This window comes from Urtica dioica, chromosome 7, assembly GCF_054948205.1.
Source record: "Urtica dioica subsp. dioica isolate 48M chromosome 7, U.dioica_male_clone48M_v1_H2, whole genome shotgun sequence".
Lineage (NCBI taxonomy): Eukaryota > Viridiplantae > Streptophyta > Magnoliopsida > Rosales > Urticaceae > Urtica > Urtica dioica.
The window spans coordinates 25319054-25463232 of NC_142762.1; the positions used below are offsets into that span (position 1 = coordinate 25319054).

A 144179-nucleotide genomic window follows, 5' to 3' on the forward strand; every position below is an offset into this window, starting at 1 on the left:
ATCAACCCTTTATTTCCTAACAATTGGTATCCGAGCGTTTGTTCGTGTCTGATACCAGATTATTTTCGTATCTGATCGGGTGCCTTATGTAGCCCTCGACATACACCTTTTCCCCGAAAAATCCACAGAGGGAAACGTAAGTGAGCATCATTTTGATCCCTTCTAGAGTCGTGTCAAATGTCTTTTCGAACAAAATGTCCGCTGAACTACCGTTGTGGACCTATACTTTTTTTACCAAGTGATTGGTGATTATGGTTGATATCTCGATGGAAACGTTGTGTGGATGTTTGACTCTTCTCGTTGTTGTCAATGGTGCCCACAAGAAGAGTTGTAGTGTGTATTTATGTACATTTGATGTCTTATAGTCTTACGAAGACTCTTGCTTGTAACTACTTTTTTATTAATAAAAGTTGAAACGTTCATTCAATCTTCCTTGTCTGAAGCTTTATGATAAAACCTTAGTCTTTTAGTCCATAAACAAACTTAACAACTTACGAAGAGACAAATGTAGATTCACATGAACAAACTCTTCGTAGTTTGCTTAAAACGATATATTCGCAATCTAAGGGTCAAAGGACTATTGACCTTAGTATGATTGTTAGAAGAATCTATGATGTCTGGTTATGAGGCATTGAGAGTTGGAGACTCTATAGTTCTTTTAGGTATCTTCCGAAGGTACTAAATTGACCAGTGCACTTCTAGAGACAAGATAAGAACAAACCATTTAACCTCTAATGTCTCGAAGTCACTACGTATGAATTGCATCGTGCTTACCTTAATCCTGAAATGAGACATGCCATTTCACAGCTTACGTATTCTCATTTGAGAAAGTCAGAGTTCGGACTCACTATGTGATTCCGAACAGGGCCTATTGGTGAAGTACTAAGTTGTGAGAATGTCATGAGTAACTTTGTGAAGTTCTCATAGATATGGAATTCATGTACAAGATTGCTGAAATGCAATGTATATCACCTCATGCTTTGTTCCTTGGAGTGTGAATAAATGAACTGGCCAGTGTCCAAATTGAGTCTTGACTCTTTTGGATGAAACAATGTGACTTGTTAGCTCCTCGTCAATACATTGTTTCTAACTTATTCACAAGCGACAAAGGAGTTGAGGAAATAACAGCTAGAAGGGTAAAATGGTAATTTTGTAAATCCCGACTAGCTGATGATATTCATGAAGGGTAAACACTGATAATATTCTGTGCATCCACTCATTACAATTAGGTTGAATTCTTGAGTAGAAAATAAATTCATTTGAACCGAGAGATTTTCAGTGTCAACTCTTTAGTGGAGTCAGTTGACATTAAGCTAAACTTGGAAAAGGTTTGTGAAATTTTGAGTCCAAGTATTTAGCTCAAGCTTTGTTCATTTGGATCCATGAGGTTACTGTCACGAATCACATCGAGTAGGAATAGTTAAACTGGAAGCTAAGTCAAAACAAGAACGAAAATTGTCAAAAGGGTATTTTTGTCTTTTGAGACATATGATGAAATGAATGTCAATAAATTTTTTGACATGGTCATTTGATGACATACATCCACTCGGCCAAGTTGGTTTAATTGGGCCTTGTGGATTAATTTCATTTCATAAGAATTTTATTGAAAATTCTTAATGGGCCTTTTTCATGTTGTCATGAACAAATGAAGAAGCTTCTAGAAGCTCCTTCTAGAGTTGAAATGGGCGCCCAAATACCCAAGAGAAAGAGAGAATATTTTGTGCATAAATGTATCAAGATACTTGCCAAAATAAAAAGAGGAAACAATTTTCCCATGCATGCCAAGGGAAATTCGGCCAAGGCTAGAGAAATGAACAAAATAGGAAACAAATCAAGGCTTCTAGAAAGCCTTGTTGGCCGAGTATCTCATAGAGGAAAAGAGGAAATTGGCTCATGAATATGTGATATTCTATAGAAGAGGAAACTACCTTATTGAAGGTTAGACCTCTCCTATAAATAGGAGCCTCATTCCTCTCATTCTATTCATTCCACAGAAGTTCTAGAGATTTGAGAGCTTCTCTCTCTAGCTTAGCCGATCCTCTCTTTCTCTCTATTCAATTTCGTTTTATTGTTTTGGAACCTAGGTCCTCAAGACCTAGAGTTTAGCTCTGCGACTTCAAGACTCATTCTTAAGTCGTAGTGTTTAAAAGTGCTCAATCACTAATTCCTTTTTTCTCGAGTGATTTAGTGATAGAAACTTTCGTGGTTGCTCGAGTTAACGAGGAAAGGAAGAGAGACGTGCTGCGAGGGAGACGAACGTTTTCAACCTTCTGAAGGCTCATCAACGTTCAAGCTTCTAAAGAGGTTAGTAAATTTATTATGCTCATATTAGTTTTATTTACATATGCTTGCACTTTGTCTAGGTTAGTAAAAACTGTTTTACTTGTAAAATAAACTTTTTAAAATTCCGCCGCTTATCGAAGCGTTAAACTTTTTCTTAAACCCTAGATCAATTCCAACACTCGTGTCATCTTCAGTGAATTGGATGGCCTAGAAGGGTCAAGGGGGAGCATTGTCATGACCTGCCGCAAGGTTAGTGTGTTTGACCGACCCGCTACTCGAGGTTTGGTGAGTGCAGCTCTTGTGCTTGCCCCCGGCCGGGAACCCATCGGCATGTGGGTCGTTGGTGTCCTGGCTATATAAGTGGCCGACATTTCTTGGCTCCGTGGTGTCAAAACGAAGGGGTTGAGAAGTATCCCCGTTTGGTGGCACTTGGGCATCGGGGTCATCCTCGCGATACTCGTCATTAAGGAGGTTGCAGATGGTACAGTTTTCTATGTGGACGGCGAGGAACATGTCTTGCATTTGCGTGATTTGAACCTCAATCTATTTGAACCTCCTCTCTTGTGAGTCGATGTTTGATGGACGTGAGACGCTCATCTCACAAGCGGTATTGCTTTGTCCTTGCTCAACTTGGTTCCCATTGTGCTCTTTGTTAGTGAAGATGGTTTCACTAACTTGTCTCGAGTGGACTCAAGCATTGGAGGCTACGACACCAGAGTTCCTAGAGGCACCTCCTCTAGAGGCATTACGGGGTCGTACCATGATGTGGTTTAAAATCTCGGGATAAGATTAGAGGTGTGTTTTGGCGATAGCACACAAGTGTTGTCGTGCCCCTTCATTCTAGCGCCAAAATGTTAGCGTTTGGTTTTGGGCTAACACTTGAGAGCCGTTCGCGATTCAACCCAGGGCCGGACCCTGAGCTCGTACGTAGGTTTCTTTCGTCAAACGCCTGAGGTCACCGACCTTAGATAGGGGAGAGTTCTTCGGTTCGTCTCCTAAAAAGGAAGCAAACAGTGAACTAGAGGGTGCGAGAGGTTTCCCTCATTGCACTCTCCGATGCTTGACATTAGTGTGATTATAATTTAAACGACAAGGAGAAAACGTCAACTTCATTCCAGAAGTGTTGAGAATTTGATAGAGTAAGTATGGGTGTTCTAAGGTAAATAATGACTTACAAAATGAGGAGGAATGGGTCCATATTTATAGGCATATAGACCCAAGCTCGTGGCTAACCCGGTTTCCAAGGACCCTGAATGAGACCTGTATGAGAGGTCTCACGCGTGGGGTTCCCGGTATCGCCATTGGTCGACAAGACCTTGGGAAGCTACTCGAGGCGGGTCTTGCCATTGGGTGGCGAGACCTGTAAAGAGGCCAGCTCACCATTGGGCGGCGGGGCCTTAAATCGCAAGGCTTAGCCTCGGCCTTTTGGTGGGACCTGCGACACCTGCTTTCGAGTTGGGTCTTGGTAAGATCCACAAGACATGCCTTTGATGGCGAGTCCCGTGAGACTTGCTCTTTGGTCTGTGTCTCGCATGTGAGCATATTTTAAAATACTTTAATCGTGGCTATGACTTTTAAGGAAAGATAGCAACAAGAAGTCCCGCCTAAATTATAGGTTAATACAACTTCATAAGTTGTTTTCTCTCTCTCTCTCTCTCTCTCTCTCTCTCTCTCTCTCTCTCTCTCTCTCTCTATATATATATATATATATATATATATATATCACACACACACACACTCCGCCACTATCTTTCGTCCGCCACCATCCTCGGCTTAGTTCTCTCTCTCATATTCTTAAAGAGAATTGTCTAACTCTATGAGCAAAATGATAGTTTGAAATTATCTCAATTTTTGCTCCATGTTTTTGCTATATGTTACGCCGTTTTTTAGTCTTCTACAAATTTTCCATAGTATCGATGTAGCTTTTTTCCATACCCCTCCTGCTACTCGTGATACTAGCTTCGTTGGCTCTCAAAGTCTAATTTACATCCCATACCCCGAGGATGTCGTTCTTTTTCTTTTGAGTTGCTTTTATATTATTGAAGCGGGTGTTGCGATCACTGCACTTTAACCAAGTTTCACGGCTACGTTTGGGCCATAAGCGCTTTTCTATCTTTGAGAGGGCATTCAATTCAAGTGTTTATCAGTGGCCTAGAAGTCAGTCAGATTGTTGCAATTCAGATCATCTCCGATCAAGGCGAGAAATACATTTTGTTTGTCAATTTCATGTCTCAGCACCCCTAAACTCCCTTGGCCCACCTTTGCAATACTATGATGCAATATTGGACTTTTTTTAATATCCGCAAGAGAGTTCAAGAGCACTGCCCCTCCCCAAATGTTCTCCACATGTTGCTCGCATTTGTCCTAGTCACTCCATGCTTCTTCAAAGAAGAAGTGCGATGCCACTGCCTTTTTGACCGGCCGCTGGATCGGTCATCCATATTCAAAAGCATTGGCCGGTGACCAGAGCACCAATAAGCCATATGCAAGACCAAAACTTTTGGTTTAGTAAACGAAAAATTACAAACTTGCAGCTACTTCTTACTGTTATCAAATATCAACTTTGACCATCTTAGGGGGAAAAATAGCTTACTCTCTATTCATAGGTCACGTTTTCTATCCTGTTGTCAGCTTCTTAAGATATATTTTAAATTAACTAGTTCACTTAAACACTTTCTACTAATCTTTAAGGGGATCGTCCCCACATAACCTACTAAGTTTACGTGAAAATATGTCTTAAGGTTTTATAATTTAACAAAGTGTTCAAAATTTACATATGCTATTGATCATGGATTTATAGTCCAATCTGAATATTTATTTTCATCACATCAAGAGAATACTAACTGCAAAAATACACATGGGTATTCCTCTCTTTTGTGAAAATCAAGCAAAAAAGATAAAAGGAACCATGTAATGAGGTCTAATCTAGAAAGTTATGGGGCTTCTTCTGAATCTAAACCTTAATATGCATCATTAGCCTAAACAGAGAAAATAACATTAAACAAAATATTGATAATTCTGTAACGTTACGAGAGTTAGAATTCATAACAACAACCCGAGCAGCGGTCAAGCTTTAGCAAACGCATATGGTTGAGGCCTTAACCGATCTGTTACCATCGAACATCCTCTTGTTCTAAACCCACCCCACAAATAAAACTTGGACTCAATCTCTGCAAACGACCACAACTTTCAATAGTCAGACACTGTCCCAATAAAATAAAATAAAATAACTATCCTTAGACTTCATAAGAAGGCTTACTCTGACAATGCAGTGGCAGTACATGAGACGTGAAAACTACAAGTTCCTCGTTTTCAAACACAGCAATGAGAGCATACTTGCTCCGGTACATGTCATAAATAAGTTCCTCGAAAAGCCACATGTGTCTGTATGGGAAACATATTGTGAGTGTTTGAAAAATGTGGCATTATTAAAGCTTTAAGTAGATCCGGTCACCGTGGGTTGTTCGGAAAGAAATAGAGCGCGATGTGGTGAGAACTCAGCCCCGTATTTTCCAAATATCTTGGCCACAGTTGAGATTGTCTATATGTGCTAAAAAGACATCGGTTCGGTAAAATCTGGGACACATGAGACGCTCGATCATTGGCCAAGGATGACAAATGGGCGTCCGCGACTATATCTCTTCTACGGAAGTTAGGACCTCTCTCACGGATCTTCAAAATTCCACTAAACACAACACAGACATCGATTAACAATGATTAGTAACGTGAAAACTAAAAGGGCAAACACAAAATTAGAGAAAAGAATTCTCTTCCATACTTCCAGATTGGGTCCTCCATAGGTACTGGGTCGTGGTAACCAAATCGAAGCACTTCGTAGTCACTCGGAACCCAGTGCTGGTATGGTTCATTTCTAAAACCAAAGGTCATGCATTGTCCCTGAAAATCAGATGGATGGGCAGTTTCGTGCTCGTATCTGCGTCGCTGCGCAGAGGCATTGAAAGTTCGTCGAGACGTATTTGGAGGCTTGTTATCTTCATATTCAGGACTCCGCACCAGTTCTCTCCTGCGACGTGGACTCTCATCACGCATCCCTCTGTAGCATACACCACCTTCATCACCACCTTCGAGATCTGATCCTCTTTGTATCCACTGCTTCTGACCGCGATGACGGCTTTCAGTACGCCATGGCTTTCTCGCTCTGTAACCATCGGAGAATCTTTTATCCAACTGGTGCCGTGGCTTGTGTTTAACTCTATGGGCTTTCCAAGCCTTGCTCTCTCCACCCTCATCCTTGTCACACCTCTTTCTGCGCTGTGACTTGTTACCAGGGGTAATAGTTGCTTCAAAACAAGTTATAATCTCTTCTTTTACTGTATGGAGAGGTGCGGTGTCGCTAGGCACAAGTTGAGATGTTCCTAAAGGTTCAACCTCGTCTTTGTTAAGATTCAAACGGGTCTTCTGATTCTTAACTTCTAAACCAGATGTCTCTTTGTCCTGTGAGATGCGTGAAGGATCAGCCTTACTAACAGGAACTTTAGACAACTCAGATCTCTGTTCTTCTGTTAGCTTTTTAGCTTTATAAGGGCTTCCATTATCAGACATCTTGACCTCCTGTTTAGCTACGGAGCCAGATATAACTTCTTGCTCTGAAGGAGTTGTAGACGCCAGGCCAGTAAGATTAACTCGGGGAGTCTTTGTAGTTTCAACATCCAGATTTTCAGAAACTAACCCCTGCCGTCCATTGAGTTTTTTATCTTGATTATACTTCTTTTTTATGCCGATGCCTCGTCGTGCCACATTAGTATTGCTATCAGACTTCTCTGCGGACTTTGAATCACCGCCCTCATGAACCAATGTCATTTTCTTCCCAATGTCTGAACCATTGCCACGCTTGTCTAGCAAGACTTTTGATTCAGCTCTTTGATTTTTTAGAAGTGTCTGGTCGCAGATATCTGAAGTTGTGGCGTCTTTTGAGGGAACATCGTAATTTTCGCTACTGAATGTTGGACCCTTAACGCATTCCTCCTTGTATTGTGTCTCAGTAACGCCATTGGTATCATCTTTCATTTGTGCCATTTTTTTAAAAACAAGTTCTTGTTGCCAAATTTCTGAAGGGTTCACATTATCGAAAAGGCCTCCAGAAGTTTCCAACGGCAGAACCTTATCATCCTTAAGAATCCCCCCTTGCCTTGTAAGTTCAGTGTCGTTGTGAGACATATCGTCTTCCTTTCGTTGTTTAAGCTTTGCCTCAGAATTACAAGCTTCTCTGCACATCTGTTCAACACTCGATCGTATTTCCTCACATATGATATCGTCCGTATTGGCTTGAGAACCAAATACAGTTGTTTCTTTCACGGTATGTGGATATCTCACTAGCTTGGGTGAATCGTCAAAGATCAGTGTAGACGCTTCTTCTTCAAGGCTCAATGTTCTTCGCTTTTTAAGCTTCTGATCGGAAAAATTATCATCATCTACATCGTTGTCATCGTCCTTGTCTATATACTCTAACTCATTCTGAGGACTCCAGTCTTCAGATATATGCTTCTCACTTCCGAACTCAGAACTCGTTGATCTGTCAGATATGCTATGAAATTGTGTCGACAGCTTTGCATCTTCTGGTTCACAATCGTCACAAAGCCATATGCTAGCTTCATGTAAGACTTTTGGTAGTTCTTTTTGGCAGTAACTGAAAGAAAAAACTTGGTTCAAATACAAGTAATGCTATCATCGTGAACATACCACAAGCAATAAAAAGAACATAGAGAAAACAATTTGCTTGCTCTTTAGTTTATAACTGAAATAACAAGTTTGTGTGTATCGGGAACATACCGATGACAACCATATTTCTGGCACTTGTGACACAGATCCAAAGCCACCTCAAGACCTATATCACCACACACCAGGCAAACCATCTACAATGATAGAGACAAAGTTAACAACCGATACTTTCGAATATTTAACCATTTAAATTACCAAACACATTCCATATCACAACTCACTCACAAGCTCAAAAGTAGACATTCATCAAAACTTATGATAATAGTGTTGGGAAAATTATTCAATGTTGAATGCTCAGAAGCCTGGCAAATAATCGTCAACATAGCATGTTTAAACCGTAGAAGCAGATTTTGTTACTTACACTGGGCATGTTTTCAAAAACAATACATCTAAAGATCAAATCTATAATAGTCCAATCAAGGGGTTGAAACTCAACCAAGAGTAGAGACAAAACCAGGATGGCAAAATCCAGTGTTTTCCATCTACAGCAAAATGCCAGTGTGTTCAATAGCACAAGAATTCGGGCTAAAACTTATAGCACATTTTATGCGCGGTAAATAAAGTACAAAATGTTGAGAGATTTTAATCAAAGCGATAAGTCAAACAGTGACTTGCGGAAAGATACAAACTTTATATGAAATAACAAAGATAGATCATAGTACACCAACTGTTTGTAACACCTATACAAAATCTCAGCATAGTAGTTTCTACTTGTGAGAATATTATAGCACTTGAATAAAATAAAATAAAAAATAAAAAAAGAAATTGGTTCTTTACCTGTCCTTTTTTGTTTAAAACTTATGGGTCCTCTAGTGGTTGGTACATGCACACTTTTTTATAAACAAAGCTATCTCATTTAAAATTATTCTTCCAAAAAAAAAAAAATCTGCTCAAATGTTTGAAGTGCAATTTATAAAGAATCTCCACCATCTTCGAAACCAGTCATACGATACGAAAGTACCCAAAGTGCAATATAACCATCACAACAGAGAAAACCCGAATGCATGTAGTAAGTAGAACCGCCTATTATATAAAGAACCGCATTTACAATCATTCGACGTATAACCAAACCCCAATTCGTAGAATTGAAATATAAAATATTAAAAGAGGGAAAGCAATAAAAAAAAAAAAAAAGAAGAAGAAAAAAAAACAATGAAGAAGAAGAAGGTCATACCATGGTAGCGAAAATCTCAACCGTCAAGATTGAGAAAAAGCGATGTCAGTCGGCGAATAGAATTATTTATGGCAAAAAGGTTGAGATAAGCAACGGCGGTCAGTGAATGGAACAAAAAAAGCAGAGTACGGAGATAGAAACCATTGTTTAGTGAGTACGGAGAGTGGCGTAATACACCACGAGAGAGTTGATTGAAGAGGCTTGCGAGAAAAGAGAAGACGAGGGTCAAAAAGGGAATGGCAATATTTTTGGAAACGCCAATTTTATTTTCCAATATCTCCCGCTATTCTCGCTCTCTTTTTTTTTTCTTTTTTTTTTTTCTATTTTGTGAGGAAAGAGAAGATGAGGGTCTAAAAAAAAGGATAAATTATATAAATGCCTCTGAACTCTTGACCACTTAACAAACTGGTCCCTACTTTTTTTTGCATGCATCAGTGATCTTAAACTTTGAATTTCTTACCAATTTTTCTCCTTCCGTTTCTTTTTTTGAATGACTGTTAGATTTTGAACAGCTGATTTGGCAAATTATTAAAATGCCTTTTTTAACACATTATTAATTGATATTAAAATGCAATATAAATTACCTGAACCTAATAAACTTGCCTCCGTCTCTCTCTTCCAAATCTAACGAGCTCGAGACCGTGAGCCCAAAAAACTCGCCTCCGAGTCTCTCTTCTTCGAACTCGAGCAGGATTAGAGGAGATGAGCCACGATTATCGCCGATAAAGTCAAACTTCTGACAGCAATAACGAAGTGAGCTCGTTCCCAGAAAATCATCGAATGTGATGTGGAGTCGCGAGCGTGGAGCGTACGGCTTGGACTGACGATCACCCAGGTCGAAGGTTTATTGGTTGTCGTAATTTTAAGGTACGAAACGAGAAATCTGGTTTTGTGCATTTGTATAAGGTTTCTATGTCGATGTTGGGTTTTTTCATTCACAATCCTTTTTTTTATTTCAGAACGCCAAAGACAGAGGATGTGGGCATTTTGATTGGTTGGATCCGCCAATGTGTACGAGGTCGATCCAGGTAATCCCAGGTTTGCTGAGGAGGTTACACGCAATGGAAGGTGAAAAACAGAGGACACGGATTGAAGAAGAAATTGGTGAAATTGATATGGAGTTGAACGTACTTGTCTCTATTGAAATTATTGGAAAAATTACAAATGAATCCTCGCTCGGGGTCGGATCCGCAAAATCGTCGAAATCCTCGTGGTTCATGATATCATGCAGAGCGTCGTGCAATCCTCCTACTCCTCTCTGATCAGTTCCAATGGGGTCTTCACCATGAGTAAGGACAAGGCGCTCGCCGTGATGATACCATTCTGTGTAGCCTGGGGTAAACCCATTGTCCAGGAGGTGATGCCTTACGACCCCGATGGCGTGCCATCTCATGCTGTTGCAAGACTTGCAAGGACAACGATATTGGCCATTTTCGTTCGGTTGTCTGCTTGCAAGGCGGATAAACTCGTTAACCCCTGTTTTATACTGCAAGCTCAACCTCTCGTTCTCGGTAACCCAATCTCTACTTGTGTAGCCTGGGGTAAACCCATTGTCCCGGAGGTGATGCCTTACGACCCCGATGGCGTGCCATCTCATGTTGTTGCAAGACTTGCAAGGACAACGATATTGGCCATTTTCGTTCGGTTGTCTGCTTGCAAGGCGGATAAACTCGTTAACCCCTGTTTTATATTGCAAGATCAACCTCTCGTTCTCGGTAACTCAATCTCTACTTGGATTAGACATTGATTTCGCTAAACGAGAAAGACAACGAGAATTATTAATTAGCATTGAAAGTCCGATCTTACTAAAGGACCGAGAGAGAATTTAGAAGGAATGTGAGAGAGACTGTGAAAGGTATCTTATTTTTTTAAAATGGATTGTAGAAATTGTGGGAAAGATACTAAAGCGCCTCAAAATCCTGGAAACAATCCTGGAAAATGGATTGTTTTTTAACATGGACTGTTTCTAGTGGATTTCGATTCTAATTGGTTCAAAACTCTACCGAAATTTTGGCAGAGTTTCGCCTATAATATTGTTAAACCAAAAACCTGCAAACTAATTTAAAAACATTTAAAATCCATCCAGAAACTATCATATTAATTAACTAAGTCCTAAACCGAGCCTCCGTGGCTCGGTCACAACATTTTATCAATGAAAACTATAAAACAATCACTCAGTAATTAATTAATTACAATATCATAAACAACTAATCTAATAGAATAGTTTAAACAATTAACCAATTTCAATCTTAATTAAACTAACATTTAAAATTTAAAATTAGTTACATAACCAATTTCATTATTAATTACAAAGTGTTAACAATTAAACTACAAATTAATTAGTTAACTAAACTAACAACTTATTAACCAATTTGATTTCCATTACAATTTCAATTTCAAAATAATATTTAATCTAAACTTTTACAATTACAATTAATTTCAACTAAACATTAACCTAAGCATATTACTAAACTAATTATAAACACTATATATATTAACAATTATAATTACATTAATTAATACATGTTACTAAACTAATTATAAATACTATATATATTAACAACTATAATTACATTAATTAATACATGTTAACAATCAAAATCAAACTAAACATACTAACAATTTATTTGATTTGAAACGTAAATACTAAACTACTAAACATACTAAACACATATAGAATTTGAAACTAAACATACTAAATTACTAATTAAAACTAATTAATAATTATTAATACTAATTATATATGCTAATTAAAACATACTAAATTACTAATTAAAACATACTAAACCATTTAAAGTTTTTTTTTCTTCATATATATATATATATATATATATATATATATATATATATATATATATATATAATACTAATTATTAAAATATATATATACACAAAAAAATAACCTTAGGGGGAGGAGAGGACCGGCGCGGAGGAGCGGCTGCGGAGGAGCGGCGCGGAGGAGAAGACAAGCGCGGAGGAGCGGCTGCGGAGGAAAGGACCGACGGAGGAGGAGAAGACCGGTCTGAGGAGGAAGCGGCGCGCAGACTTGGACGTCAGAGAAGGCTCGAAAAACTCTAGGTGGTGGCTCGGAGAAGAGAGAGGGAGGAGATGGTGGAGGCTCGGAGAAGAGAGAGGGATGAAGATGGTAGTGGCTCGGAAAAGAGAGAGGGAGTGAGATATATGGTGGTGGCTCGTAGAGGGAGGGAGAGAGGGAGGGAGAGTCGGAGTTTGAGAGAGAGAGGCAGTGAAGAAGTGAAGAAGATGAAGAAGATGAAGCTGAGTTTATAAACTAACCCTAGTAATCAGGTGCGACAAGTCGCACCTGATACTCAAATAGTCGCACCTAAAAAATTAATCGGTGCGACAAGTCGCACCTGAAAGTTAAAAAAAAATCTAAAAATTAATTACACGTCAGACAAATGAAAAAAATGAGGGGGAGAAGTTGAGCGCCTAATTTATTTTTAGACTTTCAGGTGCGACTAGTCGCACCTGAAAGTTTTCAAAACTATTGGGTGCGACTAGTCGCACCCAATACCACTTAAAATCAGCAAAAAAAAAATTTCTTTTCTAGAGCCCTTTGGGTGCGACAAGTCGCACCTGATGCCCAATTAGGTGCGACAAGTCGCACCTAATACCCTTCCGCACCAGAAAGGCTTATTTGTAGTAGTGTACTATTGCTTTCATCAACAAAGTTTCTGATCAAGTGTGGCATAGGCGTCTTGGCCATCTCTCCTACAAGTGTCTTGATACTATCAAAAACAAACTTATGTTTACTTCATCTGATATAAATAAACCTTGCTATGTTTGTCCTGAAGCAAAACAGAAGAGACTTCCCTTTGTTTCTCTCAATAAACGTTGTGAACAGCCTTTTGATTTAGTTCATTGTGATATCTGGGGGCCCTACTCCATTACCTCTAGAAGTGGTCACAAATTCTTTCTTACTCTTGTTGATGATTGTACAAGGTTCTGTTGGATCTTTTTTATGAGAAATAAATCAGATGTTCACACTATCTTGCCTCGTTATTGTGCTTTGATTGATAACCTTTTTTCTGCCAAGATCAAACTTTTCAGGTCTGACAATGCAAATGAATTGGTTTTTGAACAATATTTTGCACGGCAAGGGATTTTTCACCAATATTCATGTACTGAGACCCCTCAGCAAAACTCTGTGGTAGAAAGGAAGACCAACATTTATTAAATGTTTCTCGTGCTCTTTATTTCCAATCCAAGTTACCTGTTGATTTTTGGTCTGATTGTGTTTTGACTTCTGCCTTTCTCATAAATAGGACTCCTACTCCCTTGTTAGACAATAAAACTCCATACGAGTTATTATACAATCATCCTGTTGACTATGATTCCATGCGTGTGTTTGGTTGTTTAGCCTTTGCTTCCCCTCTGAAAAATCATAGAACTAAGTTTGCACCTAGAGAAAGGCAATGCGTTTTTATAGGTTATCCACCGGATTACAAAGGTTATCGTTTGCTTGATATCAAAACTAGAACTGTTTTTATCTCTCGTGATGTTATCTTCCATGAGAATGTGTTTCCCTTTCATAATCTTTCTGAACAAGACCAGAATTTTGATCATTTCCCTGATCTTGTTTTACCCTCCATTAGTCCTGCCTACATCCCTTCTACTGAGTGTGAAAATGCAGATGATCACAATGAGCCTGACATTAGTCACACAGAAGATAATGATGGAGATAGTGATCTTGATGATCAAATCACTAAAGGCCTGGAAGAGGATGATACAATCACTGATCACTTCAATAGCAGTCCACCAGTGCAAACCCAATTGGCTCCTACAAGACCACAAAGGGTTAAACATCCTCCTACCTATTTGCAAGATTATCATTGTGGTGTGATAGTCACTGAACCAGGTTGTAAAATAACATCACCACATCACATATCTAAGGTTATGACATATGATCAATTGTCTCCTTCATATTTGGCTTTTTGTTTGGCAGTTTCAGCATGTCCGGAGCCGAAGTATTACCATCAAGCAGCTCCACATTCTCATTGGATGGATGCTATGAATAAGGAACTTCAAGCCATGAAGGACAACAAGACCTGGAGCATAGTTCCTTTGCCAGCACACAAGAAAGCTATTGGTTGTCGTTAGATCTACACCAACAAATTCAATGTTGATGGTTCCCTTGCCAGACACAAAGCAAGACTGGTCGCCAAGGGATACAATTGTTGGGGAATCAAGCGCGTATCAGACACGAACAATCGCTCTGATACGACTCGTTGAAGATGATTCTCCCATATAACCATATTAATGCGGAAAAATATTAATTACGCTGATCATAAGCTAATTAAATTATGGTTATAATTAACAAGATCTAGTTATGTTTAATTAATTTAATTCACGAGAGCATATAAGTCAAGCAACCGATATAAGAGTAAACGAGTACTTACATTGATTTTCGGTTCAGCTACAGAACGCTCCAATCCAATCGCGTACTCCTTGCGTCGTCTTGATGAAGGACTCGAGGATGACACCTTAGTCTTCCGAAACGTAATCTCCGAGACGAATAAGAAAGATGAGTGGGCACAGTCTTTATCTCACTAGATCACGAAACTAGGTGTTTCGAGATCTCTCTCTTATTTTACTAAGAATGGAAACGAATTTCCAAGGGGAGGGAGAGGCAGAAGTGCATGGCCAAAGGAAACTAGAATGCACGAATTTTTCACCCATTAATTGCTTGCATTTTGTCTTCTCATGAACCCCTATTTATAGTAGTAAAATGAGATATTCATGGAATTTTCCAGAATATTTTATTTCCTTTTATTGTGTTCACACTAGTGGATTAAATCTAGGCCATTGAATCCCAACAAGTGAATCCTACTTTTTCTCTCATCCATCAGATCAATATCTATGAGATATTATTCTCTATTTAAATAGATAATATTTTATTTAGTGAGATAATAATGGAGAATATATTATTTTCCTTTAAATATATTCTCTTAAATACTTTCCTTTAAATAAGGAGAGAATATAGGACAATATCTTATATTATTCTCTTTCTTTTATTTAAACAACTAAAGAGAAAATATTGGTAAATACCAATTTTGAATTTTCGAACTTGATGGCACACGGCTAAGGTGATTTGCGCAATCCCTAGTGCCAAAAAACCTAATTCGACTTTTCATTGTGTGCAAGGCCCAATTTCTTAAAACTCAATTAATCATTTATTTACTTGGTCCAACAATAAACAAATAATTAATAATTGTTTATTTACTTGATCAAACAATAAATAAACAATTCTACCATAAATATTTATTCACTTCTGCGAATACCCGTTTTCCAGAATTAATGCTGTCAATCACAATTACAGCAAGTGAGATTAATAATGATAAACATTATTATACGAAAGTTCTTATCCGCCTTTATCAGAGCCGAATCGGGGACTATGGACCTAGTAATAGAAGCTTAACAAATCCGATGAAAAAGACGAAATAGTCCTTTCTCTATTTCCATCGATTCGTCTAATCTTGGTCAAATACTCCATTTTGTAAGCCAAGACTGAACTCTCCTTTAATACTAGAATTATATTTACTCATCGTGACGAGTGTCCACTGATATAGTCAGTTCGTGATCAAGATCCTCCATGTTCAACCTGTGTCAGGAGAAGTCAATTTTTCCGTTATACTTATCTTGATACATATCAGCCCTAAGCATTGTTGCTTCCCAGCGAAAGATTCTTTCGAACGTTACTTAATTCGAAAGTGCTAGCAATCTATCGGTTTTGGAATCAACCCTTAGGTGAGTGAACATTAACCTTCTTTCAGGAAGGCTGAATTCCGTATCTGTAAATCACTTCCCACTCGAATCATGCTCTGAGAGACTCCCAAGACATAAGCTGTGATTAGCATGGATAGCCTTTTAGCGAATGAGTCAAAGAGCTCAGTAACATGACCCAGTGTCCATGATCACTTCAGGATTCAGATCGAGTCTCACTGTGACCATCATAGCGGCCTCGGTTAGTGTGTCGTAACAGACCTTAAACGACACATCTACAACCAAGACCTGTCCAAGTCGTACACTTACCACAAGTGTAGAATGCTCCCACATAGTGATCAGCCTTCACCTATGTGTTCCACATATATGACTTTAGATATAGCTTTCCAGGCGTATATCAGTCATCGACCTCGTTTTAGCTCACCGCCCGAACTCAGGTGCCCAGCACGTGGCTCAGTTTAATACGGAGGCTATGGAAGATATTTGTTATTGATTCTAATTGTTTAGAACTCAACCCACTAATCATATAATGCTAATAGAGTAATCTTATTATCGAATTTAGTAATCATTTATTCATTATCTTCAAGTGGCAATATTCCCAACAATCTCCCACTTTGACCAGAGAAGATAAGTTTCCTTCAGCCAATTTAATTCTTTGCCATCATTATAGACGGTTTAGACTTTGACCCAGGATTGAGATTCCCATCATATGGATTCCCACTTTTATCTATACTCTATCATTTATGTCGATCTGACATATGTCCCATTTTCATATTATTCTAGTTCATGCATTTTTGCAAGTGATGTTTGACTTACCATTTAAGGTCAAGTCAAATTGTTCATAGTAAATAAATTTACTTTAGAACAAATTAACACTTCGCATACCTTTAGATTATACACCAGACTTTATATCTAAAGATAACAAGTCTCCCTATCAAGGTGTACATCCCTTTGGTGCCAAAACAGGTTGCACCATTGCATGGTTTGACCTCATCACCATTTACTATAGTGTGATTTATTGAGCGTGTTTAAATAAGAACTTTATTGACCTATTTCCATTACTTGGTTATTTATTCTTGATCCTTGTTTGTCGTGTTCATATTCAATATATACACAGGACTTTGAGGATCTATTATATTTAAATAACTAAGTATCTCACTATTTCCAGAAATTACAGTGTTTACAACACATGTAGTTATTCTCGGAAATACGACATTGTCTAACGTCTAATTATTAGTCCTTTTTTAAAGACAATGTCAATAGCCTCAACATTGAGCTCATAGCTTATATCAATAAGTATGTTTGAGACATAATGGAACGAGCATGTCGTTTCTAAATTTAATTTTAGAAACAGTTAGCTCAGTCAATTTACTTGTGTCATAATGAGGTCTAGAACTATAATAGTAATGACTTTATTCATGACACTTGTTTAGGAGCTACACTTATCGATCATTCTCAAAATATTGATTATAACAAACATCCATGTACAATCATTGATTAGTTTGTTAAGTACTTAGGATCTACCTTTCATATTTCAAAAGGTTTAGTAGTATAACTACTTCGATCCATGTCTTTATGTTATTGGAACTTCATCCTCAAAGGACAGTTCATCTTCAATTTTGAAGATCCCAAATGAAGTGGTTTGTGGTATCAGAAAGAAGAGAATCATTGATGATAATGTCTCTCCTTAAGGGCTCAATCCCTTACCTTATAGCTTATTAAAGCTTAAACCATTTCATTAATCCTTTTATAGATCTCTCTATTCCTTTAAGCTAATAGCTTAACAGGTAAATCTATTAAATATGGGCTAATAACTTTCAGACAAGTTAGTTTGATCGAGAGTGATATCTCAAGATCATGTCTTTCCATTTAAGGAAAGTTTATTGTTGATGAGAGTGACAAGGATCCATTCTAGGATGCTCCTACTAGGTTATTGATTTTAACGACAAGATAATTCAAAATTATCCTTCGTTTCAATTCATTGATTTATGTGGCAAGGTAATCATTGATTACTCTTCCACTTTAATTATTGAATAATAGCATATAAATTCCGGTTAAGGATGCCATCTTCAATGATGAGTTTAATCATATGAAGGATGTTGCTATTTATTGAACGACAAGTGGCTAGATTTCATTAAAGAAAGCTCCTACTCTTTTTTGAACAATAGTGACTAGAATCCAATTAAGGATGCTCCCACTCAATAATATTGGTTATTTAGTGACTAGGTTCCATTTATGGAAGCTCCCACTGTGTCAATGAATAAGAGTAGCTAGGTTCCAACTAACGACGCTCCTACTCGATTATTGAATTTTAGAGTGGCTAGGTTCCAATTAAGGATGCTCACACTCAATCAATAAATCTAGAGTGGCTAGGTTCCATTCAAGAATGCTCCCACTCAATCAATACGAATATTAGTGACTAGGTTCCAATTAAGGAAGCTCCCACTAATTTAATTCATCATCAACACTAACTTTTAGTTGTGTCTCCTTTATTACTTATTATTCGCACAAGTCATTGTCGAATAATGGTAATAATTATTTAGACGCTTTCAAAGCTCTAAATAGTTTTTAAACAATAAAACATATTCAACATAAGAATTTAATGAAGCAATAAAAGCTAATTAAATTCTAACAGAGATAATAACTTAGAAAATATTTATATTTATTTATTGTGCTTCTATATAGCATACGAACGGAAAAAACGTGACCTTCATATTCTATATCTTTTTCATAAGGACATAAGCATTGATGCATATTCAAATATCATAAAAGCAATCAAGGAATACAATTATAGAAGGAAATATTTAAAGACACAACCATGTGTTCATAAATAATGTAATAAAACATAAAGAAAGAAAGATTCATCCTATCTGGAATAACCATAAAGGCTACAGTCCAGAAAACCTCGGATTATTAAATGACACATCCCATGTTCAAAAATAAATCCAAAAATGAAAGTAATAAAACTAGCGGGAAATTAGATCTTCAAACGGAGCATGAGCTTCTCTACAATTCGGGCTTGAATCCGACATTGTTTAGCAAGCTCGTCTACATATGTGTGCTCCATCAGATCTGCTCTGCAACAAGAAAAGAAGTATGCTCATGAATAATTATCCTCAAAAAAATTTTAGGATATCTTTAATCATGAATTTTAAGGTACCATACCAGCATTCTTCTTATTTTTCTCAAGCTCAGCCAAGTACAAAGGACAATGCATCTTCCAATGGCCTTCAGTGTTGTAGTGGTGGCATTTACCAATGTTTTCTCGCTTCTTCTCTTTTCCTTTTCCACTTCTCTTGAAGTTCTTCCTTTCCTTCTTAGCGGGACCTTTCCCCTTTGAAGTATCCGGGCGTGCCTTAGATGACTCAGCACCAGAAGTCAACTTCTTCTTGGTTTTAGGCGAAGAACTCTTGTCAGCATAGAGAGCTGACCCTTTGTTCTTCCCATGTCGAGTGATAGACTCGAAAGTCTGTAGTTCATTCAACAGCTGAGACAGCCCATACGTCAACTTGTTCATGATGTAGTTGGACGTAAACTGTATGAAGTCACTCGAAAGGGAATTCAGGATTATTCCAACCTGAGTAACCTCATCCATCTGTGCCCCATGGAGTTCAGCTTCGGTGAAGTAGTTAGTCATCTTCATGACATGATCCCTCATCGGAGTTTCCGCAGTCATCCTAGTGCTAGTGGACTTACGGGTGAGCTCAATGCGGGCTTGCTCGCTTTGCATCCCAAACATTTGTTGCAACGAGTCAAGGATCTCCACAACGGTCTCATTCCCTTCCATCTTAGTTCGCAACGCATCAGATATGCTTGTGAGCATGTAGGCCACCGCCTTGTTATTGGCAGTAGTCCACTTGTCATAGTCCTCCCTCAAGTTCTTGGAGGCACCATGAGCAGGAAGAGGAGGTCTGTCTTCAGTGAGGATAAAGCGAATGCTTTCACTCACAAGCACAATGTTGAGATTCGACTTCCACTTAGGGAAGTTATCTCCAGTCAGGACATCGTTCGCCAACAGGGCCATAATAGGGTTCGACATGATTACTAAAAACATAAAAGTACATTTACTAGCAATATGAAAAGAAACAACCATCAATATAATTTAGGAAATAAAAACTATAATGCAAACATGCACGGGATAAAATACTAATCAAAAGAACCCAGTTTTTATATTCCAAGGTAATTCGACTAATAGCCACAGTCCGTTTCACTCTGGTGACGTAACGGAGTGCACCTAGTGAAAATGAGAACCATCTCAGATTAGTGAGCAATCATAGTACATGCACCTTCATAACTATGCTCACTAACTACCAATTTTATAGGAATCTTTGGCCACATGAGAAACCACCGGTTGGTTCATGCATGAGTCAACCCAACATTTTAGTTAAAGAAATCTAGCTCATACGCACTAGCGTAACTAGTACACGCAGAGATCAACCCTCCCACCTATCGTCAGAGACACAACCTTGGTATTGGAATCAGAAAAGCTCTTCCGAATGGAACTGACCACCATGTTTAGAAAACCGCCAGTCACGAGGGGATCTTTCATCCTCACGGTGTTGTGTCAATGTTGGAGACCTTACGACTCAATATACTTTCAGTATTTTAATTTTTCTAGCATTAACTTTAATCTAGGTGATCCACTCGAGTTAACTAAGTCATATTAAAAACTCGAGTGTTTCTAATCTACCCTTAAAAATAGATGTTTCGATATAGCTTAGTGATTAGGAATTCGTGACATCCAGTCTTGATTATCCTAATAGTATTCCATCACGGAAAAGCTCCCAGTAGAGAAGGTGAGACACTAGGTCTTCTTAAGTACCTCTCAGCTTAGCCTCTTATCGGCTTGGTGACAGAGGTCTCCGATCCGTTCAACTCATTCATTAATTAACAATCCTAATCCAATTAGACAATTTTAATGAATGAAAGCCCATGACAATCATTAACATACGATACATGATCTAAGTTATAGCATAACATCTAGCTCTGATACCACTTGTTGGGGAATCAAGCGCGTATCAGACACGAATAATCGCTCTGATACGACTCGTTGAAGATGATTCTCCCATATAACCATATTAATGCGGAAAAATAATTAATTACGCTGATCATAAGCTAATTAAATTATGGTTATAATTAACAAGATCTAGTTATGTTTAATTAATTTAATTCACGAGAGCATATTTATCAAGCAACCGATTTGAAGAAAAACGAATACTTACATTGATTTTCGGTTCAGCTACAGAACGCTCCTAAACCAATCGCGTACTCCTTGCGTCGTCTTGATGAAGGACTCGAGGATGACACCTTAGTCTTCCGAGACGTAATCTCCGAGACGAATAAGAAAGATGAGTGGGCACAGTCTTTATCTCACTAGATCACGAAACTAGGTGTTTCGAGATCTCGCTCTTATTTTACTAAGAATGGAAACGAATTTCCGAGGGGAGGGAGAGGCAGAAGTGCACGGCCAAGGGAGGCTAGAATGCACAAATTTTTCACCAATTAATTGCTTGCATTTTACCTTCTTATGAACCCCTATTTATAGTAGTAAAATGAGATATTCATGGAATTTTCCAGAATATTTTATTTCATTTTATTGTGTTCACACTAGTGGATTAAATCTAGGCCATTGAATCTCAACAAGTGAATCCTACTTTTTCTCTCATCCATCAGATCAATATCTATGGGATATTATTCTCTATTTAAATAGAGAATATTTTATTTAGTGAGATAATAATGGAGAATATATTATTTCCCTTTAAATATATTCTCATATATTCTCCTAAATACTTTCTTTCAAATAAGGAGAGAATATATGACAATATCTTATATTATTCCCTTTCCTTTATTTAACCAACTAAAGAGAAAATATTGGTAAATACCAATTTTGAATTTTCCAACTTGATGGCACACGGCCAAGGTGATTTGCGCAATCCCTAGTGCCAAAAAACCTAATTCGACTTTTCATTGTGTGCAAGGCCCAATTTCTTAAAACTCAATTAATCATTTATTTACTTGGTCCAACAATAAACAAATAATTAATAATTGTTTATTTACTTGATCAAACAATAAATAAACAATTCTACCATAAATATTTATTCAGTTCTGCGAATACCCGTTTTCCATAATTAATGCTGTCAATCACAATTACATCAAGTGAGATTAATAATGATAAACATTATTATACGAAAGTTCTTATCCGCCTTTATCAGAGCCGAATCGGGGACTATGGACCTAGTAATAGAAGCTTAACAAATCCGATGAAAAAGACGAAATAGTCCTTTCTCTTTTTCCATCGATTCGTCTAATTTTGGTCGAATACTCCACTTTGTAAGCCAAGACTGAACGCTCCTTTAATACTAGAATTATATTTACTCATCGTGACGAGTGTCCACTGATATAGTCAGTTCGTGATCAAGATCCTCCAGGTTCAACCTGTGTCAAGAGAAGTCAATTTTTTCGTTATACTTCTCTTGATACATATCAGCCCTAAGCATTTTTGCTTCCCAGCGAAAGATTCATTCGAACGTTACTTAATTCGAAAGTGCTAGCAATCTATCGGTTCTGGAATCAACCCTTAGGTGAGTGAACATTAACCTTCTTTCAGGAAGGCTGGATTCCGTATCTGTAAATCACTTCCCACTCGAATCATGCTCTGAGAGACTCCCAAGACATAAGCTGTGATTAGCATGGATAGCCTTTTAGCGAATGAGTCAAAGAGCTCAGTAACATGACCCAGTGTCCATGATCACTTCAGGATTCAGATCGAGTCTCACTGTGACCATCATAGCGGCATCGGTTAGTGTGTCGTAACAAACCTTAAACGACACATCTACAACCAAGACATGTCCAAGTCGTACACTTACCACAAGTGTAGAATGCTCCCACATAGTGATCAGCCTTCACCTATGTGTTCCACATATATGACTTTAGATATAGCTTTCCTGGCGTATATCAGTCATCGACCTCGTTTTAGCTCACCGCCCGAACTTAGGTGCCCAGCACGTGGCTCAGTTTAATACGGAGGCTATGGAAGATAGTTGTTATTGATTCTAATTGTTTAGAACTCAACTTACTAATCATATAATGCTAATAGAGTAATCTTGTTATCGAATTTAGTAATCATTTATTCATTATCTTCAAGTGGGCAATATTCCCAACAACAATCAGAAAGAAGGAGTAGACTTTGTCAACACCTTTTCTCCAGTGGTCAAGCTAGTTACAGTGAAACTGTTGATAGCCCTTGCAGCTTCACAGAATTGGCATCTCACATAGTTGGACATTAACAATGCTTTTCTCAATGGAGACTTGATGGAAGAAGTCTATATGGATCTGCCTCTTGGACTTCAACTTCAGGAGGAGCACAAAGAAGATTCAGCATCAAAGCTTGTATGTCGACTACATAAATCAATCTATGGGCTTAAGCAAGCCTCTAGACAATGGAATGTCAAGTTCACAAGCTCAGTGGTCTCAGTTGGGTTCACACAATCAAAGGTAGATTATTCCTTCTTCACAAGAGGGATTAGAGAAACTTTTGTGGCTATGTTACTCTATGTGGATGACATCATATTGGCATGACCATCCTTGGAAGCTATTGGTGAAGTGAAAGCATACTTAAGTTCCACTTTCAAGTTGAAGGATCTGGGTCAATTGAGATATTTTTTGGGGCTCGAAATTGCAAGGTCATCCTAAGGATTGGTGTTAAGTCAAAGGCATTATGCTCTCCAATTGCTTGAAGACTATGGGTTCATAGAGTCAAAGCCACTACATACTCCAATGGATCCAAGACAAGTTCTCACAGTTGAGATTGGAATTGCTTTGCCTGATTCAAAGCATTATAGAAGTCTGGTTGGTAGGCTTTTATACTTAACCATTACAAGGCCGGATATTACTTTTGCAGTACATGCCCCGAGTCAGTTCCTTCATGCTCCAACTGATGAACATCTTCGAGCTGCACATCATCTTCTCAGATACATCAAGTCCAATCCAGGGCTTGGTCTATTCGACTCTTCTTAGTCTTCAACACAGCTCAGAGGTTTTGTAGATGCAGATTGGGGAACATGCAAGGACACTCGGAGATCAGTTACAGGCTTTTGTATGTTTGTTGGAGATTCATTGGTCTCGTGGAAAGCTAAGAACCAGTCAACGGTGTCTCGTTCATCTACAGAGGCTGAATATAGGGCGATGGCTTCAGCTACAAGCGAGATTATTTGGCTGCATCAACTTCTCGAAGACTTCCAAATAGAAGCTTCGTCTAAGTCAGTATTGTACTGTGACAACAAGTCAGCAATCCATATTGCTGAGAATCCTTCATTTCATGAACGGACAAAACATCTGGAGATAGATTTGCACTTTGTCAGAGATCATGTCAATGAAGGAACATTCAAGCTCTTGCCAGTTAGGACTCAGCATCAGTTAGATGACATGTTTACGAAGCCATTATCCTCTCCGCAACTGCATCAAGCTTTGTCCAAGCTTCATCTCAAAGATGTATTCGCTTGAGGGGGAGTATTGAGGACTCTCAGTTGTTTTCATACTCTTTAAAGGATACTGTGTCATTTTACTTAGTCAGTTTTCTTTTTTGCTTTCACGTGTAAGAAGACACGTGTAATGTTTTCATTTGTTCTTTTAGTCGGTAAAGTAGTTATACGCTATTATTTATTTACGAGTTGTACTTTCTTTTCAATAAATAAAATTCCTTTTCTTTTCTTCGTCTTCTCAAATCGATCCCCAATTTCTCTGGTTCTTCCTCGTAGCTCGGACTCAATAATTTATTTATTTTTCAAGTGTAGACACCTTTTTATTTTGAATTTATTTTCAAATATGCTTTTGTTTCTCTCAGCTGCTTTTAGTCGTGGCGCTTCTCTCGGAGTCATCTTCTTCTTTGTCCTCGTTCACCACCGCCGTCTTAAGGTGTAAAGATGAATGCTCGGTGACGGCCATCTCCGTCATCACCCTCAACGACGAGCAACCACTCCTCCGCTCCTCCGTCGTCATCGTGCAGAACCAGCATTTTGGGTTGGTAAGTTGTCTTCTACAAGTCTTGGTGTGCTCGAGAAGAACATTGTCAGGATGGTTCAGTCATGTACTTTTTGGTTTATCGTTTTGTTATTTATGGGGTTTTTCTCTGTTTCTTTTCTTTTATCCATCTAAAAGTTGGCTGAATAATTTAATTTATGATTGTTTGTTTCATGGCTTGATTTTGATAGGAGACTGATTAGCCGTCATCCCCTTCCTTTTATGGGTTTCCTATTAGATGTTGATTTATACATGTTGATGATTTAATTTTTGTCATGGTTATTAGGTCTCGGTTGAGTAATTCTTTCCACCAACTATGAGTATGTTGAAAGAGCGGTAATATTTAACATCAGCGGTATCAGCTGAAACAACACTGATGTGGATTATTTTTATTGGTCTATGAAGTTGATGGGGCCCACTCCTTAATTGTAGAAACACTAGCGCTGATGCGCTGTTTCAGCTGCTGAATAGCAATGCTCGTTGAAAGAACCCTATGAGTGCTTGAATGTTAATGTGCTATTCGATTTTTCCTTTATAAAAAACGTGCATAAGATGACGATTATATGTACCTAGTATTAGATTCACTCCAATTTAGGCCTTTTGTATTCTACATAAGTTGTTTTTCTTCCATAATCAAGGGTATGTTATCATATTCTAATGATAGCATGTGCTTTTTCTCGATAAGTAAAAAAAAATAACTACTTCCTATAAAACAAATATCAAATCAATTAATATTAATAGACAATTAGAGAATATTTAAATTTGAATTATTGTTTAAACCGACTACAAACTCTGGGGGCATAATCAAGATTAATGTGTGTTGGCTATTTTTCTAAACTTTTTAAAACGTTGACAAAAATAAAATCGCAAGTTTGAAGTGGTCTAATGAATTACAAAATTCTAGAAATAAATGCTCATCATTTTTAATAAGTTTAATTTACCTGTTAAGTATAATTTAAATACAGGTGAAAATTCCATTTTAAAGCTTTTTTTATATGGCTAATGCTTTGTAATCTTTTCCCCGAAAAACACACTTAATGAGAAATTTTATATGCCTTTAATGCTTTGTAATCTTTTCCCCGAAAAACACACAATTTTATTTAAACTATTAGTTCTAATGAGAAAGGGCTATTAATTGTACACCGCTGCGTTTTTATCTTAACACCAAAAAAACATATTCATTCATTTTTCTATTGTTGGCTAATTTTAAACTTGTATCTTTTTGTATCCAATAATATTATTTATTTTTTATAAGATAAAAAACACAAAACATATAATATTTGTATAGTTTATATAAAATTATGAAGTAAACTACCAATTTTTATTTGCAATTAAGATTAATATCACGTAACAAAATTAAGTTACAAGTTTATTACTCCACAGCTAGCCCTAAAAATCTTGATGACGATCCTTGATGATGTCATTTCACTCCAGAAATCAGTGCGCTTAATTCATTTTTATTTTCTTTCTAAATAATGAGGAAGGTTTCCCATAAAAATATTAAAAAAAATAAAAAAGATTAAAGAAACTTGGACAACATGCAAGCCTTTCCGATCATCTTCTTGAATCTCTTTCTTTACGTCTCAAGCCTCAGCTATTTTTCTCAGTCCTACTCTTTCTCGCGGCAAACCAACGATGACGGCCTCGCTCTCTTCGGCGACGCTTTCTTCGTCTCCGACCAGAACCACTCCGTGTCCCTCACCCAAGAACTCCCCTCTTGTCGTTTTCCTTCCTCTTCAGATTCGACATCGACGACGACGACCGAGTTCTTTCCTTTCCCCGACAACGGCAACGGCGTGGGAAGAGCCGTGTACGGCCGGCCGATCCAGTTTCTTGACCCCTCCACCAACACCACCTCCTCTTTCTCGTCGACGTTCTCGTTCTCCATCGTGCCGTCGCCGCTCTGCTCCGCCGGCGACGGACTGGCGTTCCTCATCTCCCCGGACGCCATCCCCGACTCTGGCGCCGGCGCCAAGGGCCGTATTGGGCTTCCGGGCCCACCATTCGCCGCCTTCTTCGCGGTGGAGTTCGACACCAGCTTCGACCCTCTCCTCGGGGACTCCGGCGCCAACCACGTCGGGCTCGACCTCGACGCTCCCGTCTCCTCCGCCTCGGCGGACCTGACCCAACTCGGAATCGACCTCCGTGGGGGGAGAGAGATCACGGCATGGGTCGAGTACCGCGGGCCCGCCAGCTTGCTCCGCGTCTGGCTCGCCTACTCCCCCGAGCCCCGGCCCCGCAACCCCGTCCTCGTTGCAGAGCTCGACCTCTCCGACCGCTTCGAGGACTCCATGTACGTCGGCTTTTCTGGGTCCAACGGCCACGGCTCGTCCCTCCACGTCATCAACTCGTGGAAGTTCAAGACCTTTGATCACCGTTCCGCGCTCCTCCTTCCCGTGGACGACTTCCTGGAAGGCGATTGCTTCATTTGCACGCCCGAGACGAGGAACCGTGCTAACTCAACTGATCCGGGTAAGAATGACCCAATTACTAATAGTCCACCTAGGAACGTGAGGGTTCCGGGCGATATGATTCTTGGCGTGGGAGGCTTTATCGCGCTTGTTGTCTCGATTCTTGCGATCACCGGTGTGACCGGATTTTTGGCGATTAAGAGGAAGAGGAAACTCGGGCGACTTACAAGGGTGGAGATCTCTGCTTCGCGGCAGCTACGGACCAAGGCAGTGCCGGCTAGGCTCTCCCTGGCCGAGATATGGGCCGCGACGATGGGGTTCGACCGGAGCCGTATCGTCGGGGTGGGAGCCTCCGCCACGGTCTACAAAGGGTCTCTCCCGCTCGGCGGGGGAGAGGTCGCGATCAAGAGGTTCCGAGACGGGGACGAGGTCGCCTCTTTGTCGAGGCGTGGTAGCCGACGACCTTTCGACAACGAATTTGCGACGATGGTGAATTGCTTGCGCCACAAGAATCTGATCCAGCTCCAAGGGTGGTGCTGCGAGGGGTCGGAGCTGGCGCTCGTGTACGAGTACATGCCCAACGGGAGCCTCGACGACATCCTCCACAACTCCGAGGCGGAGCTGACGTGGAGGCGGAGGGTGAACATCGCGGTGGGCGTGGCCTCGGCTCTGGCGTACCTCCACGAGGACTGCCAGAGGCAGGTCGTCCACCGAGACGTCAAGGCCTGCAACATCATGCTCGACTCCGACTTCAACCCCAAGCTCGGGGATTTCGGGCTCGCGGTCGCCGGCGGAGTCTCCGGTCCGGGGAAGCCTCCGGCGGCGGGGACGGTGGGGTATCTGGCGCCGGAGTACGTGTGTTCGGGGGTGGCGACGGCGAAGACGGACGTGTACAGCCTGGGGGTGGTGGTTTTGGAGGTGGGGACGGGGCGGCGGGCGGTGGAGGAGGACGGGGTTTCGGTGGTGGACTGGGCGTGGGGGCTGTGGGAGAGAGGGAGCCTCGGGGAGGCGGTGGACCCGAGGCTGGTTGCCGGGGAGCGGGAGGTGGAGAGGATGCTCGTTGTCGGCCTCGCCTGCGTGCATCCCAACCACCTCAAGCGCCCCACTGCCAGGGAGGCCCTCCGCCTCCTCAAAGGGGAGGTTCCGCTGCCGGCCCTGCCCCCCCGCAAGCCCAGGCTCCGACTCCGCACCCTCCTTCCCGAGGAGGTCCCCACTCCCGACAATGACACTTTTCTGACACCCAGAAGCGACTTTCTCTGACCAAAAGGAAATGCCTTTGATGTTGTATTCATTCGAATTGCTAGTCTCTTCTGTAGCAATCAATGGTTTAGTACTGTTGTTGAGCCATTCATTAGTCAGCCCTCTCAGAGAGTTACAAAAAATATTTTAAATACAGACAGCGACAATAATAGAGGGCTATGGAACTGGAACAAACGTTTTTTTTTTTTTTGTTTTTTTTTTTTTGTGTGGATTATTATAATGTGATTTTTCAGGCACATTTCATTACAGTACGTGTCATAGGAGACCAATCAATCATTGAGATGCAAGAACAGACCATTTATGTTCTGTATCCTTATTATTAAACAGAACATATATTTATCTATATATAATTATATATATTCCAAAAGCGGCACATATAACGAAAGAGAAAATAACCAATTGGTAATTATAAAAGGAAGGGAAACTGCTGAATCATATCATAAGGTCCCTCCTCAGAGCAATTGGTTTAATTTTTTTACCGTACAACCACCCTCAAAACTCCAATTCCAAGTATGTATATAAAGACAGATACACAGGAATAAAGAGTTAACAAAATTTTGTGTACATGAATGAAAACAGTTGACTGACAAAACTCACTCAGCCTTTACGAAGGATTCGCAAGTTTTTGTGCGGTGAGTCTCAAGATAGTGCGTCATGATGGCGAGCCGGGCGGTCTCGAAGGCGAAGTAGCCGATGGCGGAGAAGCAGGCACTGTGAAGAACCCGCGGGCCGACACCACGCGTGAGGCCGGCCCAACCCTCTTCGCGGAGGATGAGCCTGACAGTCTGAGAGACCCCCGAGTAGACGACGGACCCGAGCTTGTCCTGAGTCATGAGCCTGGTCTTGACGACGTCGAGCGGGGTTGTGAGGGACGCCGAGATCGCCCCAGCCAGGGCTCCGCAGATCACACTCTGTATCGGCTCCAAGTGGGTCTTCCCGGGGTTTTTGCTCAGCACCGCAGCTTTGAGGTACTCAAAAGACGAGTAGCTCAGAACCCCGGCCGGCAAGTTCCTCAGCAGCGTCGCGGAATAGCCCGAGTACAGCCCCAACACCCCTTCCTTTTGGAGGATCCCCAAAACAACCTGTTATAACATTTCCAAATTTTGAGATAAATTAACACTCGAAACAAACATACATTGGTAAAGATGTGAACTTTATCAGTTAAATGGTCACAATTCAGCGACTACTTGAATAAAAATACTAACCAAGTTGTATGTTGGAATGATAATTTTTACTAGTTTGGCAAGCCATATTATTTACACTGACTTCACTGAATCCTGTGTAATAAGTTGGTTGAGGAACTTCAGTCTAAATTCGACATATCACTTCTATTTTATCAAATGTTCAATCCCTTAAAAACTCTTACAAAGAACTGCTGCTCAAAATATATGATGTTTATCTACCGTTTGCTATTTATTAAAAAAAGAAAAGAAAAAAGAAGAAGCGAATATTGGACGCAAGATGAAATATGTAGAGAGAAGCAGGGGCAGAATTGGAAAATGGGAACCTGCCAAGAGCGGCCTTTGGCACCAGCCTGCATTCGCTGGGTGATGAGCTCTTTGGGGACCATAATGAGCGAAGAGACGATATTGCCCATGGCACCGGCGGTGGGCGGGATCAGCACTGGGGGGTAATTCGGGAATCTCGCCAAGAACGACTTCCCGAACTCGCAGGTGCCGAAGTAGACGGCGGAGGAAGCGGCAGAGCCGACGACGACGGCGGAGACGCCGGAGTAGAAGCCGAGGAGGCCGTCGGATTGGAAGGTCTTGACGACGGCGTCGAGGGCGTTGCGGTAGATCCTGGACGCGCCCTTCGTCTGGAGCTTTGTCTTGACGGCGTCCAGTGGGAGGAGGCACACGTACGTGAAGGCGCCGGCGAGCCCACCGGCTGCGGCGCCGATGAGAGCGCGCTCGGGGACGGAGAGCATCGACGAGGCAGGGCGAGGTCGGAGGGACAGGGAGGCGGAGGCGAACGGGAGAGACGTCCCATCGGCGGCAGCGGCGGCGAAGTGGGTGAAGAGGTTGGGGAAATGAAGACTTTGGCTGCTTTGGTTCTGATCTGATGCTGTGAGCCCCAGAGAGGCCGATATTCGGCTCTCCATGGAAACTCTCTCTTTCTCTCTCTCTCTCCAACCGATCAAAACGAGTTGTTCTCTTTGAAATTGTCTTTCTTCAACTGTTAATCACAATAGTGTACACGTAACACGTTCAAAGTTATATCCCAAAAATAGTTCCATTTAGGGACAAAAATTGTTAATTGTTTTAGGCTTCAAATAATTTTGTTTATTATCTACAATTTCAAATAAAAGAATTTGATCGATGCATTAAACATAAATATGTTGCATTAAACATGATTTTTCATCAAACACAATAGGTCTATTTTTGAAGATCTCGACGCCACGAATTTGTAGGATCCGAAATCACTTAATTTCGAGTTCGTATGAGAAAGATAGAAATTTTTGAAGTTTTAATGCAAAAAAAAAATATTTGAAAAAAATAGGAAAGAGAAAGTAACGAATTTGTTAATAAATAAGGGCAAATCAGACCTTAATTATTGTCACATAAGTCATTTGACTATAGTCCTAAAAATTGTCAAACATAAATTAGATCTAAAATCACATGTTTAAATTGGCATACTTAGTTACAAATATCTTAATTTATTGATGAACTATTTTCATAATAAAATGAATTTTGGATTATTTTTTAAAAAGAGAGTTAACTATTGGATTACTAATTTAAATGCCCATAAAATAAAATAACAGTCTATAATTTGTAAAAATCTTATTGTATAATAAAATTAAATTATAAAGTAAACCATCATTGAAAAACATTATTTTTATACTTTCCTATTTTTTTTTAGGTTTGTTAATTTTTGGCTCATTTGGAAGTCATTTCGAAGATATAGTTTATTTTTACTGGAAGAAACTTTAATTCCTATTAGAATAAAGAGCGCTGCTATTTGACACGATGTCGACTTTTGACGATCCACACATTGTGTGATAAGTGGAACAATTTTAAGCAGTTTTTTGGGTTTATTGCTTTTGTTGGGGAGTCGTGAGTCGTGAGACTCGTGACAAAAAATCTTTACCATAGAATAAAAGATTTGCATAAATGACAAAGATTACATATGGTGATACTCAATAAATTTAAGTTACAGAATAAGTGAGAAAAAAAAAATACAAAATGTGCTATAAAGTGGGCTACTTCGTTGAAGTTCTTGGGACGAGAAGGAGAAAAAGACATTGATGATAGCAGAGTCGATTGACAAATTTTAAGGTCTAAAGAAAAAAAATTCTATTTTTTTAAAACACACTAATACAAATATTCGACAAAAAAATATTTTTCACAAAGTAAGTAAAGCAAGCATCTAATTTCTTTTTTCTTCATTACTGTGTAAAAATGGCTATTTGAACACTTACACCTAATGTGGAACAATGGAAGATGAGTATTTGCATGTGTGTGTTTTTTCATATCCATTCATAATTGATATATCCAAAAAAAAATATTTCATGAACATAACTAGCTAAATATTGGAAATAGGTTTTTCTATAAGAGAAATTTCATTTTTTTTTACTTCAGAAGTGAATAAATATCAATACAAGATCCATTAGTTGAAAAATATCTAAAATTGGACTTTTGACTTAAATTCGGACAAAAATACCTTTCAGTTTATTTTTCCATATTAAATCATTAAATTTCATCCGATTTCATCGGAATTTATCCGAATTCATCCGAATCCATCTTAAATTTTTGAATTTCATCGGAATTCATTAGAAAAAAAAACTTAAAATCATCTTAAATATTCGAATTTCATCATAAATTATCGTAAATAACCCGAATTTTTTGGAATTCATCGGAAAAAAAAAAACTTAAAATCATCTTAAATCTTCGAATTTCATCATAAATAACTATGAATTTCATCGGATTTCATTGAAAAAAAAAATCAAATTCAAAATCCTAACTTTCTAATAATGGATCTAAATTATATAATTATCACTCTAATAATTATAAAAACTATCCTACAACAATTCAAACACGAAATAAAAACAAAAATCGTACTTTTTGTCACTTTTTTTAGCATCAAAATCTTAAATGTGAAGGAAATAATAAAAATAACAAAATAAAAAAAAAAAAAACAATTTGAGTGGCAATGAAGGGGTGAGTGAAAAATGGAAAAATTGACTGAAATGATAATTTTGTCCAATTTTCGGTCAAAAAACCAGTTTCAAATATTTTACAACTATGAGATGTAGCTTTGATATTTCTCCACTTTTGAAGTCCAAAAGATGAAATTGCAATGAGCTTTTTCTTTTACTCCCTATATATATTGTGTGTGTATCAAATTGTCTTATCAAGAAAAGCTGCTATGTGGGCATTAATTGTTTCGCTTCAAGTATTAATTGCTTTTTTTATAGAAAAAATGGCATGAACTAGTCAATTCAAACTATAGCTTTTGCAAAATAGCCATAGTTTCATTAGGTTAGGCAAAATAGCCACCTCTAATAGGAAGAAAAAAAAATAATCCACAGAACGAAGAAGAACGCCGGCACCGCCGCCAGATTTTTCCAAGAGCTCTTCTCTGCAACTTTGGACTCATCACTTCGAAGAAGAACGCCGGCACCGCCGCCGGAGGCAAAGTCCGACGAACCTTTCCAGCGAGGAAGCCCTCCTCGTCGCCGTAGCGTGACGGAGAGTCCCGAATCTCCGTCGATCTCCTCGCCTTCGCCATCGTGACGGAGAGTCCGACGGGAGGTAAGATCGACGGAGCGATCGGGAACATCGCGAGCGTCGAGGATGCAAGAATCGCTTCGCCGAAGAAGGAGATGTTTCGGTTCTGCTTCAGATCCTCGATTTCCAGATTGTCATTAAATTTAATCCTGCCTCGATTAATTTTAATCCAGCCCTCATAAACCGTACATTATGTCTTTATAGTTCGTTGGGATTAAATTTAATCCAACCTAGATTAATCTTACTTTGGCTAGTTTGCTTATAGTTGACAAACTATGGCTATTTTGCAAAAACTTAAGTTCTATTTGGCTATATAGCCGCTTGACCCTTTTTTATATTTTGTAAGCGGTCAAAAACACCGGCATTAAAAAAAAATAAAAATAATAATAATAATAATTTGGTCTTTAATACTCGCTTGCCTAAATCAGCCACTTTACTACCCTAAGGGTTAAGCTTGGCCTGATGATGAGATGCGTGTCCTTGAGAATTAGTTAACGTTTGGTACTTATGGCTTCATGATTCTCTTGAAGATAGACAACCCACTCCGAGAGAAGATAATTAGTGGTCACACTGGTCAATAACTAGGCTAAGCCCCTCTCCAATATTGAGGGCTTCGGCGATGTCCACCGGGAGCGTGGCGACTAAAGGTGAACCATTAGAGGAAAAATGACATCTGAGGCCCACTTGTGTCGACCAACACTTTTATTGCGACGTCGACATATATGGGAATATTGGGAGGGGTTTGGGGCATTGTGTCTGAGGCGTTGGAAGCACATATTTGAGGAAATCATGTTAATTATCACGAAGAAAAATAAACTAAATGACATGTGTTTATTTTATCATTAATTGATCAACATTCTCATTGCCAAATAAGGGTCTCACCAAGCTTCAATATATGTGTGTGATGTGTGATGTTGTCATCCACCAATCACAATTTTATACTTCATTAATTCATTTTAATTAATTTAAGATTAATAAGAATATGGCATGTATAAAATTAAGGATTAAATTATCCTCTTTTTTCCTTATCAATTCTCACTGCCATATTCTAAAATATAATATATGGAATTTATTTCATTTACCATTATATGATAAATCTAAATATCATATTTGACAATTTTAGTGAACTACTAAAATTCACTAACTAACTCACTAGAAATCTATCGGTTAATATATTTTAAGTTTTCTACTTTATGCATTATTTCTTTCATATATTTGATATATTGATTATCTTTTCATGTTTATCCTTCATGAAAATCATTAACTATATGATAATTATAAAATTATCATTTTACCTTTTTTAGTTATTATCTCATTTAACTCCTGTTTGTGAATAAACAAAAATATTCTTAGTGAGATTTAGCTACCATGTCACACTATTAAAGAATAAAACATTAGATGATATACATTACATTCCATCAATCTTATTCATGAATTTTATGTCTATGAGAACTTATACTCTTAACATGATTAAGTCATTTCACCAACTACCTCTTCAATAGTTCCTAAGAAGGACATTGATCATTGACACATAAAATGAAGATGAATAGTCATTAAAAATCATGTCTCATTTCGGGAATAAGGTTTATATGAGTGTATGCATACATAATTTAAGAGTGTTAGTGGTAAATGATTGTAACTCTAAGTCTTAAAAAGTTCACTGGTCATATTAAATATATTCATAAAATATCCATGACGAACTATAGAGTATCAACTCTATATCTTTCATAACCAAATTACATGAATTTTCTTAACAATCATCAATGGAAATAAATGGTTCATATAATTTATCATTAAGACTATTACTTTAAACAACTTGAGAAGAGATGTCATGCAAATCTATGCCTGACTATCCACACGTTGTGAGTTGTTTCAAGACAATGACTATTTAATCACTAAATTGAATAAGAAGGAATGCTTAATTTTATTGATTTGAATTCAGTTTTATGTAGAGTTGCCTTTAAAAGGTCTAATTATAGTAAGTGAATAACATCAATTGTATCTAGTTGTGGATACAAGATCCGAGATGTTTTTCATTTGACATACGTGTCAAGTAGCTCCAAGTGGCATATGACGTCTCATTCAAAAATCTACAAAAGACACACGGGTGGCCTTCCAATGGAGGACGGAGTTTCTAAGTAGGTTTTTGTGTGAAATTTTTCCATAGATAAATTTTTATTTTTCAAAGGGTGGAGCTTGAGCTTCCTGGCTAGTCAAGGAATGTTTTGACGATGTGATACCGGGCTCTTCTAACGAGACCAAGTCACATCACTAACAATGGTGTTATTGCCTTACTTCTTGAAACCTTTCCCTCTAACGAGACCAAGTCACATCACTAACAATGGTGTTATTGCCTTACTTCTTGAAACCTTTCCCTCTAATGAGCCAAGAGAAATAAGAACTCACAAAGAAATATGCATTTACCTCAAGAATGAGATAGTTACAAAAATACACTTTTTTTTGTTTTAAAATCAAGACTTCGAGTTAAATAAACATTTCTTTTCTTTGATCCTTAAAATGTTAAGCGGTTTCCAACTCTTATGCCACAAAATTTGATAATATTAGTGTTGTCGCACAAAAATGAACAACTATTAAAAGCTTCGGGCGGTTCGACCCAAGGCCGGATCAAGTGGCCGCACCCGAGCCAAATGTGTGAACTCGAAAGTCTCGAGTTGGGTTTCCTCCAGTCGGAGGGTTTCTCAGAGGAGAGAAGGTGTGAATAAGGGGAGTGACCGTGCCTTTTATGTAGGCTGCCTACGTACCCGTGTGAATAAGGATTAGGTCAGAACGTAGTTCAAGACGTTTGTAACGCTGTATGAGACGCGGAGTTAGGAGGGTGTGCTTGACAGAGGAGGCAGAGCGCGGATGAGTCCTTGGCGACGTCTCAGAACTCTGGGAAACTCTAAGTCAAGAGTTCCTTATCGTGGCGGAGGTTCTAGACCCGTAGGCGATTTCCAGTCGGAAATGCAGAACGCGTAGGCGATTTCCTGTCGGAAAATGGTGGACGCGTCTAGTGTGCTAGACACGTAGGAAATTTTTGGTTGAAAACCGCGGGAGCACTCGTGGGCTCGGGATTAGTCGTTCGATCTAGAGAGGCAGCCCTCGGGAGTCCTCGGAAACGCTTCGGGATCTCTGAGAACGAGAAATAGAGGGGAATCCGCTTCAGGCCAAGGATGGCATACAGAGAAGTAGAGAGAAGTCTCAAGTTTCTTGAGAATGAATGGGATGAGTTTCCCCTCAATGAGAGGGGATATTTATAGTAGTTGGAGGGCCTTAAGAGGCTTTTATATTTCGTCCATGTGGGACAGGAGAGGCGTGCGCGGCAAAGGAGCGCATGGCAACCGCGCGGTGCGCAGACCCTGCCGCGCGCGCGTGGAAGGTCAAGGCGCACGCGGGGGGAAGATTTTGGACGCGCGCGTGCGCTCGCCAAGGGGCTGCGCGGCGCGCCCCTCCTTGGCGTGGTGCATGGCTCGCTCCGCGCGTGTCCTTTTCGGAGGGACGTGCGAGACTTCTTCATGTAGCTCACCTTGTGGACCTTTTTTGGGCCTTTAGAGATCTTTGAGGACCCGGCCCGTTGAGCCTTCGGGATTCGGGATGTCACGCAAATCGCGTGAAACATAAAAGTCCATACTCGATGAATCAAGGTCGACACGAGGATTTGTTAAATCGACTCACGGACACGTGGTTCTACTCGAGGAGGACGGTTTGACTCGAGGAGAAAGACTCGACTCGAGGAGGACGACTCGACTCGAGGAGCTAAAAGTTTGACACGAGGACTTGTCAGTCAACTCGTGGCAGAAGGCCTGCCGCTCTCTAGGACCTCCAGCCTGACCATCGGCCCCTTGAGCAGCGTGTCATCTTGATGTTTCGGGTTTTCCGAAAAACGACCGACAACAATTACTTCTACCTAGCAATCGTTAACATACCTGATTGTCATGTTGTTCATTAGACTACGAATTCTATGTTTCAAGCTATTAAAGATGAATTTCTTACAAATATCTTTTTGTTTTCTTATTTATAAAAACTCTAAGAAATCATTTAATTTCCCATAATGTTTTCTAATTTTGTGTAAAATTTCAGTAACTTATTACAATATCAATAATGGTATGTTAGTTGATAATCTTAGAAGACCCATTTTTTACATGATGGGACTATCTTAAGGTTTTAATAAGTACCTGAGAATGAGTGAATCTATCAAGTGCTCCTCTTCATAAGATGACCAAACTGGACCCATGAATGATCATGTTACCATGGCATTTCCAATTTGTAAATCTACATAAAGATCTTAAAATCCCCGAATTGAAAACTCATAAAAAAATAAAAAGAGTCGACCAAACTTTGAAAAATTTATGAAAGCTAACTTGCAAGGTCTTTGTCCAAGGCTTAAGTGAACATCATCTTGGCCTTTTGTGACAATCTTTTGCAATAGATGCCCATAAATAATAACTTCTTAAAAAATCTAGATTATACTTCATAAAAAATGCTAGCTCAAGGAATCCTCAATTATGTTAAGGATTCTAAAATTTATAATTTTATGTATAACCAAAGTTGATGTTGCAATACCTCTATATGCTGCATGAACCAAAAAGTGCCCGTCTTTTAGGAGTAGGTACAGGTAAATTTGAATGAAATAAAGAAATTAATTTGTTAATTAACAGTACAAGCCACCGTTAATTTGCAACTTGGCCACAACAAATGTAGTTGTGATGTTCAGAAAGACAAAATTCAAGCCCTAAATATTTTTTTTTACATATATCTATAATTTATGAAAAGGATATCTATTTTTACATATATTTTTTTAGCCAATTATTTAAGGAATTTATAAATCATTTGAGTAGATATAATCTTGAAAATACCTATTTTTTATTTTTACAAAACTTGAATAAACTTAAGAAATGGAGTTCATTACTGCATGCCTTTGACGAAAAGAGTCTCCCGTTTTGGGGTGGGATTTGCGACAAAATTTTTCTCCAAAGTCCCATAGTGACAATTAGACAATAATACATTAAGATGCACCTTCCGGGAGTGGTGGTGGGGACTGAGGGCGAGTTGCTGCGTGGTGTTCAAAAACATGTCTCTTTACACTTCCTCACTTTTTTAATCTAGCCAAAGGAGAGGCGTCTTTAGACGTTAGTTTCTGTGCGACGTTGGTCGAGTGTCGTTACTCTCGTTTAGGTTTGTCTCTATGCGGTTGATCATGTTTTGTTGCACATCTCAAAAGTCCTTTATTTTATTTTCTTGTTTTCGTTTGTTATTTGTTTATAATTAGTTTTTATTTTATTTTCCTGTTTTGGTTTACTATTTGTTTAGATTTAGTATGTATTTCATTTTACTTGTATATTAAACTATTGAATTGCAGTACGAGTGGAGATGAATTAATTGTCAGGCTCCTAATAAAAACAATTTGTTAGAAGTTTTTATTTATATCATAGATAATATTTTACTTGGTCGGTAAACCATATCCTTGTGTGATTTTTTTTTTTCTATATACTAAAGAGTAATTTAAAAGAGCCAATTACGTGATGAAACTCGAGATTACACTAAAAAAAATGTAGTTTTCTATAGACAAAATATAGTTTCTTGTACTCTAAAATACAATTTTTATCACATCAAATAATATTTATTCTCCAACGATCCAACCTAATATTCTTTTTTTAACACAAAGATACATATTTATTTCTCTATTATTTTAATAATTTCCTATTTATAACACTATAGTCTATATTTATTCAACTTTGTTTACTTTGTATTTAATTATATAAAATTTACAATAGAGTGAGAAACGAAGCAAATATAAGGGTCGGTTAAAGAACTGGCCAAAATGACACCCTTACTTTAAAATTATAGCCCAACTATTAACATATTTAGGAAAATAGCCAATTTATTATGACAACATTCCAATATTCCAATTATACCCTTAGGTTAATATTATTAACTATCATAGTAAATAATATCATCCATAACAAAAAAAATTAGTGAATCTAATTAACAATAACAAAAACTAGTGTAAATCTTATTTGTCGTAACAAGAATAACAGTAAATCTTATTTACCGTAACAAGAATAATAATAAATCTTATTTACCGTAACAAGAAAACAATAAATTTTATTTATCGTAATAAGAACAATAGTAAATCTTATTTACCGTAACAATAACAAAAGTAAATTTTATTTACCATAACATTTTGTAGTTAATCTAACAGGAAAAGTATAAGAGGACTAGTTAATCTAACAGTAAATACGATTTACTAATTATTTCCGCGAACAATCGAGGACTAAAAATCCGACAATAAATAATATTAACCATTAAGTAAATCATTATTTCTATGGTAAATATAACAGTAAATCCGATTTACTGTTATATCGCTCTTCTCTTTCATTTTCACATCAGTAACAGATCAATTTAAAACTAAATTAATTTCAAAACAACAGAATAAAATAAAAACACATAGCCTTGACTTTTCTCTCAGCTTCTTCATCTAGTCTTGTCTTGTCCTGCAACAACAAAATCTCGTTCCTTTATTCACTCGAATTCCCTAAACCAGAAACAAAAAGGCGACCACTATGACGGAGACCGGCGAGTTGCCGAAGTTGTCGGGGAGGTCGAACACGAACTTGTTGTGGTTGATGAAGATGGCGTCCAGAGGCCTGTCAAAGAGCTCCCTCGGGACGCTGCCTTCGAACTCGTTGAACCTCAGATCCAAGAACCTCAGCGCCGGGAGAGACAACACCACCGCCGGAAACCTACCGGCGAACCTGTTGTTGCTCAGATCCAGCTCGAACAGGATCTTGAGGCGGCCGAACTTCTTCGGAACCGTGATGCAGAACCTGTTGGAGTTGATGTGGAACAATGCCAGATCCGTGAGGAGGCCGAGCTCCTCCGGTAGGTATCCGGTGATGTCGCCGTGGTTGAGGTCGATTCCGACGACCGTGTTGACAGAAGGATCATCGGGCGCCGGGGCGCAGAAGACGCCGGTGTAGCCGCAGACGTCGGATCCGACCCAGTCGCCGGTGAGGTTGCGGGGATCGGAGAGGATGGCCTGCTTCCAGGCCTGGAGTGCCACGTAGGCGCTCGCTAAACTTTGTGCTCTTCGACGCCAACGATTTTTTGCTCCTATGCCGGTGATTTCTTGCTCCGAGGCACATCAATGGAAGGACGGAGATTCTTTTCCGAGAACAAGCAACGAGAGGCTGATATGGGAAAGTTTTGGGGCGGTGGAGTGGAGAGACCGGATTAGACATGGGAGGGAGAGGTGAAATTGGAAAAGGGTATTTTAGGGACTCTAATATATATTGGCTATATCCCTAATAAATCCATAATTTGACTATTATTTTAATATCCGAATAGCCAATTGTTAACAAATCTCCAAATATAACTCTATTTTATCACATCTAATTCGCTATTTTTGCAACTCAAATTTATAATGAGGACATTAGATCTATTGATATTGATAAAGATGATGTGATATGACATCTCTTATTGAAAACATTCGATATCCTTTATAAAAATCATTCGACCCCTAGATAGTTGTAATCTTAATTTTTTTTATACGTATTTTCTAATAAAAGCTCTTCTTATCATTTTTCAAGAAAGAAAAAAGAAAAAGTTCATTATAAAATCCCGTGTAACATTCACAACGTCGTTTCATGCCTCGGGGCAGTTCAATAAGACTTAAATTCTTGGCGTAAAATAAAAACTTAAATTCTGAGAATTGACGTTTAGAAAATTTATTTATTTTTCCAATTCTTTATTCCATAGCGGAGTCTTTGACTAGTACTTTTACAGACTCTCTCTCTCTAAACTCTGTATTTCTCTCTCCTCTCCCATTTCTTCTCCGTTCCGCTCCACTTTACGGTTCTCGCCGGGAAACTGGACCGGTGCTAGATCTAGGCAAGAAAGGAGAAAATAGAGGAGGGGCTGGGGTTTCGGCCGGGACGTTGATGGTAGTTAAACGACGAGGCAGTGGTGGTCGTAGATGATGACCGGAGCTCCGCCGAGGGATCGGAGAGGGTGGTGGAGTTTCTCTCACATGGAATGGCAGATCTTGTCAGCTACGGGAATGCTGACCGTGACATCGACCAGGTGTCGCTTTCTCTCTCTCAACCTTGTGAAAATTTCCTCTCCAGACTTTGTGTCTTCAGAACTACTTTGAATTCGTCAAATAGTGTCATCTGAGAATTTATTTCTTTTCTTTTTCAAAAATTGAATTGAGTTTTCTTTATTATTGGTACATTGTTTAGTTGGGTTTACAAAGTGAATTTATAAGATAAAATGTGGACTTAAAGAAACCGTTTATGTTGTGGTCTGGTTATTCGTTTGTTCGTTTTAGTTTTCCCAAAGCGGGCATTTTTTTTATGCGAGAAATTTGGGGTTGGATAATATTTGCAGAGAATTTAGGGACATGTGGGGTTTAGTCACGTTTCTATGCAAATGTTAATATCTTTATAAAATTAAATGTTTAATTTTCAAACATTTTTTTGTCCTTTACAATGGCTTTGAAATTCATTTGAACAAAAATTGAAGATACGAAGATTTTTATTATAGGTATACATATTTTCTTCTACTTCTTCTTCTTCTTGTAAATATATAACTTCTGGGAGAGTTTTGAGGAGTGATAATAGAGATTGTTGAGAGGACTAGTTTGTTGACTGGGCACAACTTATGCTGTTATGTTCCGTGAGAAAATAGAGAATAATTGTCAGACTAGTTTGCTGGAAAAAAACCAGAAATATAGGGGATATGTGAATTCTTTAGTAGTGTCTTGTTGACTGAAGAATTTCGAATGATAAAGTAGTTTGCTGAAGATCAAAGTGGTATATCGTATTTTGGGCTCTTCAATTAAAAACTGGCTACCATATTAAGTTATTAACTATGTTGCCTTACTACAATTGTTCCTAAATTTGTGCTTTTTATTCCTACCTATTCTTAAGAGAATAGCAGAGAAACTTGGAATAAGATTGTCAGTTCTACTTATTTCCTTAAGTTGAATACGCAACCAGGACGTTATGTGTAACTATGATCATCTCTTAAGAGAATTGTCAACTGTGTAATCAATCGATCTATCGCTTTTTGGCTTATTATCTTGAGCGCTGATATTAGTTATTTTCTGGATCTGATCTTTGTAAAGACAAGACTGGCGATTTGCATTGTAGCTTATATCTTGCTTTGATCTAGCTTGGGCTTTCTTTTTCTTTAATTAAAATTTAGGATTTTTGAAAAATAAAAATATGCACGGGTGGCTAGATTAAGAAAGAAACAAGTCTAACCTCTCGATGTCATTTGTACTGTGGGTCATTAGTGCATTAAGCCTCGTGCTGGGTTTTCTGTATTGTAAGGCAGGTTCTAGTTAATAGACGGTTTTCATCAAGTTCGTTTTAGCATTTCTACATTGGTTATAATAGATAGCAGGTTTTCACCAATTTAGTTTAACACTTCTTATATTTGCAGGCTATAATTGCTCTGAAGAAGGGTGCTCAGCTTGTTAAATATGGCCGTAAAGGAAAACCCAAGTTTTGTCCGTTTAGACTTTCAAATGTGAGTTTCTTAAAGGCTTTTATAATGAGATATCACATCTCATTTCCGTTTTATGTGCTATATGGGTGATCAGGAAAAAAAAATTAACCGAGCAATATGGGAGATCCTAAATAGGAAAATTTCAGAATACCCCGTTGCTCTCTGAGTAAGGATATTGTTCCATAATCCTCGGAAAAGAACAGCCAGCTTGTTTGATCTAATTTTGTTATGTGACTAATTAATTAATGTGATCAGTAAATTACTTAAGTTCTAGTGGATTATGAGGTATGAGGTGAAAAGATGAAACCTAATCAACTTCAGAAACTTTAAGAGAAAATACTAATTCCAAATCCATTCCAAATATCCATCTCCTGGGTTGTGTTTGGTCAATGCAACATATCAAGGTTTCATTGGCTTTTTATTTTTTTCTCTATAAACCTAGTGCTGTAGTCATGTTTTTTCTCCTCGGTTATGTTTTTATTTCTTACATTTGTACTGTAGGACGAATCTTCTTTGATCTGGATTTCAAGTAACGGTGAAAGAGTTTTGAAGTTAGCATCTGTGTCAAGAATTATTCCCGGTCAAAGAACTGTGAGCTTTTCCTAGATTTTTATTTGCTGTCGAACACATTTTATTCTATGCGTTGCATAGTCCATGTGTCCAAAATTATTGACTATGATTTAGATTTCAATGTTAAACAGGCTGTTTTTCAACGATATCTGCGACCTGAAAAGGATTACTTGTCTTTCTCTCTTATATACAACAACGGGAAGCGGTCTCTTGATTTGGTAAGAAAGTAAAAGTGTTAGATTCTTCTATCGGTATAGTTCTAGATTCCAGCTTTTTTTTTTCCTTTTCTTTTTAGAATTTTATATTTTTCTGTTGTAATTGCTCTGTAAATTTCCTTTTGATTTCCAGATTTGCAAGGATAAAGTTGAGGCAGAGGTGTGGATTGCAGGCCTCAAAGCAATTCTATCCTCTGGCAGGGGTGGTCGTTCGAAGATAGACGGGCGGATTGACGGAGGGCTATACTTTGATGTAAATATGCCATAGTTTTTTTCTTTAATTCATTGAAATTAAATTCATTTTAAGATAGATTATGGGGACTCATTGAACGTACGATGATCATTGCACCTTGATAATCAATTTTTGGAATTAACCACAAAGATGTAACATATTATTTTATGGTATAATTTTACATATATTTTGATAATTGAATCAGTCAGACTCTTAGGATCAGACCAACCTACCGAGACCGGCTATATCATATCTAACTAATTTTACTCTCTAGATTTTATGGATGCAAAAACTAAAAATTTCCAACTTAAGGATTTTATTACCATGTTATATGAGCAGTTGAGATTTTATTGAAGTTTTTATGATAGCAGCATTCAAATGATTCACTGCCTCGGGATGATGTTTTCTTCGTTAACTGATTTCAGGACGGCAAAGACTTGACGTCAAACAGCCCAAGTGATAGTTCAGCTAGTGGTGCAAGAGATTCCAACTCTATTGACATAGTCAGCTTCAACCCAATTACTTCTCCGAAGCATTCTCATCAGGATAGTTCCTCAAATTTTGTGAGGTCACATGTAGAGCTAGAACAGACAAATATGCAAGTAAAAGGATCTGGCTCAGATGCTTTCCGAGTTAGTGTCTCTAGTGCTCCAAGTACCTCTAGTCATGGTTCGACACCAGACGACTGTGAAGCTCTAGGTGACATATACATATGGGGTGAGGTTATTTGTGATAATGTCGTGAAGGTTGGGGCTGATAAGACATCTTCTGTAGTAAGCCCAAGAGCAGATGTGCTTGTCCCTAGGCCGTTGGAGTCTAACGTGGTTTTGGACGTGAATTACATTGCTTGTGGAGTAAAGCACGCGGCCTTAGTCACGAGGCAAGGTGAGATATTTACATGGGGCGAAGAATCCGGGGGCCGACTTGGCCACGGTGTAGGAAAAGACGTGGTTCAACCCCGTCTGGTGGAATCGTTGTCGACCAGCGTCGTGGATTTCGTTGCGTGTGGAGAGTTCCACACGTGCGCGGTCACAATGGCGGGAGAGCTTTACACGTGGGGAGACGGAACGCACAACGCCGGGCTCCTCGGTAATGGCACCGGCATCAGCCATTGGATACCCAAGAGAATCTCCGGACCTCTCGAGGGGCTACAAGTCGCTTCCGTGACGTGTGGCCCGTGGCATACGGCTTTGGTGACATCGAACGGGCAACTCTTCACGTTTGGCGATGGCACATTCGGTGTTTTGGGGCACGGAGACAGAGAGAGCATTGCTTGTCCGAGGGAAGTGGAGTCGCTGTCGGGGCTGAGAACGATAGCTGCGGCGTGTGGGGTGTGGCACACTGCAGCTGTGGTGGAAGTAATAGCGACGCAATCGAGCACGAGTATTTCATCCGGGAAGTTGTTCACGTGGGGCGACGGAGACAAGAACCGCCTCGGACACGGAGATAAAGAGCCCCGGCTAAAACCGACGTGCGTCCCGGCGCTTATCGATTACAACTTCCACAAAATCGCATGTGGGCACAGCTTGACCGCGGGCTTGACAACATCGGGGCAAGTGTTCACCATGGGAAGCACGGTCTATGGGCAGCTCGGGAATCCGCGTTCCGACGGAAAGCTTCCTTGTCTGGTGGAGGACAGGCTAATGGGGGAATGTGTTGAAGACATCGCTTGTGGCGCCTATCACGTAGCAATATTAACTACCCGGAATGAAGTATTCACGTGGGGAAAAGGTGCTAATGGGAGATTGGGGCACGGCGACATTGAAGATCGGAAAACTGCTACTTTGGTCGAAGGTTTGAAGGACAGGCATGTGAAATACATCGCTTGTGGCTCAAACTATACATCGGCTATTTGTCTTCACAAATGGGTTTCTGGGGCCGAGCAAGCGCAATGCTCTTCTTGTAGACAGGCATTTGGTTTCACACGGAAGAGGCATAACTGCTATAACTGTGGGCTCGTTCATTGCCATGCCTGCAGTTCGAGAAAGGCGACGAGGGCGGCTCTGGCTCCTAGTCCTGGGAAACCGTACAGAGTCTGTGATGCTTGTTATGTGAAATTGATCAAGGTGTCAGAAACCGGGGGTAACAACAGAAGGAACGTCGTGCCTCGACTATCCGGCGAGAACAAGGACAGACTGGATAAGGCCGAGATACGGTTTGCCAGGTCAGCCGTGCCGGCTAACATGGATATGATAAAGCAGTTGGATAGCAAAGCGGCTAAACACGGAAAGAAGGCTGATACATTTTCGTTAGTGCGGTCCGGTCAAGCGCCTTCGTTATTGCAGCTGAAAGATGTAGTTTTGTCCACTGCCGTTGATCTGCGAAGAACGACCCCGAAACCGTCTCTTACGTCTTCGGGAATGAGTTCGAGGTCCGTGTCGCCTTTCTCGAGGAGGTCAAGCCCCCCGCGTTCTGCCACGCCGGTTCCAACCACCTCGGGGCTCTCCTTCTCCAAAGGTATTTCCGACGGTCTGAAGAAAACGAACGAACTTTTGAACCAAGAAATGCTCAAGTTACGTGCGCAGGTAAAAACGATCATTTATTTTTATTTTTTTATTTTTTTGGCTTCTGTTATCTTCATAACTGGGGGAAATTTACTTTATTTGTTGAATTTATAGCTGACTGTTGTGGTTATTACTGTTAGGTGGAGAGCCTGAGACAGCGATGCGAGCTCCAAGAATTAGAACTTCAAAAATCAGCAAAGAAAGCTCAAGATGCAACGGCACGAGCTGCGGAGGAGTCTGCAAAATCTAATGCTGCAAAAGAAGTCATAAAATCACTAACTGCACAGGTTGATTTGCTACGTGTTCCATTTCATTTTTCCGCAGAAGCTTGGAATGTTTTCTAAACAGATATTTGTTCTATAATTCCGTTGAAACGGGTTCGGCTCGATGATATATGATCTAATACTTGAAGCTTCAAACTAATTTCAGCTCAAAGACTTGGCAGAAAGACTGCCACCTGGTGCTTACGACATCGAGAGCATCAAGCTCGCATACTTACCAAACGGTTTGGGTGTGGATCAAAACGGGGAACGCCATTCGAGATCCGATTCCATTACTTCCACGGGGACCGAATCTGCTGTGTTGAATGGGACACATGTGCTGTATTCTCCTCGAGATTCGAGCGCAAATAGCGAGGCTAGTATGGCGATTACCCGAGGAGAGCGCTTTGGTGGAAATGGTGCGCTCGACCACTCCGATGCAAGAGCCTCGAACGGAGGGAATCAGACAGACGGCAATGACGCTGCGTCTTTGCAAGACGGCGATAGCGAGATGAGATCAAGAAATCCGGCCTCGCCCGGAAACGGTAACCAAGTCGAGGCAGAGTGGATCGAGCAATACGAGCCTGGGGTTTACATAACTCTCGTGGCTCTGCGGGATGGGGCTAGGGACCTGAAACGAGTGCGCTTCAGGTACTGTGGCATTCAATTAGGGTTTTCCTTGTATAGTTTAATAGAATTCAAATATTTGGTGCCGTTTATCTGACGCTTTTATTTGGGGTTTACGCAGCCGAAGGAGATTTGGAGAGCACCAAGCAGAGACGTGGTGGTCGGAGAACCGTGACAAGGTGTATGAAAGGTACAATGTCCGGGTCTCTGATAAATCTTCTGTCTCTGCGCAGCCTCCGCGCCGATCAGATGGGCCGCTTTCTCCTTCATCCCAACATGCATAGATGGATTCGAAAGAAAGAAGAAAAAACTACTTATTTCAATTAATTAGTACAGGATGATGGTATTGTGAAGGATGAAGAGAAGCTGGTGGTGTCTTTAATATTTAATTTTTTTTTTGAGACATTTTTAGTCTTGTTCTTACATTTTAGTTGACCCCTCTTTTTTTGTTCTTGTTTCATTGCCGTGTAGTCTTGTTTTTTCCCCCTTCAAATTCTCTCTCTCTCTCTCTCTCTTTTTTTTTTTTTTTTTTTTTTTTTTTTTTTTTTTTTCAATTTGTTTTATGGGTTTCTCTACCCTTTATACACCCGTTGTATTGTAGTGTATATAAAATGATCTTCCATGCGCTAAAGAAAGATTTTTTTTTCTCTGTCTCGCCCCGTCTTTTCTGACATAGCTCCGGTTAATATTTTTATTATTTCAATTTTGTATTTTACTTTTACAGCCCTTTAAATATGGAAAAGCTTGTAATGCCTCTTCAGTGTATTCAATCAAACGAACCAAAGGGAGACCTCAAGCCATAGTCGGTGACTGAACTCAGAGCCTCGGCCGCCATCAACATACTCAGAGCAATATCCAAAATCGACCTCGACACAAAACTCAGAGCTGAATTAATATCAGAAAACATTCTGATGACCAAAGCTGAGCGATATGGACAACATGAGCAGTCCACCGATGGAACACCGGTGCCTCTACTGCATCAAGGTATACGAATCAGCATCGACAACGTCAGCAAGCGATGAAGAAGGAACGTCATCTCTGACCTCACCAGTCGACAAGAAGGAAGGCGACAAAAGAAAAGATAAGATGTGAAATCTTATCCCCAGTGTGGACCACACCACGATAAAAAGCATCTGCGTAAGATGTAAAACTACATATGAATTATTGTAAGGGTCCACACCCATTTATTTTTGTTGGCCACTTGTTTAGGCCTTTTTACTTTTTTTTGGATAAGCCAAGTTTGGCTTTTACTTTTTCGGAGGGACACTTGACCCTTCAATTATTTGATTCCAATCCCTCGCCTATATAAGCGAGTTCATTTCTCAGAGTTTGACACCGCTCTCTTGAACAAGCCAACTCAAGAAAAATAATCTCTGTAATATTTTCTTAATAAAAATACAAGTTTTGGCATTTAGCCACCCAGATCCTTGAGATCACCCAGAATTATACAAGAACAATATAGATTTGTAAATATCAATATCAATATAGAAAAAAGAAACTCTGAAGGATACCAGGAGAGTGCAGAAGCAACAAAGTACCAGGAGGGGAAAAAAGCTTCGAACCACATACCATAAGTATCTTGAGCCTCTGTTTTTCTACAATATTGATAGAAAGTATGTATGAAGACATAATGAAAGTTATACAAAAAATATGTGAAATAGACTTTGAATCAAATATGAACACAAACAGGATGTTCAAATCTGAATTACACTTAGTTAAACAACCCTTAGTGAGTAACTTAAAGGAACTCATTAAGACATACAAACTAACAAGAATCATTAGAGAAAAAGAAGAAGAAAACTTAGCATGAAAAATATACTTTATAACCAAAATGATGAAAGCTTTGGATAGAATTAAAGAAAATAATTTAGAACAAAACTAAATATATTTTCAAAAATATACAAGGTATCCTCTTGTATATTTTTGAAAATATATTTAGTTTTGTTCTAAATTAGATGGGCCGCTTTCTCCTTCATCCCAACATGCATAGATGGATTCGAAAGAAAGAAGAAAAAACTACTTATTTCAATTAATTAGTACAGGATGATGGTATTGTGAAGGATGAAGAGAAGCTGGTGGTGTCTTTAATATTTAATTTTTTTTTGAGACATTTTTAGTCTTGTTCTTACATTTTAGTTGACCCCTCTTTTTTTGTTCTTGTTTCATTGCCGTGTAGTCTTGTTTTTTCCCCCTTCAAATTCTCTCTCTCTCTCTCTCTTTTTTTTTTTTTTTTTTTTTTTTTTTTTTTTTTTTCAATTTGTTTTATGGGTTTCTCTACCCTTTATACACCCGTTGTATTGTAGTGTATATAAAATGATCTTCCATGCGCTAAAGAAAGATTTTTTTATTTCTGTCTCGCCCCGTCTTTTCTGACATAGCTCCGGTTAATATTTTTATTATTTCAATTTTGTATTTTACTTTTACAGCCCTTTAAATATGGAAAAGCTTGTAATGCCTCTTCAGTGTATTCAATGCTACTCTCTTGTTCCCATAAATATAAAATACATGATATACTTGAGTAAAATGGAAGAGCTAACAACTCAAGTAGTTCATTGATTCTCAAGTTTAGGAGTAGATTAGTTCTAATCTTCTCTTACTTTAAATTAGGGGTGTCATTTTTCTGAGTAATTTACATGTCTTACTTCTGATATAAATAGATAAGCCAGTATTATTATATATTGGTGAATGGGGCATTGCATTTGACGAGTTTTGATAAAACCTGCCACTCCAACTGGCACCATCGCATTGAACCCATATAAAATTGGGGAATTGCTCTAAATATGAGTAAAAAAAGGGTTTTGATTTTTTTGGACTTTTTTTTTTTAAAAGGACACAAATAGGACTTCATAATTAATTTGGATTTATGTAATTACCATTTTATTCCCGTGAACATTAAAATTTAAATAAGAAGTCACGAAATGTCACGAAAAAATCGGATTTTAGGCTGAAACGGGCCCACTTATTAAGCCCACTTTACACATAAACCCAATTCAATTTCCCACTTACCTTGCCTCCACGTCACCTTCCTCTTCATTTCTTCATTCACCGAGACAGTTTAACCAGAAGAGAGAGAGAGAGAGAGAGAGAGAGAGAGAGAGAGAGAGAGAGCGAAAAAAACCCGTTCAACTTCCCTTAACCAACACTCCAAAAACCGTCTCGATTTGTTTTTCAAACTCCATTATCTCACTCATTTCGTCACTCTCGTCCATTCTTCGCCCAAGAAATGAAGACAAAGAATAGTTCGCCGACCAAACGCCCCCCAAAAAGTTCCAAAACCTTACCCTAAAAAGAGGAGTCTTCCTCAATCATCGGCCGAAACTCCACGTCCACTGACGCATGCATCCTCGCGTCGGAGTCTGCACGTGGCTTTTGCCCCGGAGCCACCAACGCAAAACTCCCCGGCGAAGAAATGGTAGAAGGTTCTTGCGCCGCCGAAGAAGAAGAGGAAGGTGGTTCTTGAGTCGCCTTCAAATTCTGACTCTACATCCGAGATACCTCACAAGGTGAGATTTTTTTTACTTGCAATTGGTGGTTTCAGTTTTTTGGTTGCTTAATTTTTTATTTCTTTTGGGTTTGCATGTTAATTTTGTGTTGATTCTATGTTAGTTTGATGTTATTATGGATTCTGTGTGGATTTTGTGTTGATTATATGTGAATTTTGTGTAGATTCATGGGTTTGCATGTTATTGTTTGTTTGATGTAACTGTTAGTTTGACAAAAGTGTTCATTTTTTTATGTTATTGGGGATTATGTGTGTATTTTGTAAGAAAATTAGATTTTTCTAGGCTTGCTCATATTAGATGTAGGTTCTGTGAATTGTTTTGTGTCACACATTTCTGGGTATCGTGTCATGAAATTTAAGGGTTTCAGTGATAATAATTGTGTCACAAAATTTCTAGGTTTCGTGACACCTATGTCACGAAATTTCTGGGTATCGTGACAACTATGTCACAAATTTCTGAGTATCGTGACAACTATGTCACGAAATTTATGGGTATCATGACAACTATGTCACGAAATTTCTGGATATCGTTATAGTCAAGTCAAGTCACGATACCCAGAAATTTCGTGACATAGTTGTCACGATACCCTGAAATTCGTGACACAATTGTCACGAAACCCAAAAATTTCGTGACATAGGTGTCATGAAGTTCATAATTTCGTGATACAATCGTCACGAAACCCAGAAATTTTGTGACGCAATTGTCACTAAACGCAGAAATTTCGTGACACAAGTGTCACGAAACCCAGAAATTTCGTGACACAATTGTCACGAAACCCCCAGTGTTTATGTGTTTAATGTTCCAACTCATATGTGTTTAATGTTCTAACTTTTATGTGTTTAATGTTCTAATTTTTAAGGTTTCATACAAAGGATAAAAGAAGAAGAAATAGACTCAAGCTACTCGTTCAACTTCCATTGGAACTTGGACGCCTTCGAAAAGGAGACCGGCATGACCGCCAACCAAAAAGACTTATTCAAAAAGACGTGTTTTGGGCAGTTTCTGGACATGCCCTTGATAACAAAATCATCCAGAATAAGAAGTCATTTGGTATTGAGATCTGGTTATTATGATGGGGCCGGTCCATCGAACGAATCTCTGGTCATGGAGATTGATGGAAGACCCCGTGAGTTCACCAAAGAGCACTTTTGCCTTATCACATGGTTAAGATTCAGCGAAAACTACGCAGAGCAACCACGGTACGCTAATGTGGTTGATGGAGGGCTATAGAATGTCACCTTCTCTAATGGTGCTCTTGGCCGGAAAAAAGGGCCAACATTGGTGCAGTCCTTGAGACTAGCCAGGAATGGCCAGATGAGAGGAGGGTGAGACTACTCCTCCTCCACTTTCTGTACAATGTTCTCTTGGCGGCCGAGAAGACCGTCAACCTCCCATGCGATAGCTACATCAAGATGGTGGACGACCCGGTTGTTTTCAACAACTACCCCTGGGGAAACGTCGCCTGGGACTTCTTTCTGGATTCTATCAAGGGCTTTGTGAGCAAGACCAAGACCATCAAGGAGGGTAAGAACCCTTGATGCTTGAGAAAGATTAGGTTGTTAGTGTTTTGGTTTGAATTACTATGATGCATGCCTAGGCTAGAGATAGTTAGGTTGCCATAGAATCGTATGAATACTCTTGATATGAATGCATGTCATTGTTAGGGATTGAGATCGAGAGAAGATTTTCCTAATTTTGACATAGGTTGTTAGATGCTCAAGAGAGATTTAGCAATATTATTTTTGTGAGTATGGTTAGCAAAGAGTAGTGAGTTGATTATTGATTGTGCATCAAATTCGTGTATCCAAACCGTTGAATAAACCCGTGAAGCATTGGTCCTTAGCCTCTCTTTCTGCTTACAACCGTTATTTGAGTTTTTTTTATTATTTAATTGCGTTAGAACTTGTCAATATTTTGTGACATCTTTCCATCTCCTCTTTAGTTCAATACGTGCTAGTTGATCTGTTTGTTAATTAAGCTTGTTCCTCGTGGGATCGACACTCGTACTTAATTCACTATATTACTTGAGCGACACGTGCACTTGCGCGCGTAAAAAATGCAACAGCGATCAACCTCGAAAAGTGTCACATTGAATGATGGATAGACCCGAGCTTAACGCACGACGTGGCCCAGAAGATTGGAGTTCGCTAACCGCTCCCTCCTACTATAAGTACTCGGCCGATAGGCCCAAATACGTCACTACTACACAAATGACAATACACGATTGCACTATTTACTACATGTAGAATTTTAATAGTCATGAAAAGTTATTATGATTATCAAAACTTATGATGACTATCGAACTTTTTTTTTTTTTTTTTTTAACGATTGTCAACATTAATTGTCATTATAAATTTAAGTTAATTTTTTAAAGATTGTAATTATTTTAGTAATCGTAATAGTTTAGACCAATAGAAATAGACACATCATAATTAGTTTTTATTTATTTATTATTTTCTATGATTATGACAATGAAAATAGTCAATAAAATTTAATAATTGTAAGAACATGCGTTTATTTTAATAGACACATACGAAATTATGCTCTGTAACTTACTTAACAAAACTTATATGTAGATAAATTAACAACAATAATATAAGTTATTTTATCACTTAACAAAAATCAACAAAAATTTAAATATTGATACATTTAGTATCAAATGTGTCACAAAATCAACCAGCTTGTGATCAAATGTGTTACGAAATCAATCAGTTTGTGAACAATTTCGTATTAAATGTGTCAATTTTTTAATTTTGGTTGATTTTAATAATCGTCAAACAAATAGTATCATTGTCGTCAATTTCTGTATTAAAAACAAAATAGAAATTCAAAAAAGAAATGGGGAATTGACACAGATAATACCATATGAATGTCCCTTACCGAATATAGCCCAAAATGAAAAATTTGACAAAAGTAGTACTTTTGGTAGGTGAGAGAAATTAATTTTTCCCCATCTACCCTCAACCCTACCCTCCCTCTACTTACGTTTTTTTTCTTCTGAGAACCCATTGTGGCCGATTTTTTTTTTCTTTTCTTCTCCCTCGTTTGGGTCTGAGCTAGAGAAGTTGATGAAGCTTGCTTGACGAGACAGCCGGAATCTTGGTCGTCGACGGTAAGTTTCCTAGACCCATTTTAAACCCATTTTGCAATAATGGTAAACCCATTTTGCAATAATGCTAAACTCATATTAAACCCATTTTGCAATAATGTTTGAAGAAGTTTCCTGCAAATCCTAGGTTGTTCATCAAAACTTCAAGATCCAAGGTTCTTCTTCTTGCAAATCCAAGATCCAAAACTTCTACAAACATAAGTTGGTAAGTTCATCCTATTTTTAACATATAAGAACATGTTTAATTGTTTTGATTCATGTTGAAATAGGTTCCATTGTCTCTGAGTGTGATTTGTTTGTCAAAATGGTGTTTTTTTTGTTGAAATCCCGATTTTTCCAGGGTGTCACGAAGTGAATCCTGTTCGTGACACAGTGTCACGAAGTGGATCCATTTCGTGACACTTCCCGATTTTTCCAGGGTGTCACGAACTGGATTCACTTCGTGACACTAGTGTCACGAACTGGATGCACTTCGTGACACTAGTGTCACGAACTGGATGCACTTCGTGACACTAGTGTCACGAACTGGATGCACTTCGTGACACTAGTGTCACGAACTGGATGTTTTTCCATGTTAATAACCGTCTTTTAATACTCGTATCTAATACTGAGTGAACGTATACATGTATGGCGGAAATATGTTTATATGCTAAGCATAGCGGGAAGTGGGTAAAACCGGGCGTATATCAAGAGGGTGGTACTCTTACGCTTTTACTTCCTACCAAATTGAATTACCAAAGTTTGATGCAAAAATTGTATGCTCGGTTGAACGTGACCCCTGCAACGCATTCAATCAACGTCAAACATGAAGCTGACGGGCTCGTACCGCCAACCATAGACGACGAAGAAAGTTTGCGATGTTATTTGTACTTGAGGAAGAACGAACCGAACCGGACGAAGTTGAATATTGTACTTGAGATTAGTCCGGAGGCATTTTAGGATAAAAAAGCGGATGACGCGTCTTCTCCACGGGTTGGATCCACTCCAACAGCAAACACAAGCGAGAGTTGATTTGGTTGCAATCGAAGCAGGATCATTCCAAACATGCCGAGTCCTATATTCGAGGCACGTGAATGGGACGTACCAAGTCCGGAGGCTTTCAACAATGATACTGTTGGGTTGGATGACATGAATACTGTTAGCCAGACAACACCCCAACCCAGAAGGTCTCCACCACCAGTTATTTTGTCGATAGAGGCTCCACCACAGACTCAACACCAGGAAGAGCCTCCTCTTCCACCACAGCCGCCAACTCGATCACAAAGAAAAGAGAATGTATCGAGCCAAGAGAATGGGGGGTGTTCGGTTACGGCTCCCGAATCAAATACATGTGTCGAGAGTAACGATATTGAGGTGTTGGACATTTTATCTCCGGTAAGTGTAAAAAAAAGGATTATATGCAAACAAAGCGGCGTTGTTGAAGCATTTGCGGATGGATGCAGTCAATAATCATTATCGGTTCAAAACGAAGAACTCATCTCCGCTCAAACTTCATGTCATTTGTGCGGGTAAAAATTGTGATTGGGCGGTCTGGGCAGTGAAGCTAAAGAACACGGATTGTTTTGAAATTAGAAGGTAAAATTTCACGACCTAAAAACTGATTTTATTTGAAATTTCATTTCTCTTCATAGATGAATCAGTCCGTGACAGATCTATATCACGAAGTGAATCCACTCCTGACACGAGTGGATGCACTTCGTGACAGATATTTCAGGAAATGGATGCCCTTTTATTTTTAAAATGTTTTTGATCGTGTGTATGTGTTTATGGTTCAAGATATGATCCTAAGCACACTTAATCTGTGGAGGAAAGACAAAAAGGGCAACCGCAAGCTACTGCAGAGTTGGTTGGAGATAGGGTGAAACACAAATTTATTGATCCAACTGTACATAGTTGTACCCCAAAGGAGATTCAGAGTTACATGCGAACAGAGGTTGGAGTCAATATTTCATACAGAAAAGCATGTAGGGCAAAAGAATGTGCAATACAATCCTTGTATGGGACTGATGATGAGTCATATACCTCTCTTGCAAAATACAAGTACATGTTAGAGCAAAAGAATCCAGGTTCTCTCATCGACCTAAAAAATTACCGTCATAAATATTTCATGTACTTTTTCGTTTCTTTGGCTCCGTTCAGAGAGGGATGGAAGTATTGTCGGCATGTTGTAATTGTTGATGCAACCTTCTTGACAAACTATCACAAGGGCAGCATGTTTACGGCTTCCGCGATGGACGCAAATGAGCAAATATTCCCGCTTGCCTATGGTATTGGTGAGTCCGAAACTTCCAAGTCCTGGTTTTATTTCTTCAACAAACTTAAGGAAGCATTGGGGGAGAGGGATAACATGGTCATCGTATCCGACCGAAACACCGGAATCATTAACGCCGCGAAGAAAGTTTTTCCAAGAGCAGAACATGGTTTTTGCGCATACCACGTGAAGAATAACGTCAAGGCAAAATTCAAAAAACTTGGCAAGGAATTCAATTGGAAGTTCTACGGTGCAGCAAAAGCGTATACTATATTTGAATATCAAAAGTTTATGCGCATGTTGGACAAGGAAGACCCGTTGATACGTCCGTACCTTGTCAACGAAGTAGGAAATGAGAAGTGGGCACGTTGTTTTTTCAAGACATCAAGGTATACGATCATAACTTCAAACAACGCAGAGTCTTTGAATGCGTTAACTGTTAAAGCAAGATCATTTCCAATAGTGAATTGCCTTGATTGGTTGAGAGAGAGAATGCAAGTTTGGTTCTACCAACGACGAGAAAAGGCGGCATCAACTCAAAGTGTGTTTTCAATGGAATATCATACCTATATGTTAAAAAAACTTACTGTCTCGGCAAATATGCAGGTTATAGTGTGTTTTTAATTTTTAAATTCTGTCACGAAATGACCCGAGTCCGTGACACTTCTGTCACGGAGTGACTTCAGTTCGTGACACATGTGTCACGGAGTGAATCCACTTCGTGACACATCTGTCACGGACTCGGGTCATTTCGTGACACATGTGTCACAGACTGAGTGGTTATGTTTAAACTTTTTTTTGCTTATGTTTTAGGTCCGGCCTTCTGCAGTATACGAATTCGAGGTGTTAGACACAGAAGGAACACCATGGGCAGTGAACTTGATTGATAAGACGTGCTCGTGTCGAGAATTTCAAAATGATCTATTTGTATGTGCTCATGCCATTGCGGCTTGTCGCTTACGCAACCTACCAGTTGAGAGCTATTGTGCAGAGTACTACACGACCGAGTATTGGAAATTGGCGTATGCAGGGGTTATTCATCCTCAAGGAAGTGAATCGTCATGGACTTTTCCCGACGAAATCAAGCAGATCAAAGTAAATCCGCCTAACTTCTTAGGTCGTCCGGCGGGTAGACCTAAGAAGATAAGGATTCCCTCTCTTGGAGAATCTGATGCCCCACTTCGTAAATGTTCCCGTTGTGGAGGTGTAGGTCACAATAGAGCTACGTGTCGCAACCCAATTCCACCGGAAATGAGGGCTCCGGGGATGGGACATTGGTTTGGTTTGTAATTCGACACGTTTTATCATTGAATATCTAGAACTTCCTTGGTGTTTTGCTATGTATTACATTTTGAATGTTTTGAACTTTATTGGTATTGAGTTTATTGTTAAGAATGGTTTATAAAACAATCTTATTGTTAAGACGTGAACACAGTCCGTGACACATGTGTCACGAAGTGATCTCAGTCCGTGACACATCTGTCACGAAATGAGGTCAGTTTGTGATACATAAATTGATTTCGAAACAATACATACACTTTTAAACTAAGAAATTGATGTCAAGACAATACATAAAGTTCTAAGAATACATATATAAAGTTATAAACACATGCGTACAATCATAAACACATAATTTCAAGTTGTCTCAACATTGACATTTCCACGCGTGTGTAGTTTTAGCGCTCCGTGTCGGTATAATTCGGTGGTCATTTTCTGTCGATACATGTTCATGTCCTCCTGTTTCAAATCAGATAATGGAAGGCCGTGCGCCAAAAACTCGGCAGTCTTGATCATAAACATGCCACAATCATTTCTGAAGGAACAAAAAACGCATGCTTTAATTGATATGTGTCATTAAGAATGTAAAATTAAGAATTAAAATATTTACCCATTGTCTTGTTGTGGCATTTGATCGTAGTGGACGACCTTGAATATTTCTTCATTGGAGAGTAGAACGCCGGCGACATGCAGAACATATGGAAAAATGGTGGCCAAGTTTCTGAGTTCAGTGTCCACGAGCGTTTGGTGTCCACCGGTGGAACTCATGGAGTCGTACACCGTTATACACCTTGAACGCACGTTGACAACAAGAAGATACCAGTGTCCGCCATCTATTACAGGGATGAAGACATCATCGACCCCGTCCCATGGGTCCACCAGTTGCTCCGCTCCAGACTCTCCGGTAATGTGGTCGACGACACATTTTTTCAGTTTCTTCTTTAAGAATACACCCGGATCTTGGCTAGCATTGAACTGAGTGTAACTATCTCGGAGATACTTAAAGAAGACCGTGGACATGATGGTGAAGGAGTGACGTAACAAACCCGCCTTTTTCTTCTTCCGGAGGTAGTACATCGCGACGTCTACATGCTGCACGCCAAAAGAGAAACATAAGCACTAAATACCTCAGTCCGTGACACACGTGTCACCGAGTCAATTCACTTCGTGACACATGTGTCACAGAGTCAATTCAGTCCGTGACACATGTGTCACGGACTAAGTACACTTCAGGACACATGTGTCACGGAGTTAATTGACTCCGTGACAGTGGAGGTCGAGCTCATGCGGCCGAGCTCATGAGGCCGAGCGGAGGTCGACCTCATGAGGCCGAGCGGAGGTCGACCTCATGAGGCCGAGCGGAGGTCGACCTCATGAGGCCGAGCGGAGGTCGACCTCATGAGGCCGAGCGGAGGTCGAGCTCATGAGGCCGAGTAGAGGTCGGGCTCATGAGGTCGAGTGGAGGTCGAGCTCATGAGGTCGAGTGGAGGTCGAGCTCATGAGGCCGAGTGGAGGTCGACCTCATGAGTCCGAGTGGAAGTCGACCTCATGAGGCCGAGTAGAGGTCGGGCTCATGAGGCCGAGAGGAGGCCGAGCTCATGAGGCCGAGTGGAAGTCGAGCTCATGAGGCCGAGTGGAGGTCGAGCTCATGAGGTCGACCTCATGAGGCCGAGTGGAAGTCGAGCTCTCGAGGCCGTGTAGAGGTCGGGCTCATGAGGCCGAGTGGAGGTCGAGCTCATGAGGTCGAGTGGAGGTCGACCTCATGAGGCCGAGTGGAAGTCGAGCTCTTGAGGCCGAGTAGAGGTCGGGCTCATGAGGCCGAGTGGAGGCCGAGCTCATGAGGCCGAGTGGAAGTCGAGCTCATAAGGCCGAGTAGAGGTCGAGCTCATGAGTTCGAGTGGAGGTCGACCTCATGAGGCCGAGTGGAAGTCGAGCTCTTGAGGCCGAGTAGAGGTCGGGCTCATGAGGCCGAGTGGAGGCCGAGCTCATGAGGCCGACTGGAAGTCGAGCTCTTGAGGCCGAGTACAGGTCGGGCTCATGAGGCCGAGTGGAGGCCGAGCTCATGAGCTCGACCTCCACTCGGCCTCATGTGTCACGAAGTGAATTGACTCCGTGACACATCTGTCACGAAGTGAATCGACTCCGTGACACATCTGCCACGAAGTGAGCTGCAAAACAAGACATATTTTAAAAATTACTAACACACATTAATACCTGATCAGACAACCAACCGTCCTCGTGCCACATGTTGTAGAACAAGGTCTTCTGGTTGATAGCCATCTGTCCAAGTTCCATAGAAGGCGCTATGGTTTCTTCCTCCGGCTTATATTTTGGTTTGCCCTGAGATATGTTCTTGTGGCCCCTCTTCAAGCCGACTTGGAACCACAACTTCATGACGTCAACATCATCCTGGTCCGATCGTTTGGTTACCTCCGACAGCGGCAGTTCATCAGGAAGCACGTCCGGAGCATTCGTGAACCTCAGAAAAGGCAACGCCTTTTTGGAAGGAGTAAACCTATTGGGGCTGCGTCGTTGCCGGGTCAAATGTTTCTTGATATGTGAGTCTTCAATCAGGATATGGGGATTTGGTGTGTTCAAGTCATATATCTATCCAACAAGAGACATAGAGTTCAAGTTTATTGTTGAGTTCAACCATAAAATAATATTTCATAACAATTATATGCTTATTTGAGTTCAAGTTTATTGTTGAGTTCAACCGTAAAAGATAACAATTCATATGGTTATAAAGTCATGCTTCTAAACAAGTCAAGAATTAAGTTCAACCTTCAAATTAATGGAGGTACCTCTTGAACCCCATGTGTCCCTAACAACTCATACTCTTCCATAGCCTCTGCATTCATTTGGGCTTATAGACTGAGAGGCGAATCTTCATCACCCCAAGATTGTTGACCTTGTGTGTTTGCCACATCACTTTCGTCCTCCTGACCATTCAAAATCATTTAGTTCAACATGAGTGTAATCAAAATAACGAAATTCAGCGACTCCGTGACACTGTGTCACGCACGAAGTACACTCCGTGACACATCTGTCACAGAGTGAATCCACTCATCTCCGCATTTAAGATTTTAAACAACAAAATAATATGTCTATTGCATATCTTGTACCTCTTGTTGACTGGTTTGCTTCTTTTTCCCTTTCTCGACTTCGTTTTTCTTCTTCTTTTGGTTGCCATCCTTCTTCTTCTCCTCCGGTTTCTTGCTCTTCTTGGCGCCATCGTCCTTCTTCTTCTTGTCGTCTTTGTCCTGCTTATTTTTCTTGTCCCCGTCATCGTCCTTTTTCTTCTTGTCCTCGTTGTCTTTCTTCTTCTTCTCGTCTTCGTCGTCTTTCTTCTTCTTCTCTTCTTCGTCTTTCTTCTTCTTCTCCTCGTCTTCCTCTTTCTTCTTCTTCTCCTCTTCTTCTTTCTTCTTATTCTCTTCTTCTTCTCTCTGCTTCTTCTCTTCTTCTTCCTGCATTTTCTTCTCTTCTTCCTGCATTTTCTTCAGCTTCTCAACATATTCTTCTTCCTCTTTTTTTTTTCTTTTCTTTTTCCGCTTTCTTCTTTGCCATCTCTTCTTCCCACTTCTTCAATTTGGCCGCTTTCTCTTCGGCATTCTCCCGGCGCTTCTTTTCTAACTGCAACGCGTTTCTCCAGTTGTAGTACTGATCTAGTTCATCAAGAGCCACTCTGTAGCTCTTCACCGCGTCCAAAATTTCTTTTTTGAACTTCCTGTAGTCGTCTTGCATATAGCGGAAATGCTCGTGGAGATTTCCAACAGAATTTTCGACAGAGTCAAGCCGGGACTGTCCATGACCAGAAAAACAAAGTAAGCTGGTTGACGAATGAATCCACTCCGTGACACATCTGTCACGGAGTGAATCCACTCCGTGACACATCTGTCACGGAGTGAATCCACTCCGTGACACATCTGTCACGGAGTATGGTTATTTAAATTAAAATAGAAACCCAAAATTGTGTTACATCAATTGTCTGCGCTTGTGAATGGGACGGTTGTTGTGGTGGTGGTGCTTCTGGTTGTGGGGCGTCTTTTTTGGGTTTCTTCTCCGGACGTTTGTTATCCCCCGCTAGCGTCGTAGAAGGGGTTGCAATGCTTGAAGAAGTGTCGCCGATTCCGTGAAATTCAACCTATACGTGGGACAAGTTAACAAATGAGTGTGATCAATATTAGGTATGAATTAACCTACAAATTTATTATCTCATTGAAGTTGATTCCTCTCATGGCGGCATCCTAAACAAGTCCGATAGACTTCCACCGACACATTATTGGCCGAGCTGTGGTGGAGACTTTCTCACAAACCCCCATGTTCGTCAGGAAAGGAAGACACTCGTACCCCCAAACCTGAAGCGGCTCGACGAATCCGGGGAGATGGAGCTTCCTTTTTTTTTACCTTGCTCCATTGGCTCGCCACCCTTCTCCACAAACTTCGGGACTTTGCCGAGAAGGTAGTTCCACACCACGTTGCCCCATGGATGGCGACCGAATGTGTCCGTGTCCTCCACCGCCTTAATGAGCTCTAAGCACGGTGTCCTGTTCTTCGCATCGTCCGCCAGGAGGACATTCAAGACGAAGTAAATTTTCAGGTAATTTACCTGAACTTCTGGTTGACCAAGTTCCGACTCAAATACTTCCCCGGGAAGAATTTTTTGAAGAGGCTGTCATTAGAAACAACCCCCTCGAACTTGAATTCCTCGTAGTCATCGACGACTTTGAGGAATGTGATCTCCTGGAAGTCTCTCTTCGTGAACTCCCGGACTTGGCCTCCAATCTCAATTAAAAGCCCGTCAGTGGTTTCTCCGTTGAAGCTCCCGGTCCTCAACACCAAGTGGCTTATAATCGCCGATGACCGCATTATTTTGGGTTGCCCCACGAACTGCCCAAAACATGATTGGGCGAAACTAGCTTGCGTTTCGGCGCTGCTGCCGAGTAAGAGAGCCAGTAAATTTTCCAATCCCCCGTGGAAGTTAAAGGAAAATCCTTCAATGTTGGACTCCGGAATAAACCGTCTCCACTCCTACACATATGAGTCAATGACATTATTAGTGAAACCATTATGCTTGAGTTCGTGACAGATGTGTCACGGACTCACCCACTTCGTGACGGATGTGTCACAGACTCGCTGACTTCGTGACACATCTGTCACGAAGTCATCGAGTCCGTGACACATCTGTCACGAACCAGGATCAAAATGAGTTTCTGACACTCACCTTTCGGGAAATAACAGTGGTAGGACTCTCCAAGGCGGTCGCAACGCCCGAGGACTCAGCCTTGTTTTTTGGCTATATCAAACACAAAACAAAATCAAATAACCATACATTGCTCTAATTAAGTCACTTCATTTTTATTATTCTATACCTTCTTTATCTTTGTTGGTGCGACGACGAACGCGTCGTCATCGTTGGAACGCTTGGACGGCGAAATTATTTTCCTTTTCGAAGCCGTCCTAGGACTTCTTCGAACGCTTGAGGCCTCCTCGACCTTGGTTCCTTTAGACTTCGTCATTGAATATAAAACCTAAAACAAATCAAGTCACCAATTTTCAACAACAATCGCAATACCAGTTAACCATAACAACAATCTCACAAAAAATCGCAATACCAGTTAACCATAACAACAATCTCAAAAAAATCGCAACATTCATTATCAGATAACAACAATCTACACAATCATCTTAAATAAATCAACCATAACAACAATCTCAATGGAAAAAAGGAAAACGAGACTTACCTTGAGCGAGAAACCCTAAATCGCGATCGGGGGAGAGAGAGCGAGAAACTGAGATCTTGGGTTGAGCGAAATCGTGGGTTTGGTTGAGCGAAATTGTGGGCTGGGTTGAGCGTGGAGATTGAGCGACCGAGTAAGAATAAGAAGATGAAGATGGTGTGTGCCTTGAGCGAGAAACCCTAAATCGCGATCGGGGGAGAGAGAGCAAGAAACTGAGATCTTGGGTTGAGCGAAATCGTGGGTTTGGTTGAGCGAAATCGTGGGTGGGGTTGAGCGTGGAGGTTGAGCGACCGAGTGAGAAGAAGAAGATGAAGATGAAGAGGTGTGCAAGAGATAGAGCGAGAAGAGAGGCTAGAGAGCGAGGAGAGGCACGACAGAGAGAGAGAGAGAGAGAGAGAGAGAGAGAGAGAGAGAGAGAGCGCGAAGATGGGTTGGGTTGACCGAAATCGTGGGTTTGGTTGAGGTAAATCGTGGGTTGGGTTGAGCGTGTAGGTTGAGTGACCGAGTGAGAAGAAGAAGAAGAAGATGAAGAGGTGTGTGTGGAAAGTTTTGAGAAAAAAAGAGGGAAGCCTTTGGAATGATTTTTTTTCGTTTAAATGAGTTTTAAGGATATAATAGTCTTTACCCAGTGGTCTAGGTACTACATGCGTCAAATTTTTCATTTTGAGCTATATTTGATAAGGGATATGGTATTATTTGTGTCAATATCCCTAAAAGAAATCACAATCTCAAGTCTAAAACTACATTAAAAAACATTTGAACGAAATATTTCGCTCCCAAATTATTTTTGCGCCTACATCCCAGACCTACACCCACGCATCTCCTTCTCCCTCGCACCACCGCCACTACACTTCATGTATCTCACGGTGCAGTTGGTGTCTTTTCATTTTCTTTCCATATTAAACACGATTAACGAAAATTAGGTCTTTTTTTTTTTTTTTTTTTTTGTTTATGTGCAATAAGGTTTTAATTTTGTTTTTGTTCATTCCCGATTCTGAGTTTATTTTAATTTATTTTGGGTTTTTATATAATTGTTTTGCGTGAACTTGATTTGGGGGTTTTGCTTAGTTCCGTTTTCCTTTTGGTTGGTGCTGGAATTCTCTTGCCAACGATGCACTAGTTTGCTGACGACCTCCGACTCCGATCGTTGACGCTCTCGTCCTCTCTTACTTGATCGACCTGTGCACAATTCGCTCATCCCGTTTTTTTTTTCTCCTCTCCCGTCTCTGTCTCTTACATGCCGTTCGTTTCTCTTCCCTCTCTTTCCTTATTTTCTTTTTCGGCTTAGCACGATTAAAGAAGAGGTTGGTCATATTTTGTCTGTTTGGAGATTGAGGCTTTAAATTCTATATTTCTTCACAGCCGATTAGAGTTTACTCATTTTTCTTTTTATAAATATTACCAAATTAACTTGGTTTGTAGTTTCAAGGTTTAGTTTTTATAGTATGAAGAGATATCTTTTTCTTTTGAAACATTTGTTTGCATTGCGTTGTTTCTATTCGTAGATTTAATGAAATGGGTTTTTATTTTTTATTTTTTTCGGGTTTTCTTAGAGTTTAGGTGGAGAGTTGATTATGGGACTCTTGTCTCTCTGTCCAATTTTTTTTTTTTAAATGTTTATGATTATTGTGCAGATTAATTCTACAAGATTCCTTAAATGTTTATGATTATTATGCAGATTAATTCTACAAGAATTCTTTCTAAAGCACAAGGCAATACATGATCTTACTCGAGTAATCAAGATTATTATTGCTATAATGCCACAAGAGAACCGAGAGATATCAGATAGTAGATAGTAGATAGTAGATACATCAGATTTCACATCAGTGCTTGTAGTGACTTTGTTAATTTTAATGCTTGAAAACTATATAGCTATCCGACGCTGCCTTTTCGTTAAAGGTTGGTTGTTTCCAAAAAACTAAATGTCTGTTTGCTAGTGTCATTTTTCTGCTGTGACATTTATGTCTCTGTTGCAGATTGATCAGGACTCATGTGTGTTTGGAGATTAATTTGTTATCTATTTGGATGTTTGGTACTGTATTAATTTGATTGGTTGAATTTCTAATTCTTGTTTTGTGCGTCACCAGATTGTCCTTGTGTTTTGGGTTACAATGATCAAGAACTTTGAGGTTTGGTTATGCATCCTTTTTTTTTCCTACATACCTACAAACCTAAGTGAATTATTTTTAATGATACTTACGTTTTTCAGAAGTGGCAGATATATTTAGAGAAATTTGATTATTAGAAGCCACAATTCAGCCTTGCTTGTTTTACTTGTTAGTTTCTTAGTTTGTTCCGATGCGAGATGTTCAAAGTGAGTCGTTAATTATTAGTCCCAACCCTTTTTTGTTTGTTTCAGATTATAGACCCATCTAAAAAAAATATACATAATGTTTTTTAGCAGGTGAATAGGTGGACAAATATCAGTGGGTTAAGCACTTTTGGAAGAGCTTCGTGGGCTGATTTATAGTTTCTTCTGCAGTAGACATATAAGGATTTTCAAACCCCTTGCGATTTCTCGTCATTCTTTTTTACGGAGCTAAAAGATAATCTTGTATCTACTTTTTGTACATGTAGCAAAATGCGAGTGTCAGACTACACTGCTGAAATCTTGTATAAATTTTAGTTAAGCATAATATTTTTTATGTCGTTTCGAGTTTTCTAATTTCTAGAAATTCGATATGCCGACGAAAAACGAAAGAGAAAAATATGGAAAATGACAAGTGAAATGTCATTTTCGATAGAAAATCGGCATGCCGATGAAAAATCGAATAGAAATAATATTTCAAAATAAACTAATATATATATTCCAAATTTAAAACACTTGAAATCATACTTATGAAACATAAATATTTCATACTTAAATCCACATTACAAAATGTATCAAAGTAGAGAATAATAAGTGTTAAATTCACACCATAACATTGCAAACTATTATCAAATAAAGATATTTGATACATAATAATAATAATAATAATAAAAAAAACATCATAGAGGATTTATATATAACATTTTAATATTATGGCTGCAAGCCTAAGTAAAAGATTGTAATAAGACTTGTAATATATATATATATATATATATATATATATATATATATATATAATGAGGTTGTAGAACTCTAGTGACACACAGACATACACATAAAGGCACATGCCTACTGCCTACTGCCTACAACCAATCACAAATGAAATTGTGAAAGGACTATGATTAAAAAAAGAAGCAAATATCAATATATATATATATATATATATAAATATATGTATATATTATTTCAAAAAGCCTTTTATCAATATATATAGTACTATGATTGTTCTTTTATTAATTATATATAAGCAAACACTTTTTGAAAAGTGGGCCATGCCTCTCTCAATCTCTCTCTCCTCTTTCATCTTCTTCTTCCTTCTTCTGCTTCTTCACCGCCATTTTTTACAAACCTGAATGTCCAGCGAAATAGATCCTTGGAGAAACTGAGGGACGTTTCATCGCTAGAATGGCTCGTGCGACAATCGTCAGACATGCGCTGTTTTGTCCGATTTTTCTCGAATGTCGGCGACTTTAATCAAGTTTTACTCTTTAATGACAATAAAAACGATCGGTCGTCGTTTGACAAAATGGCTGGTCGTTGTTTGACAAAACAACTTGTCGTTTCGGTGAAATCCTAACAACATAAAGTGAAAAAACGACATTTTAGCTTTCGCTAGTCGTTTTTTGTCCAGCACAGGCGCCGCCGCTGAATTCCGACGAAATTCGTCGTCATTTAAGACACTGGTTAAGTAGATTGATAATTTATAATAGTATAATATACAATTATGTATTTGTTTACTAAATATACATATATACAGTTATGTATTTTATTTGTATTAGTGAATCACATATTGTTTGCAGTTTTAATAATTGTCTTTAATTGTAATTAATAAATTAATTAAATGGAAATTAAATTTAAAATATAAATAAAATATTCATAAATAGCTTTCCATGACCGTTAAATTCAAGTTTTTATGACTGTTAGGGGTGTTCATGAGAACCGACAAACCAAACAACCCGATCACCCAAACCAAATTGCACTCTTTTCTAACCCGCCCCTTATAACCCGACAAATTTTAGGTTGAAACCAACCCAACCCGCAAGTGTTTCGGGTTGGTTTGGTTTTTGATCGTCATGAGATTGGGTTGAACCAAACCAACCCGATCCCGTTGAAATAAAATAAAAATTTCTAAGAAAATGAAAAATGTTATCAATGTAAAATAAAAAAAATACAACATATGCTTTACGGTTTTAAAATAAAAATATAAATGCATTTTTAAATTAATTAATTATTTTGTAGGTGTATCTTTATGCTCACGGCAGTTGACAAATAGATAATATAAGTAGTCTCAATATGATCATAAATACTTACTTATATATTTGTTTCAACAACTCATTTTTTTTTTTATTATTTTACAGATTTTTCACGAGGTCTAGATTTTTATAGAGTGTGAAATTTGAGATGAGACATAATTTATTTATTCTTAGTATTTGCCTGGTTTTTTTTTTTTTTTTTTTTTTTTTTTTTTTATGAATTTGATTCAACGATTCTATTTTGTACCTTTGTTATGACAAATTAACCCGAACAACCCGACTTAAACCACCCCAAATAAATCAAACCAAACCAACCCGATTAATATCGGTTCGGATTGGTTTGGTTTCAATACCATAAACGGTTTGGGTTGGGTTATAAAAATGACAAACCGAAGATTTCGGATCGGGTTCATGAAATGTACAAACCCGAATAACCCAACCCGATGTACATGCCTAGTCAATAGTAGTCATTAAAAATATATGACAATGTTAATGACATATTTGAGGACTCCTAATTAATAGATTCTATGACTGTCAACAATTTTTAATGAATGCGGCTTCTATGACTATGTAGCAATAGTCATCTTATGTATTTTATGACTATTCAAGATAGTCGTTAATCGTCAATTTTTTAGTAGTGTACGCACATTACATCCGTTTATTATTTTACTTTTTCTTTGCTACTGTTTTCTTGTAATCATTGCGATAAACCTCCTAATACAAAAGACCAATTTCTTCCCTGCCTGTGTTATTTCGGAATTTTACTTTTTTTTGTTCATACGTTGGAATTGAGTTCAAGCTAATTACGGAAATATGATGCCCAATACAAATTCAAATCGACAAAATTTCATCATAAATTGTCGAGACTATTTTGGTGTGATTCTTCACGGCAACAACGATGAGGTTGTTCCTCCGCGTGAAAAACAATGAAAAGAAGATATGTCAAAATGACATGCTAAAAAATGTGAGAAAGATGGCCACAAAAAGATCACCTGTTTCAGAAGACAACAAGAACATGAGGTATAATTTACACAATATAAAAAATAAGACCATTTGATTTATCACTTTCTTAATCTATAAACGTATTGAGCATTTGCAGAGACAAGAGAGAGAAAGCACAAGAGAAAGCACCTAAGGAGATCAAGCATCATTACGAACTAATCAAGGTTCTTAGACTTCACAAGCAAGGCAGCCAGTCACAGTTAAGGGTAAGCGAGACCATATGAACCTTGCTATTCATGTCTGTCTGTTGTCTAATTCAAGTTCATTATTGAATTTGCCTAGGGGGTCTTTAGAGAGTGAATGTGTTTATCACGACAAAGATGAAGCCTTCTTTTTGTCCTTATATTTTCAATGCTTTTGGTTGGGGTTTAGACTATGTACAACCCCACAAACTTTCAAATCTGTGTAAAAGGCTGAACATATGTACTCTGTACTTAGTAACTATTTTGGATGTGTATTGTGTATCTATTTTGAACTTCAAAGATGGATATGTACATAGTAATTGACAAGTATTTTACAGAGCCAGCTCAAAGAAATTGGGGGCCTTGGGCGAGAAGAAAAATGAGGGTCTTTTATAATTATATTTAATGACAAAATAGAAAGCAAGAAAATTACACAAAATCCACTTTTCTTGCTTTTTGAGATGCAAATTCAGAAATTAAATCTTTATACTCAAGTTTGTCTAACAACTCTTTTTCAATTGACAAAATAGCAAGTCCAATGAGTCTTTCTTGACACATAGATGACCTCAAATAAGACTTTATCAACTTCAACTTGGAAAAACTTCTCTCTGCGGAAGCAACAGAAACATGAATAGTCAACATTATTCTATAAGCAACATAAGCATTAGGAAAAGAATCAATACGCTTAATGTAATTAAGTATTTCAATCGAATTGCTATCATCCTTTTGAAAAACTTCCCTTAAAACCTTTAATTCAGAAAATAAATCCAAACCATCTAAATCAGAATTTCCATCATACCTTAAAAACCATTCAAGATTCAAACAACATTTTTCAAAGTATCTTCATCTAATAGCTTAAGTTTTTTAAAGTTAAACAAAAAACCAAATAGATTTTCAAATACTTTAAATGGTTCAAATCTAGTTCTAAGAGAAGTTATTACTTGATCAACCATAAAAATAAAATACTCGACCCTAAATAACTCCTCGGGAGATCTTATGTTATCATCAACATCATTTTCTTCAAAATGTTTTTTTTCTACGGATAACTCTTTTTTCACGAAATTTAGGATCTATGTTCATCTCATTTGCAATTTCTTTTGCGGAAATCATAGCAGATACAAATCCATTTTCACGATAATTTTCAAAAAAAGAAACAAAGCCTTTTAGTTGATCTATAGCATCGTCGATATGAATATCTTGACTTTGAAAGTTTTTGCTAACCGAATTGACAACAAACAAAATATCATACCAAATAGTCATACCTAGCAAAAATTCAAAATCCTCCAATTCATATATTGCTAGACATTTAGCTTCACTCTTTATTTTGGGATCTTCACTTGTTTCTTCTAACTCAAATAAAGCATCTCGAATTTTAGGTGCTTGAAATTTAATTGCTTTAACACTTTCAATACGACTTTCCCAACGAGTTTGTGATAGTGACTTGACTGTAAGATTAGATATATTATTTTTCAAAATTTTCCATCGTTTGGGAGAAGAAGAAAATAATGAATAAATTCGTTGAAGAACTCCAAAAAAAGATACGGCCCTAACACAAGAGTTTGCAACATCACAAATGACTAGATTAAGAATATGACAACCACAAGGAGTATATAATGCTCTAGGATTTACATCTAATAATCTTTTTTGCACACCTTGATTTTTTCCTTTCATGTTAGATCCATTATCATCATATCCTTGACCTCTTGCACATTGTATATCAAGCCCTAAACATTTAAGTTCTTCCACAAGCTCATCAAAAAGTCCTTTTCCGGAAGTGTCGTCTACATTTAGAAATCCTAAAAAATATTCTTGAATCATAATAGGATTTGTAGAAATATCGACGCACCTTAATATCATAGTCATTTGTTCTTGATGGCTTACATCCGGAGTACAATCAAGAATAATAGAGTAGTATTTAGCCGCTTTTATTTTTTTCAAAATTGTATTTTTCACCTATTTTGCTAATATTTGAATCAATTCATTTTGAATATTATGTCCTAAGTAATGATTGTGAATTTCACCATTTTGAATACGACGAATATGCTCTTTCATGATTGGGTCAAATTCACTAATCATTTCAATTAAGCTCAAAAAATTCTCATTGTTCTCTTGAAATATTTTCTCATTACTTCCACGAAATGCCAAATTATTTTTTGCTAGACTATTCACAATGACTATGATTCTTACTAAAACATTTTTCCAATGTTCCTTCTCTTTATTAAATTTTTCTTGGACATCTTTGTCAATTGTTTTATTCTTAGACAACCCCACTTGAAAATCAAACCAAGCACTCATATTAATCAAATGTTCATTGCTTGTCTCGTGACTCTTCAACTTAGAACTAAGATGTTTCCAATCTCTAGTTGCTTCATCTCCTAGTTGACTCATACACTGTTTAACACCAAATAGTTTGCAACAAAAACAATATACTTTGTCCAAATCTTTAGAATAAACCAACCATCTCCTATCATGTTTCTCTCCATTTGATAAATTTCTTACATAATGAGAAATTGCAAAGTGTCTAGAATTTTCATCTTTGGGAAAAATTATATCACTTTCACGTATTGGACCTTTCTCTATTACTAAATTTTTTGACTTGTTATCTAAATTTTTCCATCTTCCCGGATCATAAATACGACTCAAGTCATCAATAGTTTCTTGATTTTCATTATCATCTAGTGTATTCTCAATTTCATGGGAATTCTCTACAATTGGGTCAGTGCTATCGCCTAATACTTCTTCATTTATTTCTTCATTCGATTCTTTGCTTGAATTTGCTTGATCTTTTTTATTGCTTAAAATAAATTTTTCAACTGCTCCTTTTTGTGATTTAACAAAGCTTTCTAATTTTTTTTTTTTTCATATCCCAATGGGTATTTCCTATTAGACATATCTAACACTAATTACTAAAATGCTGATATAAAAAAAAACGCAACACACACAAAAGCAAAACTTATAATATAAAAACTAATAGAAAACAAATAGTAATAAAAAATAATAAGAGAGAAAGATAAAACCCGGAAATATTGAAATAGCTTGATACCTTGATCTCTTCTCCTTGTAAACCTGAAAATATAACAATAAGAAGTTGAGTTTTTTTTTTTTTTAAATATGAAAATCTCCTGATCTTTTTTTTTTGGCCACTTGAACGTTTTTTTTTTTTTAAACTTTTGAGTATTGTAAAAGCAATTGAATTAGACAAGTATAAATAGGAGGATAAATATCTATTTAACGGTAAAAAAAAAAATTAACGTCCTGACCATTCAAACCATTCAAATCGCAGCATCCAAACCAAGAAAATTGCAACAAATTGGAGCATTTAATTGTTTACCGTTGTGCAAGTGACAACCATGTATAATAAATGGCCAATGGACTTATTCCCTAAAAATAACTAAGCCCACAATCACAATCAGACTGCCCACAATTCCAATTGAACTTCTTTTACGTTAGGCTCTTTTTTTTTCTTTTTTTTTTTAATAAATCAGAAATAGGCTGTCCTTGGGTGGGGGCCTTGGGCCTTTGCCCCACTCGCCCCACCCTTGGGCCGGGCCTGGTATTTTATAAACTAGGATATTTTCAAATTTGTAGCAACTCACTATTTTGTATCAGATAATCTGTTTGCATTCACTTTGAACAAATAAAATTGGTTCAATAGAATAAATAGACACAACGGTTTACTCATTCATTAACACGTGATAACATTAGGAATTATAGATTCAATAATACAACATTAAATTACATTAGATTATTACTTGAACAAAACCATACAAAGACTAAAAACAAGTATCAGAAGCAAGAACTTCATTTCCCGCGATTCACTAGAACCAACTCGATCAAATGCTCACTTGAATCTTTGACTGAGGAAAACAGTACACGTCATTCAAACTCTTCATTCACGTTTACATGGTGACCGTCTTCAAGTGTATTTATCTTCTTCAACAATCTCGAGATTATTTGAATTGACCTTGAACACATCGGTGGGTCCAACCACTCAAGAAACCCAAAACTTTTTACATTTAAATTCTGAAAACTAAACATTTGACATTTACAAAGCTGTTTAATAAATGTGTTCAATATTGGAAACACATAATAAGTTAAGACATACCTCATACTTGGGATACTCGAAGAATCATCTTCTAGGGTATTCATTGGTCTACGACGTCCCTTTAACGCTATTCAGACCACATGACCACGTCAGTCATCGCTGATCTACGCGATTTCTTGTGATATAACGAAACGCTGTGACGACTATCCATCTATAATTTGTGAATCGAGTACAATGCTATCCTCAAATGACTCAAAAACCTAAAACCCTAGGTCTGTGGTTATGAAACCAAGTTTAGGGATTTCGAACCCTAGATACGATTTTGAGGCTTTCAAACTCTTTTGATTTTTTTCTTTGTTTTTCCCGTGTATATTAATCAACATAAGTATTTAACACTTTCTTGTGCGTCGGAGCTCTCCTTCTCTCTCCCTTATTGTTTTTTGCGCTTATTTAATGGACATTTTCCCCCCCCCCCCTCTCTCTCTCTCTCTCTCTCTCTCTCTCTCTCTCTCTCGGCCTCTCGAGTACACTCCAGATACCAGCATCTAAGTACATCTTTCTTCTCATAAAAAAAAATTTCTTTTGTTTTTCCTGTGCCTTATATAAAAATCACAAATTTCAAAGTATTTATTTAATACGTAGGTACAGCTGTTAGTTTATTTATTTATTTTATAGGGTCCATTAGGTAAATAACAACATTTACAGTTTGACATTGCTAAAATGACCAACGTTTCGTAAATCTTAAGTAAATAGTCACTTCCACATATTTACATACATAAATCTTAGGTAAATAGTCACTTCCATTTATTAGGCCACGTCATCTTTATGGATATTTACCTAACATTTAGAAAACGTTGGCTATATAGCAATTCCAAACGTTTTGATTGGCTATTTACTTAATTTTTTGTATTTTATAAGTAGTTATCATTAGTTACTGTGAATTTTTCTCCGATTAGAAAATGGTTTAAGTATTTAATTTTTTGTTTATCTATATTGTTGGGAATATTGCCCACTTGAAGATAATGAACAAATGATTACTAAATTCGATAATAAGATTACTTTATTAGCATTATATGATTAGTGGGTTGATTTCTAAACAATTAGAATCAATAACAACTATCTTCCATAGTCTCCGTATTAAACTGAGTCACGTGCTGGGCACCTGAGTTCGGGCGGTGAGCTAAAACGAGGTCGATGACTGATATACGCCTGGAAAGCTATATCTAAAGTCATATATGTGGAACACATAGGCGAAGGCTGATCACTATGTGGGAGCATTCTACACTTGTGGTAAGTGTACGACTTGGAAAGGTCTTGGTCGTAGATGTGTCGTTTAAGAACCGTTACGACACACTAACCGAGGCCGCTATGATGGTCACAGTGAGACTTGATCTGAATCCTGAAGTGATCATGGACATTGGGTCATGTTATTGAGCTCTTTGACACATTCACTAAAAGGCTATCCATGCTAATCACAGCTTATGTCTTGGGAGTCTCTCAGACCATGATTCGAGTGAGAAGTGATTTACAGATACGGAATCCAACCTTCCTGAAAGAAGGTTAATGTTCACTCACCAAAGGGTTGATTCTAGAACCAATAGATTGCTAGCACTTTCGAAGTAAGTAACGTTCGAAAGAATCTTTCGCTGGGGAAACAACAATGCTTAGGACTGATATGTATCAAGAGAAGTATAACGGAAAAATTGACTTCTCTTGACACGGGTTGAACCTGGAGGATCTTGATCACGAACTGACTATATCAGCGGACACTCGTCACGATGAGTAAATATAATTCTAGTATTAAAGGAGAGTTCATTCTTGGCTTACAAAGTGGAGTATTTGACCAAGATTAGATGAATCGATGGAAAAAGGGAAAGGACTATTTCGTCTTTTTCATCGGATTTGTTAAGCTTCTATTACTAGGTCCATAGTCCCCGATTCGGCTCTGATAAAGGCGGATAAGAACTTTCGTATAATAATGTTTATCATTATTAATCTCACTTGCTGTAATTGTTATTGACATCATTAATTCTGGAAAACGGGTATTCGCATTATTAAATAAATATTTATGGTATAATTGTTTATTTATTGTTGGATCAAGTAAATAATCAATTATTAATTATTTGTTTATTGTTGGACCAAGTAAATAAATGATTAATTTGGTTTTAAGCAATTGGGCCTTGCACACATGGAAAAGTCGAATTAGAGTTTTGGCACTAGGAAGTTGCGCAAATCACCTTGGCCGTGTGCCATCAAGTTCGAAAATTTCAAATTGGTATTTACCAATATTTTCTCTTTAGTTGTTTAAATAAAGGAGAGAGAATAATATAAGATATTATCTTTTATTCTCTCCTTATTTAAAGGAAAGTATTTAGGAGAATATATGAGAATATATTTAAAGGGAAATAATATATTCTCCTTTATTATCTCACTAAATAAAATATTCTCTATTTAAATAGAGAATAATATCCCATAGATATTGATCTGATGGATGAGAGAAAAAGTAAGATTCACTTGTTGAGATCCAGGGGCCTAGATTAAATCCTCTAGTGTGAACACAATAAAAGAAAATAATATATTCTGGAAGGTTCCATGAATATCTCCTTTTACTACTATAAGTAGGGGTTCATGGGAAGTCAAAATTAAGCAATTAATTTGTGAAAAATTCGTGCATTCTAGCCTCCCTTGGCCGTGCACTTCTGCCTCTCCCTCCCCTCGGAAATTCGTTTCCATTCTTAGTAAAATAAGAGCGAGATCTCGAAACACCTAGTTTCGTGATCTAGTGAGATAAATACTGTGCCCACTCATCTTTCTTATTCGTCTCGGAGATTACGTCTCGGAAGACTAAGATGTCATCCTCGAGTCCTTCATCAAGACGACGCAAGGAGTACACGATTGGTTTAGGAGCGTTCTGTAGCTGAACCGAAAATCAATGTAAGTATTCGTTTTTCGCTCAAATCGGTTGCTTGATAAATATGCTCTCGTGAATTAAATTAATTAAACATAACTATATCTTGTTAATTATAACCATAATTTAATTAGCTTATGATCAGCGTAATTAATTATTTTTCCGCATTAATATGGTTATATAGGAGAATCATCTCCAACGAGTCGTATCAGAACGATTGTTCGTGTCTGATATGCGCTTGATTCCCCAACATATATTTATATCAACTAATTTATCTATAATAAAAAATAAGTTTAATTGTTTAGTAAAATAATGCCTAACCATCTATTCTTTTAATCTTTCTTTAGTGTTTTAAATTATCAAAATATAATTATTTAGTTTCTTCTATAGATTAATAATATATTTTAATATGAAAATATGTTTAAGCAATTTAGGTGTTGAATAATAATTAAAAAGGAGAAAAATTCTACAAAATCAATAGATTATAAATCAATTAGTGACCAAAATGCTACAATAATAGAAGGTTATGGACTACTTGCATTACAAGAAAAAAAAACTGTTTTAACTAGCCAATCCCTTAGATTCTTTTAAGATTCTAGCAAAATTTTCATTTTATTAAGAAAATAGCCCATTAAGCCTGCAGTAAATTAATTAACGAAAGAGTAAATTTACTCTTTAATTAATTAATTTACTACATGCCTAGTGAACTATTTTCTTAATAAAATAAAACTTTGACAATTTGTAAAAGGAGGGTGAGCTATTGGACTACTGACCTAATTGTCCCAAAATAAAATTTAAGGTCTAATTATCAATTTTTGCATAAAGTCTCGTTGCGTCTTTGCCCGGCCTTGAATAAAGGCCAACAACTCATCAAGGATAAAACAAGCCTCTCTCTCACTTGGTCACACGACAAATGTTTCAAACCTTGTGAAAGGAATTCAACCACTAAGAATAAAATACGCATTTAAATAATTTTGATTATCATAAAGAAAAATAAACAAATGAGATGCATTTATTTATTTTCTTTGCCAAAATCAATACGCCCCTAGGGCTCAGAGTCTAAGCTCAATTCATGGGATGTTTTCATCAAGGAATAACAATATTACATTTCATTAATTCTATTCAATTAGTTCAAGACTAATATGAAAATAACATGTGTAAAATCAATGATTAAATTTGTCTTTTACCTTTTCAATATCCACGACCATATTATAAATAACACATGATAATTATACCATCATATGAAAACCTAAAAATCATATTTTACCATTTAATAATTTTAGATCAAAAAATTAATTTTAGCTCTGTAACTCTTTTAGTCCAATTTCTAGAAAGGAACAATATTTAATATTTGAATGTTATTCAAATTTAACCGATTCAACGTATCATAATTTTTTGGCCAGATGAAGAGACCTTATATACCTATATGAACAAAGCGTAAAATTGAATCATTGGACTAAAAAGTTCACAAACTTTTTTCAGTGTTCATTGCTAATGTTAGCTGGCTCCACTAAACAATTGTCATCGAAAACCTCAATGTTCATATATTTTAGCTTTCTACTCCATTCACTTACATTAATACATTAAATGCATTGAATATCTTTCAGTTTTACGTTCATGAATATAATTAACTAAATAAGAATTAAAAAAATATTATTTTACCTTTTTAGTTATTATTTCATTAAATTAATTTATTGTTTGTGCAATCTTATTGTGATTACCAAAATACCTTTTTTGTGAGAAATATTCCTTATCCAAAATATCTATTGAATTACTGGTTTAATTGTCTTTATTATTTATATCATTATAAAACAATTTTATTTGATTTTTTTAACGTAATTTCGAGGGTATATCTTCTATAAAGATTATGTAGTAAGACTTTTTGTAGTCCTCTCCCACCGACGTCTCCCCCGTAATTAATTCATTTCAACTGAAAGATTCCTATGTTGTCGTAGAAAAGTGTAAGACTACATTTAAGAGACTACCAATAATCTTTGACATTCACTCCCTCCATCTTCAATTAAGGTCAATAAGAATATGAAAAATATAATTAATTTCACATATATATGCATATAGCAGTAACTAACCTTTGACATTATGCTTGTTTATACATGACTTGTGAATAAAGAGAGAAAAGACCGACCAAGAAACATAGTGTCCCTCTCACATGGCTCCCGCTTTCCATGTATTTTGTCAAGGTGATTTGAATTTATTGTATGACACGGATGTATTAGGAAAACTATTTAACAGACGAGCAACGAACTTTTGGAGAAATATCTTTATTGAAGATATATGTATAGTAATCAGTGCACTATTTTCACCTTGAAACATATTTATTTTTCGTTAATAATTGAGAGGGTTTTATTTTCTTCTGTTTTTTTTCAATTTTTTTTTAATTTTTTTTATTATTGGACCCTAAGACTTGCGTGTAAATGATATGATTCAAAGACGGGCTAAATATTTAGCCCAAACAGCCATCCTATTTTAAAATTATAGTCAAACTATTAACATATTTAGGAAAGTAACCAATTTATTATAATAACATTCAAATATTTCAATAATACCTTTAAGAGTTGTTATTATTAACTTTCAGAGTAAATAATATTAACAGTAACAAGAAAAATAGTAAATCTCATTACCCGTAACAAGAACAAAAATAAATCTTATTAACTGTGACAAGAACAACAATAAATCTTATTAACTTTCATCTCCGCCGTCTCCGGTGCCGGAATCCGAGTTTTCATTAAAGTTTTAAACGATGAAATCTCAACCGTACCTTCAAACGGTCGGATATGTGCAGCCGCAGGACTCACTGATGTTCAAGATCGTTTCCGGAGGAGGATCGTCACGGTTAATCGAATTAACCTTCACAGTAAATCTGATTAACAATCACAATAAATCTGACTAACACTCACAGTTAATATGCAGAACTGAACTTGCGACCTTCGAACGGCCGGATCGGCGCAATCGCGAGACTCACCGATATTCGAAATCGTTTTCGGAAAAAGTTCGTCACAGTTAATCAGATTAACTATGACAGACAGTTAATAATATTAATAGTAACAGTTATCCGATTAACAGTCAAACGAAAACCCTAGAATCTGAAATTGCACCTCCACTCCCGTGTGCACCGGCCCCGCCTTCGAGTTTGATACGCGATTTAACTTCGAATTCGGCGACCCGAGTGACAACCACATCAGAATCAACCTCGGAACCACCGATGAGGAGAACCGGTGTGAGCTTCTTCCGGAAGGGACACGAGGCGGTGGCGATCGAGTTCGAAGCTCCTTCTTCGGCGACGGCAAGTCTCCGGCGAAGATCCGGTGGATCGTAGAGGAAGATTGTGGTGTGGTGTTTGGGTGTGGTGTTTGCGTGTGAGAGAGAAGAGTATTTTTTGGACTTTAATCAATATTGGTTATCTTTTAAAATAAATTGATAGTTTGACTATTATTTTAATCTCCTCTCTTAATAGAGGCTAGATTCTCATAAATCTCTAAAATCGCTACAAAATAGAAAATGTCTTACATATATATATATATATATATATATATATATATATATATATATATTGAGAAATGACATTATTGGCTAAAATTACATGATATATTAACCGTGCAAAGCGCATGTGGCACTATTGGTAAAGATTACATAATTTGGAATAAATTTTAAAAGGGTATGCATTTATGCAGTCCATAGAGCTTCAACAAAGAACCTCGGTTGAGAGTATGTGTACGATTACCACTTCACCAAGGTAATTACCACAAAATGTCTTTTATATTGAAATTGAATAATTTTATTAAACTGAGTAACAATAATTTGTGTTTAAATTCTCAGTTGATACTATTCTATTGTATAATGTAAGAATTTTTGTCTTTTATATTGAAATTGAATAATTTTATTAAACTGAGTAACAATAATTTGTGTTTAAATTTTCAGTTGATACTATTCTAGTGTATAATGTAAGAATCCAAATATTAATCACCCTACAATTTTATCACTCAAACTTTTCAATTTCACCCTCTTCCCCATAGGTATTTGTGTTGTCAATGGTGTCCACAAGAAGAGTTGTAGCCTTTACTTTTGTACATTTGATGTAATAAAGTCTCATGAAGACTCTTGCTTGTAATTGCTTATTTATTAATAAAATATTGAAACGTTCATTCATTATTCCTTGTGTGAAGCTTTATGATAAAACCTTAGTCTTTTAGTCCATAAACAAACCTAACAACGCATGAAGAGACAAATGTAGATTTGCATGAACAAACTCTTCATGGTTTGCTTAAAATAATATATTCGCAATCTAAATATCAAAGGACTATTGATCTCAGTACGATTGTTAGGAGAATCTATGATGTCTTGTTATGAGACATTGAGAGTTGGAGACTCTATAGTTCTTCTAGGTATCTTCCGAAGGTACTAAATTGATCAGTGCACTTCTAGAGACAAGATAAGAACCATTTAACCTCTTATGTCTCGAGGTCACTACGTATGAATTGCATCATGCTTACCTCAATCCTGAAATGAGACATGTCATTTCATAGCTTACGTATTCTCATTTGAGAAAGTCAGAGTTCGGATTCACTATGCGATTCTTAACAAGACCTATTGGTGAAATACTAAGTTATGAAGATGTCATGAGTAACTTTGTTAAGATCTCATAGATATGGAATTCGTGTACAAGATTGCTGAAATGCAATGTATATCACATCATGCTTTGTTCCTTGGAATGTGAATAAATGAACTGGCCAGTGTCCAAATTGAGTCATGACTGTTTTGGATGAAACAACGTGACTTGTTAGCTCCTCGTCGATACATTGTTTCTAACTTATTCACAAGCGACAAAGGAGTTGAGGAAATAACAGCTAGAAGGGTAAAATGGTAATTTTGTAAACCCCGACTAGCTGATAATATTCATAAAGGGTAAACATAGATAATATTCAGTGGATCCACTCATCACAATTAGTCGAACTCTTGAGTAGAAAATAAATTCATTTGAACCGAGAGATTTTTAGTGTCAACTCTTTAGTGGAGTCAGTTGACATTAACCTAAACTTGGAAAAGGTTTGTGAACTTTTGAGTCCAAGTATTTTACCTCAAGCTTTGTTCATTTGGATCCATGAGGTCACTGTCACAAATCATATCGAGTAGGAATAGTTAAACTAGAAGCTAAGTCAAAACAAGAACGAGAAAAGTTTTACGAAAATTGTCAAAAGGGTATTTTTTATCTTTTTGGACATAGGATGAAATGAATGTCAATAAATTTTTGACATGGTCATATGATGACTTAAATCACTCGGCCATGATGTGTTCATTGGGCCTTGTGGATTAATTTCATTTCATAGAATTTTACTTGAAAATTCTTGATGGGTTTTTCTTATGTTGTCATGAACAAGTGAAGAAAAATCTAGATGGCCCTTCTAGAAGGTCTTGGCCGCCCAACCCAAGGAGAAAAAGAGAGAGTTTTTGTGCATTAATGTATGAAGATACTTTCCAAAAGAAAAAGAGGAAACAAATTTCCTCTATGAGGAAAGGTGAGGAATTCGACCAACTAGAGTAAAGGGAGAAGCAAACAAAAGAGGAAACAAATCCAATGAGTCATGAAGACTCTCTTGGCCGTGTGCCTCTAAGGAAATAAAGGGAATATTGCTCATGAATATGTGATATTCTATAGAAGAGGAAACTACCTTATTGTAGGTAAATCCTCTCCTATAAATAGAGCCCTCATTCCCTTCATTTTATTCATTCCAAAGTTTTAGAGATTGAGAGATTCTCTCTCTAGACTTGGTCGATTCCCTCTTTCTCTCTCTAAGTTCTTTTCGTTTTTGTTTTGGCACCTAGGTCCACATTTGACTTAGTGTTTTAGCTCTTCGACTTTGAGACTTGTTCTCGATTCGTCGTATTTAAAAGTGCCCACACACTAATTCTTTTCTTTCTAGAGTGATTCTAGTGATAGAAACTTTTGTGGTTGCTCGAGTTCCCGAGGAAAGAAGAGAGACGTGCTGCGATGGGAGACGAACGTTTCAACCTTCCAAAGGCCTCTCAACGTTCAAGCTTCTCAAAGGTTAGTAAAAATGTATTGCTCGTTTATAGTTTTAATTTACATGTACTTGCTCTTTGTCTAGGTTAGTAAAATCGTTTTACTTGTTTTAAAGAAAATTTTTAAATTCCGCCGCTTGCTCGAAGCGTTAAACTTTTTCTTAACCGTGATCAATTCCAACAGTTTGCATATATTTAATAATTTTTCAGTGCTATATATGTTTACGATCTTATTGAAAGAATAAAATAATACATGCACTATTAGATTGCGTGAAAGAATTTAATTTTTCGTCGTGCAAAGTGCCGATTTTTAACTTTACACGACTGATGTTAGAGAGTAAAATGACGTAGTTAAGTATAGCTCGCTTATTTGTTTTTTAGTCTTCATGGTAAAGACACATGTCATTCTTTTATTCGTTGTAGTCGTTAAGGTAGTTACGAGCTATTTAAGTTCGAGCGTGTATTCGTTTTCTGACTAATGAGAATCGTAGATCTTTTTCCAATTGAGAAGATCTTTTTCTCCCAAACATTTTCAGAGACTAATCGTGTTATGGTATGAAATCTCCTATCCGCCATTGTTGAGCTATTCAAAGCTTCGCTGTTACTGAATACTTGTCGTTGCTAATACTCTGTTTCTCGCTGGTTTCGAAATGGAAGAACATACAAACACATCGATGGAGAGTTTAGTGATTGGAGCTTATCGAAGGTCAGTCATAAACGATCTAGTGAGCGTGTATTATCTTCATCACTAAGACAATCCAATAACAATGCTTGTATCTCAATTGCTGAATGTAGATAATTATGATGTGTCGTCGAATTGATGATTGCGCTATCAGTGAAGAACAAATTAGGTTTCGTTGATGGATCTATCACAAAGCGCGATGGATATGATCCACAATTGTTGAATTCTTGGAGATAAAAAAATCACATAGTCATCTCTTGGCTGATGAAATCTGTTTCAAAAGAGGTATACAATATGGGTGGAGTTGAACAACTTTCGTCCAAATTGCACATGTAGAATGTGCACATGTGGAAAAGTGAAAAAAAATTAACAATTTCTTTCAAAATGAGTATGTAACAAGCTTCCTTATGGGCTTGAATGACTCATTCGCTGGAGTCAGGGCTCAAGTGATGTTCATGGATCCGATTCCGACGATCAATAAGTTTTTGTTTTGCCTTGATCACTTAAGAAGAGAAGCAAATGAGCGTAGGAAATGACAAGGCGCTTTGGAGAACAAAAGTACTATGGAGATGGCTATGAAGAGAAGATGTTTAAGAAGGAGAAGGACAAGCCAATCTGTGAACACTGCAAGATTCCAAGCCACACTATCGACAAGTGTTACAAGCTGCACGGATATCTGCCTTGGCACAAGAAGCTTAGAGCCAAGCTAACTGTGTTGAAGTCAAAGATCAGTCAGCAAAAACTAAAGATCATGGCCAACTGACAACATCATAGTTGTTGACATGTGCAATCAGCTAATGACTATGCTCTCCACTCACATGAGCATGCTCAATGCCTCCAGCTCCAACACTGACGTGGTCCAAACAACTTACAACACATATGCTTGTTACTTTGCTAACTCTTATGGTTATATTTATGATGCAAATACAGTTTGGATTATGAATTATGGAGCTTCAAAGAACATACATGCTCATAGCTTTCAGTTTTCGGAACTCAAGCCTATTACAGGCTCAACTGTGAAATTGCCTAGTTATACAGTCATTCCCATGAGTCAATTTGGGGATGTGGCTCTCAATCATGATCTTGTTATGAGAGATGTGCTATATGTCCCTGGATTCAAGTTCAACCTATTGTCAGTGAGTGCTCTTATAGAGAAGACTGATATAATAGTGTCACATTCACAGTCACAGATGTTGGTTTTACAATTTAGGATACTCAACAAAAGAGAACGATTGGCAAGGCTGAGAAGCAATGAGATCTATGCAGCGTAGATGGAGTGAAGTGTTCAGAGGTGAAAGTCAACCAAACGTCTTCTCAGATTTGGCATGACAAATTGGGGCATTTGCCTTTCAATAAGATGGAGTCATTGAAGAAGATTTTGAATTTCTCCTCTAACAATAAAGCTTGTCCTTGTAGTGTTTACCCGTTGGCCAATCAAAGACGTTTACCATTGGTATCTTCTAATAGACTGTCTTAAAACACTTGATTTGCTACACTATCATGTACAGAGGTCCCTATCATGTTCAAGCTCACTCAGGGCACAGTTGTTTTCTCACACTGGTGGATGATTTCTTACGTTTTTGCTAGATTTTCATGATAAAGTGAAGAGCTTATGTGCTTAATTCCTAGATTTTGTGTAATGGTTCAAGCCAGGATTCAACTTGTTTTCGTACAGTGGCTTAAATTTTACTAGTTTACCCCCGTGGTAAGTGCCAAAGTTTTACAAGTTATCGTTTCCGTGTGGTAAACCGTTACCGTTGAAGTATACTGCTAAATAATGAATTTTCCGTGAGGTATTCGATAAGCAGTTTTGAATTTTTTTCCCCCACAAACATACATATCATATATCACATTAAATAATAGATTCGACACTTCCACATCACAACAAACATACATAAATGGAGTTCACACACACACGCACACGCACACGCACACGCACACGCACACGCACACGCACACATATTACATAATAGAGTTCTCACTCACAAGTGACACATAACCACACAAAATAGAGTTATCATATCACATCAAGCAAGAGACACTAAATAGAATACAAACTAACACACACACATAGAGTTCTAACACAAAACCACAATAAATACAGTACTTACAAAACAAAACATTTTATAAGGAGTTCTTAAATGCTATATATTATTTATACTTGTCTAATATATTTACATTTGATTAATTATGAAATTTATTAATAATACTATTTACTTTTTTTTTATAATATGTGTTTTCTATATAGACAAGCAAATACATTATTAATAAACATTTGATACACATACTCTAGTTTAAATAGATAATAGCACATAGACATTATTAATAAACAGTTGATAGTATGTAATATCAATTTTTTTACCTATTGATAATAATTGTTATTAATGGTATTTTATTATATTAAATGACTTGTACGAGTGTACACAGATGAATGGTATTTTTTTTTTAAACGGATAATAATTCAAAGATATATCTAGCTATATGTCCACATATTAATAGTAAAGATATATTATTACTAGTGTAATAATACATCATAAAAATATAAGCTTTTTGTGGAATTGAGAAGACAACAATTATAGAGACATAGAACACTGCAAAGGAAAAAAGGTTATATCCACTGATGTGTTAGCAATTCGGTGGAAAAAATGAATGCAAAGTGAATTGTTGAAGAAATGCATATGAATATATATATATATATATATATATATATATATATATATATATATGTATATATATGATTTGAACCAAATGAGAAAGAAAATAAAGTCCCACATTGTTTGTGTATTTGAGTTATATCACTTTTGAAGTATTATATATAGAGAAGGAAAATTACTATACATTCAACCCTATTAAAGTTGGTGTTGGGCCTGTAGAAATTGTAGGCCCAAAGTAAGTTTTAATTTTTTTTAATTAAAAGTAATGTTGGCCGGGATGAATTTAGGGACCAAAAACAGTAAAAGACCCCTAGGTCTGAACCGGGTATCACGAGGAAATTGCAAAAAGTTAAGACATTTGCGAAATAACCCCATTTCTGTTCTTGGGCTTGCGGGAAGAATAATCTCGTGTGGATTCCCCGCAAAAACTGCGGAAAAATTTTCCTTGGTTCAAACACAGTTTGGTAGTCATCAAGCTCTTCAGATAAGACAATGCTAGAGAACTTGTGTTTGCAGATTTCTTTTTCTAAGAAAGAGATTATTCATTTGTTTTCGTGTGTGGAATCACCTCAACAAAACTCAGTAGTAGAGAGAAGGCATTAACACCTACTTAATGTAACTAGAACACTATATTTTTTAGCCAATAGTGCCAATTCGATTTCGGTCAGAATGTGTGCTCACAGCAACATTTCTGAGCAATCGATCGCTCACACATGTCTTGGGAAACAAGTCACCGTACAAGTACTTGTTTGATATACAGGTTGACTACTTTATCCTCAAAGTATTTGGATGTCTAGATAAGCATCAATAGTAAAAGCTCAATGAACAAAATTTAAGCCAAGACCACCGAGATATGTCTTCATTGGCTATTCACATGGGGTTAAAGGTTATAGGTTACTTGATATGAACAAACATAAAATCTTCATTTCAAGAGATATGATCTTTCATGAACACATTTTTTTTTCATTTGTCGCTATCAAAAATCCAGATGACCTTTGTGGATCCCTTTGCTAATCTAGCACTCCTATCCCCAGAACCTGTACACGCTAGGTGTATGATGAGCATGTTTGACTTGACTTAGTAGATGCTAGGGTCAATGAGTCCGATCAAGCACATGTCGAGTCCTCATCTTTCACTGTTTTCCAATCAGCCTGATGAGCCTCATACTGCAGCAGATCAGCCACTTATGGATCTAGTGCATAGAAGATCAACAAGACATGTTTTTTATAACCTCCGAGTCTTAGAGACTATCATTGTTATATTGATGACGCAAACCATCATGAAAGACATGTCTTGAACTCATCTCATGTGTTAAAATCTATGCTCGGTTACGCACATCTGTCACCAAGCTATAGGGATTTTGCTCTATGTGTTGGAAATTTAACATCCCTATAATCGTGAGAAAAATAAATAACTACGCTAACAGGCTAATTATTTGTACAATTGTAAAAACAAGATCTAGATTTGCATATTGAATAGAGCTAGATTTGAGAGAGCAATTAAAGCAACTGATTAAAAGACGAGTTTTTCAGAAAATAACTTACGGTTTTTGGCTCCAATTGAGTCTTCTAGATCCGATTTCTTAGCTCCCGTTACTCGATCTTCTAGCTTTAGCTCTTATCTTCACTTTGGGAACGATTTTGAATTTTCAGGAATGACGAGGGACTCTTTGTCGTTTTGGATCCCTACGAAGATATCGTAATCTTCCGAAACGTAATATTTTAGACCCCCTGCGTTAAACTACAACAAGATGCATCTACCATTTTATTTGAGATATAAGCATGAGTTGAGTGACTTCCTTAATATTTTAATATTAGACTATAATTTTAATTGAAGATAGATGAGAAATGAAAACGATGAGATTGGATTGTCAGAGAGAAAAACTTCTCTGATCTTTGTTAGTTTTTCATTGATTGGAATGAACCTTGACAGTATACATATATAGATACATTACTCTTACTGACTCGTAACTAACTTTTCTAACTGAAACCGTTACACTAGCCACTAGGCTTCACTTGGATTGCTGACGTGGCGATCCTCTCATCAGCTTGCTGAACTGGGCTAGCGTTCACTCTAACACTCCCCCTCAAGTGAAACGAGGATTCTTCCACGTGTAAATTGTCCTTCATCTTCAGGAATCTCTACACTGACAACCCCTTTGTAGGTACATCTGCAGTTTGCTCCAATGTAGGGACATATCTAATCTCCAGTTGTTTCTGCACTATCATATCTCTAATGAAGTGAAGATCTATCTCTACATGCTTGGTTCTAGCGTGAAACACCGGATTTACAGCCATTGCTACAGCTCCTAGATTGTCACACCAAACAACAGGTGGTTGAGGCAAAATGACGTGTAGTTCCTTCAGTAGAGACTTGATCCATAGCAACTCTGCAGCTACATGCGCTAGGGCTCTGTATTCTGCCTCAGTACTTGAACGTGCCATGACTCCTTGCTTCTTTGAGCTCTAAGAAACCTGACATCCAGCTAAGAACACATAGTATGCACTTGTTGAGCGTCTATCATCTGGATTGCTGGCCCAATTTGCATAAAAAAAGCTATTCAGATTGACTAGTTTTGTTGGCTTGAATGTGATCCCATGTGTTACTGTCCCCTTGAGATACCTGACGACTCTATTGCAAGGTTGCCAGTGGACTTCTGTTGGACATTGCAGAAATTTACTCAGCTTGTTCACAATGTAGGCTATATCTGGCCCTGTGATCGTGACATACTACAGTGCACCAATGACACTCCTGTACTGAAAGGGATTCTCCATTGGCTCCCCCTCCGTTTTAGATAGAGTAGAGTTTGGTGCAGCTGGGCTTGAGCAGAGCTTGGTGTCAGTCATGTTGAGACGCTTTAGAATGTCACCAACATATTTGGCTTGAGACAGGTAAAACCCAACTGAGTCTTTGAAGGCTTCAACTCCCAAAAAGTAATGCAGTGACCCCAGCTTCTTCAGGGCAAACTCATCATTCAGTCACATGTGAGTTTTTCCATTTCATGCTCATCATTTCCATTCAGCAGTATATCATCTGCATAGACTAAGAGGAGCAGATACACTTGACCTTTTGTGTAGATGAATAGAGATGTGTCTGACTTGGCATTGATAAATCCACATTTGTGAAGGGCAACACTTAGTCTCTCAAACCATGCCCTCGGTGCTTGTTTGAGCCCATACAAGGCTTTATTTAGCTTGCAGATGTGATGAGGATTACTGGGGTCAACGAACCCTGCTAGTTGTCGCATGTACACATCTTCAGTCAACATTCCATTGAGGAAAGAATTATTAACATCTAGCTGCTTGATATCCCATCCTCTGTAAGCTGCCAAAGTGAGGACAACACGCACAGTGCAAGGCTTGATGACTGGACTGAAGGCCTCTGAGAATCAACACCTGGTGTTTGAGAGAAGCCTTAGGCTACAAGCCTAGCCTTGTGTCGATATAGAGAGCCATCTGGATTGTATTTGAGCTTGAAGACCCATTTGTTTCCTACCACATGCTGGGACGCACTTGGAGGAACCAGGAACCAGGTGTCATTATCTCTGAGTGGTTGTAGTTCAGAATTCATGGTCTTAGTCCAATTTGCATCAGTGATGGTGTTTTGACACTGTGAGAAGCTTTGGCTTGTGGACACCTACTTTGGCTCTAGTTATCATGTGATGGTCATTTGCGAGTCTTGAGGCTGGATTTAAGGCAATGGAGGAAGTGGGGATTTCTTGGATAGTAGGGTCATTTGTAGGATTGGTTTGTGGCTGTGGGGGTATTGTAAAGGGAAATTGGACAACAATGGAATGGTTTATTGGGATCATCTCTCGGGAAGTGTTTGGGTGGTCTTGTGATCTTATTGGGTCATGTTGTGGATTGGGACTTTGTGGTGTGGGTACTGAGTTAGTACTTGGTACAACTGTGTCACCTGCATCAATAGAATCACAAGATAATGGACAAGACAAATTTGACCCACATTGCTGCTGATAGACCAGAGGATTAAAGTAAAAAGTAAGCAAAATCACTGGTTCTTGAGATGTGTTTGGTACTGACTGTCTTGAGAAAAGAGACTTATATCGGAATTCATGCTCATTGAACACTGCATTTCTAGTTACATATACTCTACCAGATGGGTGAAGACACTTGTACCCTTTGTGTTGATGACTATAACCAAGAAACAGACACCTAGACAACCTAAGCTGAAGTTTGTTTTTGTTATAGGGCCTTAGATGTGGGAACACAGAACAAGCCAAAAACTTTTAGAAAGGAGAAGTCGGGCTTTTTGTGAAAGAGAGTTTGGACATGACTAACACCATTTAGGGCACTTGTGGGTTAGGAATTAATCACAAAGCAGGCTGTACTGAAAGCTCGTTCAACTCTGCCATTTTGTCCATGTACATGTGGACATGAATGGCGAAACTGTATGCCTTGGTCTTGTACAAGTGGTGAAACTCATGTACTCACCACCCAAATCACTTTGTAAAGTACAAATATTTGTATCAAGACTTTTTTCAACAAATTTTTTGAAGTTTTTAAAGACACTAAAGGCTTCAGACTTTTGTGCATATGTAATACCTGTAGCCTTGAGTAGAATTTTGTGGTGTTGGGCCCCACAGATCCGTGTGAATTAACTGTAGTGGTTTAGATGCTCTAGATTGGGAGATAGCTTAAAAGGCAAGGAATGACTTTTACCAAGTTGACAAGCATCACAAAAGGATTGTGTATCTTTCATTGAGACTTGAACATTCCATTCTTTCAATACATGGGAACAACTTTATTTGAGGCATGACACAAACGTTTATGCCACAATTAAAAATGTTCAGACAGACTAGTAAGAAAACATTGAGAGAGAGGAATGCTAGAATTGACATTTGAAGGACTAAGATTGACAGACAGGTAAGTTTTTTGAGACTTAGAGCTACACAAACTATGATTAATATTAGCAGCTTTAGATCTTGACAAGAGATAGAGTCCATTTTCAAGTGTCCCTTGAAGTAGAGACACACCTGTTTTCAGATCCTTTACCAAGAAAAAATTGGGATAGAATTCTATAGAAACATCATTTTCAGCAGTCACTTTTGACACACTAATAAGGTTTTTCTTTATTTTAGGTACTCTAAGGACATTGTTCATACTAACACATTTGTTTCTAGGTTTGCCTAAGCTTTTTGAACCAATGTGTATTATATTTAAACACTTACCATTTCCAACCATCAGCTTCTCTTTCCCTTTGTATGTAGTGTTCATGTCAAGGTTGTCCAGCTCAGCTATGACATGGGTCGTGGCTCCTGAATCCATGTACCACGCTGGATCCATGACTGTCTCTGAACCAGCAAAGAAAGCGCTTTTGCCCTGTGCTTGTTGCTGAGATGTTGGAGAAGATGCTGATGTTGGACTCTGATACGCCTCATCCATTCTGTGCCAGCAAGCAGTAGCAATATGACCTTGCTTACCACATATCTAACATGTTGGCCGTGAATTACCTCGAGCACCATAGCCGCGTCCTTGTCTTGACCTGCCTCTTCCAGATCGTCCTCTTCCTCGAGCCTGTAAGTAGTTCACATTGGCTCCTTGAACGTTGATCTCATCAACTGCATTCTGTTGCTCAATTCTGGTTTCTTGAGACAAGGCCATGGCAAGTACCTCTTGGAATGTGAGTTCTGCGACTCGATCTTCATTGCTTTGGAAGCGATTGCTAATCATAGCAACAATTACATCATATTCAGTTGGTAAACCCATCATAATTGACATGATCAAGTCATCCTTTGGAATCTCACAGCCAGCTATGTCTAGAGAATCAACAATGTTCTCCATTTTCGCAAAGTAGTCCGAGATCGTCAAATTTCCTTTCTTCGTGGATTGGAGTTGAAGCTTCAGCGGCATAACGCGCGCTTTCGAGTGAACTGCAAATCTGCTTTCCAGAGCACTCCAAATTCCTCGAGAAGTACGAACACGAGTGACGGATCGAAGAACAGTTGTGGACAACGACGACGATAGCCAACTGAGAAGAAGCTGATCCTCTCTCATCCAGCAATCGAACTCTGAATTGCCTTGCATCTCCTTATCTCCATCAGCTCTGACTACTTCATTGAATTCTGGAGGACAGACTTTTGTTCCATTGATGAAACCTTGAAGATTGTGGCCATTAATGGTCGTAAGAATTTGAGATCTCCAAACAGAGTAGCTGTCCCTGTCTAGCTTCACGGAAATTGCTGTGTTGAGCGTCGGCGTGAACTGCGAATTGTGGCTTGACTTTTGAACGAAGTCATTGATCTGGGATGGCGAGGAAGATGAATTTTCATACACCATTTTTGAGGCTCTGATACCAAGATGAGAAATTAAAACAATGAGATTGGATTGTCAGAGAGAAAACCTTCTCTGATCTTTGTTAGTTTTTCATTGATTGGAATGAACCTTGACAATATACATATATAGATACTCTTACTGACTCGTAACTAACTTTTCTAACTGAAACCGTTACACTAGCCACTAGGCTTCACTTGGATTGCTGACGTGGCGATCCTATCATCAACTTGCTGAGCTGGGCTAGCGTTCACTCTAACAAAGATAGTCATTCGACTATTCAACATTAGTTTTGCAAATATATATATATATATATATATATATATATATGTGTGTGTATAAATATATATTTCTCAATAAAAAAGCTTATGTATACATATGTGCGAATGCTCTTTTTTTTCTCATTTTTTTCCCCGGCATGTTTTCCCTTCTTAATTTTAGACATACTCATGATCCATAATATTTCCAGAGAATATACAATTATATTAGTAGTTTTAACTTTTTAAAAAGTAAAATATCTTAACACAAAAAAATAATTTTTAATTAGAATTATTAATCACCAATAATGCATGACATCATTGAAGTCGTATAATTGAAGAATGTCTTTAATTTTTTTTTTTTTTTTTTGAAAATGGCTTTAATTTTATAATACTTATTAGTGACAATAATGTGTTTCAACAATTCTTCTGAGGAACATAAGGATACCGAACACAATTGATGTTGAGCACGGTGAAAATTTAGGATAAAGTAACTCAAAATATAGACAAATCTAATAAAAAAAGAAGAAAAAAAAAAGAGTTTCTTGAGGGTCATGTGCGATAGAAAATATGATATAATAGTGCCCATTTTTCTATCTTTTAGTTTGTCTATTATAGTGGTTGCATCTTATGGGATTGTGGATTGACCAAGGCCCACGATCTTACAGTTATTGCTATAATCGCTATTTGTATGTGTCATTGGGAGGTCTTTTGAATATCGGAATTGATTTTTGTCCCGAATCGTAAATCGTGACGATCCACTCACGTGCTGACACGTGGCAACGAACTGCCACGTGTCAGAACGTGAGTGGATCGTCACGGTTTACGATTCGGGACAAATAGCATTGCTGTTTGAATATACATGCCAAAGATGTGTTGCACATTGCTTTGTGCAGTAACTTCCAATTACGTGTCGTCGCTAGTTATTCATTTTAGTTAGTGAGCACAGTTTGACTAGTATTTGACCTTTTGCTTCTCTTTTATTCAAAATTCTGCTGATTTAGAGGTTGTGCCCTTATCTTACGGGCTAGTTGTGGCGCCCTTAATATCTGATCCTTGAGCATACTCTAATCATAGCCTTATGGTTCTCCTGTTTTCGAAAAGTCCAAGTTATTTTGGTGATTCATTATGTACTCCTTAAATTTTTGTCACATACAATTATACATTGAATTCTTAATAATATCATGTTTATCCTCTGGGTTTTATGCTTACTTAATTATCCCTTTCATTTAGGGAAAAAAAATCTTATATACGGTTTCATCAACTTTATTTTTTATTTTTATTGATTTCTTCCTCAATAAATTTTCAACATTGGCAAAACTACCTTTGTACACTAACACCATTCTCCGTATCTCTTTTATTTTGTGTTCAAAATCATTTTAGTTCTATTATCTTCTCTCCTTTTAACAATTAAATCACTTTATATATATATATATATATATATATATATATATATATATATATATATATATAAGACTAAGATGATTTCAAACAAAAGAAAAAGAAAAAGGAAAATTTGTGAAGGCTCTTTGTTTATGAGTGTAGTTTTTTTCATTTTGATATGCACTAATACAAAAGTCAACCGAAAATTAGATTACGGAATGTATTTGAGTCAGAATAAAAAAATAAAAATATAATTAAGTGATGATTGGCAAACTAATGGGATACACATGATACTAAAAAATCAAGATATTATGCGGTAAAAACTCGGATGAATATGATATTTTCTCAGAGGAGAGTCGGGCGCGTAGTCTATTTAAATCCCTTATTTTAAAATTCTAATCGAACCATCTAAAAAATTAAGAAAATAACCAAAACTAAAACATACACCATACTAAGAAGTTGTATGCATGAGTTGGACTTTTTTTTTATTATTTGAATAATTTGACTATAATTTTAATGGAGGTAGCCGTTTGACTAGGTCTATGCAATTTTTTTTTTCTCAAATTAAATCACTAGCTTAAAGCGAATCTCTCTTTTGACTTGAAAAATGTTTTGAATAATTGAAGCTATACCTCAATCTGACATCATAGAGATGATCTCATTGATGATATTAAGAATCTACTCATAAGATGAGAAAATTGCTCTCCCGTCACTTAAATAATATACGTCCGGTAACTGTAAGATGTACCATATAGTTCCTCATTTTCTTTGAAGCGCTCAAATTTTGGCAATGTAAATGGGATCTACTTAAATGACTCGTACGTTTTTTACCCCTCAAATCTGACTTTTTCAAAATAGTTATCATTGTATAAGTATTGGTTACGAGCAGTAAAAGAGTGCTTCACGAGAAAGAGTAATAAATTTATGAATGTACAAGATTAAACATCTACACGACGGCAAGCCAGATATTTTTGCAAAGTTACACAGAATTATAATATATATGCTAATTTTATTTCTTCTCTTTTAGATAACTGCGCTAAACACGTAAAGATGGAAAAATTATTGTACGGTTTGGAATCAGAGATAAACGAACCAGTAAGGCTAAATTTCTTGTTCGATAGCAACGTTTATACTAATCCTTAATAGCTTAGCTACCTAGATCAAACATGTATATACGATACATATATAATATGAATTATATAGACACAGCAGGAAAAGAAAATTATTAAGAAAAGGCCAAAAATTCATGACTTCACAAATTTTGGGATGTTCACACCTGAGTGTGTATCTAAAAATTCAAGGAGATTGTTCGGAGCCAAAGGCATTGTGCTGCCTGGAAGGGCCAGAAGGAGGGATCGGAAACCCTTTTGGCAAGAAGCCAAAGAAGCTTCGTGGTGTTGGTGATGTTCCTTTAGGCGTCTTCGATTTGAGCACTTGGGATCGTCTTGTGCAACAACAAGTGTGGCCACCCAAGAAGATGAGAGTCACTAGAAGAAGCCATAGCACTACAAGATGCTGCACTCTTTTGCTAGTAATGCCCATATATATTTTTTTAATTTGCAAATCAAAGCACCATACGACGACAGTGTAGTAATGAAGAGAGAGAGAGCTTGAGAGAGAGAATGAATGCATATAGATTGTGTCTTAATGAGGGGTATTTCTAGTGATGAAAATGTTACAAGTTTTTTTTATAAGCTAAAAAAAGATGTCAGTTTGGTATGATGTTGGTGCATGGCAATTAATGAGGAAATCTCTTGGGTGGGCAAATTTCTCTCGAGTCATGTGATTTTGGTTTCAGCTGTTGGGGCACTATTAGTTTTACTACCCTCTACCCAGTCTTTATATTTAATGGGTATTGTATTTATTCATATGCATATGGATATAGTAGGTCCTTAAACATTAATGGGTGATATGAATCCACAAGAAATATATTGAGAGGATATGGGAGGGCTTGAACGGGTCTTTAGGAGAGTGTGAAACTAAAACAAGGAATAAGTTATCAAATTAAAAGGGAATATATTCATATTAAATTATAGATAGAATGAAAAATATTTTATCAATTACTTTTGGAGTGATAAGAGGAAATCTGTTCAATGGTTAGGTGAAGTTGTAATCGACATTAAATGGCCGACTATGAAACTGAAAGCCTGAAACAGTTTTTCTTGCCAGCTCTTTCAAAGTTCAAACAACTTTGAGTTGAGTACCTTGTTCTGTTCCATAGAGGGCTTCGAGAGCTATTACAGGGCTTTCAATTGTGTGATGTCACGCATTCCTCTCTCTCTCTCTCTCTCTCTCTCTCTCTCTCTCTCCATATATATACACAAAAATATATAAAGCTAAGTTCATAAATATTTAAATTTGAAAAAATTGCTTTTAAAACGTTTTTGGAGATTTTTTTTTTTTTTTTGAAAAAAATCGACACGAATGAATACTGCTCGTATCTAAAGTCAAATCTCTTATTATTTCTTACAAAAGAGATTAAACAAAAAAGAAAATGCTATTCATTGAACACTGTTTTTTGTGAGTAGAGAAGATTCTTCTACTTTATATATATATAATATAATATTTCAATATTATTATATATATATATATATTATATTATATCTATAAAGTAGAGGAATCCTCTCTATATGTTATATTATATTATATTATATAAAGTGGATGAATCCTCTCTACAAAAAAAATTCAATGAACAGTTTTTTTTTTTTTAAGAATATCCATTTTTTATATAAAAAATAAGAAATTGGACCCTAGACATAAGTAGTGCTCATTCGTACCGATTGTTTTTATCAGAAAGATAAAAATGTCTCTAAAAAAACTTGAAATTCATTTTTTTTTTCAAATTTAAATATATCTGGCCATGTCTTTATATATTTCTTTCTCCATCCTAAAATAAATTAATTGTTCCGTAGAAACGCACGGGACATACTTCCTGTATATAAATATAAAGAAGAAGTAGAGTTTACTATTCACATAAACTCAATTTACTATTCACGTTAATGTGTGATGACAAATTTGCACTTTAGTGTTAATTAAGATATTAACAAAAATGTTGAATGCTGACAGTCATCATTAATCTAAGTCTAACAACATCTAATCTTTCTAGATAATAGTACAGTAATCATCGTCATTATATCTGACAACAACGAATGCAATTTTTTTTTTTATTTGAGCTAGATACTTCTAGATAATAGTATAATAATAATTACTGGGTAAAAATTATAAAATTTAAATCTAGATATTTCTAGATGATTTTCATCTACATGCCTTTTTATTTGAACTAGATACTTCTTGATAATAGTATAATCATCATTACTAGATAACAATTAAAAATTTAAATCTAGATATGTCTAGATGAATTTCATCTACATGCCACTATAAGTAAGCTCTTCGTTGTTGTTATTGTTGTTTTTTTTTTTTTTTTTTGCGAAGTTTTAGCTAACATAAAGCTCTTCATCATGTCGTTGTTTATACCGTTAGTCATTTATTGCATCAAAACTAAATAACTACTTTCACCATCCTCTTTTGATGTTGCATTTTGACATTCTTAAGTTTTTAACAAAGTATGTATGCCAATGTTAAGCAACCATCAAATGAGCAATTGTGAAAGAAATTAATTGTCACGATCGTCCGGGAGACGACTGACCGGGAGGCCGCTGGGGGGCCTGAGACGGGCGAGAAACGTGTGCCAAGCATGGGCAAACGTCCCGCATGGATGGAAATCTCCTTAGGAAGTCTAAGGGGATCTCGGAGAGGAGTCGAAGGCAAAGATCCAGTCACTCACGAGAGTCATGGCAAGGCAGACGACATGATGTTGACGGTCTCTATTTTGGGTACCTTGATGTAAAGCTCTCCACCACCCGATAGTTTCAGTGACTGAAGTGAGCTTCCCCTGTGCCGAAGAGGCAGGCATGCGAGGCGGGCATACATAGTCGAAGATGACTAGTATGTCGTTCGAGTTGGGATAGGCTCGGACCAGTATAACCATTTGGGCAGTGTTGGAATAGATCTAGGATTAAGAATATTTTATCGCTTCTAGCAAGCGGCAGAATATAAAAAATTCTTTAAAACATGTAAAACGATTTTACTACCTAGACAAAGTGCATGGACATGTAATCTAAAATAAAACTATAATGTGTTTTCACTCGGTACCAACCTCGCTTGAAGCTTAGCGTTGAGAAGCTTTTGGAAAGGTTGAATCGCTCGTCTCCCCACTTAGCTTGTCTTCTTCGTGTCTTCTTGAATCCGAGTAACCACGATAGTTTCTACCAATAGAGTCTTCGAGTTTAGAAATGATTTAGTGTGTGGGCACTATTAAACACAATGACTCAAGAACTAGTCTTAGAGCCAAAGAGCTAATACAAAACGCTAGGTCTAATGAAGACCTAGGTGCCAAAACTAAAGAGCAAGAAGAAGAGAGAGAAGGAGAGGGGTCGGCCAAGCTAGAGAGAGATGCTCTCACTCTCAAAAACTTGTTTCAACATTGTGAATAAGGTGTGCTATTTATAGGAGAAGAGATTGTCTTGAAGAGGTAGTTTCCTCTTTTTATTGAATATCACATATTCATGAGCACAATCTTTATTTCTCATTCCTATCATAATACCAAGGTTGTAAATTAGTTTCCATTTTTCCTCTAGCTAGCCGTCCATATCAATAGCATGATGCTATAAATTTATTTCTTCTTTTTTCCTTTTTGCAAGTATCTTCATCCATCAATACACAAAATAATTTCCTCTTTTCCTTGATGATGGCCACGGTTTTGAGCATCTAGAACAAGCTTCTAGATGTTTCTTTATTTGTTCATGACAATACAAGAAAAGCCCATGTAGAATTTTCACATAAAATTCCATGAAATGAAATTCAATCCTCAAGGCCCAATTCTCAATGTTGGCCGTGTGGATCAATCACATTGTCATCATATGACAATGTCCAAAATCTTATTTTGACATTTATACCATCTTATGTCCTTATGGACAAAATTATCTTTTAGACAATTTTCGTAAAATTTGTCTAGTTCAACACTTGAACTTGTTTTGACTTAGCTACTAGTTTAACAAATCCTACTCTAATGACTTGTGGTAGTGACCTCATGGATCCAAATGAACAGAACTTGAGCTAGCATGCTTGGACACAAAAGTTCACAAACCTTTTCCAAGTTCTAGCTTAATGTCAACTGACTCCAGTAAAAAGTTGACACTGGAAATCTCTTGGTTCAAATGAATATATTTTCTACTCAAAATTCTACTTAATTGTGATGAGTTGATCCATTGAATATTATCTATGTTTACCCTTCATGAATATTATCAACTAGATGAGATTTATAAAATTACCATTTTACCCTTCTAGTTGTTATTTCCTCAACTCATTTGTCATTTGTGAGTAAGTTAGAAACAATGTATTAAAGAGGAGCTAAGAAGTCACTTTGATTCATCCAAAAGAGTCATGGCTCAATTTGGACACTGGCCAGTTCATTTATTCACATTCCAATGAATAAAGCATGAGGTGATATACATTGCATTTCAGCAATCTTGTACATGAATTCCATATCTATGAGATCTTCACAAAGTTCATGACATCTTCATAACTTATCACTTCATCAATAGGTCTTGTCTATATCACATAGTGAATCTAGAACTCTGACTTTCTCAAATAAGAGTATGTAAGCTTTGAAATGACATGTCTCATTTCAGGATTGAGGTAAGCATGATGTAATTCATATATAGTGACTTTGAGACAGAAGAGGTTAAATGGTTTGTTCTTATACTGTCTCTAGAAGTGCACTGGTCAATTCAGTATCTTTAGAAGGTACCTAGGAAGAACTATTGAGTCTCAAACTCTCTATGTCTCATAACCATACATCATAATTTCTCCTAACAATCATACTGAGATCAATAGCCCTTTGATCCTTAGATTGTGAATATACTGTTTTAAGCAAACCATGAAGAGTTTGTTCATGCAAATCTGTATTTGACTCTTCATTTGTTGTTAGGTTTGTTTAAAGACTAAAGACTAAGGTTTATCATAAAGCTTCAAACAAACGAGGAAGAATGAATGAGAGTTTCAACTCTTTATTAATTATTTAGCAGTTACAAGCAAGAGTCTTCGTGAGACTTTATTACATCAAATGCATATAAGCATCAACTATTACTCTTCTTGTTGGCACCAATGCCAACAGGCAGTACTGCACGCCTTCTATCTCACATGGTGGTTATTCCATAGAGATTCCCAGGTTCTTAGTGTTGACCCCAGGGGAATTGGATTGATCATCGAATGGACATTCCCGTGCCACAGACGGTAGGAATGTCCCTAACGCGAAGAGTCCGAGGTCCGACTCTATTCGCGGGACTTGTAGCTTGAAACGCATGGCGTGAGTGAGACATGCGGATATCAAAAGGATAAGGGCTAGGTTGTGAGTCAAGTTGCTCCTTCAGACATCCACTCGCATGAGTTGCGAGACGAGATGTCGGAGTAAAGGACTTTGGGTGTAGGTGCCGCCCTAAATCCTATGTACGCTTACTCGGGAGAGGTATACGATAGCCCATCGTGAAGGGAACGAATGATGACTTGATCTTGACTAAGGCATCACACACGCAACCGAGTGGAGAGTCACGCGGGAGAGCGTTGATGCTGGATTGGCCGAGGTGACGCAAGGGAACCTAGTAACGAGGCAAGTGTTAGCGAGGCGTTGCTCGGGCAAGCCTCAGCACTGGGATGCAGTTCTAGAAAAACGTTTTTAAGAGAAAAAAATAAGAGATTGGACCTTAAACACAGATTGTGCTCATTCATATATTTTTTTATCAGAAAGATAAAAATGTCTTAAAAAACTTTAAATTCATCTTTTTCTAACCTAAATAATTTTGGACATGTCTCTATATATTTCTTCCCCCAGACTATATATTTTGATTAAAAATCGAGGTTTATTTAAAACCAAGTACTTTTTGTTTGCAGAGTTTTTCTATCTGGTGCTTGTTTTATTAAAAAAAAAAGTTTCATATTAAATTCGATCTATGTTTTCCTAAGGATTCTGGAACAAAAATCAAGGTAATAGCTGTTGTGGTTTTGGAGTTATCATCTTTGGAAAATCCGGATTTTCTTTTGAGAAGTTAAGAACATGTAACTAAATAAAAGGAGATAACATTTTACCAAGATACGCGTGCTTTATTAATAATTTTTTTTTGTGAAATCCAAAATTTGAACAACATACCTAATATAACCATTATATCAAAATGCTCGAACTAGTTTTCTAAAAATCTAAGTATTTTTCAGGAGTTTTGCAATTGGTGTTGATGTCGGCCATGACATGCGATAAATGTGATTTTTTCTCGACTAGTGCACAGTTATGCCCCGGCCACAATGTGCCTCGGCTATGACCGAGCCATGACTCGAGAAAATTGAAAATATTTATCTGTCATGACTCGATAAAATTGAAAATATTTATCTGCCATGACTCGATAAAATTGATAATATTTATCGGCCATGGCTCGGGTAGTGGTTCGAGTACCATGGCCATTGTTTTCATGGCCATTGTTTTCATGGCAAACTTAAGTTGTCTAGTGGCTAGACAAAATTGATTTCTAGTCATATGTTCCCCTTGTGCCCATACACAATTTATAGATTGTTTTTCTTTGAGTATATTTGCAGTTTCTTATTGTGGTTGCGTGTGCTCATCAAGTCATGGCCGAGAAGATGGTCAAATTAATCATGTTATCATGAATCATTCTTAGGTATCTTAAAATCATTTTATGATATAATAAGTTTTTATTGAGTTTTCTGCCATATTGTGATATGTCAAACATTTTTATAAAGTCTAAGTGATCCGTTCGCTTGAAGGCGGATTCGTGACGGGAAAAAAACTTTCTTATGTCATATTTCTAGGAAAATAGTTGGAAATTTTTACAGCCGAAATTGGTTATTTTGGATGTTGAGATATGATGTTTTTTTCCAGATGAATAGCTTGAATATTTTCTTTGTAATTATGTCATCTGATAAGCTTCCAACCACTTGGTGAAGTAATTGATGAAAACTGTTGTGTATCGATATTTCTCTTTCCCTTTAGGATTTTGGCCTATGAGATCGATTCCCACTTAACGAATGGTACCAAATTGAATATACTGGTCAAACTTGACAGAGGCTTCCTTGGTATATTAGTTACTTCTTATGCATGTTTAACATGTTTCGATAAATTCTTTGGCATCGCGTTCTAATGTAGGCCAATAAATCCCTACCTTAGGATTTTCTAAGCTACTGTGTGTCCTCCACCATGGTAGCCACAGTAATGATTCCCCGGTATACCAAAATGAATTGAACTTAATGTTTCTTGCCTCTTGTCTATATTTAGGAGGTATTATGTTCTAAAGATAGGCTATGATGGGAGACATCGACGAGACATCATATCTATCGTTGCGTAAAAAACACTTGGCATTTCTAGCTCAATGATTGGAAGTCTATTGTATCTGCAACCAACTTTGATCAAATTCTAAGTTATTTTTGCGTCTTCCACATTAATTTACCTCTAATCTTCTAGACGAAAATCATTATAGTCTAGATGGAAACTCTTTCACAATGACCACCAAAATTCTGAGTTGGTTAGCAGCCGTGCGGTGATTCCCAACATCCTGAAATCATCGTTTAGGTCATTTACTAGTAATCCGAATAGCTGCTAATGTAGTCTTTTAGAGACTTATAACCTTAATGGCTAATTGCCTCTCCTTTGGGGTCGGACAAGTTTAATTCTCACGTCAAAACCACCTATATTTATCTATGTTGGATAGGTATTCAATAACCGTTCAGCCCTTAATGGGCCGTGGATATGTATTTGGTGTTTACGTGATCACCAACATTTAATTTGACTAGTCATTATGTAACTACTAACCTTTTTTTTTTTTTTTTTTTTTTTTTTATCTTATTGGTTCCACTTCATGGTTATCGGACCTTATGATCCTTTTACTTCTCATTTAGTATGTGTTATTTCATATGTTGTTGGCTTATTTTTTTGTTCATGTCTGATTGGCAATATGTCATGCAACATGGTCCATGATATGTTGAGACATCTTAGCCTCCATGTGCATAACAGTATTTCTGACAAGTTTCCAGTTTCATCAGAATGATTCGCGAAAGACCTTCTTCATTTATCTTCTCTGTGTGAATGGGTAAGAAAATCCTAATTTGACTTCCAAAGGTGTTGAGTACTATAAAAGAAAGAAATTTTATCATTAGTAGTTTTGATGTCTTCATTCACACTTTTAGGTTTCTTAGATGTGCATGATCGGTGAACTGAGAAACTAATTGTTTGATATGTGTGGTGTAGTTCTATAGACAATATTCCAGATGTATTGAGTGTTAGAGGATTGTGTGGATTCTGTGATTCCATGATTGAAGAGTTCACAAGAGTTGACATCGAAGAACACAAAACACAGGCGAGTGTTTGAGAGTGGAAGTGAGGAGATCTCAGATTCAGGGAGAGTCCGAGTAGGAATTCACAACAATAATAGGAAAATGGCTTTGAATCGGGGATCGTTCATATAACTCAATTGTTGTAATATTGATTATTTTTCATATAGTGAATTTCCTTTTCACTAGGCAAACTGTACTCAAGAGTACGTGACGTTGCATCGAACTGGGTTACCATTCTTTGTGTTGTTTATTTTATACACGGCCTTTTATTTATCTATCTATTGCATCAGATTAGATTGTTGCATATATTGACTCTAAACTGTGTGCGACATCTTGTCTCCGACTAATCAGAATTCTGATTGGTATCAGAGCAGGCACCCAGATCTCAGGGTGTGTTCCTTATGTTGTTGACCATTTTTTTATGATAAATAATACCAGGGGAGGCAGATATGATAATCGTCCACCGGTTCTTGACATGACGAATTATGCCTATTGAAAAGCACAAATGTGTGCCTTTCTAAACTCTGCTGGCAATAAGACTTGGAAAACAATAATCAATGGGTTGGCTGCTCCCACAATCAAAGATGATAAAGGTGCATTTGTGTCCACCAAACTCGAGAAGGTTTGGATGCTGCAGAAGATGAAGCTGCCCTCGGTAACTCTCTTGCACTTAATGCAATTTACAATAGTATTGCCAAGAATATTTTTAGGCTCATAAACAAATGTAAGAGTTCCAACGAGGCCTGGGAGAACCCTGAAGTTGCTCATGAATGGACTTCCAAAGTGCGTAGTCAAAGAGACCAGCTCCTCACTACCGTATTTAAGGCTATGAATATACTTGAGGAAGAGACCATTTATGAGTTTCAATGTGCACATCCAAGATATACTAATGAGTGTTTCTATCTTGGAGTTCCCATGAGTGATGAGAAGCTTGTTCGAAAGATTTTGAGATCACTCTCTGAAAGATTTGGAATGAAAATTATTGCGATTAAAGAAGTGCATGAGCTCTCTCAGATGAAAGTTGATGAGATGATTAGGACTTTCAAGACTTATGAATTGTTGCTTCCCATATCTTAGATTAGTAAAAGGGTTTCGCTCTCAAAAACTATATATCATCAATCAGAGGGAGCATGTACATTCTGAAGTCGATGATGATGTTACTGATATTGCTATGGTTGCCAAGAACTCTAGACGGTTGATGATGATGCTTGACCAAAGGCACGGAAGGAATGTCCCACCTATTATAAGAGACAACCAACCTTAACAGCAGTATCTAAAAAGAGAAAATTCTCAGCGAATTAAACATGATGGTCAATGATTCAATTCCAACAAATGAAAAGGAATTCAGGGTTTGGTCATATTAAAAAAATTGTCCCAACTTCTTGAGAAAGCAGAAAATAGGCTACATTGCTACCTTGTCTGATGGTAAAATATAATCTGATAAGCAATTTCGTTGCCTTTATTGCCTCTATAATTGATAATGTTCCTGATGACTCCACTGCTGTTTTTAGTTTCTTTAATTATGGTGATGTTCAGATTACCACTGATGATGATGATGAACTTCCCGATGAAGTTCTTGCTCAGACTTACAAAACTTTTTCCTATTAGTTGATGTAAAAGTTAAACTTTTGAATCATTCGACTTGTAAATTCACGTTTAATAAACGAGCTTCCGTTTGTTACATTTAAATTCTTGAGTGAAGTATGGTCATATAAGTTTATCGAATTAATTTAAAATATTTTAAGATAATGGAAAATCTCGAAATAAATAAAGGATTTATCGAGTTCGTCTCGAATAAATTATTTTATGAAAAAATATTTCGAAATTTAATTTAATAAATAAATTCTCAAGAATGAAAATTATTTGCGAGAAACCTTAAATATATTTAAATTAATCGAGAACGAACGAGAAAATTCTCGTTTAATCATATAATTAAAAATCCGATTGGTTTCGGATTTAATTAAATAATTATGTGATGAAGGAAATAATTGTAACAATATTCAGGACCCATTTAAAAGAAATTTGGAAAGTGGGGTCAGTTTGAGGTTGTGAGAGAACAAAAGGATTTAATGATTAATTTCGGAAAACTTAGTCATATAAATAAATTTTTTTTTTCTCTCTCTCTATCTCTCCTCCTCACTTTCTTCAATTTCTTCTCATTCCTTCTTCTTCCTCTTCGCGTATCTTCTTCTTTTCTTCGCGCGCCACCAACCGAGACCAAGCTCCACCACCGCGGGCTCCGTCTGAGAAGAAGAAAATCGCCGCGAGCTAGACGAGGACGCCGGACCGAGGTAAATCACTGGAAAAGAGTGTGTGGACTCCGTGAAGCTTTTGGAGGTGAGAAATAAGCTTAATTCCTTTAAATTCTCTCCGAATTTCTTCAAATTCTTTCTAGGGTTTGAAACCCCTTTGTTTGTTTTCTGCTCGGCCGCGTGTCTTAGGAGCTCCGGCGAGTGTTTCGGACGGTGATAAGAGATAAGATTTGGTCCGAGTGGTTTAATTCCTCAAGTGAGGTAAGGAGATTTCATTCTCAGCTAAAAAATTCCGAAAATTAGGGTTTTGGATTTTTGTTATGGGGCTTTTTCATTCTGAGCGTGTATTGATGAGATTGAAACATTTTCGCAATGGTTTGTGCTTGGTTCACGCTGAGATTGATGAATTTTGGGTTTTTGGATGAATTTTGTCTTGAAACTCTGTTGACCGTGTGTTTTCGAGCTTGGGTTTGTGAAATTGTTATTCTGTTAATCTCGTGTTAACTGTGGTCTGAAAGAGTGTTGTTGTTGATTATGAAGTCAGAGTTGTTGAGTTTGAGATATGGCTGATTGAATTGATTTTCGAAATTTGAGGATTTTGGGTTAGGAATTGCATTTGGCCGCGTGAGTTTTGGCCGTGTGCCTTGATGATGGAATTCTTGAATTGTTCATTGTTAATTGTGACTTTGATGGTTATGAATCTGAGAGTGGAATGATTAAATGTGTGGTTGATTTCTCCATTTGATTGGTGTGAATGTGGATTTAGGATTGAGAATCTGAGAATACACAATTGATGTTGTTATGTGAAAAGGTGAGATTATTATTGACATGGAATTTGAATCTGAATTGTGTCCATAAGGTTGTAGCCATATTGTGGTTTGAATTTGAGAATCGGGTTGTGATATGGTTAATGTGATTTGGGATTTGATACTTCGCTTCCGAGTTCAGTTGGAAATTGTTTGGTTTGTGTAACGTTGCTTGTTCAATTCGGTTTCGGATTTGAGATTATTAGAGTGTTTGAGAATAAGTTCGGGTTGTCGGAGTCTCGGGAATCTATTCGGTCTCAATGAGAGACCGAGAATTTGAATTTTATGGTCGAGTTCGAGTTTGGTATTATGTTTTGGCTCGATGCTCGTTTTCTGAATTTCGTAGCATATTTACAGATGGAGTCGGGATGAGCGAAAATCGGCGAAGTCGAATGCATCAAAGTCGGGAATTAGAGAATTCAGAAAAAGAGTGAACCTCGATCTCACTCGTGAGTCGTATATCGCTTTGTAGCGTTAGAATTTGAGTTATAATTTAATGATTTTGGATTTATTTTAAATAATTGCGGATTAATTATTTAAAGACGTTCGAAAATTTAGTTCCAGTGTATTATTTCGGAATTCATTTTTTCGTTGTTGATTTTTTACAACGGCTCTCTTTTTTTCTCTCTTTTTCTCTCTCCTGGACCTAAACCCTAAACCCAGTTCTCACCTTCTAACAGCGAAAATGGTTGGAGAAACCGGATTTCAAATCTCACATCCCCCTTAGAGTTACCGGGCTTACTACTGCGACCAGGTCTGTGGCGGTTTCAGACCCAGACGACATCGCACGCGCCGCCCCACGCGCGGCTCACGCGGCCCATGCACGCCTTCCTCCGCCGCGCGTGAGGGCCACGCGCCACTCTCCGGACGGTTTTTTTTCGATTCTTCCGACGCCCACTGCTTCTTCTTCTTTTTCTCGGCCTTTCCCTCGCACGTGGATACTGCCCCGGATTCTCGCCCACGCGCCGCCACATCTTACCGTGGACTAAAGTGTTGAAGATCTATGGTGTTACGTCTCTCTACAAATGTGTGCTTTAAGACTTGGATGATCCACGCGCCGCCACATCGAGACACGTGCCTACCCTCTCCGCTCTTTTTTCGATTTTGCTGATTTCCAGGGTCTCGCCCAGCCTCGTCCGGAGTCTTTTGCAGGAAAGTGGCTGTTTTTGGCTCATTTCGGTCCAAGGTACATAAAAACAGAATGTATTCTGCGTCTCCCTGTGGTCTCTGATCATGGTGATGCTGAGGGATAACGTTTTCGTGGAAAGCTGTTCAATAGAGGATAAACGTTTCACGGCTTCTCTCGGACGAGATGGAGGAATCATTCGGCTGGTGGAGGTTAGTAGAAACTCTTCCTTCAGCATCTTTTTGAGCAGGGAGGCGGCGGTTTGGCTGGTTAAAACGGCCAAAGAAAGCGTGGATCACGTTTCTGCTTCAAGATTCTAGAGAAGATTTGTTCGGAGTGGTTTCTCGATCTTAGTTGACATCATGACAAACAAAAGAGGATCTTGTCTGAGGATTCTGAAAGTGGCACAAGGGGAAGGAAAAATGATTCTTATACCAGAAGGAATAAGAAAACAAGGTTTGAAAAGGTTCCTGAGGATGGTGGACATGGTTTTAGGTCGCTGGTCAGTAAACCAAAATCGCTGGAATTCACCGCAACGATTGCGTTTCTAGGGTCGGGCCTCGAAAAGTGCCCCCGACCGCTAAAAAGGCTGTTATCACTAATGCTCAATCGGACCTCGAGGTCACTTTGGAAAAATCGGTGAACATAGTATCACAAAAAACGACCAAGAGCTGCGATCGCTTCTCCCTTTCTCGTCGCCCAAAATCGCGCAAAAACTTCCGAGTGGGTATTACTGAAAGATGGAATGATTTCGTCTACAAGGACGTAAACAAGTCGAACTACGCGAGTGATTCTGAAGTGGGTGAACAAAAGAAAGGAGTCTTCGGTAAAAGCTATTCTCGAAGGTGGTGGCTAGGCGACCAAGAGGAAGAGTCGGCCTTCAAACCCCCCCGAAGGTATGGACGAGGATGACAAAGTTGGGCCCGATCAAGACGGGGCAATGGTAAACATGCTCGGGGAATCTTCCCCGGAAGAGGGTTCTATAGAAGAAATCTTTCGCTCCTCTGAAGACGACCACGGATTAGATTCGGCTGATGGTTTGGAAGAAGTGGTTGCTCTGTTTGGATCCGAGGAGGAGAATAGATCAGAGGGTGGCTCTTTTACTCCGGAAGGTAGGATAAATCCTAAGGATCCTATCTCTTCCCCGTTGTTCGCTCCTCTAAATTCAGGGAAAGCTTGCTCTAGGAAAAGCGTAGAGAAGGCAACCAGAGTCTCGGGTAAACGAAATGGAAATCCAAAAACGCTCCAAGGGGGCCAGAAGAGAATTAAAAAACCTAGATTTTAATATGAGCTACGAGAATTCAAAGCTCAAAAGGAGGGAAGTACCGTCTTTATGAAGATATTATCTTGGAACGTCAGGGGTACAGGTCACCCCGACAAACGCAAGGGAATTAAGTCCCTAGTGTGCAAAGTTAACCCGGATATTTTGGTTTTGCAAGAATCAAAGAGAATATACATAGACAGAAAGTTCATAGGTAGCATTTGGAGGTCAAGGTTTAAGGAATGGGTTTCCCTCCCGGCCATTGTTGCTTCGGGGGGCATAGTGATTGTATGGGACTCTAGGAGGGTTTTGGTGGAGGAATCGTTATTGGGAGATTTTTCGGTGTCGATAAAGATTGTGCATGGTGATTCCCCGTGGTGGTTTTCAGGGGTATACGGGGCATGCCGGTCGAGAGAAATGAATGTGTTTTGGGATGAGTTGGCTGGCCTCGGGGAAATTTGTGGTGAGAATTGGTGTGTGGGAGGTGATTTCAATGTTGTTAGATTTGCATCGGAAAAGAACAAAACCGTTCGGGCAAGATGGAGTATGAGATGCTTCAACGAAATAATCGCAGAGTTTTCCTTGTTCGATCCTCCCCTTACAAACGGCGAGTACACCTGGTCTAATTTCCGGGAGAATCCGACTTGTTGGTCATAACCGTTCGGGAGAATTTTTCCCTATTACCAACAAGAGGTTCAACTAAGAGGGGTTTCAGATCACTTCCCGTTGGTCATAACCACGGATAGGGCAACTTGGGGTCCGGGTCCTTTTAGGCTAGATGATGACAGGTTGGACCACCCAGAATTCAAAGACTTGGTTAGAAGTACATGGTCAGAAGCGGCGTCGGCATCATGGTCAGGACACAGAATCATGGGAAAATTCCACAAACTCAAAAATAAAATAAAGGCTTGGTCCGTAGGGGAGAGAGAAAGGAGATACGACCAAAAACTCAAAATCGAGAAGGAGATTACCCTTTTAGACAGAGCCGAAGGGGGTGTCGACTGGACGGAAGAGTTACGACACGAGAGAGCCTTCCTTAAGGGTCAACTAGATGGCATTTTAGCAAACGAAGAAAGAGCAGCTAGGTTCAAATAAAAAATCAGTTGGGCCAAATTTGGCGATGGCAACACGAGTATGTTCCACAATCTACTAAGCCCTAGGAAAGCTAAAAACGCACTGAGGAAATTGGAAAGGAACGATGGGTCCATCACGATAGTCGAGGCTGAAATCGTGGAGGAAATAAATCACTTTTTTGAAACTCTCTACCGGGCTGGCCCTACAACCAACTGTGAGTGGAACAACATTGAATGGGATCCCTTAGACGAGGTGAGCGCCGGAAGTCTCTCTTTACCTTTCACGGAAGATGAAATTCGGGCGGCGGTTTTCGCATGCGGAAGGAACAAGTCGCCCGGGCCGGACGGCTTCTCTTTGGCATTTTTTCAAGATTTTTGGGAGACGATCAAACATGACATCATTCAATTCTTTGATGAATTTTGGGAAACAGGAGTAATAAAAAAAAGCGTCAATGAAACTTTCATATGTTTAATCCCAAAAAAGCTAAACGCTTGCAGAGCAAAGGACTTTAGGCCAATAAGTCTGGTGGCAGGCCTATACAAAATTTTGGCTAAAGTCTTGGCAGAGAGGATTAAAAATGTTCTTGAAAAAACCATTTCTGAATTCCAAGGAGCCTTTGTCAAAGGTCGGCAGATTACGGATCTCATACTTATAGCCAACGAATTGGCCGTGGAGACAAGTAGGACCAAGAAAGTTGGATCGGTCCTCAAAATCGATTTTGAAAAAGCGTACGATATGGTGGATTGGATCTTTCTGGACTTCGTTTTGGAACGCAAAGGCTTCGATGGTAGATGGAGGAAGTGGGTCAAAGGCTGCCTTTCCTCGGTGTTTTTCTCGGTAATTGTTAATGGTAAAGACCGGAGACGCTTCTCAGGATCGAGAGGGGTTCGACAAGGCGATCCTTTGTCGCCTTTCCTCTTCATCTTGGTTGCGGATGCTTTGTCAAGACGCATCACGCGCGGAGTAGTGGAAGGACATTTCCACGCTCTTTCTTTGGGCGCCCATTCAATCTCCCATCTTCAATTCGCAAACGACACGCTCATCTTCGGGGAGTTTGATGACCAGAATTGGACGAACATGATCGACATCATTTCCAGATTCTGCGACGAGTCCGTGCTTAAAATAAAAGCAGCCTTATTGGGATCAACAGTGACCAGGCCGATTGTTCGCGCTTGGCTTCTATTCTCGCTTGTCAAAAGGAATCATGGCCGATATCCTACCTTGGTATGCCTTTAGGCAATAATCCGAGAAGCAAAACTTTTTGGGACCCCGTCATTTCGAAGTTCACTAAAAGGCTAGCCGGGTGGAAAAAGGGGGTTCCTCTCGAAAGGAGGCAAGATGACCTTGTTGTCAATGGTGCCCACAAGAAGAGTAGTAGTGTCTATTTATGTACATTTGATGTCATATAGTCTTACGAAGACTCTTGCTTGTAATTGCTTATTCATTAATAATAAAGTTGAAACGTTCATTCATTCTTTCTTTGTTTGAAGCTTTATGATAAAACCTTAGTCTTTTAGTCCATAAACAAACTTAACAACTTACGAAGAGACAAATGTAGATTTGCATGAACAAACTCTTCGTAGTTTGCTTAAAACGATATATTCGCAATCTTAGGGTCAAAGGACTATTGACCTCAATATGATTGTTAGAAGAATCTATGATGTCTGGTTATGAGGCATTGAGAGTTTGGGACTCTATAGTTCTTCTAGGTATCTTCCGAAGGTACTGAATTGACCAGTGCACTTCTAGAGACAATATAAGAACAAACCATTTAACCTCTTGTGTCTCGAAGTCACTATGTATGAATTGCATCATCCTTACCTTAATCCTGAAATGAGACATGCCATTTCACACCTTAGTATTCTCATTTGAGAAAGTCAAAGTTCGGACTCACTATGTGATTCCGAACAAGGCCTATTGGTGAAGTACTAAGTTGTGAGTCTGTCATGAGTAACTTTGTGAAGTTCTCATAGATATGGAATTCATGTACAAGATTGCTGAAATGCAATGTATGTCACCTCATGCTTTGTTCCTTGGAGTGTGAATAAATGAACTGGCCAGTGTCCAAATTGAGTCTTGACTCTTTTGGATGAAACAATGTGACTTGTTAGCTCCTCGTCAATACATTGTTTCTAACTTATTCACAAGCGACAAAGGAGTTGAGGAAATAACAGCTAGAAGGGTAAAATGGTAATTTAGTAAATCCCGACTAGCTGATGACATTCATGAAGGGTAAACATAGATAATATTCAGTGGATCCGCTCATCATAATTAGGTCGAATTCTTGAGTAGAAAATAAATTCATTTGAACCGAGAGATTTTCAGTGTCAACTCTTTAGTGGAGTCAGTTGGCATTAAGCTAAACTTAGAAAAGGTTTGTGAACTTTTGAGTCCAAGTGTTTAGCTCAAGCTTTGTTCATTTGGGTCCATGAGGTCACTGTCACGAATCACATCGATAGGAATAGTTAAACTGGAAGCTAAGTCAAAACGAGAACGAAAATTGTCGAAAGGGTAATTTTGTCTTTTTGGACATGGCATGAAATGAATGTAGATAAATTTTTTGACAATGTCATATGATGACATATTATATCACGCGGCCATAACATGTTTATTGGGCCTTGTGAATTAATTTCATTTCATAGAATTTTACTTGAAAATTCTTAATGGGCTTTTCTTATGTTGTCATGAACAATTAAAGAAAAACCTAGAAAGCCTTTTTAGAAGGCTTTTGGCCGTCCAACCCAAGTGAACGGGAGACCAAATTTCGTGCAGCCCTTAGTGTGAAAGAGAGATTATTTTGTGCATTAATGTATTTAGATACTTGCCAAAAGAAAAAGAGGAAACAAATTTCCTCTAAGAGGAATCAAGATGGGCGCCCAAGTAGAGTCAAAAGAGGAAACAAATATGAGGATATCTTGGATCCTCTTTGGCCGTGTGAAATAAGGAGAAGAAAAGGAAATTGGCTCATGAATATGTGATATTCTATAGAAGAGGAAACTACCTTATTGAAGGTGAGACCTCTCCTATAAATAGGAGCTTCATTCTTCACATTTCATTCATTCCAAGTTTTAGAGATTGAGAGCTTCTCTCTCTAGCTTGGCCGCCCCTCTCCTCTCTCTCTCTATTCAATTTCGATTTTTGTTTTGGCACCTAGGTCCTCATTTGACCTAGTGTTTAGCTCTGCGACTTCGAGACTCGTTCTTAAGTCGTAGCGTTTAAAAGTGCACACTCACTGATTCTTTCTTTTCGAGTGATTTAGTGATAGAAACTTTCGTGGTTGCTAGAGGTGCCGAGGAAAGAAAGAGAGACGTGCTGCGAGGGGAGACGAGCGTTGCGAATTTTCCAAAAGCTTCTTCAAAGTTCAAGCTTCAAGAAAGGTTAGTAAACTCTTAGCTCATATTGATTTTTAATTACATGTACTTCTTTCTTTGTCTAGGTTAGTAAAAACTGTTTTTACTTGAAAAGAAATTTTTTAAAATTCCGCCGCTTCCCGAAGAGTTTAATCTTTTTCTTAAACCCTAGATCAATTCCAACAAATGGTATCAGAGCTATGGTCAAAGATTAGCATGTACATGTTTTTAAAATTATGAGCTTGAAAATCGTTTTCGAAAATTTACTAATTTTGTGACAAGTTAGAATTGTAATCTTAGATTTTTTTTTTAATTTAATACTCTTGTCTTTAAATTAAAAAGCATGTTGATTTTCTATGAGTTTGGGATGTTTTTAAAACACAATAGAATCAGTTCTAAAAGTTTTTAATTTTTTATATTGAAAAACGTGTTTTAAAGGTTTGAGAAATTTCGAGTAAAATTTTGTCACTAGTTTTGATATCTTGCTAGTTTCTCATTTTTATTTGAATCGTTTTATGCATGTTGTTATTTCTTTTATTCTATGTTATTACCCTGCTAATAAAACCTAAATAAAAGCTTTAAACATCATCTTAAAACGTTCCGTTACACTCGATTCTTTTTCGCACCTAAAACGGACCAAGCTTTAATTTATTTCTTTTTCTTCGAGCTGGAGTAAACCCGCATTAAAAGTGGCAGAACTCTCTGCTAAGAAATCGAAATTTAATGATTCTTGAATCAAATTAAAGCTCTGTCTGTCCTCTGTCCAATGCCACTAGTTTCGGCTCCAAAGGACATCGGAGCCGCCAGACATGGCGATTTTACTCCGAGGTGCGCGGCTGTCTGAAACTCCAGTTTTTTAGAAATCCGGATTTTCAAACCCCACTACCATGAGTTATAGAACTCTAATGAGAAAACTTTCTTGAGCAATAATGTTTTTCATATGATTATAAACATGATGTGTAAGATTAAAAGTTTTGATTTTTGAAAGATTAATTGAAATTGAATTTTTACAAAACTAGTTTGAATTTTGAAAAACCGTTTTCACTTTCAAACTTGAAAAATATTTTGTCATCCAAATCAAATAAATTTTCAAAATGTTTTCAAAACTATATCTATATCACATATGTTCAAAATCTATATGCTCTTGAAAATTTGAGTGGGAGGTCTCCTTGTAGACAAGCCGAAAAATAAAAAGATGTGTAATCTCAAACTTTCAAGTGTTCGAGTGAGTTGAAGTTCACACTTCCCTCACGCACTTTCCCAAAATAGAAAATAGGAAAAGATCGAGTATGTACCTTGTGCCTTTATGCACTAATACTGCTCTGAACATGTCAATCTAGGATTCTCTTCTAGTTGTCCGCTCTGTCGCTCTCTAACTAGGAAATCTGTTTCCGAAATTATAAGAGTCGATGAACCAACTCCAAAAACTAAGTGGGAGGGTTATACTTGTTGTTTGTAACCCACGATCTCCTACACTAATGAAAAGTGCAAGTGTCGCCAGATTAAGAGTCACCCTCGTGGCCCTCTCTTAAATGAGAGTACTCAAGGGCGCTTTGCACTGATCATTGCTCAAATGAGCTAAATCCGAAAGAGAGACAATGAGACAAGACCTCCCCTCGGCGGATTGTTTTTCAAAGTCAATCTCTTGGACTAAGTGGTTGGTTACACACTTAGACTCAATCCCTAGTAATCCTCCCTCGAGGCCCTGCGAAAGGATGTGAGTGATCAAACCAATTTACAATGTGATTAGTCAAAATTTATGTATTGACATCTTGGCTATGCATTAATCATGAGTCATTTACTTATGAAAGAAGACTCGTTGCGGCCTTCCCTCGAAGGAGTAAAGTGTCATTTCGTTCATAACACCTTTGGATTTTATAAAGTCTTAAACAAAAGTAAATCCTAAACCAAAGACTAATCATAAACTTGTTTCAACTTTTATAGGCAAAATGTCTCCCAATTCTCTCTCTTTCATCCTTTCCTCGAACAAACTCGAAAACGAAAACTACGTAGATTCGAAACGTAACCTCGACATAATACCTACCGTTAACAAGCACAAATGGGTACTCACCACCCGTGTCCTCCTCTGACGAATGATGATTCAAATCAAGAGGACAATGACGCCTTAGCGGCCTGGCTTCGATCCGATGAGATTGTGAGGTGCTATATCCTGGCATCTATGAACAATATGCTGAAAGAGCAACATCGTGACATCGAGACTGCCGCCGAAATGCTCTACAATCTCCTTGAGATGTTTGGAGGGCAAGGACGTCAAACAAGGCAACAAGCAGTCCAACAGTTTATGAACTGTCACATGAAAGCTAGGACTCCTGTTGGAGACTTGATACTGATCATTAGTTTTCTGAATAAAATGGAAATCCTAGGATCTGAGATTGATGGGAAGAATTTCATAGATATGATCTTAGAAACTCTCCCCGCATGTCTTGATACCTCCAAAATGAACTACTCCATAAACAAGCTAGAGTACACTGTTACCAAGCATATAAAGGAGTTTCACACTGCTGAAGGTCTCACTAAGAGAAAGAGGAATCAAGGAGAGGCACATGCTACTGAGCAAAGAGCCTCCGCCTCTGGAACTAAGAAGAGACCTCACAAGGCCGATAAAAAGAACTGTCCTGCCAATCTCAAAGCAAAGGAACATATTGTACTAGTTACCGAAGCATGCTTAGTAGCTGATAATGTATCAACGTGGATTCTTGACTCCGCTGCTACTAACCATATTTGTTGTTCCTTGAATGGTTTCAAGAAGACCAAAAGCTTAGAGGAAGGCGAGTTCTGTTTCAAATGAGGTGATAGGAGCCTGATGTCTGCAAAGGCTGTGGGATCCGTGACGCTGTCTTTTGAAGACCGCACTTTAAACTTGAATAATGTTTATTTTGTTCCTACCTTTGGGAAGAACTTAATATCCGTTGCTCGTCTTCGTGAGCAAGATTATTGTTTAAAGTTCATTAAGAATGGAATTCGTATTTCATTTCCTGATAATTCTTTTGTCACTGATGCATGTATGAAGAATGCTCTTTTCTACATCTATCCCACTCAACCTTCTCTTTTAGACACGGAAATAGATAATGATCTAATTAGGGAGCCAAAGAGGATCAAACTTTCTGAATCCTCCGATCTAACAAAATCAACACACCTATGGCACTTAAGACTTGGTCATATCAGTCTAGAAAGGATTAAGAGACTTGTGAGGGATGGTCCACTCCAAGCCTCTGCAATAGGTTCACTACCTACTTGTGAATCCTGCATAGAAGGAAAAATGACTAAGCAACCTTTCTCTGATAAAGGTCGAAGAGCCACTGAGTTGCTGGAACTAATACATTCTGATGTATGTGGTCCGCTCAGCCAACAGGCACGTGGAGGATACGAATACTTCGTTACCTTCACTGATGATTACTCACGATATGGGTTTGTCTATTTGCTCAAACACAAATCCGAGACCTTTAACGTATTTAAGGTCTTTAGGGCTTTAGTGGAAAAGCAAACTGGCAAAGTGATCAAAACCCTTCGATCTGATCGAGGTGGTGAGTATATGTCTGGAGAGTTCGATGACTTTCTTAAAGAAGAAGGTATCGCTTCTCAGCTTACTGCACCTGGCACACCTCAACAAAACGGAGTGTCAGAGAGAAGAAACCGAACTCTTATGGAGATGGTTAGATCGATGATGAGTTACTCATCACTTCCGCTTTCCTTTTGGGGATATGCCCTCGAAACAGCCGCTTACATTCTGAACCAAGTTCCGTCTAAAACGGTTCCTGGTACTCCTTATGAAAGATGGACTGGCCGTAAAGTAAGTTTGGGCCACATCCGAATTTGGGGTTGCCCTGCACATGTGCTAAGGCAAAAGACTAGCAAGTTGGCTAGTAGGTCAGAATTGTGCCTGTTTGTGGGATATCCAAAGGAAACCAAAGGTTTCATTTTCTATAGTCCCGAGGACGATAAGACTTTCGTTAGCACGAATGCTCGTTTCCTTGAGGAGGACTTCATGAAGGATGCGAAACCTAGAAGCAAAATTGTGCTTGAAGAAAAGTTGGGTGAGGAAGCTTCTACCTCATCTGTAAGAACTGTTCTTACCCCAACTGAAACACAACCTAACTCATCAAAATCTCGTCAAGTAGTACTTCGACGTAGTGGGAGGGCTGTTCAACAGCCTGACAAGTACATGTCTTATGGAGACTCTCTTGTAGCCGTCTCCGACATGGATGACCCTGTTTCCTATAGCCAAGCGATGGCTTGTTCTGAATCAAACATTTGGCTTGACGACATGAAAGTTGAAATGCACTCGATGTATGTCAACAAAGTCTGGAAACTTGTAGACCTTCCTGAAGGGATTAAACCCGTAGGGTGTAAGTGGATATACAAGAAGAAAAGGGGTACTGATGGGAACGTTGAGACGTTCAAAGCACGACTTGTGGCAAATGGTTATACCCAACAAGAAGGGATTGACTATGAAGAAACCTTCTCGCCAGTCGCGATGCTTAAATCCATCCGCATACTCCTATCCATAGTTGCAGCTCTCGACTATGAGATCTGGCAAATGGATGTCAAGACAGCCTTCCTGAATGGAAATCTTGACGAGCGCATTTATATGGCTCAACCAGACGGTTTCGTGGAAAAAGGTCAAGAGACCAAGTTTTGTGAGTTACTTAAGTCCATTTATGGACTAAAGCAAGCATCTAGGTCATGGAATATTAAATTCGATGAAACTGTGAAAAGCTTCGGCTTTGAACAGTCAATAGATGAGCCTTGTGTTTACAAGTTAATACACGAAGGCAAAGTTGTGTTTCTGGTACTATATGTCGATGATATACTACTCATTGGTAATGACGTGGGTAAGTTATCTGAGGTTAAGGTCTGGCTGGCAAAGCAATTCGATATGAAGGATCTAGGAGAAGCCGCGTACATTCTAGGGATCCAAATCTTTCGAGATAGGAAAAACCGGACCCTGTCGCTCTCTCAAGCATCTTATATTGATAAGGTAATGGATCGCTTCTCGATGTAAGACTCCAAGAAGGGCCAAACACCATTTAGGCATGGAGTTTCACTCTCTAAGAACCAGTCTCCCAAGACTGCATAAGAGATTGAAGACATGAGGAAGATTCCTTACGCCTCTGCCGTAGGAAGCCTCATGTATGCAAGGCTTTGCACTAGACCTGACATCTGTTTCGCCGTTGGCGTAGTTAGCCGTTTCCAATCCAACCCTGGACCCGAGCACTGGATTGCTGTTAAGCATGTTCTTAAGTATCTTCGAAGAACTAGGAACTTGATGCTTACATACTCAGGTAATGACCTAACTATGACGGGATATACCGACTCCGATTTTCAAGCGGATAAGGATTCCAGGAAATCCACTTCGGGATCTGTGTTCATCCTTAATGGTGGAGCTGTTGTGTGGAGGAGTATTAAGAAATCTTGCATTGCTGACTCCACAATGGAAGCAGAATATGTGGCTGCTTGTGAAACATCCAAAGAGGCTGTATGGCTTAGAAAATTCCTTAAGTATTTGGAAGTTGTTCCAAACGTCGACGAGCCCCTGACCCTTTATTGTGATAATAGTGGGCTGTCGCTAACTCAAAGGAACCTAGAAGCCATAAGCGCTCTAAGCATATTGAGAGGAAATACCATTTGATTCGAGAGATCGCGCAACGCGGAGACGTGGAGGTGAAGTAGATCTCTGGCAGATCTATTCACCAAGGCCCTAGCGAACATGGTCTTCGACCAACTTCGAGAGGGATTAGGCATGTAGGACAACTCACATCTTCTTTGAGTCAAGTGGGAGTTTGTTGTCAATGGTGCCCACAAGAAGAGTAGTAGTGTCTATTTATGTACATTTGATGTCATATAGTCTTACGAAGACTCTTGTCTGTAATTGCTTATTCATTAATAATAAAGTTGAAACGTTCATTCATTCTTTCTTTGTTTGAAGCTTTATGATAAAACCTTAGTCTTTTAGTCCATAAACAAACTTAACAACTTACGAAGAGACAAATGTAGATTTGAATGAACAAACTCTTCGTAGTTTGCTTAAAACGATATATTCGCAATCTTAGGGTCAAAGGACTATTGACCTCAGTATGATTGTTAGAAGAATCTATGATGTCTAGTTATGAGGCATTGAGAGTTTGGGACTCCATAGTTCTTCTAGGTATCTTCCGAAAGTACTGAATTGACCAGTGCACTTCTAGAGACAATATAAGAACAAACCATTTAACCTCTTGTGTCTCGAAGTCACTATGTATGAATTGCATCATGCTTACCTTAATCCTGAAATGAGACATGCCATTTAACACCTTAGTATTCTCATTTGAGAAAGTCAAAGTTCGGACTCACTATGTGATTCCGAACAAGGCCTATTGGTGAAGTACTAAGTTGTGAGTCTGTCATGAGTAACTTTGTGAAGTTCTCATAGATATGGAATTCATGTACAAGATTGCTGAAATGCAATGTATGTCACCTCATGCTTTGTTCCTTGGAGTGTGAATAAATGAACTGGCCAGTGTCCAAATTGAGTCCTGACTCTTTTGGATGAAACAATGTGACTTGTTAGCTCCTCGTCAATACATTGTTTCTAACTTATTCACAAGCGACAAAGGAGTTGAGGAAATAACAGCTAGAAGGGTAAAATGGTAATTTAGTAAATCCCGACTAGCTGATGACATTCATGAAGGGTAAATATAGATAATATTCAGTGGATCCGCTCATCATAATTAGGTCGAATTCTTGAGTAGAAAATAAATTCATTTGAACCGAGAGATTTTCAGTGTCAACTCTTTAGTGGAGTCAGTTGGCATTAAGCTAAACTTGGAAAAAGGTTTGTGAACTTTTGAGTCCAAGTGTTTAGCTCAAGCTTTGTTCATTTGGGTCCATGAGGTCACTGTCACGAATCACATCAATAGGAATAGTTAAACTGGAAGCTAAGTCAAAACGAGAACGAAAATTGTCGAAAGGGTAATTTTGTCTTTTTGGACATGGCATGAAATGAATGTCAATAAATTTTTTGACAATGTCATATGATGACATATTATATCACGCGGCCATAACATGTTTATTGGGCCTTGTGAATTAATTTCATTTCATAGAATTTTACTTGAAAATTCTTAATGGGCTTTTCTTATGTTGTCATGAACAATTAAAGAAAAACCTAGAAAGTCTTTTTAGAAGGCTTTTGGCCGTCCAACCTAAGTGAATGGGAGACCAAATTTCGTGCAGCCCTTAGTGTGAAAGAGGGATTATTTTGTGCATTAATGTATTTAGATACTTGCCAAAAGAAAAAGAGGAAACAAATTTCCTCTAAGAGGAATCAAGATGGGCGCCCAAGTAGAGTCAAAAGAGGAAACAAATATGAGGATATCTTGGATCCTCTTTGGCCGTGTGAAATAAGGAGAAGAAAAGGAAATTGGCTCATGAATATGTGATATTCTATAGAAGAGGAAACTACCTTATTGAAGGTGAGACCTCTCCTATAAATAGGAGCCTCATTCTTCACATTTCATTCATTCCAAGTTTTAGAGATTGAGAGCTTCTCTCTCTAGCTTGGCCGCCCCTCTCCTTTCTCTCTCTATTCAATTTCCATTTTTGTTTTGGCACCTAGGTCCTCATTTGACCTAGTGTTTAGCTCTGTGACTTCGAGACTCGTTCTTAAGTCGTAGCGTTTAAAAGTGCCCACTCACTGATTCCTTCTTTTCGAGTGATTTAGTGATAGAAACTTTCGTGGTTGCTCGAGGTGTCGAGGAAAGAAAGAGAGACGTGCTGCGAGGGGAGACGAGCGTTGCGAACTTTCCAAAAGCTTCTTCAAAGTTCAAGCTTCAAGAAAGGTTAGTAAACTCTTAGCTCATATTGATTTTTAATTACATGTACTTGCTTCTTTGTCTAGGTTAGTAAAAACTGTTTTTACTTGAAAAGAAATTTTTTAAAATTCCGCCGCTTCCCGAAGCGTTTAATCTTTTTCTTAAACCCTAGATCAATTCCAACAGACCTTGATCCAGCCGGTGCTATCCGATCTTCCAACATATTTTATGTCGGTGTTCAAAATGCCTATAGGGGTGGCAGACGACTTAGAGAAGATTATGAGAAACTTTTTCTGGGAAGGCTTTGAAGGCCGGAAAGGCAGCCCCGGAGTCGCCTGGGAAGTGTGTTGTAGGCCTAAGGAAAAGGGCGGTTTTGGTCTAGCAGGCTTGAGAGAGAAAAACGTGGCGCTACTCGCAAAATGGCTATGACGCTTTCCACTTGAGCCTAGGGCTCTTTGGCACAAGGTGATAGTCGCCATCTACGGTTACCATGACAACGGGTGAGACTCTGGGCACGCTACAGGACGCACACTTCGCAGCCCGTGGAAATCAAACATGGCGGTCCAAGAGGATTTTCTCAAGCATTGCAAGTGGATAGTGGGCAACGGATCAAGAATCCGGTTTTGGGAGGATTCATGGTTAGAAGGAACAAGTATGAAAGAGAGGTTCCCCGGACTATACCGACTCTGTCCATCGAAAGGATTCCCTATCGTGAGTTTGGCTTCCCCTTCCTCGCTTTTGTTTGATGCTGTAGATTGGAACTTCAATTTCCCAAGGAACTTAACAGACCACGAGGCGTTGGAATTGGCTACACTATTGGACATGCTCGAAGAAGTGCCCTTGTGGGCAGGTTTGGAGGATCGAAGGGCGTGGTTGGACGATTCGGAGGAATTCTCGGTAAAGAGCATGGCCGCAGCCCCTCAGTGACGTTTTTCAGCGCCATTTGGAGGTCGGCAGCTCCGACAAAAGTGAAGATTTTTTGGTGGAGGATTGCTATCAATCCAGTCAACACGGCTGATCGCATCCAAAGGCAAAACCCACTGCGGGTTTTGTCTCCTAGTTGCTGTATGGTGCGCAAACGCGCTGCTGAGGACGATCAACATTTATTTGTTGACTGTCCCACAGCGGCGAGTTGGTGGAGTTGGTTCTTCGGTAAAGTTGGTATCCACGCTTCTTCTGTTATTTTGTTGGCTGGTTTTTTTCAGGTTCACACAGCGACTAGGAAAAAGGCTCGATGTGTGGCAGCAGTTAAAGCAGGAGTGCTTGCGGGTTTTGGGCGATTTGGCTTCTACGAAACAAATGCATCTTCGAAGACGAAGGCTGGAACGCAGAAGGTCTTCAAGATACATCTAATAGACTCATAGCTATGTGGCTTCACAGCTCCGAGAAAGATTTCAAAGGCTACTCTCTGGCAGATTTACAAAGAGATTGGGCAAGCGCCATATGATAGCCGAAAAGAAAGTAGTTCCTTCATTTTGTTTAGTGACTCATCCCGGTTACCAGGGGTGGGAGCTTTTGTCCCCTTAGAGTTTTTGTGTACAAAGACCTACATGGTCTCTTTTTGCTTGATGTCTCTTTAAGACACACTCTAGATTAGCTTTTGTATCTAAGTTTCACATTTCCTCTATGTAAAGGCCTATAAGGCTAGCTTTTGGTAGTGGTTTCGTTTTATAGTTTGGCTCAGCCTGGGTTCGCGTGCTCGATTGGCGTTGGATCCGGGGAGCTAGCTATAAACGACCCTTCTTTTGTAAAGTGGCTTTCGCCCATTCATATATATGAAGTTACCGTTTCAAAAAAAAAAAATTATTTCGGAATTCTTGATTGTATGGTTCGGATTATTTATTTATTCAAGACTCGTTGAGCGTTTATTTCGTACGATTTCTTCGGTACAAACACGTACGGGTCTTAAATAAGTTTAATTTTCGAAAGACCGGGAAATAAGTAATTAAATTCTCGAACCTCGAATCGACTAACAACGAATCCCGACAACGAACTTTAAACTCTTCAACATGTCCGAACCGAATAAATAATGAAGTTTCAACTTTGGATTCTTGTTCTCTCGACTCTTCAGGATGTGCTTAGTCTCGTTAAACGTGCAAAGCAAAGAAACTCCGGAAGTCAACAGGTTTTCCGACGAACTATTCCGGGTAAGTGTGAAGATCTAAGTCAATTACATACCAATGGAATAACTCTGTTTACGTGCATTGTTACGTGTTAGTAAACAAGAATAGGAAATGCCATAAAAACGAACAATCTCCAAGATTAAAGGCTTCGGCCGTTTTTCTTGAAAACTTGGCTCGAGTTTGCCCAATAAGTTCAAACATAGACTTGAGAAACCCAACATCTGCTACGTGATATAATCATCCCTTAAGTTCTGCACTTGACCCTTTAGAACGGGAGAGATATGAGAGTCGTATTTAACTCTCGGATTCGAATCGAGGGCAGAAGTACCGGGAGTCACGTCCCGATTCTTCAACTTAAAACACTAACGTGCATAAAAGGGGAATGAAATCTTTTTAAGGGTTTATCACGAGTCGCTCTCATGTAAAACTTGCACTGAGGAATGTTAGAGTGCGAATTGAAGACATCATTGACAAGGTTTTCTCAGAAACTCCTACGATGATGAAACTTTGTCCTCCACCGCGTCGATTAAAGAAGAAGAGATTCATCTGGTTTCCACTGAGGATCATTTAACCATCTCTCCGATTGAAGCCCTCTGATGTGATGGTCGAAGGTATTCCAACATCTAATGTCTCTGATGCTGGTATTGACTAGAATGTAAAGACTAGGGATGATGTTCATAATGATAGAGAGAAGACATAGATTAGGGTTAATGACACTAAGAATGTTACTAAAGATTTTGACAACTTAGAATCTCTTTTTGACCCCGTTGATCCATCTAGTGCTGATGTGATTTGTGGCATTCTAGGTCTATCCAATGTCGTGGTTCATCATGTTGATGAGAACTCTGTTTTGCCTGTCACTCTTGATGTCGAGAAGGATGCTCTCACCCCTTTTGAGTCTGTGCCTCATGTTGTTGAGAAATCCTCCATGAAGAGGAAATCAGTTTTTGAAGATGATGTGGTGATATCTTCCTCGTTATCTATGAGGAAGAACACTAGCGAGTACTAGGACAAAAAACGTTATCCGGTGCGACGAATGTCGCACCGAATACTTCAAATGTCGCACCTAAAAGTTTATTAGGTGCGACATTAGGTGCGACGGCGTCGCACCGGATAACCTGTAGCAAAAGGCATTAGGTGCGACATGTCGCACCTAATAGTCATACCTCTAGGTGCGACATATCAAGTGCGACAATGTCGCACCTAATATGTTTTTTAAATTAAAAAAAATTTCAAAATCAGAAATAGAGGGGGGGGGATGCTGATCGATCCAGGCGGCGGGGCGGGGGGCTGGTCCAGGCGGCGGTGGGGCGGGGCGGGGGGCTGGTCCAGGCGGCGGTGGGGCGGGCGAGCAGGGGGCTGGTCCAGGCGGCGGCGGGGCAGGCTAGGAGAGAGAGACAGAGTGAGAGATGGCCGGTGAGACAGAGAGAAAGAGAAATAGATGGGGACATACCAGGGAGGGCCGGCAGCGGCGGAGCGGAGAGGGACGGCAGCGGGGACTGGCTGAGAGAGAGAGACAGAGTGAGACGGTGAGAGACGGCCGGTGAGATATAGAGAGAGAGATGGGGACGTACCAGGATGGGCCGGCAACGGCGGAGCGGGGAAGGACGGCGGCGGGGGCTGGCTGAGAGAGAGAGACCTTGTGAGACGGTGAGAGAGAGAGAGAGAGAGAGAGTGAGTGAATGTGTGAAAAAATGAGAAAAGTCGGGTTTAAAACCCTAATAATCATATTGGGTGTGACAATGTCGCACCCAATATGAAATCCCAGATCCAAAAAAAAATTCGGCGGGATTCGCTGACAAATGTAAGTTTAAAACTCATTAGGTGCGACATTTGTCGCACCTAAATGTATTAGGTGCGACATTGTCGCATCGAATAGCACTAAACATTAGCGAAATTTTTAGTCATCCGGACGAGTATCCGGTGCGACATGTCGCACCTAATATGGGCTTAGGTGCGACTATTAGGTGCGACATGTCGCACCTAATACATTTCCGCACCCAATATATTAATTTGTAGTAGTGGAGAAAGAGAAAGAGAAGGTGTTGAGAAGTAGAAGAAAAAGAAAGAAAAAATGGGTTTGAATAAGAAGAAGTTTATGAAGAAGAAACTTGGTAAGAAGGTGGTCAAGGAAGATGTTGCTGCCATCTTGGGCGACATAAGGGAAGAAGAAGAAGAAGAGCTTGCTGCTACGCTTCCTAAGTCTGGGAAGCACTCCATTATTGGGAATAAGCTTCCTATGAATGTGCCTCCTGCTCCTCTGGATAATGTGTCCTTTCATGCTGAAGAAAATATGGTAAAGTTGAAGTTTATATATCATCGGAAAATCTCCATTGAGAGGGAATTGTCTGAGGAGGCTCAGAAGATTGGTGAGATCATGGAGCTGTTGAGTGATGCTGAGTTGCTCAAGAGTGTCATTGGGATTAAACCCTACTATCCCATGTTGGTGAAGCAGTTCATAGTGAACCTGCGCTCCGATCTCAACATGCTAGATAGCTCGAATTTTAGAAAAGTGTTTGTGAGAGGTCGCTGCTTCAACAACTTTCATGTTGTGATTAATGACTACCTTCATCATGGTAGGATAATTAATGTCGATCGTCTGCCTTCTGTGAAAACCATTATTCATGAGCTTTCAGGACATGAAAAGAAGGAATGGCTGAAGAAGAGACTTTTTGTTGGGAATTAAACCCCTATATAATCACGCGGAAAAATTAATTACGCTATCTTAAGCTAATTAATATTGATTATATTTAAAACAAGATCGAGTTTTACGAGTTTGTACTATAAAGTTGGAGAAGCAATCAAGCAACCGATAAGAATAAAGGTTCGAGGAGACTTACGGGTTGGGCTCACGAACCGAATTCTTCAAGCCTTGTCCGATCCGTCTTCGTTCTTGAACGTTCGTCGATGAAGAGGACTTCCATATCAGCTTCGAGTCGTCGATGATGACACCGCAGTCTTCCGAGACGTAATCTCTGAGACAAATAGGACAATAGAGTGGGCAGCTTTCTGTATCTCACTTCGATCTCGAAAAAATGGTGTTTCAGATCTCACCGTGTTTATGGCATTGGAATCACGGTCTTCCGGGGAAAAGGGAGAGGGAGAAAATTTTCGTCCACTGCCAGGGAGGGAGTGACGAAATTTTGTCCCTCAATTAGGTTAAATTTTTTCTTCCCTTGAACCCCTATTTATAGTAGTGGAGTTGAGAGGTTTTCGGAAACCCTAATCTCTAATTAAAGGTCAACCGTTAGATCTTTATTTAAATTACTACTTGCTCTCTCAACCCTTAGATCATAATCTAGGATATATTTTTCCATAATATATTCTTTTAAATAAGGAATCTATTTAAAAAGATAATATCTTATTTCCTTTTAAATAGTTTGCATGTTTGTTTGACAAAAAATGTTCATTTTTAATGTTATTGGGGATTCTGTGTGGATTTTGTAAGAAAATTAGATTTGTTTAGGCTTGCGCATATTAGATGTAGGTTCTGTGAATTGTTTTGTGTCACAAAACTGTGGGTTTCGTGACAATTTTGTCACGAAATTTCTGGGTATCGTGACAATTGTGTCACTAAATTGCTGGGTTTCGTGACAACTATGTCATGAAATTTCTGGGTATCGTGACTTGACTTGACCATCACTTTATAATTTAATATAAACTAATTTCATAAAAAAAATGTATCTATTTTCTTAATTATTTATGTGTACTTTATTATTTTCATGAAAATTAATACAAAATAATTTCATAAAACTATAAAAAAATGTGTCTATTTTATTAATTATTTGTGCGTGTATCTTATTATTTAATATAAATAATATCAAATCTAATATTATTTCCTAGATATTAGGAATTTAAATATAGAGAGAATAAAGGCAAATATATTATTTCGTTTTAAATATTGTTCTCTCTTTATTTAAATCATGAAAGAGAAAAATTGGGCGTTTTCCCAATATACCCACTATGGGTATTTCGAATTTCATGTGCCCATGAGCAAATGATTTAGTTTTTGGGCTTTTTCCAATATACCGACTGAGGGTATGGACAAATTAATTGCTTCTCCATGGGCCAAGAAATTTCGAATTTTGCAATGCCCATAAGGCCAAATTTAAAATTCAATTAATTATTTACGTGATCCAATAACAAATAATTAATTCCACTATAAATAGTTAATTCGACAAATAAACAAATTTCCGAATGTATGCTGCTAATCATATTACAACATGTGAGATTATAATAAAAACATTATTATTAGAAAGTTCATATTCGTCTTTATCGAAGCCGAATCGGGGACTATGAACCTAGTATTTAAACTTAACAAATTCGATAAAAAAAAAGAAAAAAGTTCGTTCTCATTTTCGATCGATTCGTCTAATCTTAGTCAATACTCCACCGTGTAAGCTAAGACTGAACTCTTGTTTCATACTAGAATTATATTTACTCATCGTGACGAGTGTCCACTGATATAGTCAGTACGTGATCAAGATCCTCCAGGTTCAACCCGTATCGAGAGAAGGTCAATTATTCTGTTATACCTTTCTCATACATATAAGCCCTAACCATTATTGCTTCCCCAGCGAAAGATTCTCTCGAACGTTACTTACTTCGAGAGTGCCGGCAATTTATCGGTTCTTGAAACAACCCTTAGGTAAGAGAACATTTACCTTCTTTCAGGAAGGCTAGATTCTGTATCTGTGAAACACTTCCCATTCTACGATCAAGTTCCGAGTTCCCAAAACATCTATTTATGCAACCTCAATTGGCCTTTACCGTGATGAATCAAAGAAGTAAGTAACAAGACCTAGAAGTCCATGAGCACTTCAGGATTTAGATCAGGTTTCACTATGACAATCATAGTGACCTCGGCTAGTGTGTCATAACAGTGCTTAAACGTCACATTTTAGGCAAGGTCTGTCCAGGTCGTACACTTACCAAAAGTGTAGAATGCTCCCCAGTAAGTGATCAACCTTAACTTAGTGTTCCACATATATGATTTAGATATAGCTTCCCAGGCGTGTTTCAATCATCGACCATGTTTTAGCATACCGCCCGAACTTAGATGCCCATCATGTAATCCAGTTTAATACGGAGCTATGGGGATAGTTGTTATTGATTCTATATATTAATATAATAATTCAACCCACTAATCATAAACGGTACAATGTTCTTCTTATCGAATTCAATAATCATTTATCTTTAGTGGGCAATATTCCTAACAATCTCACACTTTGACCAGAGAAGATAAGGCAACTCCCTCATGTCATTAATGCTTTACCATCGTACAACAGACGGCTCAGATTTCTGATTAGGGTTGAGACTCCCATCTTATGGATTCTCATCTTAATTTATATCTCTATCAATTATGTCTTTCAACGTACGTCTCATTTAGTTTTCTTCTAGTTCATGCTCTTTAGCAAGTGATCTTTTAACTTACCAACCAAGGTCAAGTCAAATTGGTCACAGTAAATAATTTACTTTCGAACATATTAACACTTCGCATATCATACACCAGACCTTATATCTTTTAAAGATCATGAGTCTACCTATTCTCGGTGTATGACCATTTTGGTACCAAAACAAGTTGCATCTAGGCATGTATTACTCTTTCACCACTAACCATAGTATGAATTATTGAATCATGTTTGTCAAGAACTTTTATTGGCATTTTCCATTACTTGGTTATTTATAGTTTTCCTTAATCAGTCGCATTCATATCTCATATACACGGGACTTAAGGATTTTACTATACTTAATAACTAAGCGTCTCACTATTTCCAAAAACTTTAGTGTTCTACACTTTAGCGTTTCTCGGAAATTCACTTTTGTCAAGAATCTAATTGATTAGATCTTTTGATGACAAAAACATTAGCCTCGACAACCGAGCTCATACCTTATATCAAATAAGTATGTTTCAGACAAAATGGAATGCACTTATCGTTTCCAAACTATTCGTTATAGAAACTGCCAGCTCAGTCAATTTCCTCGTGTCATTATTTAGTGCAATACCGACGGGTAATGACTTTATTTATGACAATTGTTTTTGGAGATACATTTGTCGATCATTTTCAAAACATCGATTGTTTTACGAACTATCATATTCGTTAAGCAATTGGATCAACTACTATGATCCTTGACATAAGTTTTCAGAACTTTATCCAATTGGTTTGGATTGTTCATTTTCCATTCGGAATATCCCAATGATTTTGTTCGTGGTATTACAGAGAAGAGTAAAAAATCGTTGCCAATGTCTTTTCTCAAGGGTTCAATCCCTTTTATACCAATCAACTTTTTAAAGCTCGAACATATTCATTCATCCATGCACATATCAATCTATATCCATTAAGCTAAAAGCTTAACTGGCAGATCTACTAAATCGAGTTTATGACAAACGCTTAGTTAGTTTTGATCATGTGTGATGATTCATGATTAATTGCTTTCTTCTTAAAGAAAGATGTAGTTGATGATTATGACAAGGATCCACGCAAGGATGCTTCCACCAGTGTATTGATTTTTAATGGCAAGGTAATTATCAATTGTTCTTCCATTCGTATTATTGAGTGATGTGGTAAGGTAATTAATTACCCTTCCGCTCAAATTATTGAATAATAGCAGTTTACTCCAATTAAGGATTTCATTGTTGAAATTGGCTCAAATCCTGTTAAGGATGTTGCTATTATGTCATTGGTCATACGAAGCTGCATTCCTGTTAAGGATTCCTCTTTTGATCAACAGTGCCAGGTTCCATTCAAGGATGTTCCCACTCAATAATTTGATTTCTCATAGTGGCTAAGTTCCATATAAGGATGTTGTTGTCGATGGTGCCCACGAGAAGAGTTGTAGTCTTTATTTTATACATTTGACGTAATAAAGTCTCACAAAGACTCTTGCTTGTAAGTGCTTATTCATTAATAAAAAGTTGAAACGTTCATTCATTCTTCCTTGTCTGTTTGAAGCTTTATGATAAAACATTAGTCTTTAGTCCATAAACAAACTTAACAACTTACGAAGAGACAAATGTAGATTTGCATGAACAAACTCTTCGTAGTTTGCTTAAAATGATATATTCGCAATCTAAGGGTCAAAGGACTATTGACCTCAGTACGACTGTTAGGAGAATCTATGATGTCTGGTTATGAGGCATTGAGAGTTGGAGACTCTATAGTTCTTCTAGGTATCTTCCGAAGGTACTGAATTGACCAGTGCACTTCTAGAGACAAAATAAGAACAAATCATTTAAACTCTTATGTCTCAAAGTCACGACGTATGTATTGCATCATGCTTACCTTAATCCTGAAATAAGACATGCCATTTCACAGCTTACGTATTCTCATTTGAGAAAGTCAGAGTTCGGACTCACTATGTGATTCTGAACATGGCCTATTGGTGAAGTACTAAGTTGTGTAGATGTCATGAGTAACTTTGTGAAGTTCTCATAGATATGGAATTCATGTACAAGATTGCTGAAATGCAATGTATATCACATCATGCTTTGTTCCTTGGAATGTGAATAAATGAACTGGCCAGTGTCCAAATTGAGTCTTGACTCTTTTGGATGAAACAATATGACTTGTTAGCTCAATACATTATTTCTAACTTATTCACAAGCGACAAAGGAGTTGAGGAAATAACAACTAGAAGGTTAAAATGGTAATTTTGTAAATCCCGACTAGTTGATGATATTCATGAAGGGTAAACATAGATAATATTCAGTGGATCCACTCATTCCAATTAGGTTGAATTCTTAAGTAGAAAATAAATTCATTTGAACCGAGAGATTTTCAGTGTCAACTCTTTAGTGGAGTCAGTTGACATTAAGCTAAACGTGGAAAATGTTTATGAACTTTTGAGTCAAAGTATTTTAGCTCAAGCTTTGTTCATTTGGATCCATGCGGTCACTGTCACAAATTACATCGAGTAGGAATAGTTAAACTAGAAGCTAAGTCAAAACAAGAACGAGGCAAGTTAACGAAAATTGTCTAAAGGGTATTTTTGTCTTTTTAGACATAGGATGAAATGAATGTCAATAAATTTTTTGACATTGTCATATGATGACAAATGAAACTTAAAACACTCGGTCATGAAGAGTTTATTGGGCCTTGAGGATTAATTTCATTTCATGGAATTTTACTTGAAAATTGTTAATGAGCTTTTCTTATGTTGTCATGAACAAGTGAAGAAAAATCTAGAAACCCATTCTAGAAGCCTTGCACGTCCAACCCTAGGAAAAGGAGGCTGAATTTCGTTCATGCCTTAGTGTGAAAGAGAGTTTATTTTGTGCATTAATGTATGTAGATACTTGCCAAAAGAAAAAGAGGAAACAAATTTCTTATTTGAGGAATGTATTTGGGTGGCCAAGGCAAGCAAAAAGAGGAAACAAATTTGCTTCTAGAAGCCAAGGATTACACGCCCAAAATGAGAATGGGAAATAAGGATTTGGCTCATGAATATGTGATATTCTATAGAAGAGGAAACTACCTTATTGAAGGTAAAACCTCTCTTATAAATAAGGGCCTTATTCTACTCATTTGATTCATCCTAAGTTTTAGAGATTGAGAGCTTCTCTCTCTAGCTTGGCCGCCCATCCTCTCTCTCTCTCTTTCTAAGTTCTTTTCGTTTTTGTTTTGGCACCTAGGTCCTCATTTGACCTAGTGTTTTTAGCTCTTCGACTTTGAGACTTGTTCTCGAGCCGACGTGTTTAAAAGTGCCCACTCACTAATTCCTTTTCTCTCGAGTGATTCTTGTGAAGAAAACTGTCGTGGTTGCCGAGAAAAGAAGAGAGACGTGCTGCGAGGGGAGACGAACGTTGCAACTTTCCAAAAGCTTCTCAACGTTCAAGCTTCTAAAAAGGTTAGTAAATTTATTATGCTCACAATAGTTTTTATTTATGTGTACTTGCTCTTTGTCTAGGTTAGTAAAATCGTTTTACTCGTTTAAAAGAAAATTTTTAAATTCCGCCACTTACCCAAAGCGTTAAACCTTTTCTTAAACCCTAGATCAATTCCAACAAATGGTATCAGAGCTATGGTAAAATATATGCATGTACATGTAATTAAAATTATGAGCTTGTTAGATTATGGCCAACCGAAGCGTTAAATTTTCGAAAGTTTACTAATTTTGTGACAAGTTATAATTGTTTTCTTAATTTTTTTTTTTTTAATTTATTGCTCTTGCCTTTAAATTAAAAATCATGTTGATTTTCTATGAGTTTGAGATGTTATTAAAACACATTAGAATCAGTTCTAAAAGTTTTTAATTTTTTATAATGAAAAACGTGTTTTTAAAGTTTGAGAAATTTCGGTAAATTTTTGTGATTAGTTATCTTGTCTTACTAGTTTCTTTTATTTACCTGAATCGTTTTATGCTTGTTGTTATATTTTTCATACCATGTTAATAAAACACAAATAAAAGCCTTAAAAACTTCATAAAACGTTCCGTTACACTCGATTCTTTTTACGCACTCAAATACCGAACTTTAATTATTTCTGTTTTCTTCGAGCTAGAGTAAAACCCGCAGTAAAAGTGGCATAACTCACTGCTCAGAATTCGAAATTTAATGATTCTTGAATCAAATTAAATTTCTTTCTGTCATCTTTCCAATGCGTCCAGTTTCGGGTCAAAAGGACATCGGAGCCGCCAGTTATGGCGATTTTACTCCGTGGTGCGCGGCTGTTCCGATAGTCCAGTTTTTTAGAAATCCGGTTTTTCAACCCCACTACCATGAGTTATAGAACTCTAATGAGAAAACTTTCTTGAGCAAAAATATTTTTTTATAAGATTATAGACATAATGTGAAAGATTAAAATGTTTTTATTTTTGAAAGTTTAATTGAAATTGAATTTTACAAAACTAGTTTGATTTTTGAAAAACCGTTTTTATTTTCAAACTTGAAAATATTTTGTCATCCAAATCAAATAAGTTTTCAAAATGTTTTCAAAACTATATCTATATCACATATGTTCAAAATCTATATGCCCTTGAAAATTTGAATGGGAGGTCTCTTCATAGACAAAGCCGAAAAATAAAAAGATGTGTAATCTCAAACTTTCAAGTGTTCGAGTGAGTTGAAGTTCACACTTCCCTCATGCACTTTCCCGAATAGAAAATAGGAAAAGATCCGAGTATGTACCTTGTGCCTTTATGCACTAACACTGCTCTGAACATGAAACTCTAGGATTCTTTTCTAGTTGTCCGCTCTATCGCTCTATAACTAGGAAATCCGTTTCCGAACTTATAAGAGTCGATGTATCAACTCCAAAAACTAAGTAGGAAATCCGTTTCCGAACTTATAAGAGTCGATGTATCAACTCCAAAAACTAAGTGAGAGAGTTATACTCGTTGTTTGTAACCCACGATCCCCAACACTAATGAAAGAATTGACTAACGTGAGACTAAGAGTCACTCTTGTGGCCCTCTCTTAAATGAGAGTACTCTATGGCGTTTTTACTTCGATCATCGCTCAATGAGCTACGTCCGAGAGTGAGACGATGAAGACAAGGCCTCCTCTTGGGGGATTATTTTTTCAAAGTTGATCTTTTGGACTAAGTGGTTGGTTGCACACTTAGGCTCAATCCCTAGTAATCCTCCCTTGAGGCTCTGCGAAAGGATGTGAGTGATCAAACCAATTTAAAAGGTGGCTAGTCAAAATTGGGTATTGACATCATGGCTAAGCATTAATGATGTGTCATTAATTTACTTATAAATGGAGATTTTTTGCGGCCTTCTCTTGAGGGAGTAAATTATCGTTTGGTTTATGACACCTTTGGATTTTATCAAGTCTTAAACAAACTTAAATCCGAAACCAAAGACTAATCACAAACTTGTTTCAACTTTTATAGGCAAAATGTCTCTCAACCCTCTCTCAACCATTCTTTCCTCGAATAAACTCGAAGGCGACAATTACGTCGACTGGAAACGTAACCTCGACATAGTCCTTACTGTCGACAAGCACAAATGGGTTCTCACCACCCCCTGTCCTCAAACGAATAACGATTCGACACAAGAGCAAAAAGACGCCCTGGCGGCCTGGCTCCGATCCGATGAGATTGCGAGGTGCTATATTTTAGCATCAATGAACAATGTGTTGTAACAACATCGTGACATCGAGACTGCCACCGATATGCTCTACAATCTCCATGAGATGTTTGGATGGCAAGGACGTCAAGCTAGGCAACAAGCGGTCCGACAGTTTATGAACTGTCGCATGAATGCTGGGACTCCCGTTAGAGATCATACGATTATGATCATTAGCTATCTAAACGAAATAGAAATCCTTGGATCTGAGATTGATGGGGAGACTAAAATATACATGATCCTGGAAACTCTCCCCGAGTCTTTTGATACCTTCAAGCTGAACTACTCCATGAACAAGCTAGAGTACACTGTTACCGAGCTTATGAAGGAACTTCAAACCGCTGAGGGACTCACTAAGAAAAAGAGGGCTCAAGGAGAGGTACATGCAGTAGCCTCCACCTCTGGATCTAAGAAGAGACCTCGCAAGGCTGAGAAGAAGAACCAACCTAAGGTTCAAAAGAAGAAGAAGACGCCGAAGGCTCCGAAGGTGGACACGTCTAACGATAAATGCCACCACTGCAATGAGCCTGGTAACTGGCGTAGGAATTGTCCTGCCTACCTCAAGACTAAGGAAAAAGGTATTGTACTTATAACCAAAGCTTGTTTAGTAGCTGATAATGTATTATCGTGGATTATTGACTCCCTGCTACTAACCATATTTGCTGCTCTTTAACTGGTTTTAGGAAAAGCAAAAGCTTAGAGGATGGCGACTTCTGCTTCAAGTGGGGTGATGGGAGCGTGGTGTCTGCGAAGGCTGTGGGATCCGTGCGCTGTCTTTTGAAGATCGCACTTTAAATTTGAATAATGTTTATTATGTTCCTTCCTTTGGGAAAAACCTAATATATGTTGCTCAACTTTTTGAGCAAGATTATTATTTAAAGTTTATAAAGAATGGAATTCGTATTTCTTTTTCAAATTCTTTTGTCACTGATGCATGTATGAAGAATGGTCTTTTTTACATTTATCTCACTCAACCTTCTCTTTTAGATACCGAAATAGATAACGATCTAATTAGGGAGCCAAAGAGGATCAAACTTTCTGAATCCTCAGATCTAACAAAATCAACATACTTATGGCACTTAAGACTTGGTCATATCAGTCTAGATAGGATTAAGAGACTTGTGAGGGACGGTCCACTCCAAGCCTCTGCAATAGGTTCACTATCTACTTGTGAATCCTGCATAGGAGGAAAAATGACTAAGCGACCTTTCTCCGATAAGGGTCGAAGAGCCACTGAGCTGCTGGAACTAGTACATTCTGATGTATGTGGTCCGCTTAGTCAACATGCACGTGGTGGATACGAATACTTTGTTACATTCACCGACGATTACACAAGATACGGTTTTTTCTATTTTCTCAAACACAAATCCGAGACCTTTAACGTATTTAAGGTCTTTAGGGCTTTAGTGGAAAAGCAAACTGGCAAAGTGATCAAAACCCTTCGATCTGATCGAGGTGGTGAGTATATGTCTGAAGAGTTCGATGACTTTCTCAATAATTCCCGTCATCTTGAATATATTTAAGGGATTCCGGAATTTATTTTTACTCTTGAGATTTTTTTTAAATCTCCGAGTATGTTCCGAATAATTTTATTCGGAAAGTAATATCGAGGTTACTCGAATATTCTTATTCCGAAATTTCGTCAACCTTAAATATTATTTCCTTCGTTCTCAAGCACTTAAATTTATTCTAGCGTTCAAGTGCTTTCAAAAATCTTTTTCCTTATATTCGGATTATCGAAATTCATCATTTCCTTATTAATTCATCCAAATTTATTATGAATTTCTTCCGAAATTCTAAAATTTCAGTTAGAACGTGAAACGAGAAAGCATAGAGAGAACATCTCTGATAAACTGAAACGAGATAGATTGTGAATTTTATAATTCATTCAACACAGAGAGAGAAAAAATTTCCGTTATTTATAAATGAGAGGAAATTTTACATAATCTGACGTGTACAAAAGTCGGGTTTCACACAAGGTCTGTCCAGGTCGTACACTTACCAAAAGTGTAGAATGCAGCCACTAAGTGATCAACCTTCACTTAGTGTTCCACATATATGATTTTAGATACAGCTTCCCACGCGTGTATCAATCATCGACCATGTTTTAGCATACCGCCCGAACTTAGATGCCCAACATGTAATCCAGTTTAATACGGAGACTATGGGGATAGATGTTATTGATTATATATATTAATATCAGAATTCAACCCACTAATCATAAATGCTACTGTGTTCTTCTTATCGAATTCAATAATCATTTATCTTCAGTGGGCAATATTCCTAACACTTCTGCCCTCTGCCTTCCTCAGTGCCAAGTATTATGTTGTTTACATAATTGGAATTGCAAATAGGCCCCCTTCTTCTCATGGCTCTGGTGTCACCCTTGCACTTGCCAACCTAGTGTATCAAATATGTACTCGCTCTTCTTTTGATTTTGGAGAGTTTATTTTTTAGCACCTAGTCAAGCACGCCGAGTCCTATGTTGTGAGGCTGCTTATAAGATCTCCATCTCTCATCTCTGGGATCCTTCTTTCTCGAAACAAGGAAATTTTGCGTCAATATGACGTTGTGGGAGATATTTCTGAAAAGCTGACTTTCAGTCATAAGTTGTTCGAAGGGAAACATACTCACGACATTGTCAGGCCATCTTCTTCGACATCTGTCGGCTCTGTTAGTGAAACTCTTGATGTGGCCCTTTTGTCTGGGTCTGTGCCTAGTGACATTCTGAGAGCAGTTATTCAAGAAGTGTTTGATCTCCAAGAGATTTTCGACACGTCTACTCGTCGAAAAGCAGTTTGTGAAGGGCTGATCAAGGTCATGACCCCGGTTGTTCGTTCTGATGGTGCTTTCTCGTCTCAACATGCCTCTCCTGCTCAAGAAGAAGAAACTGAAGATGAAGAATATGTTGAGGGTGAAGATGATGGTTCTTCTGGTTTTCTCTCTCCTAGTATTTGACTTGTGTCATGTGGTGTACTATTTGGAATATTTTTTCTTTGCTAGTTGGTGTTTTTCTTCCGGATACTCCTTGGTGTGTATTGTGTAAACCTCTGTTTCTTAGGTTCTACTATGTTGATCAGCCTCTCTTCTTTTGATGTGTGTTTCAGACCTCTCTTTTCGGGATGTTTAGTTGTTTTTGCTGCCTTGCTTTAGTATTCTCTTGCGTGTTTATCAGATTTGTGCCTCCCTTTGTATTGGTTTTCCTTGCCTTTGGTCTGTTTTTAAGGCAAGCAAGGATAAAGATAGTTAATTTGTCATTTATTTTGACGTGTTAATTGCTAGTCTCTGTTTGGAGTGTCAATTTATTTTTTACTGAGACTTTATCTAATGATGAGTACTACTCTGAAAGTGCTTGTCAAAAAAAAAAAAAAAGCCAGAGGGAGAGTTTGTTGTTTCGTGTGTTGTTGGCTTTCTTTTTGTGCAAGTGGAATTTGCAAGATGTCTTGCAACAGGCTCTAGGATATGTTGAGACATATTGGTCACTGTTTGCAGATTTATATTTCTGGCAAGTTTCTGTTTCATCATAATGATTCGCGGAAGACCTTCTTCATTTATCTTTATCGTGTGAATGGGTAAGGAAACTATAATTTGACTTCAAGAGGTGTTGACGCATTCATTCCCACTTTTAGGGTTCTTAGACATGCACGATCAGCGGATTGAGAAACTAATTGTTTGATATGTGTGGTGTAATTCTCTAGACACTATCCCGCGATTGAAGAGTTCACGAGCGTTTATATCGAAGAACATCAAACACTTGAGAAAGTATTTGAGAGTGAAAGTGAGGGGATCTTAGATTCAGGGGAAGATTGAGTTGAAATTCGCGGATAGCAATAGGAAAAGAGACTTGAAGCAGGGATCGTTTATATAAGTTCATTTACGAATTATTGACTTCATTTCATATAGTAAATTTTCTTTCCACTGGGTACACTGCCCTCTAGAGTAGGCTACGTTGCACGGAACTGAGTTATTATTTTTTGTATTGTTTACTATTACGCACCGTCTCTTATTTGTCCGTCTTTTGAATCGGAATAGATTGTCGCATACATTGACTTTACATTGTGTGCGATTTATCGTCCTACTTTGTGGCTTGCAGATTCAATTGATTTAAAATAAATAGAAGCTCTACAGTAGACCTACACTTAAAACATAAAATCACCATTTCTCAAGTATGATTCCGCTACCACATATAATTTTATAGATATTTAAATACGAAATCAAATGCTTAATATTACATAAAACATAATACTCAAAATCCTAAAAATCATAAATCAAGAAAAAATTACTTTGATCTATGACGAGAGGGACACAAACGCCAATGAAAAAATCACTGAAAATAATTTTTCTTGGACTTGGTCTTACATAATGAATTAGAGAGAATCAATTACTAAGATTTTACTCTCTAAAGACCCACTATACAATTTTTTTTTTACATAATATATAATTTTACCTTTATATTAAATTAAACTATTATTTGTATTTATACTTTACAAAGACCCAATAGAATTATCTTTATATTATACTTAACTATTAATTAGTCAATACACTTGCCATAAACGTCATACACATACGTGAGCTATTAAAATAAAAGTGTAACAGGGTTGGGCTTGGGAGGCACCATGGGTCGGAAATAGTGAGTTTCAGATATGGTGGAGTAAGGCCACATGGATTGGAAATAGTCCATTTCAGGCCACCATCAAGAGTTAGACTTTCAGATTTTTTTTCATCGGAGGACTAAGGAGAATTTAAAAAAAAAAAAAAAAAACGACATACCACCCGACTCGTGTTCGTCCGACCATCGATCATCAAAGTTTTTCCGTATCAAATGGTAATTGACCAAAATGGATTACGGTACTCTTTTAATCCTTAATAATCTAACAATATTTTGATTTTAGGAAATACTATTAGTTGAGTTTTTCATGAAGTGGTATCACAGCAAACATTGTTCGTTAATTTATTAGGATTGTTGAAATTCTAAATGTCATTATATTACAAGAATTGCCTTCTTACTATTATCAGTTTTCAGGTTTGTTTGTTTTTTATTTTTTTGTTTTTTTTTTTTTGTTTTTTTTTTTTTTTTTTATGATTGAAATCCTTTTGAATACGTTTTAATCACTATGGAATACTTTGATTAATATGCAATTCTAGAATATATATGCTTTCGTTATCATGGTGTATATATAATTTGAAGGAAATCGTTTATATATATACACACTGTAGGATGGATGGGTTTTGTTCTTTACTATCACTTTTTCTTGTTTTATCCACCGCTTATACATATTAAGCTGTATATTTTATTTGACGATTGTTGATAAAAACATACCTGATTGATAAACAATATCTTCCCTTGTTGAACCTGCTCACGTTCATATCCGCTGGTAGTTAACTCAAAAAGTTTTTGTTTTCTATTTTATAATTTTTATAATTGTACTGAAAAATTATTTTGCAGTTGTTTTCAAAAAGCTGTTTGGTACAGTTTTCATTTTTGTTTTTGAGAAAGTGAAAAAACTGAAAAAAGTGTTTGGTACAGTTTTCATTTTTGTTTTTGAAAAAATGAAACAAAAAGCTGTTTGGTACAGTTTTCATTTTTGTTTTTGAGAAAGTGAAAAAACTGAAAAAAGTGTTTGGTACAGTTTTCATTTTTGTTTTTGAAAAAATGAAAAGAGAAGATGAGGAGAAGGAGGAGAGAAGAGAAGAATTTTTTTTTTTTTTTTTTTTTTTTTTTTCCAAAAACACCTTTTATTTGTTTTCAATTTTCTTTATTTTTTTACAAAACAACTTCAAAATTTTTTAAAATTTTTTTCCGAAAACACCTTACCAAACACATTTTTCAGTTTTGTTTTCTATTTTCACTTCTTGAAAACTCAAAAACAGTTTTTGAGTTGATAACCAAACATACCCATTTTTCTATTATTACTATTGTTATTAGCAGAATAAAATTAAATGCTCTGATATATCAAGAACTTTTGTTTTGCGTCCTTTTGTTATACCGTGGCCTGGACTAAGTAAAGAACGTTTATTTTCCTTTAATTGATTTTTCTATTAGCAGAATAAAGTAAAAGTTTTGATGTTTTTATAAAAAATAATAATAATAATTTCTGCATACGGCTGGAACAACGTTTGGGTTAACACTTTTATTAAAGAAGGGTTTTTTTTTTTAATTTTTATCCAGCTAGAATAAATAATGAGTCTGACTTCTGTTTCTAAGATATTTGTTTGATTTTACATAGTTAAAGGGCAGGTATATCTTTGATTATTTAAAACTTTACATAAGAATTTTTAAATCAAATCAAACCATTTCTCTAGTATATTTTAATTGAATTTATTCAAACAATATGTTGTTAAAGTAACCTCTGTTGTGGAAAGTTAATTTAATTAAAATATTACGTATAGATGTTTATGTGAATTATGCCCGGCCCAAATGAAGACATAACTTGATCGAATAACAACGTGCCTGTAATGATAAATGCGTTGTAATTATAAAGTGTCATTCATGTGAACTATGATTAGTCCAAAGACATATTATAGTTTGAAAAAACATATTATTAGTATTTGATCAATGCGTTGAGCGTGGCAATTACAATTAATTTCTATGTCAAAGGACTAGGAATTAATGTTGTGCTAGGTAGCTTGAAGTGGTTTACTGATTTAATTAAATACTAAAGTGAGCACATATTTTTTTATTTATTATCATTTTGTTCATTGATCCAGTTTCGTCTATCGCCGCCACGAACATCACTACTCAAATCAACGACATCCAAATGCTAAGTGGGACAAACCACAAGATCACTCTCGACTCCATGAATTGGAGTCGCCGTTATGGACAAACAATCCACTGCCGCTCTAGAAAATTTTCACTGAGTCTCTAATCTTTGTTTGTTATGAAGTTCATTTAACTTGTGTACCTTGTTAATAGCTAGTGTGTAGATTTTGGTGCTACTACACATATAAGTATGTCTATGCAAGGTTGCCTATGGAGCAGTAGTCGCCAAATGATTATGAAAGATTAATCTATGTGGGTGATGGCAATGGCATTGGAGTTCATACCATATGAACTTTTTGGATCCAATTAAAGATTGGATTTTATTTGGACTTGTTTGAACCATATGTTGTTCCATCTATAACAAGGAATTTAATTTCGATTTCCTCCTTAGACAAATTTGGCTTTTCTTGTTCATTTTGTAACAATAAGGTTGGTCTTTTTCAAAACTCAAATCAGGGATGATTTGGCTCTTTCCATGATAACTTATACATGCTAGAAATTGCTGAGTACCAATCTGATAAATGAGGCATGCCAGGTCAGACTTGATTCTTGAGCCATGAGAGGAATGAGCCCAATTAGCAATCCTAATTCTGTACAGAACATAATATTTTGCAGAAAGATCAGAGGAGGGCAGGGAACCCTTATAGGGCCAAGTCTTCTTCTCGTCGTTTGTGAGCTCTTTGACAATCACATCCAGGGAGGGAAGTCAATCGGTAGTGACAATTTTCCCTCGTCCCAGAAAATCATTGATCGAAGTGGAGGAGACATCAAAGCAGTGGCCACGAACATAGACTTTCCCAAACTCAGGGTGATGAGGCTGGTCAATTTCAGAGGACAAATTCACAATACACTCTTTCACGAGTTTTGGGAAATAAGGCCCGATCCCAGAGACAGTTTTGACGATTTGAGCATCGTATAGGAGTTCCATGATCACGTCAATTTTCAGGGTTTCCTTAGATAGTTCCTTTTCCGGAAAAACAGTTCTGTGATAGACATACCTCCACTTTCTGACGCGGTCTTCCTCATGAAAGGAGATATTATCCAGAGGAGCGGCGGGAACATCTTTAGGAAGCTTTTGACCCCCAACAGATTTCCTGGAGGTGAGGGACACGATCTCCGGACGAGCAACTTCCTCTTCCTCCTCCATATCCTTCAGACCATCAGGACCATTCTCCTCAGCAGATTTTGCCTTCAGCTTCTTCTTGTTCAATCCCATCTTTACCTTTTTCTTCTTCTTTTTCTCTGGTTCACGAACTGTAGACATACTTTATTCCATCATCTTCCTTTTCTTCTTTCTCTTCTCCGATAGAAGAGTGGCAATACAGACGTCATCATATTTCTGGACCTTCTCCTTCAGAGAGGCAAGAATAGCCTCCCCATCATCCTGGACTTGATCAGTCTTCCTCTCTTGCCTCAGAGAAGAAGATGTTGGAACATCTTTCGCGACATCTCCACTTAAACCCAGAATTCCACCAATGGCATCAACTGGAGGAGGCTCTTGTTCATGGAGGAGCGAATCCAACATTTCACAGTCCCTAGGATTATCAACAGGGGTAAAAGAGGCTTCAGGGTTACCTTATACAACCTTGTGAGGGCTCTCAATGGGAGACCCACCAGTGAGAATTTCCTCTTCGGGGAGCAGCGTCATCTTTTCTTCCTTCTTCAAAAGAACTGCTGGAGCTTACTTTTCCAGTGATGTCAGTGATCGAGAGAGAGGCTTTCTTGAGCATTGCACTTCAAGCGGCAGAGAGTGAGGGATTCTCAGGAGGAATTGACCCAGTAATCGAATCTCCGGCGTGACCATCGACGCATTTATTGGATCGCAATCCCCGAACCCGGACACCGTGTCTATTACTCTCCAGCCCAGGCCCTTTTGTTTTAACATATTTCGCCTTCATCACGGTCTTCTCTTTCTTGGAAGGAATGGTAGTGCTGTTGTCAATGGTGTCCACAAGAAGAGTTGTAATCTTTATATTGTACATTTGATGTAATAAAGTCTCATGAAGACTCTTGCTTGTAATTGCTTATTCATTAATAAGAAGTTGAAATGTCCATTCATTCTTCCGTGTCTGGTTGAAGCTTTATGGTAAACATTAGTCTTTAGTCCATAAACAAACTAAACAACTTACGAAGAGACAAATGTTGATTTGCATGAACAAACACTTCGTAGTTTGCTTAAAACGATATATTCGCAATCTAAGGGTCAAAGGACTATTGCGAAACAAGAACGAAAATTGTGAAAAATGTATTTTTGTCTTTTGAGACATAGGATGAAATGAATGTCAATAAATTTTTTGACATGGTCATTTGATGACAAGTAACACTCGGCCAAAATTAGATTTATTGGGCCTTGTGGATTAATTTCATTTCATAAGAATTTTATTGAAAATTCTTAATGGGCCTTTTTCATGTTGTCATGAACAAATGGAAAGCTTCTAGAAGCCTTTTCGAGATGGTTTAGGCGCCCAACATACCCAAAGAAAGAGAGAATATTTTGTGCATAAATGTATCATGATACTTGCCTAAAGAAAAAGAGGAAATAAATTTCCCACACATGCATAGGGAATTTCGGCCAAGAGGAATCAAGGGAGAAGCAAATAAAAGAGGAAACAAATCCAAGGACTTGCTTGGCAAGCCTTGGCCGTGTACCTCATGAAAGAAAAGAGGAAATTGGTTCATCAATATGTGTTATTCTATCAAAGAGGAAACTACCTTATTGAAGGTGAGACCTCTCCTATAAATAGGAGCCTCATTCCACACATTTCATTCATCCAAGTTTAAGAGATTTGAGAGACTCTCTCTCTAGAACTTGGCCGATCCTCTCTCTCTCTCTAGTTAATTTTCGGTTTTTGTTTTGGCACCTAGGTCCTCATTTGACCTAGTGTTTAGCTCTGCGACTTCAAGACTCGTTCTTAAGTCGTAGTGTTTAAAAGTGCCCACACACTAATTCCTTTTTATCTTGAGTGATTTAGTGATAGAAACTTTCGTGGTTGCTCGAGTTAACGAGGAAAGGAAGAGAGATGTGCTGCGAGGGAGATGAACGTTGCAACCTTTTCCAAAAGCTTCTCAACGTTCAAGATTCTAAAAGGTTAGTAATCTTTTATGCTCATATTCGTTTTTATTTACATGTGTTTGCTCTTTGTCTAGGTTAGTAAAAACGGTTTTACTTGAAAAAGAATTTTTTTAAAATTCCGCTGCTTAACGAAGCGTTAAACTATTTCTTAAACCCTAGATCAATTCCAACAAGTGCTGATCCCACTTCTAGTCCCAACCATTTTCAAAGAAATTTGAACAAAACTGTCACACAGATAACCTTCGAGAGGGGTGAAATCGCAAATAAAGGAGATAGTGTGAAAGAGGGGCGAAGAACAATGCGAGAAATTAAGAAAAAGGAAATAGGTAACTTCCCAGTTTTTCTCGAAAACATAACCGTCTGCATGTAAGAGAGCATGGCAAAGAGTAAAACGATATTGTAGCAAGGAATAGGCCATGGTGCGTCTCAGGCCTAAGCAAAGAACAAGAGGCCTTTTAGCCCGACAATACAGTCGAATAGGCGAACCAGAAAAATGGGCCCATGAGCAAACTTTCTCAACACAAATCAGAGAGTTATCGGTCTTGACAACATTAGTGAAGGAACCAAAAATCATTCCACAGAGTAGTAATTGCTATTTATCAATCACACACAATTCTAGAGAGGATCTGAGATTTTCAAACCGGGTAGCATCCAAAGCCTCTGTGAAAATGTCTGCGAGCTGTTTTTCGGTGTGAATATATTCGAGTTTGATCTTTTTGTCTTCCACAAGATCTCGAATAAAGTGATGTCTAATCTCAATATGCTTGGTCTTACTGTGTTGAACTGGATTCTTTGATTTGTTGATGGCACTGATATTGTCGCAGAATAATGTCATGACATCTTGTCCCACATCATATTCAGCAAGCATCTGTTTCATCCAGAGGAGCTGAGTGCAACTGCTCCCTGCAACAATGTATTCAGCCTCAGCTGTGGACAAGGAAACACAGTTCTGCTTCTTGCTGAACTAGGAGATGAGATTGTTTCCAAGATAGAAACATCCACCAAAGGTACTTCTTCTATCAACCGTGATACCTGCCCAGTCAGCATCACAGTATCCCACGAGCGTAGAGGAGGTATCATAAGTATATAAAAGGTCAAAATCAGCAGTTCATGAGATGTACCTTATGATTCGCTTGGCTTGAGT

General features: G+C 38.0%; 5 protein-coding genes and 1 long non-coding RNA gene across 6 annotated transcripts; 3 read left to right on the forward strand and 3 right to left on the reverse strand.

The window, feature by feature from the left end:
* Positions 1-5147: 5147 nt before the first annotated feature.
* LOC149390529 (uncharacterized) lies at positions 5148-9375 on the reverse strand. The gene is made up of 6 exons (XM_089620603.1): positions 9197-9375; positions 8074-8156; positions 6062-7930; positions 5738-5968; positions 5543-5667; positions 5148-5453 (listed from the first exon to the last, which is right to left on the reverse strand). Exons 1-6 carry the CDS (start codon positions 9197-9199, stop codon positions 5350-5352), a joined length of 2415 nt encoding a protein of 804 aa, XP_089476729.1. The 5' UTR covers positions 9200-9375; the 3' UTR covers positions 5148-5349.
* A 14749-nt stretch (positions 9376-24124) lies between these two features.
* On the forward strand, positions 24125-28887 carry LOC149390530 (Concanavalin A-like lectin protein kinase family protein). The gene is made up of 3 exons (XM_089619795.1): positions 24125-24430; positions 24774-24958; positions 26484-28887. Exons 1-3 carry the CDS (start codon positions 24125-24127, stop codon positions 28627-28629), a joined length of 2637 nt encoding a protein of 878 aa, XP_089475921.1. The 3' UTR covers positions 28630-28887.
* A 124-nt stretch (positions 28888-29011) lies between these two features.
* On the reverse strand, positions 29012-30832 carry MFL1 (Mitochondrial substrate carrier family protein). The gene is made up of 2 exons (XM_089620514.1): positions 30137-30832; positions 29012-29711 (listed from the first exon to the last, which is right to left on the reverse strand). The coding sequence occupies exons 1-2, from the start codon at positions 30728-30730 to the stop codon at positions 29223-29225; spliced, it is 1083 nt and encodes a 360-aa protein (XP_089476640.1). The 5' UTR covers positions 30731-30832; the 3' UTR covers positions 29012-29222.
* A 9059-nt stretch (positions 30833-39891) lies between these two features.
* On the reverse strand, positions 39892-40500 carry LOC149390532 (leucine-rich repeat extensin-like protein 4; the record flags this gene model as incomplete). The annotated part of the gene is made up of 1 exon (XM_089619796.1): positions 39892-40500. A coding segment is annotated over one exon (609 nt), but the record flags the coding sequence as incomplete, so codon positions are not given.
* A 593-nt stretch (positions 40501-41093) lies between these two features.
* On the forward strand, positions 41094-47734 carry LOC149390533 (PH, RCC1 and FYVE domains-containing protein 1-like). Its single transcript, XM_089618847.1, has 9 exons — positions 41094-41438; positions 42804-42890; positions 43371-43460; positions 43571-43657; positions 43788-43907; positions 44312-46411; positions 46531-46677; positions 46820-47301; positions 47399-47734. Exons 1-9 carry the CDS (start codon positions 41391-41393, stop codon positions 47559-47561), a joined length of 3324 nt encoding a protein of 1107 aa, XP_089474973.1. The 5' UTR covers positions 41094-41390; the 3' UTR covers positions 47562-47734.
* Positions 47735-104464: 56730 nt separating this feature from the next.
* On the forward strand, positions 104465-105324 carry LOC149390534 (uncharacterized). The gene is made up of 2 exons (XR_016300288.1): positions 104465-104669; positions 104774-105324. It is a non-coding gene; the product is annotated as an uncharacterized LOC149390534 (long non-coding RNA).
* The last annotated feature ends 38855 nt before the right edge of the window (positions 105325-144179 follow it).

Bases quoted from the DNA above. Each gene is read 5' to 3' on its own strand.
- LOC149390529 (XM_089620603.1), bottom strand. The intron at 5,969-6,061 runs GTATGGAAGAGA...TGTTGTGTTTAG, and splicing joins ATGGAGGACCCAATCTGGAA to TGGAATTTTGAAGATCCGTG. The intron at 5,454-5,542 runs GTAAGCCTTCTT...GGTCGTTTGCAG, and splicing joins ACTGCCACTGCATTGTCAGA to AGATTGAGTCCAAGTTTTAT.
- LOC149390530 (XM_089619795.1), top strand. From the start codon at position 24,125: ATGGCTTCAGCTACAAGCGAGATTATTTGGCTGCATCAACTTCTCGAA. The intron at 24,431-24,773 runs GTATTCGCTTGA...ATATGCTTTTGT, and splicing joins CCAAGCTTCATCTCAAAGAT to TTCTCTCAGCTGCTTTTAGT. The intron at 24,959-26,483 runs GTTGGTAAGTTG...AAAAGATTAAAG, and splicing joins GTGCAGAACCAGCATTTTGG to AAACTTGGACAACATGCAAG.
- MFL1 (XM_089620514.1), bottom strand. From the start codon at position 30,730: ATGGAGAGCCGAATATCGGCCTCTCTGGGGCTCACAGCATCAGATCAG. The intron at 29,712-30,136 runs GTTCCCATTTTC...ATGTTATAACAG, and splicing joins CCAAAGGCCGCTCTTGGCAG to GTTGTTTTGGGGATCCTCCA.
- LOC149390533 (XM_089618847.1), top strand. From the start codon at position 41,391: ATGGCAGATCTTGTCAGCTACGGGAATGCTGACCGTGACATCGACCAG. The intron at 46,412-46,530 runs GTAAAAACGATC...TATTACTGTTAG, and splicing joins TGCTCAAGTTACGTGCGCAG to GTGGAGAGCCTGAGACAGCG. The intron at 47,302-47,398 runs GTACTGTGGCAT...GGGTTTACGCAG, and splicing joins CTGAAACGAGTGCGCTTCAG to CCGAAGGAGATTTGGAGAGC.